This window comes from Maniola jurtina, chromosome 28 (assembly GCF_905333055.1).
Source record: "Maniola jurtina chromosome 28, ilManJurt1.1, whole genome shotgun sequence".
In the NCBI taxonomy this organism is placed as follows: Eukaryota; Metazoa; Arthropoda; class Insecta; order Lepidoptera; family Nymphalidae; genus Maniola; species Maniola jurtina.
The window spans coordinates 1,702,342-1,846,520 of NC_060056.1; the positions used below are offsets into that span (position 1 = coordinate 1,702,342).

The 144,179-nt window shown below is 37.6% G+C and overlaps 11 protein-coding genes across 16 annotated transcripts in view; 6 read left to right on the forward strand and 5 right to left on the reverse strand.

Annotated features, from left to right (window-relative positions):
• Positions 1-400: 400 nt before the first annotated feature.
• LOC123879674 (gelsolin-like) lies at positions 401-32,398 on the forward strand. 2 transcript variants are annotated; one of them, XM_045927539.1, is made up of 20 exons: positions 401-534; positions 1,485-1,559; positions 2,558-2,750; positions 4,218-4,333; positions 5,948-6,125; positions 6,885-6,976; positions 7,342-7,455; positions 8,072-8,203; positions 9,340-9,460; positions 10,903-11,026; positions 12,030-12,165; positions 13,702-13,840; positions 14,556-14,650; positions 14,784-14,909; positions 16,280-16,400; positions 16,998-17,146; positions 17,901-18,011; positions 19,261-19,386; positions 21,041-21,100; positions 32,389-32,398. In XM_045927539.1, the coding sequence occupies exons 1-19, from the start codon at positions 472-474 to the stop codon at positions 21,092-21,094; spliced, it is 2,265 nt and encodes a 754-aa protein (XP_045783495.1). In that variant the 5' UTR covers positions 401-471; the 3' UTR covers positions 21,095-21,100; positions 32,389-32,398. The 2 variants fall into 2 exon arrangements, with proteins under 2 accessions (XP_045783495.1, XP_045783494.1); XM_045927538.1 differs by lacking the exon at positions 32,389-32,398 and having other exon boundaries at positions 21,041-21,133.
• LOC123879723 (MIP18 family protein galla-2-like) lies at positions 22,360-26,316 on the reverse strand. Of its 4 annotated transcripts, none has more exons than XM_045927627.1 (4): positions 25,940-26,316; positions 24,444-24,505; positions 23,968-24,060; positions 22,360-22,925 (listed from the first exon to the last, which is right to left on the reverse strand). In XM_045927627.1, the coding sequence occupies exons 1-4, from the start codon at positions 26,214-26,216 to the stop codon at positions 22,890-22,892; spliced, it is 468 nt and encodes a 155-aa protein (XP_045783583.1). In that variant the 5' UTR covers positions 26,217-26,316; the 3' UTR covers positions 22,360-22,889. The 4 variants fall into 4 exon arrangements, with proteins under 4 accessions (XP_045783583.1, XP_045783582.1, XP_045783581.1 ...); XM_045927626.1 differs by having other exon boundaries at positions 22,363-23,044; positions 23,883-24,060; XM_045927625.1 differs by lacking the exon at positions 23,968-24,060 and adding an exon at positions 23,883-23,907 and having other exon boundaries at positions 22,364-23,044; positions 24,291-24,505.
• Positions 32,399-40,120: 7,722 nt separating the features above from the next.
• LOC123879690 (solute carrier family 2, facilitated glucose transporter member 1-like) lies at positions 40,121-61,711 on the forward strand. Its single transcript, XM_045927568.1, has 12 exons — positions 40,121-40,365; positions 51,150-51,248; positions 52,201-52,361; positions 52,905-53,015; positions 54,213-54,300; positions 55,686-55,899; positions 56,552-56,610; positions 57,155-57,356; positions 58,584-58,723; positions 59,798-59,900; positions 60,883-60,983; positions 61,481-61,711. The coding sequence occupies exons 1-12, from the start codon at positions 40,360-40,362 to the stop codon at positions 61,616-61,618; spliced, it is 1,422 nt and encodes a 473-aa protein (XP_045783524.1). The 5' UTR covers positions 40,121-40,359; the 3' UTR covers positions 61,619-61,711.
• Positions 61,712-65,538: 3,827 nt separating this feature from the next.
• Positions 65,539-72,050, reverse strand: LOC123879704 (exopolyphosphatase PRUNE1-like). Its single transcript, XM_045927596.1, has 8 exons — positions 71,871-72,050; positions 71,118-71,392; positions 69,962-70,117; positions 69,067-69,206; positions 68,262-68,382; positions 67,456-67,585; positions 66,530-66,685; positions 65,539-65,736 (listed from the first exon to the last, which is right to left on the reverse strand). The coding sequence occupies exons 1-8, from the start codon at positions 71,904-71,906 to the stop codon at positions 65,584-65,586; spliced, it is 1,167 nt and encodes a 388-aa protein (XP_045783552.1). The 5' UTR covers positions 71,907-72,050; the 3' UTR covers positions 65,539-65,583.
• LOC123879299 lies at positions 69,247-87,941 on the forward strand. The gene is made up of 2 exons (XM_045926943.1): positions 69,247-69,258; positions 85,289-87,941. Exon 2 carries the CDS (start codon positions 85,542-85,544, stop codon positions 87,939-87,941), a length of 2,400 nt encoding a protein of 799 aa, XP_045782899.1. The 5' UTR covers positions 69,247-69,258; positions 85,289-85,541.
• LOC123879670 (piggyBac transposable element-derived protein 4-like) lies at positions 73,069-79,205 on the reverse strand. Of its 2 annotated transcripts, XM_045927535.1 has the most exons (6): positions 79,054-79,205; positions 77,992-78,086; positions 76,949-77,101; positions 75,799-76,056; positions 74,833-75,567; positions 73,069-74,046 (listed from the first exon to the last, which is right to left on the reverse strand). In XM_045927535.1, the coding sequence occupies exons 1-6, from the start codon at positions 79,059-79,061 to the stop codon at positions 73,190-73,192; spliced, it is 2,106 nt and encodes a 701-aa protein (XP_045783491.1). In that variant the 5' UTR covers positions 79,062-79,205; the 3' UTR covers positions 73,069-73,189. The 2 variants fall into 2 exon arrangements, with proteins under 2 accessions (XP_045783491.1, XP_045783490.1); XM_045927534.1 differs by having other exon boundaries at positions 74,833-76,056.
• A 12,661-nt stretch (positions 87,942-100,602) lies between the features above and the next one.
• On the reverse strand, positions 100,603-105,654 carry LOC123879678 (zinc finger protein 2 homolog; the record flags this gene model as incomplete). Its single annotated transcript, XM_045927546.1, has 7 exons — positions 105,265-105,654; positions 104,816-104,990; positions 104,537-104,629; positions 104,273-104,407; positions 103,790-104,037; positions 102,588-102,637; positions 100,603-101,852 (listed from the first exon to the last, which is right to left on the reverse strand). Coding segments are annotated over exons 1-7 (2,025 nt in total), but the record flags the coding sequence as incomplete, so codon positions are not given.
• A 1,615-nt stretch (positions 105,655-107,269) lies between these two features.
• LOC123879686 (uncharacterized protein DDB_G0290685-like) lies at positions 107,270-111,501 on the forward strand. Its single transcript, XM_045927561.1, has 6 exons — positions 107,270-107,334; positions 107,600-108,753; positions 109,593-109,746; positions 110,530-110,676; positions 110,876-111,025; positions 111,389-111,501. The coding sequence occupies exons 1-6, from the start codon at positions 107,304-107,306 to the stop codon at positions 111,415-111,417; spliced, it is 1,665 nt and encodes a 554-aa protein (XP_045783517.1). The 5' UTR covers positions 107,270-107,303; the 3' UTR covers positions 111,418-111,501.
• A 5,397-nt stretch (positions 111,502-116,898) lies between these two features.
• LOC123879726 (gelsolin, cytoplasmic-like) lies at positions 116,899-128,397 on the forward strand (the record flags this gene model as incomplete). Its single annotated transcript, XM_045927630.1, has 7 exons — positions 116,899-116,994; positions 117,335-117,460; positions 124,094-124,214; positions 124,810-124,958; positions 126,236-126,346; positions 127,270-127,395; positions 128,295-128,397. Coding segments are annotated over 7 exons (783 nt in total), but the record flags the coding sequence as incomplete, so codon positions are not given.
• Positions 128,398-128,550: 153 nt separating this feature from the next.
• Positions 128,551-132,051, reverse strand: LOC123879722 (MIP18 family protein galla-2-like). Its single transcript, XM_045927622.1, has 2 exons — positions 131,647-132,051; positions 128,551-129,805 (listed from the first exon to the last, which is right to left on the reverse strand). Exons 1-2 carry the CDS (start codon positions 131,921-131,923, stop codon positions 129,615-129,617), a joined length of 468 nt encoding a protein of 155 aa, XP_045783578.1. The 5' UTR covers positions 131,924-132,051; the 3' UTR covers positions 128,551-129,614.
• Positions 132,052-137,005: 4,954 nt separating this feature from the next.
• The window catches only part of LOC123879691 (solute carrier family 2, facilitated glucose transporter member 1-like), a 21,916-nt gene continuing 14,742 nt past the window's right edge, over positions 137,006-144,179 (forward strand). Inside the window, exon 1 of the mRNA XM_045927570.1 lies at positions 137,006-137,252. Coding sequence (XP_045783526.1) covers positions 137,247-137,252 — 6 coding nt within the window. The 5' untranslated portion in view covers positions 137,006-137,246. The remainder of the gene's footprint in view (positions 137,253-144,179) is intronic.

Genomic DNA, 144,179 nt, shown 5'->3' on the forward strand with positions numbered 1-144,179 from the left:
CCACCCTACCGACAAAACCGCACCACCAAGCCTGCCATGCTGACCAAGGGCAGATTGGTAGAGTTGGAGAGAGATTTGGTTACCATAATATTTTTTGGGTTCCGTACCTCAAAAAGAGAAAAGGAACCCTTTGGATAATTTTTTGTCTGTTTGTCTGTCCGTCTGTCGTGTCTGTCAAGAAAACCTTTAGGGTTCTTCCCGTTGGCATGGTTGGTAATCATGAAATTTGGCAGGTAGTAGGTTTTCTTGACAGACACAACAGACGGACAGACAGACAGATGGATAACGAAGTGATCCGATAAGGGTGCCATGTTTCCTTTTGAGGTACGGACCCCTAAAAAAACACGGAATAATTTTAATAAGACCTGTATATAACTCAAACGTTTTACATCTATGAATCATAAGCCGGCAGAGCGCGGTCTGTGGTTCTGTGTGACGCACGTCCATTGTTTTGTTTGAGTTACATCAATTATGGAGCATCCAGCCTTCGAAGAGGCCGGGCAGAGCCCTGGCTTGGAAATATGGACTATTGACGTAAGTAAAGCCCGTTTTTAGGGTTCCGTAGGTACCTCAAAAGGAAAAACGAAACCTATAAGGGTTCCGTTTTTCCTTTTGAGGATCACTTTGTTTTCTGTCTGTCCGTTTGTCGTGTCCGTCAAGAAAACCTATAGGGTACTTTCCGTTGACCTAGAATCATGAAATTTGGTAGGTAGATAGGTCTTATAGCACAAGTAAAGGAATAAATCCCGAAAACAGTGAATTTGTGGTTTCATCACACAAAAAAAAAAAATTAAAATGTGTTCTATTGTCCAAGTAAGATAACCATACCAAGTGGGGTATCATATGAAAGTGTGACTCGCGTTTAACCGCTTTTTTTAATGATCTAGGTACCTTATCTGATAACTATCACCAAATTGATATCATTCTGTAGTGTTCTTCTATAAAAGTTGCAAAAAGGTAATTACCTATCATCACGATTATTGTTTTGATTCATAAAGTAGGTAAAAGCACAGAAATTATACCTAGATACATGTGTGCCTTGAATAGAATAGAATTAGAGTACGTGTGGGTATCTATGAATATATGTGGGGGTGTGTTATGATATGGGGTATGATATTGAGGTTTCTATTATCATTTTTTCTTAACCGAATAGCCCCCCCCCCCCCCCCTCCTCTGCTCTACTCTGTTCTACTTAGCTCTACTCTGTTCTACTTTACTCTAACACCCGTATTCACAAACGTTACTATGAGGTCTCATAGTGTGCTCGAACGCACAGTGTCCGTTCCACCAATCAGATGACTGTATCACGTCAATTTACAATGATCTGATTGGTGGAACCTACACTATGCGTTCGAGCGGTGGTAGTTTCGGAAAAGACGGACGGACGGACAGACAGACATGACGAATCCATAAGGGTTCCGTTTTTTGCCATTTGGCTAGGGAACCCTTGAAAGAATTCAAGTTTAATACGTATTTTATTACAGAAATTCGAGCCTGTAGCGATAGAACCCAAAGTGTACGGAAAGTTCTACAATGCCGACTCTTACATTGTACTAAAGGTAAGATATCTTCCTATCTTTATCTGATAGCACCCGTGCGAAACTGTTCGCACGGGTGCTTGTACAGACTCTATGTACCCCAAAGTCTAAATAAAAATAAACGGGTCTTTCAAATAAACTATTTACTAAACAAGAGGATGTCCGCGACTTCGTCCGCGTGGATTTGAGTTTTTAAAGATCCCGCGGGAACTGTTTGATTTTTCGGGATAAAAAGTTGCCTATGACAATTACAGGGGCGCAAACTACCTCGGTACCTTTCATACAAATTGGTTAAGCGGATGGGTCTTTAGGAATCCCGTGGGGACTGATTGATTTTCCGGGATAAAAAGTAGCCTATGTCCATCCCCGGGATATAAGCTAACCCTGTACCAAATTTCGTCAGAATCGGTTAAATTGTTGGGCCGTGAAAAGGTAGCAGACAGACAGACAGACAGACACGTTTTCGCATTTATAATACAAAATATATTAGTAGCCTCAATAGCTCAACGGTTGAGGAGCGGACTGAATTCCGAAAGGTAGGCGGTTCAACCTCACCCGTTGCACTATTGTCGTACCCACTCCTGGCACAAGCTTTACTCTTAATTGGAGGGGAAAGGGGAGTATTATTCATAATAAGCGTGGCTTTCTTTCTTTTTATTTAAAAAAAACTTAAACACTGATTACAACATGGGGTTATTCAAGGGGCGGAACAACAAATTCCGGAAAGGCCGGCTACGCATTAGCGGTTTCACTGGTGCTGCAAATGTGTAGGGCGGCGGTAATCACTTAACATCAGGTGACCCGCCTGTTCGTTTGCTCGCTATTTTTATTTAAAAAAAACAAATGCTTTCAAATCTTCAAATGAATCCACCACAGCACTGGTTCGTTAGCAAGAAATTCGGTCTCACTCTTTTCAAATTTCGCTTAGTGGCATATCTACGGGCAATAAATATTCTTACCCTAGGCCGAAGCCTCCTACCAAACGAAATTCAAGCAGTGAAACTTGTTCAATTTTTTAGACAACAGGTGATAACACCTCAACCCTGTCCTACGACGTCCACTTCTGGTTAGGAAGTAAGACAACGCAGGACAAGAAGGGTTCAGCAGCAATCCTGACAATAACCCTGGACGATCAGCTCGGTGGGAGAGCTGTCCACCATCGGGAGGTTCAGGGTCATGAGACAAGCCAGTTCCTGGGGTATTTCCAACCTGGTAATTGGATAATTTATTAATTACCATAATACCAATTATTAATCTAAATATTATATACACAAGATAAACTATAACAGCAATAAACCTTTACTACCCGCGAACTACCGATAGATAGCAATAGATATGTAGTATAGTAAAATTGTTTTTAACCCCCGACCCAAAAAGATCTGTGTATCTGTATATCTGTGTATATGTTTGTGGCATCGTAGCTCTTAAACTAATGAATCGATTTTAATTTAGTTTTTTTTGTTTGATTTTTTTTTTTTTTTTTTAATGTATGTTCCCCGATTACTCAAAGACCCCTGGACCGATTTGGAATTTTTTTTTTGTTTGAAAGGGTATACTGTGCAGGTGGTCCAATATAAATTTGGTGAAGATCTGATGAATATCTTCGGAGATGGAGAACAGAACTCCTCAATAGATAGGAGCAAATTGCTCGCGATCAGTGCAATAGCTTAGTAAACAGTAGGGTTTTAACTGGGCATAGCATATTATAGTACAGTGGGGCCACTAAAAATTGTGAAATAAAAAATTTTCAAAAGAAAAATAAAACCGACTTCAAAAACCACAAACACTAAAAAGTAAAAAATAACTTTTATTTAGCTACACATGTAATGTACCTAGGTATGAAGTCGGGCGAGCTTCATTCTTGGATTTCTAATTTTGTTTTAATATGCTCGCTCGACTTCATACCTAGGTACATTACATGTGTAGCTAAATAAAAGTTATTTTTTACTTTTTAGTGTTTGTGGTTTTTGAAGTCGGTTTTATTTTTCTTTTGAAAATTTTCTAGTTACTGTAACCTTCACTGTCGGGGGTGTTATAAATTTTTTATTTACACTTGTTCTGGATTTACACTTGTATTAAAATACACCAAGCAATACACATGTACACCTCTTTTCAATCAATATATCAATTTCACTCTAAACTATATCAGCGTTTATTAAGACGATCGCAGTCGGGTTTTAGTTTTCAACTTTTTCTATATTTTTAACCCCCGACCCAAAAAGAGGGGTTTTATAAGTTTGACGTGTGTATCTGTGTGTCTGTGTAGCTGTGTATCTGTGTGTCTGTGTATCTGTGTATCTGTGTATCTATCTGTGGCATCGTAGCGCCTAAACGAATGAACCGATTTTAATTTAGTTTTTTTTGTTTGAAAGGTGGCTTGATCGAGAGTGTTCTTAGCTATAATCCAAAAAAATTGGTTCAGCCGTTTAAAAGTTATCAGCTATTTTCTAGTTTTCTTGTAGAAAAGAAGGTTAGATAACCCTTAGGTTCATAATATTCAAGTGTCAATTGACAAATGTCAAGCTGTCAAGATGGACGTTGCCTAGACATACATAATTATTTATTTGAAAATGATTTGTCGGGGGTGTTGAAAATTTTTAATTTGCACTTGTAATTAAATGCGTAATGCATCTTCATATATAATCTTAATCAATTTTATATATTATTTGGCTATTTCAGCCATCAGATACCTGGAAGGAGGCAGCGAGTCAGGTTTCAACGAAGTAGAGACCAACGCGGGTGCTGAAAAACGACTTCTGCAGTTGTCTGGATGTGAGAACATGAGGATTGAAGAGGTACCCTTTATTCCTTCTGATTTGAAGCTCATTTTTAGGGTTCCGTACCTCAAAAGAAAACGGAACCCTTATACGATAACTTTGTTGTCTGTCTGTCTGTCACGAAACCTATAGGGTATACTTCCCCTTGTCCTAGAATCATGAAATTTGGCTGGTAGGTAGGTTTTTATAGCACATATTTAAATGACAGGAATTAAATCTGAAAACCGCGAATTTGGGGTTACATCATTAAAAAAAAATTTAAATGTGTTTCAATTTTCAAAATAAGATAACTATACCAAGTGGGGTATCATATGAAAGGGCTTTACCTGTACATTCTAAAACAGATTTATTTCTATGCATAAAACTTTTTGAATTATCATGCAAAATGTTAGAAAAAATACCCGAGTACGGAACCTTCAGTGCGCGAGCCTGACTCGGACTTGGCCAGTTTGTACTCAAAAATTTATTCTACTCTATTTTAGTTTTGAATCTATTCTATTTTAGTCGTCCTTTTTAGGGTTCCGTAGCCAAAGGGTAAAAACTAACTAAAAAATTAGGAAAAAGGGAGCTATCAAAGTTGTCAGTTTTAGACCATTTTTGTGACGGGTGCTATCTCATAAACTGAACTAGTTAGGAATATAAAATTTCGGTATATTATGTACTTTTTTTCTCTCTCGTCTGGCTTTACAAAGATTAGCCAATGTCAAGTTTGTAGTTATTTGTAACAAGTTGGTTAAACTATACAAATATGAACCCCGTCTGTGCCGGCGTTCGCCGACACACGCACGGCACCCCCTTAGAGCGCTTTCCAGCCAGTTTTAACAAAAAAAAACACTCCAAAAAGGCAGAGCACGCCCGCCAGCTAACACCAACACAGACGAAGTCCTGTACTTTATTTAAAAAACAAATACTGAAAACAATCACAAAATAGTTTTTAAGCTGTGAACATAACAAACAAATTTTTTTTCACGGTTTGTCGCGATATAGAGCTCGGAAAAGAAATATTTCATACACTCAAAATATGATATTCATAATAATTATATACGGAACCCTAAAAGAGCGAGGCCCGACTCCCACTTGACCGGTTTTTTATTGTTCGTGGAGCAATCGACCGGAGTAATTTGCTAATCAAGCTTAAGAGGGGTCTCTCCGTCACTCGCTTCATACAAACGTAGTTCCAATTTCATTTGAATATTAAGCAATCAAAGTCCATGAAATTTGCAGACATATTCTAGAAACTAATATCTATGACTGTGGTTTTCCCGATTTCTGTTAAAATATTCAGTTTCGAAGTTACGCGGTCTTAAAAATTCACATACAAATATTTAAGCCCCTGTAATTTTTAGAAAAATCTAAAACACCACAGGCACAGATATTAGTTTCTAGAATATATCTGCAAAATTTCATGGACTTTGCTTGCTTAATATTCAAATGAAATTGGAACTGCGATTGTATGGAGTAAGTGATGGAGAGAGCCCTGTTAAAAATTCGAATATCGACTAATATAAGAACTTAGAATGGTACCTTTATGCCGGACGACATATTATTATATTCACGCTCAGTTTCAATTAGTAGTTTTTTTTTTTTTAAATAGAATTAGAATAGTATTATTCGTTCATTTCCAATCATCAGGTACCAGCAGAAGCCTCATCACTGACCAAAGACCACTGCTTCATCCTAGAAGTAGATCATGACATCTTCGTGTTGATGCCGGACGGCGCGCGAGCAACCCAGAGGAGGAAAATCATCAGCATCGCCAACAGCTTGAGGGATGACTACCATAATGGCCGAGCTACTATTGAAATCATTGGTAAGAAGCAAGCTTAAGCAAGCGTAGCGTGGGACGCCCTCCAGCATGATGGACCGACGATATAAAGCGGCTGGCGGGAAGTGGCTGGATGAGGAAGGCTGAGGACCGGGTGTGGTGGCGCTCTATAGGGACGGCCTATGTCCAACAGTGGACGTCCACAGGCTGCTGATGATGATGATGAAGCTAGACGCCGTAGCCTAGTGGCGTCCTCCTGTCAAAGGTTCGATCCCGACCATGCACCTCTAACTTTTCGGAGTCAAGCAATTAAATACTGAGGAAACTGTACCCCAGAAAGATCTCCAGTTTTTAAAGGTGTGTAAAGTCTGCCAAACCGCACTTGGCCAGCGTGGCGGACTATGGTTTAAACCTTTTTCATTTCAAAAGGAGACTTGTACTCCGTAGTAGGCCGGTAATGGATCAATCATGATGAAGCTATACTGAAGTACAGCATATTCTACTCTGAGACGACATGGTAGCAGCATGGATTCCTGTTCGATACAGGCCTTTTTGATTGTTCTGTCAAAACTGTCTGCAAGCTCAAACCATCAAACTATGCACATTTTGATTGTGTTTGTATCCACTGCAAGCGCAACCATCATACTTTGTTACATGAAAAAAGGAATGGCAATAAAAAATTTGCTAGGTACCAGGTATCTAGGTTGTCTGTCCTATAGAATAAAGACTGGAATTCATTCATGTCGAAGATTAACTATGGAATAGAGTTATCGTTAAAGCTACATAAGATTTTTTTACTTTCAGATGATTTCTCATCAGATGAAGATGTTGGTCGGTTCTTCGAAGCACTAGGCTCTGGATCCAAGGAAGATCTCATCGACGATGACTCCACACAAGTGAGTGCACTTTGCAGGACTTTGCGAAATTCCGCAAAACATTTTGTTATGCATACTGTTAGGTAGTTAAAAAATTTATAACTGTTCTACATACTGTTAGTACTTTATCACTTAGCGAGAATATTTTAGATTATACGCTCAATATGTAATATTTGGAGAAGTTCATTACATTTTTTTTAATATTTTGACCAGTAATAATGTATCCTGCTTTAGGCACTTTTTGTTTAAAATAGCCCGAGATCCTATATACCTATTCGTATTATTTATGAACAACAATACATTATTATTAGATATTGTTTTATTTGCAAAATATGCAAAGCTTCGCAAAAAGTAATATAACAGGTACCTAATTTTCTGTTTTACAGATGTACACACGAGAAAACATGTCCGCAGTGTACTTCTACAAAGTGCTGGTGGGCGATGAAATTGAATTGGTTCAAATCAACAAGCCATTCAGACAAAGACAGCTTACTTCTGAGGTGAGTATTACTAAAAGTTATAACAGGAAAAGCTGACTGACTGACTGATCTCATGATCACATGATGATGACGCATAGCTCAAACTATTAGATGGATCTGGCTGAAAGGCATGCAGATATGCTATTACTAGCCGATGCCCGCGACTTCGCCCGCGTGGATTTAGGTTTCTCAAAATCCCGTAGGAACTCTTTGATTTTCCGGGATAAAAAGTAGCCTATGTGCTAATCCAGGATATTATCTATCTCCATTCCAAATTTCAGCCAAATCCGCCCAGTAGTTTTTGCGTGAAGGAGTAACAAACATACACACACACACACACACACACACATACAAACTTTCGCCTTTATAATATTAGTGTGATAGTGTGATGCCGGTGACATTCACTAAGAAACAATAATTGAAAATTTAATTATTTTTGTGTTTTATGGGTTGTCTAGTGACTTATTGCCTGAAATAAAAATTATTTACTTTATTTATTTATTTATTTTAAACCTTACGAGGGTAAAATAGGGGTTTGAAATATGTATGATCCATACGGACGAAGCTACGCTACGCTAGTCTTTTAATAATCAAGGCATCATAAGTATTTCAAAATTAAATTTCTTGTTAATTTCAGGATGTATTCATTTTGGATACACCATGCTCTGGAGTCTACGTATGGCTGGGTAAGGATGTTGATCCAGAGGTGAAGCAAAGCTATAATAATATAGCACAGCAGTATTTGGAGGTCAAGAACTATCCTGCTTGGGTGTGTATTCTTTTTTATTACTTTGAAATAAAGAAAGAGGGAAGGAAAAAGTTTATTTTTGAAAGCTGTGCCACATATTACCAGTTATATCTACGGGTTAGGATACTTATTACTTGTTCATATTACTATTTTTAACCTCGTTTCTGGGTCATGTGGTCTTATAATATAGGCGTGAGGTCTCGTTTCGGCAATTGGGAGCCCTTTTGTCCTCAATTCTTCTTTCCAACGCTAACCTTGGGAATGAGAGTTGGACTCCTTTCTGTAATTATCCAAAGAAAGCGAACTTCCTTCACATGATGATGGATATGAATTCTTTTATTGATGACTAGCGACCCGCCCCGGCTTCGCACGGGTGGACATTTATTTTTTCTATTTTCCGGGATATAATATAGCCTATACGGATTCGGAAGAATCCATCTAAGTAATGGTAAAAGAAATTTTGAAATCGGTCCAGTAGTTTTTGAGCCTATTCAATACAAACATACAAAAATACAAAGGTTTCCTCTTTATAATATTAGTATAGATTTATGACTCACAACATTATATTATTCTCTATCCGCGGAAAGAAGTTGGAATAGCGTTAACTCTCTGTTACGTAATCGCATACAAATGAGACAATAGAGACAAAAATCTCAATGGGTGCTTACTATTTTGAGTACCGACCAATCACAAACAAAACTATGTTTTTGACGTGACAACGTCTTATAATTCGATAGAGCCGGCTGCACGCACGAAAAAACATGACTCATGCGGCGTTACCTCGCTCTGAGGCGTTCCATGTAAGGCTTGAAGTGCAAGCGAGAGCGCAGAACGAGCGACAAAGAAGCACAATCGGCCTTTGTTGTCACGTTCAACTATCGTCAGTAAACCGACTTTACAGACAACCAATTTTTCAATTGAAATTCAAATTTTTGAACATTGTGAATTGGAATTCGAATGTTTTTTGAAAACATGTCTGTGATTGGTTAACGCCCACTGAGATTTTTGTCTCTATCATTTGTATGAGATTTCTAAACAGAGAAAGTGCTATAGGAACTTACTAACTTCTTTCCACGAATAGAGTATAGTTAAAATTATTTAGGCTCAGAAATGCGCCTCCACTGGGTCTTTATTTGAAAGTTAGACCTCATTTCCAGGTCCCAGTCACCCGCGTGTCAGAGGGCTCAGAAAGTTGCACCTTCAAGCAGTACTTCCACACTTGGGACTCTGTTAAACCTGTCACTGGTGGATCCGTCAAATCCATTGCAGCCCAAATCGGTATGCTTTTTTTCTAAGTACCCCCCAACATAATTCTGTACAGTTAAAATATACTAGGGGATGCCCGCGGCTTCGCCCGCGATTTCGATTTTTTATATCCCGTAGGAACTCTTTGAGTTTCCGGGATAAAAAGTAGCCTATGTCCTTCCCCGGGATGTATCCCAAGTCTGTACCACATTTCATTAAAATCGGTTCAGCGGTTGGGCCGTGAAAACGTAGCAGACAGACAGACAGACAGACACACTTTCGCATTTATAATATTAGTATGGATTAGTATGTACTAGATGATTAACTACTAAAGACCGCAACTTCGTCCGCGTGTATGTATTTAGATTTTTTAAATCCCGTAGGAACTCTTCGATTTTCCGGGTTAAAAGTTATCAATATCAGTTTCCGGGATGCAAGCTACCTCTATACCTTCCATATAAATCGGTTAACCGGATGGGCCTTTAAGAATCCCGTGGGAACTTTTTGTTTTTCCAAGATAAAAAGTAGCCTGGGTCCTTCCCCGGGATATAACCTAAATCCGTACCAAGTTTCATCAAAATCGGTTAAACTGTTGGGCCGTGAAAAGCTAGCAGACAGACAGACAGACTCACTTTCGCATGTCTAATATTAGTATGGATTGTACTAAGTATATAATATTAGTATTAAACATTTTATGCAGGCAAAATTTTTTGTTTCACTTCATAAAATCTAAGCTAAAACAAAATATGATAATATATTGTATCTCAACCAGCTCAGAAGTTTTTGTATGATACGGAAACAAGCAATAAATTATTTAACTTACTTCTCTATTTTTGATAAGTACCGGAGACTCGGAAAATCATTATTTTAGCATGTTTAAAAAACAATTAAACATATTATATTTAAGTTTACTTTGCATTATTCCGCAAGAACGACAAGATCATACAAATCCTGATCACCTTCAGATCATCCTCCATTTCTTTGCAACAGCACAAATAACTACTTTCATCATCATCATCATCATCATCAGCCTGTGGACGTCCACTGCTGGACATAGGCCTTCCCTAAAGAGCGCCACCACACCCGGCCCTCAGCCTTCCTCATCCAGCCACTTCCCGCCAGCCGCTTAATATCATCGGTCCATATCATAACTACTTTGCGATTTCGTATTTTTGCAAAGAGTTTTATTGCTAGGTATTTTAAATTCTTATACAATTATCGCAAAAGCGCCTTTGCTTTAAGGGATCAAAGACATTAAAATGTGTATCTGCACTTAAGGACCACATAATCATCGGCGGTGTTCCCACTAGTTACAACATGGGGTTGTTCAAGGGGCAGACCAACAAATTCCTAAAAGGCCGGCAACGCATCGGCGGCAGCTTTGGTGCTGCAAATTTTCATAGGCGGCGGTAATCACTTACCACCAGGTGACCCGCCTGCTCATTTGCTCGCTATAAAAAAGGATAAAATTACAGAGGCTGGTTTATTCTCGGGAGACTCGGATGACGACGGTGAAGCATTCGCCAAGTTCGTGGGGAAGAGCGCGTCTGCTAGGGGCTACATGCCTGACGAGGGTGCTGGAGAGCTCACCATCTTCAGGTAATTCTAACGGAATTGCTCACTTTAAAGCACCAGAGCGAACTACAGTCAGAAAACTCAAATATTCTGGTCTGGTTTGGTGGCAGACTACGGCCGTCCCATCAAGCTATTTGGCGTTCTGGTACAATGCCGTGCAGAAACCAAAGGGGTGTGGATTTAATAAAAACTGCCATAGGCCTTCCAAATTAGCCCGCATCACTTACCACCAGATGAGATTGCAGTCAATGGCTAACTTACGATGCCGTGCAGAAACCAAAGGGGTGTGGGTTTAATAAAAACTGTCATAGCCCTTCCAAGTTAGACCGCTTCTAACTGCATCATCTCTTACCACCAGGTGAGATTGCAGTCAAAGACTAACTTGTTCTGAACAAAAAAACTCTTGATTTCATCCTGAATCGACGATATGTCAATTACCATTAGGCTATAAACAGTCGTGAAATCAAAGAAAAATAGGCTATTCATAGGCTACCTATAGTTCGCGACAGGTAGAGTTGGCGTGGGGACGCCGCACACCCGCACAGCCACCGCGCTAACCCAGTGCGGATGATTTGCGGATCTGCAGGGCGTGCCCTCGCCTCATATCCCGATTGCCATCTTGACCTGTCATGAACTAAGCGTCAAATGTCTTTTTACTTTTTAACCGACTTCCAAAAAAGGAGGAGGTTCTCAATTCGTCGGAATCTTTTTTTTTAATGTATGTTCCCCGATTACTTAAAGACCCCTGAACCCATTTGGAATTATTTTTTTTTTGAAAGGGTATACTGTGCAGGTGGTCCCATATAAATTTGGTGAAGATCTGATGAATATCTTCGGAGATGGAGAACAGAACTCCTCAATGGATAAGAGCAAATTGCTCGCGATCAGTGTAATGGCTTAGTAAACAGTAGGGTTTTAACTGGTTATAGCATATTATAATACAGTGGGGCCACTAAAAATTGTGAAACAAAAAAATTTCAAAAGAAAAATAAAACCGACTTTAAAAAAAAATTATTTCAAATACCAGGGCTTCGGAAGAGCCGGAAGATATAACAGAGGGTCAAGCGGAGTCGCCCAAGCTGTACCAGAGTGAGGTTTACGTGGCCCGGTACCAGTACAAGGACGACAATGATGAAGACGCCACTGTGGTGTACTTGTGGATTGTAAGTAGGTGGAAATTCAAAAACCAGGGTGTAAAGGTGCCCACGCACTCGAACTGAACTGCAGCTGAACTGCGCGTCGCGTCAGCGCCCCGCACGATATTCCCTCCAGCCGTGACGCGCGTACATCACTGCCGCGCGGCAGTAAAGCTCAATAATCTCTTAAGAGGCCTCTCTCCGTCACTCATTTCATACAATCGTAGTTCCAATTTCATTTGAATATTAAGCAACCAAAGTCCATGAAATTTTGCAGACATATTCTAGAAACTAATATCTATGTCTGTGGTTTTCCAGATTACTGTTAAAATATTCGGTTTCAAAGTTACGCGGTCTTAAAAATTTTCATACAAATCTTTGAGTCCCTGTAATTTTAAAACTACATTTTTTTAGAAAAATCTAAAACACCACAGACACAGATATTAGTTTCTAGAATATGTCTGCAAAATTTCATGGACTTTGGTTGCTTAATATTCAAATGAAATTGCAACTACGATTGTATGAAACGAGTGACGGAGAGAGCCCTGTTAAAGCTCATTTTTATGTAAATCATGGGATATAAATTATAATTATAGTCCGGTCAAAAAAGACATTCAAGATTACAATAATTCGCATCCAGAGCTAATGTAGTACGAATGTTGGGAACACCAATTTAAATAAGTGAAAAGTCCTCATCGATCCCACAATAGCAAAAAAAAAAAAAATATTCAAGGTCGAAGTTCACAAAAATGGGATTTTTGCATTCTCTAGCTTACAGTAAGTTTTATCTATACTAATATTATAAAGAGGAAACCTTTGTATTTTTGTATTTTTGTATGTTTGTATTGAATAGGCTCAAAAACTACTGGACCGATTTCAAAATTTCTTTTACCATTACTTATAGGGATTCTTCCGAATCCGTATAGGCTATATTTTATCCCGGAAAATAGATAGGATTTTTCGTGGTAGTGTCCACCCGTGCGAAGCCGGGGCGGGTCGCTAGTCATAAAATAAAATTAAACAAAATTTGTAGATCACATAATTGTCTACAAAAATTGTTCGATTACACTTATTTCCCTCAGAATGATCATTCCTGAGATATCGCGATTCTACAAGTTTTCCTTCGAATTGCGATATCTCAGTCTGAATATCTTGGACTCAAAACGGTTGAAGCCCACTGAGATTTTTGTCTCTGTCGTTTGTATGAGATTAAAAGAGAGAACCCTATTCTAACTTTCTTTTCGTGGATAGAGCATAGGCTATCGCCGTTTTTTAACCCCCGACCCAAAAAGAGGGGTGTTACAAGTTTGACGTGTGTATCTGTGTATCTGTCTGTGGCATCGTAGCGCCTAAACGAATGAACCGATTTTAATTTAGTTTTTTTTGTTTGAAAGGTGGCTTGATCGAGAGTGTTCTTAGCTATAATCCAAAAAAATTGGTTCAGCCATTTAAAAGTTATCAGCTCTTTTCTAGGTTCTTGTAACCTTCACTTGTCGGGGTGTTATAAATTTTTAATTTACACTTGTTAACGAACAGCAGCTATACCTAAACCCTTATTTCCAGGGTAACACAGCTGATGATGAGAGCAAGGAAGCGGGATTCAAACTCGTGGGAGAGATCGAAGAAGAACTGGAAGGGAACGTCACAATCGTGAAGATACCACAGGGGAAGGAAACCAAGCACTTCTTGAGCATATTTAAAGGTATATCTTTTAAAAAGCTAGTCTATTGGCTTTAAATAGCTAGTCACTTGGCTGCAATCAGCCCCCCGATTATATAAGAAAAACGTATTCATGGTTATAGTTATCGTCCAGAAATTCTGCCCTTTGATTGGTTCATTCGTTGCTTACGTTTTTTCACAGCCAATCAAAGGGCACAATTTCTTGACAATAACGATAACCATGAATACGTTTTTCTTACACAATCGGGAGGCAGACCTGCTGACAAGTGATGATGCAGCCTAAGATGGAACGCGCTTGCCTAGAAGACACCTATCCACTCTTGACTTGAAGGTACCCATATTAAAATTGGAGGGGAAAACTGATGCTTGACTGGTTTTTGGGTTCTGTACCTCAAAAGGAAAAACGGAACCCTTATAGGATCACTTTGTCTGTGTCTTTTCATCTGTCGTGTCTGTCAAGAAAAGAAAACCGTGAATTTACGGTTACATCACAAAAAAAAATTAAAATGTGCAAGGTAAGATAACTATGCTAAGTGGGGTATCATATAAAAGGATTTCATCTGTACATTATAAAACAGATTTTTATTTATTTTTATGTAAGTATAATGAGTTATCGTGCAAAATGTTGGAAAAAATAACCGAGTACGGAACCCTCAGCGTGCGAGTCTGACTCGCACTTGGCCAGTTTTTTGGTGATGTTATGGGCACTGTCCAACTCCTTGTATTTTTTTTTTCAGGAATCCTCGTGATTCTGTGTGGAAGCAAAGATGAGGAGTACAAGGCTCAAAACTTCAAGAAATCTTATGATGACGATGGCGTTCGTTTGTTCAAGGTACCAACATATTGTGTTTACTAGATTATGCCCACGACTTTATCCGCGTGACCTGCTTAAATTTAAACCCCTATATAGGTACATTTAAACCACTTAGGGGTTAAATTTTCAAAAATCGTTTCTTTCTTTACAGGTAGAAGGTACCAAGCTGGGTGTGGACATGCGAGTCACCCAGATCGAGGAGTCGGCCAACTTACTGGAGGATGACGACATTTTTGTTCTAGAAACACCAAGTGCTGTTTACGTATGGAGTGGAAAGGTAATTTTTACTTCCAAACTCAGTCCAGTTAAAGTCAAGAGATAGTCTCAGGACTATCCGCGACAGATTGAGATGGCAATCGAGGTATGAGGGGTGGAACGCCCCGCATACCCGCGCTCGCACGCATCGGTTTAGTGCGGAGGCTGAGCGGGTGTGCGGGACGTTCCTTCCCGATTGCCATTTCAACCTATCGCATACTTATACCTCCAGTCCCAGTCCAGTCTAGTTACTTCCAATTTCAGTTCAGTCCAGTTACTTGCAGTTTCAGTCTAGTTAAGTTAGTTCCAATTTCAGTTCAGTCCAGTTACTTGCAGTTTCAGTCTAGTTAAGTTAGTTCCAATTTCAGTTCAGTCCAGTTACTTGCAGTTTCAGTCTAGTTAAGTTAGTTCCAGTTTCAGTTCAGTCGAGATATTTCCAATTAGTTCCAGTTTAAATCCAGTCCAGTTAGTTCCAGTTCAGTGCAGTTAGTTCCAGTCCTGTCCAGTTACCTACTGTTATTGGCGGCATGTGAACTATACAAAGTGTACGCTTGCAAAAACTTATGGTTAAGTTAAGGGTCATAAGACCGGCCTGCCCGCGAAATTCAAATTTAATTTGGTTTTTCGCAATTTGTAAACTAATACGACAACGTAGGCTAATGGTTATTTTATTTGCGACAGTGGCAGTATCACCCTCACAGGTTTATATAAAAATCTTTACTTGAAAAGGTCCAGTTTAAGAAATAAATTAAAGTATCGACTAATTTGTGAGAATAGTCGATACTTTAATTTATTATTTTTTTAGTATTTTTCAAACCCGCATTGTATAGCGTGCAAAACTCGTGCCAATGCCCCACCTACGACGCGGCATTGATTTTGAGTGGCCTATTTATGTAACGTTCGTCGACCTGTAGCGTCAGTCAGATGTTTTATTTGCAATATGTTGTGTTTGTTTAACTTTTTTTTTGTGGTACGTTATCAATAATCAGTACTATCACCTGTCTTCGTTTATTGCTAGCGTTCTGGTTACACGTTGTATTACTCTTTTTCTCAGTAGTGGACCGGCGATGGGTTGTGATGATGATGATGAATGAATGAATGAATGAATGAATATACTTTTATTGTACACCACAAAATTAGTACAGAAAAACACATACAAAGCTCAACAAAATATAGGTACAATTTGGCGGCCTTATCGCTACCTAGCGATCTCTTCCAGGCAACCAAAATGGTCCAAAGGATATAGCTATAGATATTAGAGGTAGGTGGTGCAAGTATACATTTATATATAATATTAGAAGAAATAAATACATAAATATATAAATAAATACATAAAAACATGTTAAAATTTAAATAATGTACTACTATAAATCATATGATGATCACTTTTAGGGATCAAGTGAGCAAGAGCAAGAAGCAGCCAAAGAATTCGTAGCATCACTAGTCGGTGATGACAGGGAGGTGATAGAGGTCAACCAGGGGGACGAACCTGAGGAGTTCTGGGAGGTGTTAGGTAAGAAGACCCATCTGGTTCTTTATAAGTCTACTAGATGATGCCAGCGCCTTCGTCCGTGTGGATATAGGTTTTTAGGGTTCTGTACTTCAAAAGGAGAAAAACCGGCCAAGTGCGAGTCGGACTCGCGCACTGAGGGTTCCATACTCGGATATTTTTTTTCGACATTTGGCTCGATAAATCAAAAACTATTATGCTTATAAATAAATAAATAAAAATCAGTTTTAGAATGTACAAGTAAAGCCCTTTCATATGATACCCCACTTGGTATAGTTATCTTACTTTGAAAATTGAAACACATTTTAATTTTTTTTTAATGATGTAACCACAAATTCGCAGTTTTCAGATTTATTCCTTAACTTGTGCTATAAGACCTACCTACCTGCCGAATTTCATGATTCTAGATCAACGGGAAGTACCCTGTAGGTTTTCTTGACAGACACGACGGACAGACAGACAGACAGCAAAATGATCCTATATAAGGGTTCAGTTTTTCCTTTTGAGGTACGGAACCCTAACAATTACGTACCGAGAGCTTTCTGATATTTTTTGTTTTAACCCTGTATAGAGTGTATAATTAGTATGGATGGATTGCAGGAGGGCCTCCAGAAGGAAAAGAATTACCATCCGGATGGAAAGTCAACGCCAACCGTCGAGTGACCACTCCCTTATCGCTGACCGCGGTGGCGGTGCGTCCGTCCGGGAAGATTAAATTCGAGGAGTTACCACCTGGATTCACTCAGAAGGTTTATATTTATTGGGTTTATTATTCTAAGATCCGGCTATAAAGGGTGTTTTTTCATGGATCTGGATGGCTATACAGACCGTAGTCCTGGCAGAAAGTGCTTTTGACGAATATGAAACTCTACAACTATTTATTTTCCACTAGAGGATGCCCGCGGCTTCGCCCGCGTGGATTTCGGTTTTTCGGTAGGAACTCTTCAATTTTCCGGGACAAAAAGTAGCCTATGCCTTCCCCGGGATGCATCCAAAGTCTGTATCAAATCTCATTAGAATCAGTTCAGCGGTTGGGCCGTGAAAACGTAGCAGACAGACAGACAGACATACTTTCGCATTTATTAAGAATATAACGAGTGAAAAATAAAATCTCAGGCGCCATTTTAACTTTATATGGCAAACATCATATCAAAAGTACGATTTTAGTCCTCATTTTAAAAGGTCCCATTTGACCCATAGAGTTAAAATGGCGCGTGAGAAGACATTTTGTACAGATTATACCTACCTACCTATCTTGGGTACCTTCAAGTCAAGAGTGAATAGGCAACTTCTAGGCAAGCGCGCTCCATCTTAGGCTGCATCATCACTTGCTAAGCAGGTCTGATTGCAGCCAGGCGCTAATCTGTAAATATAAAAAATGTACCTAATTTTCAAAATGGTTGTGAGTTGTGACGGGTGGATAGATGGACTGACTGGACGAAATTTTATGGGTGATTATTTTAGTACGAAAGTACGAAGCTCTAAAAAGTGTTTATCTTCCAGGATCTTTCTGACGACGGAGCGTACATCCTGGACGGTGGTGAAGAACTATATCTTTGGCTCGGAAAGAACATTTCGGATCGTCTCAAAGCTGCCAGACTCAGAATTATTGGGGTAGGTTAACTACGAGTATAACACATAATATCACTATATCGGAGCCTTGATAGCTCAACGGTTGAAGAGCGGACTGAATTCCTAAAGGTCGGCGGTTCAAAACCCACCCGTTGCATTATTCAATTAAATTCAAAATATTTTTATGCAATTCAACTTTTACAAGTGCTTTTGAATCGTCAAAATAATCTACCACTGGTTCGGAATGCCGTCCCTACCGAGAAGGACCAGCAAGAAACTCGGCGGTTGCTCTTTTCAATATATTATCAGTAAATTGTCGTACTTACTCCTAGCACAAGCTTTACTCTTAATTGGAGTGAAAAGGGAATATTAGTAAAAAAATAAAAAATCGCATACAAGCGGTGATGGACTGTGTCGGCAATGTTTCTAATATCATTCAGAAGAAAATATAAAAAATCAGACTTTATACCTACTTTGACGTAAGATTTTTACACCTTTATTACCTGTTATCTCCCAAAGACATTTCTGCTAACGCTGCGTTCTCCACATTTTTAGGGTTCCGTACCTCAAGAACAAAAACGGAACCCCCAAAGGATCACTTTGTTATCTGTCTGTCAGTCGTGTCTCTCAAGAAAACCTATAGGGTACTTCCCGTTGACCTAGAATCAAAAATCGTGATTTATCGTGCAAAAACTCAAGAGAGTTTCAGGATGTCAAGAAAAATAATGTACAACCATTATTTGGTTCATATAAAGAATTTAATAATCTATACTAATAAATAAAATTGGAGTGTCTGTCTGTAATTTCGAAATAACTACCACATATTAAGGTGATATGGTTATTTGAACGATACCATAACTGAATCACACGTTTTTAAAATTTTTGTCTGTCTGTCTGTCTGTCTGTCTGTGTGAAAAGGCTAATCTTCGGAACGGATTGACCAGGGTGTAACATAGGCTACTTTTTTAACCGACTTTCAAGAAGGGAGTTGTGTTTTTCTACCTATGTACACCGAAATCTCCGAGATTTCTGAACCGATTTGCGTCATTTCTTTTTTAATCGATAGAGGAACTTTGCGACATTGTTTCATAAAAAATTTGGATTTCAACTCCTCAATCCTGATGCTGCAGGGGATCTGAATCCACGCGGGTGAAGCTGCGGGCATCAGCTAGTAATTAATAAAATGTTGGAAAAAATACCCGAGTGCGGAACCCTCGGTGCGCGAATCTAACTCGCACTTGGCTGGTTTTTACAAGCACTATCTAAATTATGTTACACCTATCTTACTTAGGAGTATATTGAAGACGATGGCCTGGAGAGGACAGTCAACTCAGCAATCGTGGTCACCCTGAAGCAAGGGAAGGAACCAGCTATCTTCAAACAGCTGTTCCCTGGATGGGAAGATGATATGTGGGATGTGAGTGTTGAATCTATTATTTACTAGCTGACGCCCGCGACTTCGTCCGCGTGGATTTAGGTTTTTCGAAATCCTGTGGGAACTCTTTGGTTTTCCGGGATAAAAAGTAGCCTATGTGCTAATCCAGGATATTATCTATCTCTATTCTGAATTTCAGCCAAATCCGTCCAGTAGTTTTTGCGTGAAGGAGTAACAAACATACACACACACACACACACACACACACACACACACACACACATACAAACTTTCACCTTTATAATATTAGTGTGATTTACTAACCTCGACCCAAAAAGAGGGGTGTTATAAGTTTGACGTGTGTATCTGTCTGTGGCATCGTAGCTCCTAAACTAATCAACCGATTTTAATTTAGTTTTTTTTGTTTGAAAGGTCGCTTGATCGAAAGTGTTACCTATAATCCAACAAAATCAGTTCAGCCGTTTGAAAGTTATCAGCTCTTTTCTAGTTACTGTAACCTTCAGTTGTCGGGGGTGTTATTTAATTTACACTTGTAAGTTTACATAGTTAATTCAGATACAAGTTAACCCTTGACTGCAATGTCACCTGGTGGTAAGTGATGATGTAGACTGATGTAGACTCCTTCGGTTTCTGCGCGGCATCGTTCCGGAACGCAAAATTGCTTGGCGGTATCGTACTGAGCCGATTTTCAAATTCAAATTCAAATTCAAAATGTTTTTATTCAATTAGACTTTTACAAGTTCTTTCGAATCGTCAAAAGCATCTACCACTGGTTCGGAATGCCTTTCCTACCGAGAAGAACCAGCAAGAAACTCGGCGGTTGCTCTTTTCAAAGATTTGATATACAATATTATGCCATGTATAAAAGCAATTGAAGTCCTGCGCATTGCTGGAGCGAATCGAAGTTCAAATCCACGCTTTTTTATCATTTACATAATCTTCGATAGTATAATATGCTTTTCTCAAGAGCATATTTTTAATAGATTTTTTGAACCTGTGTAAAGGCAAGTCCAAAATTGACTGAGGAATTTTGTTATAGAAGATTATACCCATTCCCACAAATGACTTTTGGACCTTCCTGAGACGGAGCGTAGGAGTCGCAAGCCTGTTACGGTGTCTAGTCAGCCTGTTGTGTAGATCGCCAACCTTCTTTTGATGAATGAGGTGTCAATCGATTCGTTATTATAGTCCGGGTGGCATAGGTTACATTTTATACGAAAAAAATCCGAAATGTATCCAAAAAAGTGGGGGTATCTAAAATATATTTTTTGCTATTCTATCGAGTGGGATAACAAAATATGAAAGAGTCAAAAATTCTGACTTCATAAACACAAATATCGTACAATTTAAAATACAACGAGCGACAGAAAATCAATTTTATACTATACTAGAGGATGCCCGTGACTTCGTCCGCGTGGATTTAGGTTTATCGAAATCCCGTGGGAACTCTTTGATGCCTATGTGCTAATCCAGGATATTATCTATCTCCATTCCGAATTTCAGGCAAATCCGTCCAGTAGTTTTTGCGTGAAGGAGTAACAAACTTACACACACATACACACAAACTTTCGCCTTTATAATATTAGTGTGATAGTGTGATGATAGTTTGATAGTGTGATCTATCGGCAGTTCGCGGGTAGTAGTTGGGTTAACTTTATCTTATTAATTTTTCCAGAATCAAGCCTCATACGAAGATATCAAGAACGAGACAACAGCAGCCAACTCTTAATAAAGTGTAAAATCAAACGAAATTCAATAAAATATTAATTTATTGTACATACATACAAGTTTTATTTTATTTACATTACTTACAACATATCATAAAGTTGCCTTCAAACTACGGAAAGGAGAATGATCATACACGGGCCACGCTTGTGTCAGAAGATAATTATTTTCATAATTTATGTTTTATTTTATAATTCAGTTTGGCATAAAAAATAAAGTGCTGACTATCCCGAGATTTTTTCCTCATTTTAAAAGTACTACGTCGAGTTGAGAACTATATTTCCTTCGTATTAAGCTCCGTATATGCTATAACTTCATCATAAAAATATAGGTATAGGTAAATGCAATGGCACCTTGTACATCTTCAAATAGTGATTCATTGGGAATAACTATGTACTTGCACCATATAGGCAGCACTAAAATCGTCCTGGTGATATGTGGAAACTACTACCTACTTTACTTTACCTAATAAAACCTACTTACCAAACCTAACCTAACCTTTTACATAAAACTGTTTTTCTCAGAAACTGGGAGGAATAAATTAAAAATTCTTTTTTTATATGAAAGTAGGGATATCAAACTTTATTATATGTAAACTTTCATTGAGACACAAAAATATTTGTAAGTGGCCCAAACTCCATAGAGTGCTGGTCATTCTCTTTTAATATAATATATAAATATCGCTTACCCTACTTTTAAATGTCACTGTTCACACTTAGATGTAATATTATATTACATTTAAAAGTAGGGTGAGCTATATTCATATATTATATTATATTTCCTAGTTTGAAGGCAACTTAATGCTCGGGCCATTAAGGTTAACGTCAATGCCCGACAACGCCATAATTATCGTGATAATTTCGCCGATAGTCAACACGTTAAGGTGGACGCACACATATCCGAGCCGAACGCGTCGAATGAGTCGAGCGAAACGAATTTTAGAATTCTGCATAGGAAATCTAAGGAAACCTCTCACACCTCCCCACGTCGACTCGTTCGAATCTTCAACGCGCGGAAGTGTGCGACGCACAAGTTTTCTAGATGAAATACTTCACTAAAACCACGGAGAGAAGTTAATGTATGGCTGTCTCTGTTACGTAATCCCATACAAATGAAAAAGACAATCACAAATGAGCCTATGCTTACCGTACTTATCCATGGAAACAAGTTAGTGACATGATCAACCCATTTCCGGCCCACTACTGAGTACGGATCTCCTCTCAGAATGAGAAGGGTTTAGGCCATAGTCTGCCACGCTGGCCCAATGCGGATTGGCAGACTTCACACACCTTTGAGAACATGGAGAACTCTCAGGCATGCAGGTTTCCTCACGATGTTTTCCTTCACCGTTAAAGCAAACAAGTTAGTATGTCATTAAAATTGGTTAATGCATAGTGACTTTTTGTCTTTTACATGGGATTAAGTAACAGAGAGAGCCATATATTGCCTTCTCTCTTGGATAGAGCATAGTATGAAACTCTAATGCTGAAACCTATAGAGCGTCCTTTGACTTTGCTCAGACTTAAGTTTCAGTTAAAACGAGACAGATTTATGCCAGTGATATAACGCTGTCTCGTTTTAACAGTGTCTTAAGTCTAAGCTAAGTCAAAGTGCGCTCTATAAATCTGAGCCTAACTACGGAGAGAAGTTAATATAGGGTTCTCTCTGTTGTAAGTAATCCCACACAACTGACAAAGAGAACAGGTGAGTGGAGGTTAACCATTTTGAGTGACATATTAACTTCTTTCTGTGGATAAAGTATTCACTCACTGTACTAAAACTAGCACTACTCAGCAGCATTATGAGTTGACAACACACTGGTTGATGATTTGCACCAAGTTGTTGTTCTCTGTACTACTCTATCTACGGAAACAAGTTGGCATGTCTAGTATGTCACTAAAAATGGTTAACGCATACTGAATTTTTTGCCTTTGTCATTTATATGGGATTGAGTTAAGCTATGGTTTCCTCCAAAAGCGATGCCGTTTTTAAACGGACGCAATATGATGACCTCAAAAAGACGGCCGTAAACATGTGGAATGTTAGAAACTGCATTGACCGTTTTATTACGGTGAACAGACCACAAAGTACGTGTCAATGGTTGAAAATGGACGAACTTGATTTAGCGTTACTAGTATATTTGGAAGATGAACAATCATCAGAAGACGAAAATAATCGTACGGAGAAGAGTGATTTATACAAAGCTCGGACTACCGAAGGTGCTTTTGAAATTTCAATACTGTACTAGGTATTTTTGCAAACAAACAAACAAACATACTTTCACATTTATAATATTAAATAAGGACTAGGTACATATCTGTTTTATTTATTAAGTATATAATTTCTATTAAACATAGGTATTTGTTTTATTTAAAATTTCCCCGACTTCACACCATAATTTTTGCTTCATCTGCGACTGTCTGTAGTCTTTATGTTTTACATTAACTAGCACATCATGAACCCGCACAAAATCAATTAAAATTTCATCATCCTCGCTGGTCCAGTTGATGAAACTCATTTTGAACAATAAATATTTTAAAATGACACGAAAATTAATATTACGCTTGAAAATACCTTCACCGCTACATGAAAAAAACGTTGACAGACACTTCGACACCGACAAGACGGCCGTCATGCAAATGGCGGTACCGCTTTTTGACGTTACGGTATCAATTACCGTTATCTAGGAAACCGCGCCATATTGTTTACATAGACAACGCTCTAGTGACGTCATTCACCGCTGTATTAAGGCCGCTACATGATGGCACCGCTTTTGGAGGAAACCAGAGCTTAACAGAGAGAGCCCTATATTAACCTCTCTCTCATATAGAAGTTAAAATATTATGAGTTGACAACACACTGGTTGATGATTTGCACCAAGTTGTTGTTCTCCAAAGCGGCCGCTACTCGCTCCTTATCAGCCAGTTGCTTGTTGACCGCATGCTCCGACATGTGCGTACCCTCGGACACCTCTACCGTACATGAAATACTTAAATAAAACCACGGAGAGAAGTTAATATAGGGCTATCTCTGTTACGTAATCCCATACAAATGACAAAGACAATCACAAATGAGCCTATGCTTACCGTACCTATCCACGGAAACAAGTTAGTATGCCACTAAAATTGGTTAATGCATACTGACTTTTTTGTCTTTGTCATTTATATGGGATTGAGTAACAGAGAAAGCTCTATATTAACCTCTCTTGTATAGAAGTTAATATATTATGAGTTGACAACACACTGGTTGATGATTTGCACCAAGTTGTTGTTCTCCAAAGCGGCCGCGACTCGCTCCTTATCAGCCAGTTGCTTGTTGACCGCATGCTCCGACATGTGCGTACCCTCGGACACTTCTACGGTGACCTTGAAGCGGCTTGGTAGAGCTCTGAGCAGCTGGACTCTGATAGACAAACCTGAGGAAGAAAATCACACTAATATTATAAAGCCGAAAGTTTGTATGTGTGTGTGTGTGTGTATGTTTGTTACTCCTTCACGCAAAAACTACCAGACTGATTTGGCTGAAATTTGGAATGGAGATAGATAATATCCTGGATTAGCACATAGGCTACTTTTTATCCCGGAAAATCAAAGAGTTTCCACGGGATTTCGAAAAACCTAAATCCACGCGGGCAAAGCCACAGGCATCAGCTAGTATTCAATACATTTCACTCTGTACTAATCTATACCAATTTTATAAACTAGATGATACCCGCGACTGTCTGAGTGGATCTATATTTTTTTTTTAAATCCCATAGGAACTCTTTAATTTTCCGAGATAAAAAGTAGCCTATGTGCTAATCCTGGATATTATCTATCTCCATTTCAAATTTCACTCAAATCCGTCCAGTAGTTTTTGCGTGAAGGAGTAACAAACATACACACACACACACACATACAAACTTTCACCTTTATAATATTAGTGTGATATGAAAGAGTGTCTGTCTAGCCCTCGGTAACTTTGACGGTCTACTTGGCTTCTGGAGTGAGCTTGGATGGCTGGAGTGAAGATTTTGACGGAGAGGGGTAACACATGCACAACAGTGAAACATTTAAGTGTGGAAACCAACCCAGAGAGAAGAAAGAAAAGAAAGAAGAGTGTGTGTCTGTCCACTAGCTTTTTACAGGCCATCTGTTGTAACTGATTTTGACGAAATTTGGTAGAGATAGCTTACATTGCAGAGATAGAGAGGGGCTTTTTGTCCCCGAACACGTTTTTAAAAACCAGAAATCCACATAGACCAAGTTATGGGGATTACCTACTTGGTGCAGAGATAAACTGCATCCTTCAGGCTTAATAACATATTGGTAAGGACATCCACCCCCTATTAGGTAGTCAGGAGTTTGTAGGATGTGCATTTTAGGCAGTAATTGAAAATCACTTGTTTTAACAGTGAAGGAAAACATCGTGAGTATACCTGCAATATGCATACCTGAGAGTTCCACATAATGTTCTCAAAGGTGTGTGAAGTCTACTAATCCACACTAAGCCAGTGTGGTGTACTATGGCTTAATCCTTTTCATTCTAAGAGACCCGTGCTCAGTAGTGCCCCGGCGATGGGTTGATGTTGATGATGATAAGTGAAGAAAATGAAGTGAAGTGGGCCCGAACAGAATACCAGCGTTGTGGGTACATTGTGTATCCACAACATCAAGCTGAGTTCGGGCCCTTTCGTTGGCACGACACATAGTACATACATAATACACTGTTTAAGTTAACTTAGTTTTTAAGTTTTATATTTTTTTTTATGATTATTTTTTTAGTTTTGTATAAGCGTCATTATTTGTAATACTATGTTTATGTGTCGGTTTCAACGAATAAATTTTATTCTATTCTATAAAATTCCTACCTATTAAAGTGGCCATGCTGCAATGTGGTATAGTAGGCGTAAAATACACATTGACCACATTCTTCTTATTGTCCACGAATATATTGCCTTCCTCCACTACCCTTAACTCCTCTAGGGTTAGGGGATGCTCAGGGTCATTGATATTGCGTATCAAATCAAACACCTCTCTTCGATCTATCTCATCGACTACGTCTTCATCTAGTTCGTTCGAGGTTATTTCGCGCTCTGAATACGTATCGTACACGTTGGGGTTCACATTGTCGGCTGTTTTCGTCATTGTTTTAATTTATTTTAGTGGAAGAATAATAAAATACTTGATAAATTCGTTGAAAGCGCAAAATTACGCAAAATGCAGGGAAAATTCAGAAAATCCGTGTTTTTATTTATCTGTCAACTGTCAAAGTCAATGCTGTCAATGTCAGCTTTTGATCACAGATAAATAAACCTAGAAAATGTTTTTAATAATAAGACTCTGGATTCTAGGTGTTTCGTCGATACTCTGATTCCATATCATTTTGAAGGCATTTTGATTTTCGTGATCGTCACAGCCGGCTCCTTTTTCATGTATGGGATACCCTCCTGAAAAATAATTTAATTGAATTATTTATTCAATATTTGGGTTCGGGTCAACGTTTTACACCAAATACCAGATTTGTAACTCATTTCGTCTACGAGCTAGAGACCTGTGACCAGTGGCGTAGCTACCTAGGGGCTATGCGGGGCAGTGGGCCCTCGTATCTTTACCAGAAAATCTCAACCGAACTGAACTTTTGAAAATTTCTATTTTATTCCCATTTTCAAAATAAATACTACAGGTTGCATTCCGACTTTAATCATGGCAACTCAATTGAGAGATATCCGAAAGTTATACCTAGGGAATTGCCACACGAGAGAAAAAAACCTAGGGAATTCCCCTAAATTCTTTCTGTGGGTTGTTGATACTCGTAAAGTAGCTCAGCATTTTAAAAGTATTTGTATATTTAATGTCTGATAAAACCTAACCAGTTTAGATAGCAGTGGAGCCCCATTTTTGAACCAGGGCCCTTGGTTACGTAGCTACGCCACTGCCTGATATATGAGACAGACAGACAGCAAAGTTACATTAATAGGGCTCCGTTTTTACCCATTGGGTACGGAACCCTAAAAACAGTCACATTGCGCGTAATAATGCAAATATACCTACAGAGTACAGACTAATAAGTCTGTAGGTATATTTGCTTTATATAATTTATTTATTCCGCCATCTTTGCCTTATTTTCAAGATATTTACATAACATTTACATTCAATGTAAATGAAGTCCCCAGTCAGCTAATCTTCTCATTTATAAAATTTTATGTTTGTCTGTTCGTTACCTTTGCGTTCGCGCATCGTTCATCAGATTGTATTGAAACTTACAGCTGTTGTTGGCACTTGCGGCACGGTTTCTAACATAGTACCTACCATTAACGTTAATGGTGACGAGGGCATTAGTTAGCTAGTTATTTATCAAAAAAACCCCTGAAAAAATCTTGCATTTCCAAAGCATCAAATTTTGCTTAAGAGGAGTCTCTCCGTCACTCGCTCCATACAAACGTAGTTCCGATTTCATTTGAATACTAAGCAACCAAAGTTCGTGAAATTTTGCAGACATATTCTAGAAACTAATATCTATGCCTGTGGTTTTCCAGATTTCTGTTAAAATATTCGGTTTCAAAGTCACGCGGTCTTAAAAATTCACATACAAATCTTTGAGCCCCTGTAATTTTAAAACTACATATATTTAAATCTAAAACACCACAGGCACAGATATTAGTTTCTAGAATATGTCTGCAAAATTTCATGGACTTTGGTTGCTTCATATTCAAATGAAATTGGAACTACGATAATATCTATGGAGTGAGAGAGCTCTGTTAAAAGATAAAATTCGCGCAAACCGTTTCAAAGAAACACGTAAGCGACGCAATATGGTAGGTATTAATTGCTTATGTCAAAAATACGTATAGTGCGCCTCTTATACGCATTTCATCGAGAATCTACTTGCTTATCTTTTCTTCAAGATAAGGAAAAAATAGGCCAAGAGTGAGTCGGACTCGCACACGAAGAGTTCCGTAACATCGTATCACACTAATATTATAAAGGCGAAAGTTTGTATGTGTGTGTGTGTGTGTGTGTGTTTGTGTGTGTGTGTGTGTATGTTTGTTACTCCTTCACACAAAAACTACTGGACGGATTGGGCTGAAATTTAGAATGGAGATAGATTATACCCTGAATTAGCACATAGGCTACTTTTTATCCCGGAAAATCAAAGAGTTCCCACGGGATTTTTAAAAACCTACATCCACGCGAACGAAGTCGCGGGCATCAGCTAGTAAGAAATAACATTTTTTTATTCATGGCGGTCATTTTGAAATTCTTATTATTTGTTGTTATAGCAACACATGCCGTGAAAATTTCAACTCTCTGCACAATTTATTTATTTATTTTATTTTACATCTAATTGAACGGCAGAGCCACTTACACGAACTAGATGATTAATTATTATACAAATACAAAAAGAAAAATAAATAAAAATAAAAGGTAAAGATAGAACAAAATATGATACAATAAAAGATTTTAAATTTTGAATGTTTAATACGGTTCACGAGATACAGCCCGCTGACAGACATACAGCGGAGTCTTAGTAATAGGGTCCCGTTTTTTTTCTGTTGTTTGATAATGAAGATCACCACAGGATCGATCGATCGATAGGAACGATTTTTTTTGGAAACTTCAGGGTTAAAGTGATTCAACTTATTTTTTTTTTCTTTATTTATTTAAGGGCTTTGATACATTTAAAAGTAAGTACATGTCAGCCCTATTATAATCTAATTAAATACAATAATACAACAAAATTCTTAATCTAACAAAATAAGTCTTTCTCACTATCCATAATTTGATTTAGAAAGCAGCCAAGTGCAGATGTCATTATCCCCAAACCAAACCGAAATATACTTCATAATCTCCTCAATAATTAAACCAATCAATGCTTTAATCTTTTCTTCGAAAGTGCAGTCCGACAAATATATCTCTTTCAATTTTTGAATTAATTTCATATAATTTATGCTACCTTTTTTTTCTCTCGAATTTGTTCTTCTCATTGCCTTTGTTTTCATCATCACACTCATCCATGGACATACCTATATTACTTTCTTTCTTCTCTTCACCACTGCTTCCTGTTTTCGTATTATTCTTATTTCGTTTCCTAATCTTCTTATTTCGTTTTACACGCTGCTTCGTTTCCGTTCTATCTTTTTCTTGTTGACTCTCTTCATCTGTGGATTCTTGCTTTTCTGTGTCCACCAGACCAGGCTGTCTTATTAACTTATTATAAAACTAGAGGATGCCCGCGACTTCATCCGCGTGGATTTAGGTTTTTAGAAATCCCGTGGGAACTGTTTGATATTCCGGGATAAAAAGTTGCCTATGTCAATAACAGGGACGCAAACTACCTCGTGTAAGCTTGGCCCATCTTAATTATCTATAAACGTATAGAAGTTACTGATTAGATAGTTGGCGCCACTCAAATCATAACAAATCATAACATCATATTAGAAGGCGTCATTGATTGGCTGAAGTTGTTCAACATCTGATCGATAAACGTACTGTATATAAAATTCTTATAGTTTTTAGTTGATGAATTGTAGCATAATAAAGGATAATATTTGTAATCAATATATAAGATGAAAACATCTTTATTACTTAGATGATTTGTTAAACGAGCTTGATGATTTGTATATTAGTCACTAAGTTTATTCATTGTACAATTTGGATTGGCCGATAACGATAAGATAAAAAGGGGAGTGGCTAATAAACGTGGAGAGGTTACCTGTAAGAGTGGTTTTAAAACGACGACATTCGGAAATATACTAACGTAAGAGGAACAACATTTATTTGACACAAATGTAAAAGTTAATAAATTTAAATATGAAATAAAAGTATAATAATTTATCATAAAGATTGTGTTTGTGATTTCGTCAGACCTTACCCAAAAGGTCAGAAGAGGGACATCAAGAAAATATAATATTTTCTTGTCACGCTCACGACTCAGAGAAACAAGTGGAAATATACAGAGGAACGAGAAAGAAGTGGAGGTCTAGTAGACCACAGACATTTTGGAGCACAAGGCCAATATTTGGGCCTCAATATATCAAAGTACCTAGTCATGGCATCAAAGGATTTCTGGATAAACGGGTAGGATCTTTCCATGATTTTATTTTTATTGATAGCTATTAATGGTAATTTTTTTTTTATTTTTATTTGTGTGGGTTTTCGTTTTGTTTGTTCTACATTTAGTTATCATTTTGTTAAAAAGCTTTGCTCCGAGTTGGAATGGAAATTATATAACGTTATGATACCTAGAATTACCCACATGTTTATAATTCATCTTGTATATTGGTTATACAAATGCGATCGACCTTCAAATTGTGGTTTAAATAACATTGAGGTATTTAGAAGGCTTATTTTACAATGAAAAATGAAAAATGTTTATTTACAAAATACAGTCTTGTACAATTTTCCTGTTTCTGGTGGTACCCGCACTAGGTTATCCTGTATCGTGGGTACAATGGAATAGATAGTGAACATAGTGTTAAACAATATAAAAAGTGTGGTTTACTTAATGATGGGCGTTATTGTTACTTTTAAATAGTTTTCAGGATGTATCTACTATGTCCTGCCGGGGTTTTATTTCTCATTAAATGATTTCACAGGTGAATATCTCACGGAACGTGGTATTTCAATCTTCACACTTGTAATCGTGTGCCGAATTAGTTTGGTTAAGAGTTACGATAGGGATTTATTTTCACATACCTAGTGGTTTTGTTTTACGGAAGGTGAATTTCTGGATTTAGGTTCAATCGTTTGCTGCATTCATTGTATAGATAGATGTTTTCCTTTTTCTAGCACACAGTGACGCGATATTATCACACAGCACTCATTGGGCATCTTGAATGTTGTTTTGTGAAATTATTATTTTTTGTAAACCGCTTTGGGATAAGGTAGAAAAAGTTACATGAAATAGCTTTTCGTTTTACGCCTGCCAGTGAAATAATCCGCCTCTACTTGTAATGGTTACTGAGTGATTGGGGATATAAAATGTTAATTGATAAAAATGAAGGTGATCCGTTGTAATAAAGTAATAGTGACCAGGGTTAATAAATTGAGCATTTTGAGAAATATAAATCCTAAAATGGGTGTAAAAGTAGGTTTATCTTATCTGGTTATTCTTTAACTAAATTTAAAATTATGGTAGGTAGGTAGTCAGATAGTTTTAAATACGGGGTGCATAAATAAGTGTTTTTTTTTACAAAAGTGAGGAGAAATGTTTTCATTTATCTATTTTTACCACTTGAAACGCGTAATGTTTGAGTTTCAAACATAACTTTGCTGATAACAGCTCACCATGAACAACCCATGGCCGGCCCACTACTGAGCAACAAGTGCCTCCTCACAGAATGAGAAGGGTTTAGGCCGTAGTCTACCACGCTAGATAACAGCTAATTTACTTTTAATACTGGCACAATAATTTGAGTACTACGAGTAGTAGGTAGGTATAGTATATGGGCAGCGGGGTTTTTTTTTTACCTGTATTCACGCAATTAACTGTGTACTGCCGCATTTAAATGCAATATGATTTTGTTTTTATTGGAATAACATCGCTTGGCGGGTTAAATTCCTGGCAAATGTTCTATTAAAATTAGAGTAAGTTTTTTTTTAATGGTAATATACCTACAGTACTGCCCTTAGGGCAGGGCGCGATAATAAGTACCTACTACCAAAATACTATTTTCTTTGTTGTACGCAAGAAATTTTAGGCAAATATCTTTGCACTACGCTCGCGTTTGTGGCATGACATTATCCCAGAAATATATTTTAAAAAAAATTCACGCTCGCTTGACTCGCTTCGCGATAGTTCAGTTTCGATATGCATTTAGTTAACAAAACTCTCAGGAAACCACGTTTGTTGTGCTCTCGAAATTGATCAGTCTATTTGATAAAATCGAAATGCGGTGCCTTATAAATTTCGCTTAGGAGCGCCGGTAGTATCTCATGATAATAATATGAATATTGATCATAATTTTTTTTTTAGGATGATTAAGCATTGAAGGGTTTTCGGCTGGTCTGGCATTTCGCCTGATTTTATGTTTTTGCTTATTTAGCGCGTTCAGGAAAGCTTTGACAACGTTTTATAACATGAGTATATATTTTTTTTTGTTTTAGTTACCCAAACAGAAAAAAAAAAAAAGCATTAAAGATGTGGGACCGAGGGATAAATCTAGTTTGATTTTTGGTTGGATTATGAAGTTGTAGTTAGGGTATTTAAAATAGAAAGATTTCAATTGTAGGAAATGATGTAAAACATGTTGAGGATAAGTTGTGTAATAAAGTCGATAATTCACTTGTTGGATGTCACGCGATCTATTGCGAGGAGGAATCTTTTTCTTGTCTCTGTTTTTATAAATACGGTGTTCTGACGGGTTTTTATTTACGTCTCGGATTATTGAATACTTTCGGTGTTTGATTGGACGGTTAGAGGTTGCAAAAGCAATCGCCCTCTAATTAAATCATTTATTTAGGCATTAGTTCAATTTGGATTAAATCTCGCGAAAAGCCACGGTGGCTGTCTCTCGCGCGTCTTGGAAAGACATTCCTAATGCCTGTTTTTCTGAGGGAGGGATGCATTATCAAGTGAGATGAGCTGCAATGTTTGCGGCTGATTATTTTGGAAAATTTGCAATCGTGGCAAGTGGAGTAAAGTTTGACTAAACGATTTAATGAACTAAGTATATAATGGATTTGGTGAATGGTTATGTTATATAACATTTTGATAAATGGATGAATTTGAAGAGTGTATGTATGTGGTTGATGCACATTTGTTTCATATTTTTACTTAAGTTATAAAGTATTACATTTGGTGAGTAGTTATTTATATTTGGTAGGGTAGGTTTGATAAACAGGTAGTTATCTTGATTAATAAGTGAGTTATCATTTTATAAATGCGTACTTTAATGTTTGATGGACTGGTATACTTGATAAATGTGCATATTTTCATACTTCAAAGACAAGTTGTACCTATTAGTTTCTTCAAGCTTTTAGTTGCTGATAATTATATTAACATTCTTTAGAGCGCATGTCCTATGGACGAAATCGTTTATACATACTTTCACTGTTTGAAATGTTACAATCATAAAGATATAGTTATGACTAGAGGAGGTCATAGCTTGTTGCCGCTCTTGTACATCCATGTGTCGACTAGGTATTGTTATCTCAGTATATTTCAGGGAACCTCCGTTCGGGTGAAAGCGATAGCTGTTGGATAAATGCTTGTTGGGTTATCAGAAGACCGTGTAGTCTTCGATGAGGTTACTTGTAAATATTATAGCGAAATAGTAAGTTTAAAAATAGAATGAGGCTAAACTAAAAAAATGAGACAAAGATAAAAATAATAACTTAAAGCATTGAAACAGCATAAAGTGAAATAGTAACTTACAAACTATACATACATATTTACGAATTATGTAGATAGATATAGTATTACTGGATTACGTATATCAAATAAGAATACTGTCAGCTCATGTTTTGTTTTCGGCGTGGTAATTTTACGCTTAAAACTCATAAGAGATATCATGAGGTTCGCTTTCTGTAAAAGTTATTAGCTTTAACAGTTAATTGATTTATTACATTATTTATTTATTATACACTCAACAAGTAAAAGTATTTTGTTTTGACAAAATCCAAAGAAGTACCTATTGGATTAATAAGGCAAGGTACGAAGCATTGGCTGGATTTTACAACATTTAAAGTTTCCTGTTCATTTTTATCATTGAGTTAATTTGAGGCGGAAGGATCCTCTTGAAAATTTTTAAGATTAAGTTATTAGTAAGAAAGTATATTTTGCTTAGGTTAGCTTAAAATGTACAGCCGGTAATTTAAAAAAAAATATATATATTTAATTTTACATAATAGGTGAAGCTGGTTGATGCACCAAAAATCGAATTATCATAGGAATTTAATTAAGCTAACATTTTTATTTATTATCAACTTCAAATATACAGTAGCAAACTGATTAGTTGGAATACATGCAGTGATTGGAATATTTAAGTTCCGATAGAAGAATCTATATCGTGGCTTGTTCCTTTATGGACAAGAATATTTTTTTTGACTCGTGGGACCACTTACACAAAATATCAACGTTCGGTTTGGAGGTCTTCCATGGCTATTCCTACAGTTCCATGACGTATTGAAGAGGTTAACACTTTGTCGCTCATCACATCAACCAGCACGGCATTTGGGTATGATGGATGGATGTAGATAGGTACACGTTTGATGGGGGGGGGTTTAGTGGTTTGTATCAATAGGAACCAGGGGTTGAATGAGGAAGGCTGAGGACAGTACGTGTGGTGCTTACTAGGGAAGGTTTATGTTCAACAGTGACCTTATGATGATGACGATGTAGATGACGATGATGATGATGATGGACGTACGAGGATGAATCTTTTACGAAACGAATAAAGGGAAATCGAACAAATGCGGGTCATTACGGTTAACATATAAAATAATGTATAAGGTACCTACTTTCTTCTAATCTTTATGATCGATCAGCTTGTGATAGAGATTTTGATGTCGTAGAGAATAGAGATGTATCGAACGGAATATTTATTTCATTTTTTTCCTGCTATTATGTTGATATCGCTTTTCTCTATGAAAAGGAATTAATGATAAACTAATAGGTATCATTCGGCGGCGAGTCGCGACTGTGTCGTTCCCAGGGTCGAATTTGGTAGTTCTGCTTATGTTACTCGAAACGACAAAGTACGCCATATGGTGCATATTATGGCTAAAATAAAATATATAAGTATCATGTGAAATTATAAATCAAAGATTCTTTTTGCATGTAGATATTATATGGTTAAGAGGCACAAGTGACGCAACTACTGTACCCTGGCGTTTGTTTAACATTGTCCATTAGTACTTCAGAATGTGGATTTTGCTAGAAAAAAAAACAATAGGTAATTGTAAGAAATATGGGAAGCGTAATCTGCATTAAAAGAAAAAGTTTGAATTGGAAGCAACCAGGCATAGGATTTTCATACATCCGTAATCACGTTCCTTTCAACTCTCTATCTATCACGGTTCACGATACGCCGTTCGCGGTTCGGGCCGTGACGCACGTGCAGACGGACAGACGGACGGAGAGCAGAGGTTTAGAAAATAGGGTCTCGTAGGCACCCTTCGAGGGGTACGGAACTGGAGAAAACTAAATTATAATAATGATAATAGGTTTTCTAGGTTACCAAGTAAAATTACTTCTCTTAGGTCGGATTGTATTATGATGGATGCTTATGAAACAAAATTAAATGAACGGTCTACTCAAAGTGTTTTATGTTTGCAGGATCCAAGGATGTTGGAAATGAACAAATGAGGGAAAGGATGACCCAAAACTAGGTATGGGTCAGGGACACAAAGTCCCAAGGAAGGAAAGGATGGAAAAGCCCCGAGGTTACGGGCTATGGACAAAAAGTCCTATAGGAGGAAGGAGGTGGACCCTAGGATAAGGGTCATTAAAAATTTGGATCTGGAGGGAAAAGACCCTAGGATAAGGGTCATTAAAAATTTGGATCTGGAGGGAAATAAGGACAATCATATATGTATCCCGGTAGAAGAGAGACGCGCCAAGGCTCGGAATCCGCGATTTTCCAATAAGAAGGGAAGAAGAAAATATGTGCGTAAAACTATTGCGTTGAAAGTGTATGAAAATGTTTTGTGATTTAAATCGAGAACTGGCGGCGATTAACTTTAAGTTTAGAGAGTTTATTTTATCAAAAGGACAAGAAGTTCACTTACACATATTCATATTAAGAATCGCTCCCGATTCTAAATATAAATATAGAAGAAAACATAATCTTTAAAGGTATGGTGACTATACAATAATATAAAAAGTCAAAACACGTTATATTCGTTAACAAACTATACCTACATCTAGCTAAGATATCTATGGTGTTTGACACTGTTTGATTAAACTTTAAACTTTGTAAAAGATTTTTCCTCCAGTATGAGTTTCGGCAAGTACATTATGTAGTAGAGCTAGGTAGTTTACATACCATAATTAGTCCTAGCTTTATGTAATTGTAGCATAATAGGTATGTTCGTTTTGTGTACCATATTTATGAGATTTAGCTTTAAAGTGATGCGTGTATGTACGGACTTTAATAGTATTTTCCTAACAAATAGACATATTTTGAATTTGTATAATTGACTTATATAATATAGTTCATCAGTTTTCTTATATAATTCTTTAGTGGGAAGGAGAGTCTAGTTGGAACAGAACTTTTAACAATTTATTTTGAGATACTTGAAACCCTTTAAAGTAGTTTTTAGTAATTAGTTTTACATGCTCATCCCCAAATCTCTATTGAGTGTTCCTGTAAAATATTGGCTTGTGAGTTATAATTGATACTTCGGACTTTATGCATGTACCTACCTTCTTTGATTAAATGGAGGCCTCCTTTAGTTGCTACTGGTCTCGCAATTTTTGATATCTTTATGATTTTTGAAAAATTATTTATAAATTTAGAGTGTCTGCATCTTTTTATTTTAATATTAGCGGAAGAGAACAGAAAAATGAATTTTAGATTAAAGGCTAAATTTGAGTGCTACTGTAGACTGGCAGGTAAAGTTGCGAGGGTAAATAGTTTGGAATTGAATTGAGTTTATCTGCTATTTTCTAATTATATCGGATGGAAAGGGTTGCTGCGAGTGCTCTAAAATTAAGTTGCAATCATAATCAATACCAATGTATCAATAAAACTGTATATTCCTTCTAGTTAAGGTTAGCAAGAATATTAATTTAATTAATTACTATCTTAATTTTTTTTTGTTTTGTTGAACTAAGTCTTTGTCATTTTGGTTGTGAAGTTTACATGTTACTTAAGTTTTAATTTTTTTTTTAAAAGCGATGAGACTCGCTTAAAACAGGATGGCCGAGCTGTAAGCTTGGCCCATCTTAATTATCTATAAACGTATAGAAGTTACTGATTAGATAGTTGGCGCCACTCAAATCATAACAAATCATAACATCATATTAGAAGGCGTCATTGATTGGCTGAAGTTGTTCAACATCTGATCGATAAACGTACTGTATATAAAATTCTTATAGTTTTTAGTTGATGAATTGTAGCATAATAAAGGATAATATTTGTAATCAATATATAAGATGAAAACATCTTTATTACTTAGATGATTTGTTAAACGAGCTTGATGATTTGTATATTAGTCACTAAGTTTATTCATTGTACAATTTGGATTGGCCGATAACGATAAGATAAAAAGGGGAGTGGCTAATAAACGTGGAGAGGTTACCTGTAAGAGTGGTTTTAAAACGACGACATTCGGAAATATACTAACGTAAGAGGAACAACATTTATTTGACACAAATGTAAAAGTTAATAAATTTAAATATGAAATAAAAGTATAATAATTTATCATAAAGATTGTGTTTGTGATTTCGTCAGACCTTACCCAAAACTCGGTACCAAATTTCATACAAATCGATCAAGCGGATGAGTATTTAGGAATCCCGCGGGAACTGTTTGTTTTTTCGGGATAAAAAGTAGCCTATGTCCTTCCCCGGAATGTATCCTAAGTCTGTACAAAATTTCATTAAAATCGGTTCAGCGGTTGAGCCGTGAAAGCGTAGCAGACAGACACACTTTCGCATTTATAATATTAATATAGTATAATTAATAATTAATATTGCTAAATATTTTTTAATATTAATAAATATTAAAAAATAGGATAAAATGGGAAAAATAAATAAATGAGAGGAAATAGTATAATTATATAATTATAATATAATTTTTAGCTACCCAAACGACGGTATATGTAATTCAAAATATGCTGCCCGAAAAGTCACTATTCCACGCGAACGAAGTCGCGGGCACAACTAGTAAATAAATAAAATAGTTTCATAATATTAAATCATGGGCGCATGACGTCACGGCCAGGCCTCTCACCTTTTGTTCTGTTGGAGGCACGTTGGAAGTCCTACGTGCTGGTTCAACACACCTCCACACAAATGAATACTTAAGCGCTGCAGCGCTTTAGCCTTTCTATACAACTAGCGACCCGCCCCGGCTTCGCACGGGTGGACACTACCACGAAAAATCCTATCTATTTTCCGGGATAAAATATAGCCTATACGGATTCGGAAGAATCCCTCTAAGTAATGGTAAAAGAAATTTTGAAATCGGTCCAGTCCAGTTTTTGAGCCTATTCAATACAAACATACAAAAATACAAAGGTTTCCTCTTTATAATATTAGTATAGATTAAAAGCTGAAATACACCGGCTGCGTAAGCGTAGACGTAGCAATGTATCGAACTGTATGAGACATGGCACACCGCTTGCGTGGCGTAAATGATCTACATACGCAATTGGTATGAATCAGCTGTTTTCAATTAGGTATTTGTCCACGTCCGTGACTTCGAGTTATCCAAACTAAGGCCTTTTTTTAACCCCCGAACCATAAACAGGCGTTTTATAAGTTTGACGTGTGTATCTGTGTATCTGTTTGTGGCATCGTAGCTCCTAAACTAATGAACCGATTTTAATTTGGTTTTTTTTTTTGTTTGTTTGAAAGGCTTGATTGACAGTGTTCTTAGCTATAATTCAAGAAAATCGGTTCAGCCGTTTGAAAGTTATCAGCTCTTTTCTAGTTACTGTTACCTTCACTTGTCGGAGGTGTTATAAATTTTTAATTTACACTTGTTCAATAGGGTAAGCAGGCGTGTCACCTGATGTTTAGTGATTACCGCTGCCCATGAACATTTGCAGCACCAGTGGTACAGCCGATGGGTTGCCGGCCTTTCAGGAATTTGTTGGTCCGACCATTGAATAACTCCATGTTGTAATCAAGTGGGAACACCGCCGATGGGAGTTAATTCCACAGTTTGCATGTGCGTGGAAAAATGGATCTGGCACAGCGGGCGGTCGAAGTGCACCAGGCATCTAGGCCTTGCCGTACAGCGATTTTCATTCGCGCGATTTATTACGTGTACGGAATTACTCCATACTGTACAAAATATTCGCGCGAATAATAATACCGCACGTTTGTATTAAATTCAAATCACAGAGCTTTTAAATCACAGTGCCGGCATCTCTACATGAAATAGAATAGAATAGATTTTTATTGAAATAAACTTTTACTAGTGCTTTTGAATCGTCAGAATAATTTATAAGCCCTAAGGGCTAATGAATAAAAATCACGTGATTTTTTTCGCAATTCTGTAACACTTGAAATCATAATAGAGATGGCTGGACTGTGATCTAAAATTCGCGCGGAAAAAACTGTGATTTTTTGATACAAACGGTATTAAATTCGGGCGAATATTTTGTGCAGTAGGTACTCGTATCAATTACCGGCGCATGTAATTAATTCAACCTTACACAAAGAATGAAGGTGACTTGACATCAAAATAATAATACCTTGTTAGAGCAAGCTAAGTGTATGGAAAGCTATATCCATACTTATTATTATAAATGCGAAAGTGTGTATGTGTGTGTGTGTGTGTGTGTGTATGTTTGTTACTCCTTCACGCAAAAACTACTGGACGGATTGGGCTAAAATTTAGAATGGAGATAGATTATACCCTGGATTAGCACATAGGCTACTTTTTATCCCGGAAAGTCAAAGAGTTCCCACGGGATTCCCAAAAACCTAAATACACGCGGACGAAGTCGCGGACATCCTCTAGTAGAGTCAAAAAAAACACATTTTTTTTGTCTCTTTCATAGTTTAGCTTTTTGTTAGTGGGCATAATAATTATGTTCTTAAGCGCTTCAGCGCTTTTACGGTCGAATTTCCAGGAAACGAAAGAAAATACACCAAAAATTTATTACTAGCAAAAATAAGTCTTATTTCAATGCAATAGAGTTTGAAATTGAATGGATTTGTTTGGAATGCTGTCCGTCTACAAAAAACTTCCTCGACCAGTTTACTGTGACGTCACTGGTAACTTGCGGCCAAGCATGGCCGAATAAAATGTACAACACAACCGGTTTGTCTTGTCCAAGAATATAAGACAGAGACACACATTCACTTCCATAGAATATTTGTATCGCTAACTCTTTCTTTCATAATATTTTAGCGGTAAAACGACCGCGTGGTACGATCTGTGTGTCTGTGCGTCCGAGTCGCGCCTCGCGTCATTTGAAATTCGAATTTCAAATCGTTTTGAGCGCGCTGCATTACGTTGCGTTTTAAAAAAAAAGATGACATAAAGTTTAATTTTTTTTTTATTTTTTTTTTTAATAGTGCAGTGCTGCGTTCTAAAATACAACAGTTACGGGAAGTTAAGTTTATTCTGTGTTCTTTTGTTTGGATTGCAAACATCGAGCGGAGATTATGGCGGTAATTTTTTGTTGTTTTAGCTTAATTAATACTAGAAGCCGGCTGTAATTATTATGAGTTTGAACAGCTGGGAAACCTCTTGGGAATCTTATTAATATCGTACTAATATTATAAAGGCGAAAGTTTGTGTGTATGTGTTTATGCGTGTGTGTATGTTTGTTACTCCTTCACGCAATAACTACTTGACGGATTTGGCTCGGAATAGATAATATCCTGGATTAGCACATAGGCTACTTTTTATCAGTGTTTCCACGGGATTTCGAAAAACCTAAATCCACGCGGGCGAAGTCGCGAGCATCAGCTAGTAGGTACTTATTTTAATAAGAATTTAACATAATCCATACTTAATATTATAAATGCGAAAGTGTGTCTGTCTGTCTGTCTGCTACCTTTTCACGGCCCAACAGTTTAACCGATTCTGACGAAATTTGGTACAGGACAATGGACATAGGCTAATTTTTATCCCGGAAAATAAAAGAGTTCCCACGTGGTTCCTGAAAACCCATCCGCTTAACCGATTTGTATGGGTAGGTACCACGCACGGTATCCATACAAATCGGTTAAGCGGATGGGTTTTTAGGAATCCCATGAGAACTCTTTGAATTTCCGCATAAAAAGTAGCCTATGTCCGTCCCCGGGATATAAGCTAACCCTGTACACGTCAGAATCGGTTAAACTCATGGGCCGTGAAAAGGTAACAGACGGACAGACACACAGACAGACACACTTTTGCATTTATAATATTATAGTATGGATGTACTGGCACCATTGATGTAACTGGCACTCTGATCTATAAATTCGAATACCCACATACTTACCCGCCTACGCAAGGCATGTAACAAAATCCAAAAATGTTTAAGAGGGCTCTCTCCGTCACTCGTTTCATACAATCGTAGTTCCAATTTCATTTGAATACTAAGCAACCAAAGTCCATGTTTGCAGACATATTCTAGAAACTAATATCTGTGTCTGTGGTGTTTTAGATTTTTCTAAAAATATGTAGTTTTAAACAGTACAGGTACTCAAAGATTTGTATGAAAATTTTTAAGACCGCGTAACTTTGAAACCGAATATTTTAACAGAAATCTGGAAAACCACAGACATAGATATTAGTTTCTAGAGAATATGTCTGAGAAATTTCATGGACTTTGGTTGCTTAATATTCAAATGAAATTGGAACTACGATTGTATGAAACGAGTGACGGAGAGAGCTCTGTTAAGTAGGTGTTATACCCACCTATAGTCCACCTACCCATACCAGTCAGATTACCTACTTTCTTTTTATGACACCCAAAGTAGGCAGGATTTCTTATTTTAGCCAAATCTATAGCTAACTAATAAGGTAAAGTCTGTTCGCTTACATACGGTCGCCTTCGTGCTGTAAAATCAAAGGCGCGCGCCGCCGCGGCTTGAAAGATAATCGCGTGGGATGCACACCCGCAGGGGAATTTGGCATCTATCTACTCATACTTTTCATAAAAATTATCTTTGCTACCTCACTTGTGTTTATTAATTACTAGAGGATGCCCGCGACTTCGTCCGCGTGGAATTAGGTTTTCAAAGATCCCGTGGTAACTCCTCGATTTTCCGGGATAAAAAGTAGCCTATGTCCTTCCCCGGAATGTATCCTAAGTCTGTACTAAACATTAAAATCGGTTCAGCGGTGGGGCCGTAAAAACCTAGCAGACAGACAGACACACTTTCGCATTTATAATATTAGTATGGATCTATCGCTATCATCGGCAGTTCGCGGGTAGTAGTCGGGTTTAGTGCTGTTTAACTTTTTTCGAAATCGGACACGGATTGAAAGACAAACGAGTAACTTAGTGCTTGATTACTAACTGGTTCTTGAAACACAGTTAATATACGGTACCTAGGTACGATACATTCTTAGGCTGAAGACACATGACGCCACTGACATTCGACACATAAGTATGTCGACATTACTCATAGAAGGATGTAATATTATGTGTCGTAGCGAAATGGCATAAGCCGGGAGTTAGCCAACTCCCTTAGGGATATGGCTAACCCCCGGGAGATGTTAAAACGACAACTCGATTAGACTATTCCAATAAACAAATCTACTGATATCACACTATAATATTATAAAGGAGAAAGTTTGTATGTGTGTGTGTGTGTGTGTGTGTGTGTATGTTTGTTACTCCTTCACGCAAAAACTAATGGACGGATTGGGCTGAAATTTAGAATGGGCATAGATTATACCCTGGATTAGCAGATAGGCTACTTTTTATCCCGGAAAATCAAAGAATTTCCACGGGAATTTAAAAAAACCTACATCCACGCGAACGAAGTTGCGGGTATCAGCTAGTATAGAAACTAAGTTTAGTATTTATGTTCACTTCTAACCAAAACAAACTTTAGATTTTGGCGCCCTTCTTCTTCCTCTAGGACTTTTACGATTACATCGAATGTGGTTCAGAACGAAATCTGAGAAGTGAAATGCCATTTCGCTGCGATATATATGTCGCAGGTATATTGTCTAAGCCGTGATATTACAATCTCACTAGTGATATTATAATTAAGCAGTATATTGACAATTAATTTAATTTCTTACAATTTATCGGCCTGGTTTTAGTGACATTGTAAACTATAATGTCATGGGGTCATTCTGTGGGGTCATTACAGTGCCATTATAAAAATCTAGATACCTATATTATGAGTGGAGTTGGCAATGGGAGACGTCAAGTGATCTGATTGGTCAATTCTTTTTCAACCATCGTTTTCAACATCGGGAACGGACCAATAAGAGGCGGCCTCATAATTTAACGACCAGTGAAATTGCCAAAATATCGTTGCCTTACAATATCACTGTAGTGTCCCCGTGACATTATAACGGCACTAAAACCAGACCGTTAAATTGTAAGATATGAAGTCGATTGACAATCTACCGTTTAATTATAATATCACTAGTGAGATTGTAATATCACGGCTTTGACAATATACCTGCGACATATACATCGAGTGTCTACACTCGTCTGGACCCGGTTTAACTCTAACTAGCTGATGCCCGCGACTTCGTTCGCGTGGATGTAGGTTTTTAAAAATCCCGTGGGAACTTTGATTTTCCGGGATAAAAAGTAGCCTATGTGCTAATCCAGGGTATAATCTATCTCCATTCTAAACAGCCCAATCCATCCAGTAGTTTTGCGTGAAGGAGTAACAAACATACACACACACACACATACAAACTTTCGCCTTTATAATATTACTAGCTGATACCCGCGACTTCGTTCGCGTGGATGTAGGTTTTTTAAAATTCCCGTGGGAACTCTTTGATTTTCCGGGATAAAAAGTAGCCTATGTGCTAATCCAGGGTATAATCTATCTCCATTCTAAATTTTAGCCCAATCCGTCCAGTAGTTTTAGCGTGAAAGAGTAACAAACATACACACACACACACACACACACACACATACAAACTTTCTCCTTTATAATATTAGTGTGATAGTGTAATGTATAGTTTCGTGGTGTGTCTTTAGCTTTAGAAAGATCGCGTGATACCTAACCTTACTTGCATTACATTAGGTAGGCCTGCACTGTCTACGTGCATTGTTTACGATCTGTATGCACGATTCCGATTGTTTATGTCATTAATTGTTTAAACAATTTATCGTGCTATAATAATCTATATACTTACATATAATAAAATTGTAGAAAAGTGGTGTCTGTACAATGGAAATATATAAAAAAAAGTAGCAGGGGTTGTTATTATATCGATGCCGAACCCGAAATTGTAATTAATTTTTTTTTGTCTGTTTGTCTGTGTGTTTGTGCACGTTAATATCAGAAACGGCTTATTCGATTTAGATACGGTTTTCACTAATATATTGTAGTAAGCTTCACTTAACATTTAGTGTTTATTTCATGTCAATCGGTTCATAAATAAAAAAGTAATGTCAATTTAAAGAATCACGGCGAACATTTTTAACGTACGGAGTACGTACTACACGCCTCGCGCTTGAGCGTCCGTGGCTATATAAAGCGCGCTGAGAGCCATTCTACGCGAACGAAGTCGCGGGCACAGCTAGTTATTGGAATAATTTTGTTTTTCTTGGTTTAAATTTCTGGTCTGGTCTGGTGGAGTGGAGGCTTCGGCCGTGGCTAGTTACCGCCCAACTGGCAAAGCCGTGCCGCCAAGTGATTTAGCGTTCCGGTATGTCGGTAGAAAACAAAGGAGTAAAGGTTTAGTAGGACTTCGTCTGTGGTGGCGTTTGCTGGCGCGCGTGTTGTGACTTTTTGGAGTGTTTTTTTTTTGTTAAAACTGACTGGAAAGCACTCTAAGGGGGTGCCGTGCGTGTGTCGGCGAGCGCCGGCACAGACGGAGTCCATACTTGTATAGTTTAGCTAACTTGTTACAAATAACTACAAACTTGACATTGGCTAATCATTGTAAAAGCCAGACGAGAGAGGAAAAAAAAAAGGTTTAGTAAAAACTGCCATACCCCTCCCAGGTTAGCCCGCTTCCATCTTAAACTGCGTCACCACTTACCACCATGATATTGCAGTCAAGGGCTCAACTTATAGAATCTGAATAAAATTTAAAAAAAAAACCGGCCAAGTCCGAGTCGGACTCGCGCACCGAGGGTTCCGTACTCGGGTATTTTTTTTTCAACATTTTGCACGATAAATCAAAAACTATTGTGCATAAAAATAAATAAAAATCTGTTTCAGAATGTACAGGCAAAGCCCTTTCATAGGATACCCCACTTGGTATAATAGTTATCTCACTTTGAAAATCGAAACACATTTTAATTTTTTTTAAATGATGTAACCACAAATTCGCGGTTTTCAGATTTATTCCTGTACTTGTGCTATAAGACCTACCTACCTACCAAATTTCATGATTCTATGTCAACGGGAAGTACCCTATAGGTTTCTTGACAGACGCGACGGACAGACAGACAACAAAGTGATCCTATAAGGGTTCCGTTTTTCCTTTTGAGGTACGGAACCCAAAAAATTAGAGATGCGTGCTTAGGATCAAACCTCTTGAATAGAATGCTGGAAACTGAATGATGCAATAGAATATCAATTTATCTTTTAGATACGCAATTTAAAATGACTCAGTTAGTTCTAGTAAAGTAATAAGTATAATTAAAAATACTTAATGAAGTGGCTATTAATAGTACTGCCAAGGTTGTAAGATTTTGCAATTGTAATCGACGGCACAAAAGATCAGTCAAGTGCGAGTGGGACTCGAATACGAAGGGTTCCGTATCATCGTACCTACAAGAAATACTTCCGTGCCTCGAGCACGTCAAGCCGTCTGTCCTATGCCTGATGTCTCTCCGGTCGTGTCGGATTTCCGTCCCATCGGGCTATGAGAGTGAGGGAATAGAGAGTAGACCGAAGCCGAAATTCGGTCTGGAGGACATTATACTTAGATCCATGCTCAGTAGTGTGCCGACGATGGATTGAGATGATAACGATGATAATCACACTTCACACTAATATTATAAAGGCGAAAGTTTGTGTGTACGCGTGTGTGTGTATGTTTGTTACTCCTTCACGCAAAAACTACTGGACGGATTTGGCTGTTTGGAATGGAGATAGATAATATCCTGGATTAGCATATAAGCTACTTCTTATCCCGGAAAATCAAAGAGTTCCCACGGGATTTTGAAAAACTTAAATCCACGCGGGTGAAGTCGCAGCTGGCATCGGCTAGTAATTGTATATATCTAATATCCAGTGGTGAGCACAGGGTTAAGGCCAGGGTAAGCAATCATTAAGGTATGAACTTATTTTCTGGCAGGACATAATGGAAAATAAGTGTTGATTAAGAGGGCTCTCTCCGTCACTCGTTTCATACAATCGTAGTTCCAATTTCATTTGAATATTAAGCAACCAAAGTCCATGAAATTTTGCACACATATTCTAGAAACTAATATCTGTGTCTGTGGTTTTCCAGATTTCTGTTAATACGAGTATATTCGGTTTCAAAGTTACGCGGTCTTAAAAATTCACATACAAATCTTTGAGCCCCTGTAATTTTAAAACTACATATTTTTAGAAAAATCTAAAATACCACAGGCAAAGATATTAGTTTCTAGAATATGTCTGCAAAATTTCATGGACTTTGGTTGCTTAATATTCAAATGAAATTGGAACTACGATTGTATGAAACGAGTGGAAACGAGTGACGGAGAGAGCCCTGTTAATGATAACTAGGGTAGGCAATACTTTTATACCTCTATGAGCTGCACGCCACTGTAATACCTACTTAGCATACCTACACGCAATGCGTTGTTCACCTATACTTACTTAGGTATACATAAGATCTTATGACCTCTTCATTTTAACTAAAACTATCAGTCATAAATCTTTCGTTATCTTTTGGTTGTTTTGTTGATAAGATAAATTTTTGCTTCTGTTTTAAAAGACTACTGGTTAGCAATTAAAAAGGGCCTCGATAGCTCAACGGTTGAGGAGCGGACCGAATTCCGAAAGGTCGGCGGTTCAAACCCCACCGTTGCACTATAATATTGTCGTACCCACTCCTGGCACAAGCTTTACGTTTAACTGGAGGGGAAAGGGGAGTGTTAGTCATGATTAGCATGGCTACTATTCTTTAAAAAAAAAAAAGGCTTACAAAAACCGGCTAAGTGTGAGTCGGACTCGCTCACGAACGTTTCCGTATCATCACACTAATATTATAAAGGAGAAAGTTTGTTTGTATGTGTGTGTGTGTGTGTATGTTTGTTACTCCTTCACGCAAAAACTACTCGGATTGGGCTGAAATTTAGAATGGAGATAGATTATACCCTGGATTAGCACATAGGCTACATTTTATCCCGGAAAATCAAAGAGTTCCATCGGGAATTTTAAAAAAACCTACATCCACGCGAACGAAATCGCAGGTATCAGCTATTTGTACGATATTATGTAACTACTTTTAATTTTTTTGTATTTATTTACATGGCAGCCATTTTGAAATTATTGTTATTTGTTGATATAGCGGTAATAGAATAGGCACTCTGTGAAAATTTTAACTCTACCTGGGATAATGACATCTGCACATGGATGGCTACTTTGTCAATCAAATTATGGGTAGTGAGAAAGACTGAATTTATTGCACTGTATTAAATGTAAATAGTTCTTGTTTATTTTGTTAGATTAAGAATTTTGTTATATTTAATTACATTTCATTACCAATTTGTCATTATGCTGGTTTCTATAATTTTATTGTATAGCTATAATTAATAAACTCAGTGCCCGGTAAAACCAACGGTGGTTTTTGTGGCGCTGAATGTAACAAAAACTCTCTGTATATTTTTTAATGTCAATAATAATAAATAAATAAATAGATTATAATAGGGCTGACATGTACATATAAAATGTATAAAAGCCCTTAAATAAATAAAGAAAAAAAAAAACTCTACCTATCACGGGTCATGAAATACAGCCCTTTGACAGACAGACAGACGGACAGTGGAGGCTTTAGTAATAGGGTCCCATTGCAAACTTTCGGGTACGGAACCCTAAAAACGGTCTTACAAAACAGCTCGGCTCAAATTAATTTTCGTTAATTATTCGATTGTTTTCCGACTGTCGATTTTTCTTGTGAAGACGAATGAATATGTCGACAATCGATTATTCATTGTTGATCGATTGTTAATATTAGAACAAGATAAAGTTGAAAACTAAAACTGCGATCGTCTTAATAAACGCTAAATATTATAGTAAAATTGTTTTTCTGTCCCTTGGTATATTTAAATGTTGTAACTAGTACATTTATATTTATGAACTCAATCATTTGACACCCCACTCGTTACAATAGCAAAAAAAAAAAATATTTTGGAGACCCCTACTTTTTTTGATGTAACATCCGTTAGGTCAATTTTTTTTGGTATAAAATGTTGCCTATGTCATCCGGACCTTTACGACGAATCGATTGACAACTCATTCATCGAATTCATCCCAGTAGTTTAGGCGCTACGGTGGAACACACAGAATCTGGATACAAACATACACACATACATACATAGACTGCTAAAATCATAACCCTTCCTTTTGGTTTTGCCGCAGTCGGGTAAAAAAATCTGACCTTGTGATTTTATAAGCTGGGTGATGCCAAATCTGCCAAATATGGTATTTTAAGAACTTTTCCGATAAACAACTATAGTCGTCTGTGACTAATTTTAGTAACATCCTCCATACTTTAATATTATAAATACGAAAGTGTGTCTGTCTGTCTGCTACCTTTTCACGGTCCAACAGTTTAACCGATTTTTGATGTTTAGTACAGAGTTAGCTTACATCCCAGAGAAAGACATAAGCTACTTTTTATCCCGGAAAATCAAAGAGTTCCCACGTGATTCTTAATGGTTCATCCGCTTAACCGATTTATATGAAAGGTAGCTCAGGTAGCTTGCATCCCGGAAAACGACATAGACAACTTTTTATCCCGGAAAACCAAAGAGTTCCTACGGGATTTTTGGGGGAATCATCTAGTTGTACATAGTATAATAAAGGGTGTGTCAAACTTTTTAGGGTTTCGTACCGGGAGAGTGCCAACAAGATCCTATTACTAAGCCACCGCTGTCCGACATTCCGTCAGTCCGTCTGTCTGTCAGCGGGCTGTATCTCCTGAACCTATCTATGTAAGGAGTTGAAACTTTCACCGAATTTGTTATTATTGCCGCTAACAGCCAATCATAAAAATTTCAAAACCGCCGCCATGAAAATAAAAAGTACCTGTTAATTTTCTTGTACGTGTCCACCTAATATCAAACTACTTTTGTTCCCAGAAAGTATTTTTTTTATTCAGATACAAGTTAGCTCTTGACAGCAATCTCACCTGATGGTAAGTGATGATGCAGTTTAAGAAGCGGGTTAACCTGGAAGGGGTATGCCAGTTTTCATTAAACCCACACCTACTCCTTTGGTTTTGACACGGCATCGTACCGGAACGCTAAATCGCTTGGCGGCACGGCTTTGCCGGTAGGGTGGTAACTAGCCACGGCCGAAGCCTCCCACCAGACAATTCCCACAAGTCATTTCACACAGGCTCTTTAAAAACCTAAAGCTATACTTACTTATGTTTTACTATAATTTATTAGAAGAGGAGAGGGCTTTATTTTGGAAATCCAATAACAATTTTACTTTGTGCACCATCCCGCGCTCTAGTCCCTATATCCGTACACCAAAGATTGCCTCAATAAGCGATTGCCATGGCAATAAGGCCGCCTTTGTACCATCTAGTACCTAAGTATAGTTTTTGACGTGACAACGTCTTATAATTCGATAGAGCCGGCTGCACGCACGAAAAAACATGACTCATGCGGCGTTACCTCGCTCTGAGGCGTTCCATGTAAGGCTTGAAGTGCAAGCGAGAGCGCGGAACGAGCGACAAAGAAGCACAATCGGCCTTTGTTGTCACGTTCAACTATCGTCAGTAAACCGACTTTACAGACAACCAATTTTTTTGTAATGTTTTCTGTACACACACATAATATGTTTGTGTATGCAGTAAAGTTTTCTAAATAAATAATTATAAACAAGTGCACCTAAATTAAAAATTTATAACAACCCCGACAAGTGAAGGTTACAGTAACTAGAAAAGAGCTGATAACTTTCAAACGGCTGAACCGATTTTCTTTCTTGGATTATAAAGATAAAGAACACTCTCGATCAAGCCACCTTTCAAACAAAACAAACTAAATTAAAATCGGTTCATTGGTTTAGGAGCTACAATGCCACAGACAAATACACAGATACACACGTCAAACTTATATAACACCCTGTCTTTTTGGGTGGGGGGTTAACAATGCCAATAATAGGTACCTATTATGTTTTCAAAAGCATTAAATAGCTTCCTAGCTATACAACTTTCTAAGACCTTACAACTATACAGTAAGGTCAAAGTCTGCATTTTTGTGGTTGACCTTATTCTGTTAGCATGCAAAATTATTATTCCTCGCTATTCCAGTTTAAGTCGAATCAATTGAGATAATCACACTTATATTATAAAGGCGAAAGTTTAGTAACTTGTGTGTATGTATGTGTGTGTGTGTATGTTTGTTACTCCTTCACGCAAAAACTACTGGACGGATTTGGCTGAAATTTGGAATGAAGATAGATAACATCCTGGATTAGCACATAGACTACTTTTTATCCCGGAAAATCAAAGAGTTCCCACGGGATTTCGAAAAACCTAAATCCACGCGGGCGAAGTCGCGGGCATCAGCTATTAGTTACTTTATTTTAAAGCTAGTTTATTTTAAAGAGGTAAGAGGAGAGGAAGTTTGTAAGTTTGTTTATAGGGGTAATTTCTGGAACTACTGAACCAATTTTGAAAAATCTTAATTTCCTAAGTAACATAGCTGGCTATATTTTATTAACTCCCGACCCAACGAATGAACCGATTTTAATTTAGTTTTTTTTTTCGAGAGTGTTCTTAGCTATAATCGAAGAAAATTGGTTCAGTCGTTTGATAGTTATCAACTCTTTTCTTTTATGGAGGTTTTTGAGTCGGGGGTTTTAAAATTTATTAATTAGGTACTAGCTGATACCCGCGACTACGTCCGCGTGGATTTAGGTTTTTGAAATCCCGTGGGAACTCTTTGATTTTCCGGGATTAAAAGTAGCCTATGTGCTAATCCAGGATATTATCTATCTTCATTCCAAATTTCAGCCAAATCCGTCCTGTAGTTTTTGCATGAAGGAGTAACAAACATACACACGCACATACACACATACATATACACAAACTTTCATTTTTATAATATTAGTGAGATTATTTGTGTGTATTTTGTTGGCAGGGCATGAACCTACGGCTGGCCTTCGCCATCATATCCGGCGGCTGCTGGTCCGCTTTCCAGCACGGTTACAACACCGGGGTCATCAACGCGCCTCAGGCTGTAAGTGACCTTTGTTTTCAGTTTTAGGGTTCCGTATCCGAGGAAACCCGCGCTGAGGTGTATAAGTGATTTTGTAAAGTGGTGATAAAAAAACCGGCCAAGTGCGAGTCAGACTCGCGCACTGAGGGTTCCGTACTCGGGTATTTTTTCCAACATTTTGCACGATAAATCAAAAACTATTATACATTAAAATAAATAAAAATCTGTTTTAGAATGTACAGGTAAAGCCCTTTTATATGATACTCCACTTGGTATAGTTATCTAATTTTGAAAATTGAAACACATTTTAATATTTTTTTAAATGATGTAACCACAAAGTCTCAGTTTTCAGATTTATTCCTGTACTTGTGCTATAAGATCTACCTATCTGCCAAATTTCATGATTCTAGGGTCAACGGGAAGTATTCTATACGTTTCTTGACAGACAGACAGACAGACAGACAACAAAGAGATCCTATAAGGGTTCCGTTTTTCCTTTAGAGGTACGGAACCTTAAAAAAGATTACCCGGCTGAGTTTGTTGTGTGCTCTTCTGAGACTTGGGCGCGTTTGGAACCCTTGTAGCTTTAGTTATAAGTTTACGTACTTAATTATCACCACTATATTATCATTATATCATCTTTCAAATCTAACAAATCGGACACCATAAGGTGTACAATAGTTATACCTATTTTGAATAAATGATTTTGACTTTGACTTTGACTGCTGAGTAGTGGGCCGGGCGGCGATGGTTTGAGATCTAATAAATGAGTAATCATGATTACAATCCGGGTATCTTTAAACAAAAGTGAATAAGCATATTCTAGGTAAACGCATCCCATCTTAGGCTACATCATCACTTTACATCAGGTGTGACTGTGGTCACTTCACACACCTTTGCGAACTATCAGGCAAGCAGGTTCAGTATGTTTTCCTTAAAACAAGTGGTATTTAATTGACTAACTTTTTTTCAGGTAATGTCAGAATGGCTTCACAAAGAAGCTCTGACCGGGACGAACATAACTATAGCAGCAAAAGATGACCCCAAAGTGACCACAGTATGGTCCATAGCCGTCGCTATATACTGTGTGGGGGGCATGATAGGTGGCGTTATCACAGGCGTAATAGCTGACAGGTAACGTGATACGATGTGATAGGTAAATGATAATATCCCAGAGTGTCAGCGCCAAACTCCCGACACAAAACCTCTAAAAAGTAAAAATTAATAAGTAAATAGGTATGTATTGGCCATTTAAGTTTAATATAATTAGTAGAATTTTTATCCAAGCGCTCGTCGCCGCCAAAGGTAACAGAAATAGCTATGAAAGTCATCTGTTTTAGAAAGACTAGTTTCTTTCTTTCAAACCTACATCACAAAAAATGCCTAGATGTCAATTTGCGGGACGCAAGCTACCTTTGTACCAATATCAATGCCCATGGGAACTCTTCGATTATCCGGGATAAAAAGTAACGTATGTCCGTCCCTGGGATATAAGCTAACTACCAAACATCAAAATCGGTTAAACTGTTGGGCCCTGAAAAGCTAGCAAACAGACAGATAGACAGACAGACACACTTTCGCATTTATAATATTAGTGTGGGTTATTATTTCTTGGACGATGGTACGGGACCCTTCGTGTGCGAGTCCTTCTCGCACTTGACCGATTTTTTTTTTTAGATTCGGCAGAAAAGGCGGTCTTCTCCTCAACAACGTGCTAGTTTTCGTGGCGGTCGCTCTAGAAGGATGCTCCAAGCTGGTTAACTCGGCAGAAATGCTAATTGTTGGAAGGTAATATATATTTTTTATTCGATGACTGCGATGTTGTTGGCTCTTCTCAGACTTGGGCGCGTTTGGAACCCTCGTAGCTTAAGTTTTAAGTTACGTAATTAATTAACACTACTATATCATCTTTCAAATCTAACAAATCGGACAAACAAAAAGTGTATAATACCTATTTTGAATAAATGATTTTGATTTGATTTGATTTCGCCTGGTTTTTCCCCAATCTGATATTTTGCTACTACAAAACCAAACTAATGTCTAATAAAGAACATGTTAGAAGAATAAAAGAATCTATTATTATTAATTATTATGGTAAGAGATTAACTGCCGACTCACACCAAATACGTACATTGACACGTGCGTAGTGACGCGCGTAAACCCCTAACACCGGGTTACGCATACGTCCACGCTTTACGCAAGCGGTGTGCCATGTCTCATACAGTTCCATACATTACAACGCAATGGTACGCGCTACGTCTACGCTTACGCAGCCTGTGTGAACGAGCTATAAGTAGATACTTAGTACCTAAGATATTCAATAGTGTATGGAGAATTGCGTAAGAAGGACCACACCCGCGACGGGTCTGCCCGCGATATTCACATTTTATTTGGTTTTTCGCAATTTGTTAGCTAATACGACAAAGTAGGCTTATGGCATTCTATTTGCGACAATAACAGTATCATTCTCACAGGTTTATATAAAAATCTTTACTTGAAAGGGTCCAGTTTAAGGAATTAGCTCTAGTATCGACTGTAACTCACAAATTAGTCGATACTAGAGCTAATTCCTTAAATTGGACCCACCTTAATTGACATGACCAAAAAAAAAACAATTTTAAGGGCACAGACAGTATTTTTCCGCCTTTCGCGGCGAGCTATACATTCAGAGACATCACACTAATATTATAAAGGAGAAAGTTTGTATGCGTGTGTGTGTGTGTGTGTGTGTGTGTGTGTGTGTGTATATGTTTGTTACTCCTTCACGCAAAAACTACTGGACGGATTGGGCTGAAATTTAGAATGGACATAGATTATACCCTGGATTAGCACATAGGCTACTTTTTATCCCGGAAAATCAAAGAGTTTCCACGGGAATTTTAAAAAACCTACATCCACGCGAACGAAGTCGCGGGCATCAGCTAGTCTATGGTAATTTTATGGAACGTTCGCTGGATAGTTCCTCATTGAAGTGTTACGTTTCAGATTGGTGATAGGCATTAACAATGGCCTGAACGCGGGGTTGGCGCCTCTGTATTTGTCCGAGATATCTCCTGTTTCTATACGAGGATCGGTGAGTATAAATAACTCAAAATCAAAAAAAAAACCCCGAAACTAAAAAACCTCTAAAAGAAAACTAGAAAAGAGCTGGTAACTTTCAAACGGCTGAATCGATTTTCTTTCTTGGATTATAGCTAAGAACACTCTCGATCAAGCCACCTTTCAAACAAAAAAGACTAAATTAAAATCGGTTCTTTCGTTTAGGAGCTACGATGCCACAGACAGATACACAGATACACACGTCAAACTTATAACACCCCTCTTATTGGGTCGGGGGTTAAAAATAAAATATCAGTGAAGTTCTAACAGTGCGCAAGTCATTTTTGGCGGGTCAACATTTGACCATTCTATGAAAATAGTTCAGCCGCTTTCATTCGACCACTCAATCTTGTATTTTATGTCCTTTTCTAAATATTATTTATTGCGTACAAAATAAGAACTCCAAACACCTTAAAGCGCAGGCCACACCGCCAGCTAGCGGGCGGGCGGGCTAGGCAAGTGGGCGAAGCGAACGAAGGAAACTATACAAATTACGCGAAATATTGGCGAGCTAAACTATAGGGTTCACACCGAAAACTACGGACAGACGAGCGACGGGCGGAGCGGGCTAAGCGGGCGAAGCGGGGGGCGCTATATGACGTATGATATAGCATATATGACATATTCATCGTTCACAAACGTAAACACTACACTGCTATTCGAAAGACGAGCGTGGACTAGTCTACTCAAAACGGGGAGGACGGGCGAACGAACCGGGCGAGCGGGCTGGCGGGCGAGCTAAGCTAGCGAAGCGCGGGTGCGCCAACGAGGTGAACGAGTAGCTTCGCTGGAATCGTCGGATATTTCGTTAGCTTAGCTCGTTAGGTTAGTCGGTAGCTCGCGGTGTGAACCGAAGTATGTAACAAGTGTAAATTAAAAATTTATAACACCCCCGACGATCCAAAGTATTTGAGTTTTCCAAAACATCATTTTCAAATAAATAATTGTGTATTTAGGCAACGTCCATCTTGACAGCTTGACATTTGTCTATTGACATAATATTATGAACCTAACGGTTATCTAACCTTCTTTTCTACAAGAAAACTAGAAAAGAGCTGATAACTCTTAAACGGCTGAACCAATTTTTTTAGATTATAACTAAGAACACTCTCGATCAAGCCACCTTTCAAACAAAAAAAACTAAATTAAAATCGGTTCATTCGTTTAGGCGCTACGATGCCACAGACAGATACACAGATACACAGATACACACGTCAAACTTATAACACCCCTCTTTTTGGGTCGGGGGTTAAAGAGGTGAAACGATGTTCGCCCGCCTAGCCCGCCCGCCCGCTAGCTGGCGGTGTGGCCTGCGCTTTATAATATTAGTGTGGTGTGATTTTGAATTTTGAATTTCAGATCGGCACAGTGTACCAGCTAGTGATAACTATAACCATCCTGCTCTCTCAAGTTTTGGGCTTGGAGTCAATCCTTGGCACCGGCGTTGGTTGGCCGTGGCTGTTGTGCGTCACAGCGATCCCTGCTGTGCTGCAGTGCTGCACACTGCCGCTCTGCCCCGAGTCGCCCAAGTACCTCTTGCTAAATAAGGGCGCGGAGTTGCACGCCCAAAGGGGTAAGAAAATGTCCCATCATTCTTTCTGTGGCAGCGTGGTGAGGACTCCAATGAAACGCCGCACACATTTAGAAAGAAAAAAACTGGCAAATGCGAGTCAGCCTCGCGCACTGAGGGTTCCGTACTCGGGTATTTTTTCCAACATTTTGCACGATACACGTACGAAGCGATTTGCTTCCTCGTTTCTAATCCGAACTGCTAGGATATGGAACGCCCTTCGGGCATCAGTTTTCCCTCCCACTTTTAATATGGGTACCTTCAAGTCAAGAGTGAATAGGCAACTTCTAGGCAAGCGCGCTCCATCTTAGGCTGCATCATCACTTGCTAGCAAGTCTGATTGCAGCCAAGCGGTAGTCTATATAATTAAAAACAAATACATAGACTGCTGAAATCATAACCCTTTTGGTTTTGCCGTAGTCGGGTAAAAAGTTAGAGGTGAGTGCCCGAAATCGAACCTTCTACCCTTTGATCAGGAAGCCAACTTAACCAATAATAGTTTTAGTATTCTCTAGTTTTAAGTTTAATTAATATTTAAGTTTAAATGTATCTTAATTGTTATTCTTGTTTTTTTTGTGATTGAGCTAAATAAACTTTTATTTATTTATTTATTTAATTTTAAAAAAAGCTAAGTTTTTAATCATTTATGTTTCAGCCCTGAACTGGTTGAGAGGAGACGTAGCAGTTCATGGTGAAATGGAAGAAATGCATCAGGTAGGTACCTTTTTTAGGGATCCGTACCTCAAAAGGAAAAAAGGAACCCTTATTCTATAAGGCTTATAGGATCACTTTGTTGCCTGTCTATCCGTCTGTCTGTCTATTTATCTGTCCGTCTGTCGTGTCTATCGAGAAAACCTAAAGGGTACTTCCCGTTGACCTAGAATCATGAAATTTGGCAAGTAGGTAGTTCTTATAGCACAAGCAAATGAAAAAATCCGAAAACCGTGCATTTACGGTTACATCACAAAAAAATTAAAATGTGTTCATGAATTACTATTTTCAATTTTCAAAGTAAGATAACTATATCAAGTGGGGTGTCTATCATATGAAAGAACTTTGCCTGTACATTCTAAAAAAGATTTTTATTTATTTTTATGCATTATTAGTTTTTTAAAGACAAAATACCCGAGTACGGAACCCTGGGTGCGCGAGTCTGACTCGCAATTGGCCGTTTTTTATTATTATTAGTATCTAAGATAAAGATATTCTCAGTCTAAATAAATCTTTAACAGTTCTTCATCAATTTCTTCTCCACCAGGAAGCAGAGAAGAATAAAGTGAGCAAGAAAGTGACCCTAAGGGAGCTGTTCAGCAACCGTTCCCTCAGACAGCCACTACTGATCGCCATGATGGTGATGATAGCCCAGCAGCTCTCCGGCATCAATGCCGTCATATTCTTCTCCACGGACATCTTCAAGTCTGCCAACCTGAGCGAGAGCCAAAGCCAGTACGCCACTTTAGGTATGAAAGACAAACAATCTAGCCACACATCAATAAATCACCCACAAAAATACCCAAGTACGGAACCCTTGGTGCGCGAGTCTGACACGCGCTTGGCCAGTTTTTTTTTTTAAATTACTGATCGCCATGGTTGTGATGTTAGCCCAGCAGCTCTCCGGCATCAATGCCGTCATATTCTTCTCCACGGACATTTTCAAGTCTGCCAACCTAAGCGAGAGCCAAAGCCAGTACGCCACTTTAGGTATGAAAGACAAACAATCTAGCCACACATCAATAAATCACCCACAAAAATACCCAAGTACGGAACCCTTGGTGCGCGAGTCTGACACGCGCTTGGCCAGTTTTTTTTTTAAATTACTGATCGCCATGGTTGTGATGTTAGCCCAGCAGCTCTCCGGCATCAATGCCGTCATATTCTTCTCCACGGACATCTTCAAGTCTGCCAACCTAAGCGAGAGCCAAAGCCAGTACGCCACTTTAGGTATGAAAGACAACCAATCTAGCCACACATCAATAAATCACCCACAAAAATACCCAAGTACGGAACCCTCGGTCACTCGAGTCTCACACACGCTTAGCCAATTTTTTATCCGACTGCGGCAGAGCCAAAAGGAAGGGTTATGATTTTAGCAGTCTATGTATGTATGTATGTGTGTATGTTTGTATCCAGATTCTGTGTGTTCCACCGTAGCGCCTAAACTACTGGGCCGATTTTGATGTGACGTGTCAATCGATTCGTCTTAAAGGTCCCGGAAGGCTATATTTTATACGAAAAAAATTGACCTAACGGATGTTACATGAAAAAAGTGGGGGGTTCCAAATTTTTTTTTGCTGTTGTATCGAGTGGGATGTCAAATGAAAGAGGAGAAAATTCTGAGTTTTATTCTGAATTTTATTCATAAATATAAATGTATTACAACATAAAAATATACCAAGAGAGAGAAAAACAATTTTACTATAATATTTCAGCGTTTATAAAGACGATCGCAGTCGGGTTTTAGTTTCAACTTTATCTCTAAAATCGGTTCAGCCGTTTGAAAGTTATCAGCTCTTTTCTAGTTACTGTAACCTTCACTTGTCGAGGGTGTTGCAAATTTTAAAGAAAAAGTCAGAATCGATGCCATTGTTTCCACTTTTGGGCAATTTCGCCCTATTTTAGGGCAAATCTCCCTACAATAGACCTACAGGCCGTAAGTTTCGGTTGATAATAATTCTTCTTGTTCCCAGGCATGGGCGCAATGAATGTCGTAATGACAGTCGTCTCGCTACTGCTGGTGGAGGTCGCGGGTCGGAAGACGCTACTGCTGGCCGGCTTCAGCGGCATGACTCTGTGCTCTATCGGACTGTGTGTAGCCAACTTATACGTGGTAAATACTTGTTCCCAGGCATGGGCGCAATGAATGTCGTAATGACAGTCGTCTCGCTACTGCTGGTGGAAGTCGCGGGTCGGAAGACGCTACTGCTGGCCGGCTTCAGCGGCATGACTCTGTGCTCTATCGGACTGTGTGTAGCCAACTTATACGTGGTAAGTACTTGTTCCCAGGCATGGGCGCAATTACATAAATAATAATTGGGTATTTTCCTACTTTTGAATTTGATGTATATTATTACTTTATTATAAACTAGGATAAAAATAATGACGTACGCTGGAAAAAATATTAAAATCCAACAAAGATTTACAAAGTTACAGGCATTTTAATTTTGGAGTGGGACGGTCTTCGGGATCGCTATCTCTGTCTAATCTGAAATATTTAAATGCTTATAACTCTTTGTTATTTGATCGATTTAGTTAGTTTTTCCAGTTTACGTCATTATTTTTATCCTAGTTTATAATAAAGTAATAAAAAAATTATAGTAATATAATTGCGGCGTGGGTAAATGTTAGCCCGCTAATATATAGCCCGCAGATTTGCACGCTGTACTGGGCAGGTAGAGCTGACCTTATTCAGGGCTTACTGCCAGTCATTCTACACGTGCAGTCTGTGGACGGACTACAGGCAGCGGACCTACAGTGCCTTGCGTGTTCAATATAACAATGTGCTGAGAGCGGTGTTGAGGAAGCCTCGACACTGCAGTGCGTCGGCAATGTTTGCGGATGCTCGCGTGGATGATTTCTACGCGATCACGCGCAAGCGTGCCGCGTCCATGATGCGCAGGCTAATGAGTAGTACCAACACTCTTCTCAGCGCATTGGCCAGAAAACTAGATAGTCCTCTCTGGAGGTGCTGGGGGGCTGCGCACATAGGCGCCAAGAGGCTCCCTCGGGCTTTTTAGGTATAGTTTTAGTTATAGATAGTTGTTAGGCTAGTAATAAGTACCTACTAACATAGTTTAAGTGAATTGTCATACTAACAAAATTATGGGTCTAATGGCCTGAAATAAAAATTTATTTATTTATTTATTTAAAACCTTTTTCTTATCCGATGTATTTACCTTTTCAGACAAAATACGTATGGGTATCGTATGTTTGCATTGCGCTGGTGATTCTCTTCGTGGTGATGTTTGCGGTGGGCCCGGGGTCCATCCCGTGGTTCCTGGTCACTGGTGAGTTGATAATATACCTGATTTTTTTTAACCAACTTCAAAAAAATGTAGTATAGAAGCAGGCGTTATTTTGTGGAAGTCCATGATATACAAGGAACCAAAAGCTTAATTTGCTAAAATACGCCAAACCAAAGAAATCTGTATGGTGCAACATGCAGCATGCGACATGCACCGCCCGCCCTCCCACTGATAAACATGCAGGAAAAGCCAGCCACCAAGCAAGCCACACGGACCACCACCACGCAGCACCACTCAAATCCCAACACCACTCCATGATTTATTTCCATGATACTTGATGAACAATGCTGGCTTTTCCTGCATGTTTATCAGTGGGAGGGCGGGCGGTGCATGTCGCATGCTGCATGTTGCACCATACAGATTTCTTTGGTTTAGCTGATTATAGCAAAATAAGCTTTTGGTTCCCTGAACTTCAAAAAAGTAAAGTAAAGTAAAATATTTTTATTGAAGTTATATCATTTACTCCCAAGTGTTTACTCAATAAATCTGAAACGGAGTACCTAGGTAGGTATTATGTTTAATTTCATTTGAGAAAAATAAAAATAAAGTGTTCCAACAGGTCACTTAGTACTTATAATAGTAACGTTTCTGAACGTTTGACTATGTGGTATTTTTAATAGAAAGAAAAAAATAGGTAAGCTAACCATAGACCACAGTTCGTCACGTTCGAATTTCAACTTATTAGAGCCTCAATAGCTCAACCGGTAAAGGAGTGGTCTGAAAACCGAAAGGTCAACGGTTCAAACCCCGCCCGTTGCACTATTGTCGTACCTACTCCTAGCACAAGCCTGACGCTTAGTTGGAGAGAAAAGGGGAATATTAGTCATTTAACATGGCTAATATTCTTTAAAAAAAAAAAACTCTACTTTGCACGCTAGCGAGCAAAATTACCACTTCCCACTCAGATTACAAAGGGCAAACGAATCTTTTCCGAGCGAGTGAGATGAAAAATCTTTTTTTTCAGAGCTTTTCAACCAGGCGGCGCGGCCGGCGGCGTCGTCTGTGGCGGTCACTGTGAACTGGACGGCGAACTTCATTGTTGGACTCAGCTTTCTACCACTGACTGTAATTTTTTTGTTTATTCATTTAAAAAAAATCAAAAGAAAAACAGAACTGACTTCAATAACTACAAACACTAACAAGTGTAAATTAAAATATGACACCCCCGACAAGTGAACGTTATAGTAACTGGAAAAGAGCTGATAACTTTCAAACGGCTGAACCGATTTTCTTGGATTATAGCTAAGAACACTCTTGATCAAGCCACCTTTCAAACAAACAAAAAAAACTAAATTAAAATCGGTTCATTAGTTTAGGAGCTACGATGTCACAGACAGATACACAGATGCACACGTCAAACTTATAACACCCCTCTTTTTGGGTCGGGGGTTAAAAAATAGGTTCTGCATTTATGATTGGTTGGCGACTCAAAACAGTTAACTCGCACTGAACTTTTTGTCTTTATCATTTGTATGAGGTAACAGAGAGAGCCCGATACTAACTTCTCTCCGTGGATAGAGTATAATATGGAGAAGGTGCTTATAAAATTGTTCTTCTTTCAGCTCGTTCTTGGGGCGAACACGTTCATAATATTCGCCATACTGGAGTTCCTCTTCATCCTGTTCATCGCACTCAAGGTCCCCGAGACAAAGAACAAGAGCATCGAAGAGATAACCGCCATGTTCAGGCAACAGATGTAATAAAAACCGTCAAGTGCGAGTCCACGCGAATAGGGATGATGACAACTAGTCAAATCAGCGACTTTTTATCAAACGTCAAAACACTCAGTAAGGGAGCTTGTATGAAATACACAGATGTGACGTCATAACATTTGACGTAAGACGTACTTTTTTTGTTTAAATCGATAATTTAAAATGGTTAGCAAACTTATAACTAGCATCGAATGTGGATTTCACGAATTTTGGAAGGCACTCTATTTAATAATTACTAAGAAATAATTTATTTTTGACATACTTACTCATCATCCTCATTGGGGACCACCTCCTTTTTGGAAGTCGGTTAAAAAACCCGCCAAGTGCGAGTCAGACTCGCGCACCGAGGGTTCCATACTCGGGTATTTTTTCCGACATTTTGCACAAAAATAAATAAAAATCTGTTTTAGAATGTACAGGTTAAGCTCTTTCATATGATACCCCACTCGGTATAGTTATCTAAATCTTACTTTAAAAATTGAAACACATTTTTTTGGTATGACGCAACCGCGAATTCACGGTTTTCGGATTTTTTCCTTTACTTGTGTTATAAGACCTAGCTACCTGTCAAATTTCATGATTCTAGGTCAACGGGAAGTACCCTATAGGTTTTCTTGACAGACACTCCGGACGGACAGACAGATAGACAGAGAATAAAGTGATCCTATAAGGGTTCCGTTTTTATTTTGAGGTACGTAACCCTAAAAACTACCTTTCGTATCATTAATTCCTGAACCAAAGGTTTGATATTTCATCACAATTTTTCATTGCAATATTTTATATAGGAACCTACCTAATTTAATTGAAAATCAGTCAACTATTACCAACTGTGAAGTAATAAATAAGGGAAGGTTTTTGCGCATCGCTCTTTAGGGAAGGCATATGTCCAGCAGTGGACGTCCACACGCTGATGATGATGATGATGATGATGACGTAATATACACGGTGAAAATTTAGTGGTTTTAGAGCCAGGGCTATATGAACTACCCTTAAGCAATACTATCAACTAAAATTGTTTGTTTTGGAAAACTAAGCACTTTAATTATTTGATAAAAAAAATATTTCGACACAAACTCGAATCTGTGAGAAACATTAGTAGTAGGCGGCGAATGCGCATGCGCTCTAAATGCAGGTGCCCGCGCCGCTCTGAGTGCCGGGGCCCGCGCCACTCCGAGACAAAGCGACCTACTACTACTGGTTCGCGAATTTTCCCAAACAATAATTTCTCGATTCAATTTTTTTTATTTTAATACTAGGGTTAATATGAATGGTCGAAATGGATAGTAGGTACTGCTTCAGGCAATTCACTTCGCCACGGCTCCAAAACCACTAAATTTTCACCGTGTATACCTAAGGCAATATTTACTTTTAATAATATTTTTAAATACTAGAAAGCTCTTGAAATCTCAAAGAAGGCTGCAAGTAAGCAGTAGGAAGAATACTCTAAAAGTTTAATTTATTGATGTAATTAAGTCTAATACTTCAGGTATTTAATTTCTAGAATTAGCGTAGTTTTTAATTTCGTAGAATATATCATACGATCGCGTCGCTCGTACGATATTCCGTAGTTTTCTAAAACGAATTTTCAATGCCACCAACTTATCTGAAGAGGGGTCTCTCCGTCACTCGCTTCATACAAACGTAGTTCCAATTTCATTTGAATATTAAGCAACCAAAGTCCATGAAGTTTTGCAGACATATTCTAGAAACTAATATCTATGTCTGTGGTTTTCCAGATTTCTGTTAAAATATTCGGTTTCAAAGTTACGCGGTCTTAAAAATTTACATACAAATCTTTGAACCCCTGTAATTTTAAAACTACATATTTTTAGAAAAATCTAAAACACCACAGATACAGATATTAGTTTCTAGAATATGTCTGCAAAATGTCATGGACTTTGGCTGCTTAATATTCAAATGAAATTGGAACTACGATTGTATGAAGCGAGTGACGGAGAGAGCCCTGTTAACCAATCAAACTTGATGAAGACCTTTTCATTAAGTTTGATTGGTTGATATTGAAATAAGAGCCTAACTACGTTTGCTTGGAATAAACCTTGCATGGTTTAATCCTAGTGCACTCCAAATACATTTACATCCTGTAATCTATACATATAATAAAATTGTAGAAAAGTGGTGTCTGTACAATGGAAATATAAAAAAAAGTAGCAGGTGTTGTTATTATATCGATGCCGAACCCGAAATTGTAATTAATTTTTTTTTGTCTGTTTGTCTGTGTGTTTGTGTACGCTAATATCAGAAACGGCTTATTCGATTTAGATACGGTTTTCACTAATATATTGTAGTAAGCTTCACTTAGCATTTAGTGTTTATTTCATGTCAATCGGTTCATAAATAAAAAAGTTATGTCAATTTAAAGAATCGCGGCGAACATACGCCTCGCGCCTGAGCGTCCGTGGCTATATAAAGCGCGCTGAGAGCTATTCCACGCGAACGAAGTCGCGGGCACAGCTAGTTAATAACTATTATTAAAACCGGAACAATTACAATATTCTAATTACATTCTCAGTGAAAATACAATTAGGGTAGATAATTATTAACTAAGCATTTATAATATTAGGTAAGAATATTTTGTTGAGAAATATTTTTTTTAATAAAATTTCTACGTAACTGAGTTTCGTTTGATTTATTTAACCTACCAAATATTAATTAGATGAAACTAGACATAATATTTTTTTTTTATTCACTATAGGTAAGCGCTTGACCACAGTCACACCTGATGGAAAGTGATGATGTGGTCTAAGATGGGACGCGTTTACCTAGTAGAAGGTGCCTATTCACTCTTGTTTTAAAGATACCCGGATTGTAATTGGTAGGAAACACAGATCGCGGGAGAGTATTCCAAACCTTAGCCATGCGTATGAGGAATGAAGACGCAAAACGTTTCGTGCGTGTAGATGGAATGTCGACGACATAAGGATGGAAACTCGCCCGACGTCTTGCGGTTCGGTGGTAAAATGGTGATGGGGGGACAATATATAGGAATAAATAAAATTGAAGTGTATGTCTGTTTGAACGGGCTAATCTTCGGAATGGCTGAACCTATTTTGACGGGACTTTCACAGATAAGTAGAGGATTAACCAAGGAGTAACATAGGCTACTTTTTTAACCGACTTTAAAAATGGAGGAGTTGTGTTTTTCTACCTATGTACAATGATATCTCCGAGATTTCTCGTAATTTTTTTTAATCGATAGAGGTACTTCGCGACATTGTTCCATAAAAAAGTTGGATTCCAACTCCTCAATCCTGATGCTGCAGGGGATCTGACCAATCCACGCGGGCGAAGCTGCGGGCATCATCTAGTATGTACTGTGACTAGACTTTATAGGCTTCATTGAGCTGAGATGGCATTTGCTGGTACGCGTGCGGTGCCTTTTTGGAGTGTTTTTTTTTTTGTTAAAAGTGGCCGGTTTTTGTGTTTCACTGGTGTTTTAGGTGGTAGAAATGACTGGGAAGCGCTCTAAAGGGGTGCCGCGCGTGTGTCGGCGAGCGCCGGCACTGACGAGGTCCATACTTATAGTTTCCCTAACTTGTAAACACCTACAAACTTGACAAATCTAAGTAAAGCCAGAAGAGAGAAAAAAAAGGCTTCATAAATGACCTCCCTGGTACAGTGGTGGGCACGAGACATGAAATTGGCTTTTAATTTAATTTTGGCTGACTAATTTGTGAGAATTAGTCGATACTAGAGCTAATCTCTTAAACTGGACCCTTTCAAGTAAACATTTTTATATAAACCTGTGAGGATGATACTGCCATTGGCGCAATTAAAATGCCATAAGCCTACGTATTAGTTTACAAATTGCGAAAAACCAAATTAAAGAATTTCGCGGGCAGACCCATCGCATCCACGTTAAGAGGGGAAACAAAATAATGGACGAAAATAAAATAAAATAAATATTTATTGCTATTAAATAAATTAATTAATTATTATTTACATATGTTCAAAAACTCATTTAACGTGGGTACGTATTGTTTCCTGGAAGCCGATAGATTCATTTGCTTGAAGTAGAAACAGTGGACCTCGGGAACTGATATTAACTGCAGCGAAGGACTGGACCATTTTTGAAGAAACTTTGCCAGCTGCAACAAATAAGAAAGCTATTTTAGCGTTTAAAGTTAAAAAAAAATTGGTTGTCTGTAAAGTCGGTTTACTGACGATAGTTGAACGTGACAACAAAGGCCGATTGTGCTTCTTTGTCGCTCGTTCCGCGCTCTCGCTTGCACTTCAAGCCTTACATGGAACGCCTCAGAGCGAGGTAACGCCGCATGAGTCATGTTTTTTCGTGCGTGCAGCCGGCTCTATCGAATTATAAGACGTGGTCACGTCAAAAAATTCTTTAGATAAGTCTATCCCGCACCCGGATGCCGCTGTACGATAGACAGTTAATTTTTTCGTGAACACATTTTAATTTTTTTTTAAATGATTTGACCACGAGTTCGCGGTTTTCAGATTTATTCCTGTACTTGTGCTATAAGACCTACCTACATACCAAATTTCATGATTCTAGGTCAACGGGAAGTACCCTATAGGTTTCTTGACAGACACGACGGACAGACAGACAGACAGACAGACAGACAACAAAGTGATCCTATAAGAGTTCCGTTTTTCCTTTTACGGAAGGAAAAGGAAAAACGGAAGGTACAGAACCCTAAAAATTTTAATCTTTCTGCTTTCTTCCTTCTGTGTTGTGTTCCTTTACACGTGCTTATTGCACTAGCTTGACTTCTGCCTATCTATCTATACATATATCTATCTATCTTTTTGTGTAACAAACGTCAATACTATGATAATATAGGAATGTAACCATATCTTACACCTCTGATCTCAACTAGCTACTGATACTTGTGTACAGTTGTTGTTGGGACTACTTACATCTTCAGCTAGCTCGTGCTCCACGGAGCTGATAACAGTGGCGTCTCTTTGCAGCGTCACCTTCAGTTCCATGCCGAGCAGGAGCGCCAGGGCACACCCACGGGACGACAGGGCTTCGCTCACGGCCTCTAGAGCGTTGGGTTTTTGGAGAAAATCCTGATAAAAACCAAAAATAGAACTTCGAACTGAGAAGAAAAAAATAGAATTGCTCTGTGACAGAAATATCTAACACTAGCGACCCGCCCCGGCTTCACACGGGTGGACACTACCACGAAAAATCCCATCTATTTTCCGGGATAAAATATAGCCTATTCGGATTCGGAAGAATCCCTCTACGTAATGGTAAAAGAAATTTTGAAATCGGTCCAGTAGTTTTTGAGCCTATTCAATACAAACATACAAAAATACAAAGGTTTCCTCTTTATAATATTTTATCTAACATTTTTTAGACTCGGTAGGCGGTATAGTGCGTTTCATCGAATAGTACCTATGGCGTTATGTTGGCTCCCTTGTCTGTCCAAGTCATTGGCACCATATTTGCATAAGGAGGCGCAGATTTCGTTTATTTTCATTTGATTTTCCTGAATGAATGAAATGAAAATCAAATGGAAATAAACAAAATCTGCGTCTTCTCATGCCAATATGGTGCCCATGACTTGGACAGACAGTGGAGCCAATATAACGCCATAGGTACTATTCGTTCGCGTGGATGTAGGTTTTTTAAAATTCCCGTGGGAACTCTTTGATTTTCCGGGATGAAAAGTAGCCTATGTGCTAATCCAGGGTATAATCTATCTCCATTCTAAATTTCAGCCCAATTCGTCCAGTAGATTTTGCGTGAAGGAGTAACAAACATACACACACACACACATACAAACTTTCTCCTTTATAATATTATAGTGTAATTTATTCATAGAACCAGTTACCTTAACTAGTATAGGGAAGCTGGGTACGAGAATATGGCCGAATATCTTTAAGTCCTTCCTTAACAGTTGAGCGGCACTCAGAGAAGATACATCGCTTCGAGCCGCTAATAGACGATCTACCCTCAATTTCCTGAAATATTTTAGAAAAAAACCGGTCAAGTACGACCCAGACTCGCGCACCGAGGGTTCCGTACTCGGATATGTTTCCGACATTTTGCACGATAAATAAAAATCTGTTTCAGAATGTACAGGTTAAGCCCTTTCATATGATACCCCACTTGGTATAGTTATCGTACTTTGAAAATTGAAACACATTTTAATTTTTTTAGAATAGAATAGAATAGAATAGAATAAAATTTATTCGTTGAAACCGACACATAAACATAGTATTACAAATAAAGACGCTTATACAAAACTAAAAATAAAAAAATAAAAATAAAAAATATAACCCCTAAAATATAAAATTTAAAATATAAAACTTAAAAACTAACTTAACTTAAACAGTATATTATGTATGTATTATGTGTCGTGCCAACGAAAGGATGTAACTACAAAATTAAAGTTTTCGAATTTTTTCATTTACATGTGCTATGAGATCTACCTACCTGCCAAATTACATGATTCTAGGTCAACGGGAAATACCCTATAGGTTTTCTTGTCAGACAAGACAGACAGACAGACAACAAAGTGATCCTATAAGGGTTCCGTTTTTCCTTTTGAGGTTTATTTTTAATAACTATATAAAAGAAATATATTTCAGAATTGCTTCATCAAATCAGTAGAGACGCCAAACAGAACAGCCTTACCTTTCCGTTTCACACTGATCAACCTTGAGCAGATGTTCAAGGAATGCCACAATTTCTTCATCGTGTTTCGTCGCCTTGTTGACGTCTTTAGAAAAGTTGACAGTATCCAGAAGTATTACGCCTGGAAAATCATCTAAATATGACAGTATCCAGAAGTATTACGCCTGGAAAATCATCTAAATATGACAGTATCCAGAAGTATTATGCCTGGAAAATCATCTAAATATGACAGTATCCAGAAGTATTACGCCTGGAAAATCATCTAAATATGACAGTATCCAGAAGTATTACGCCTGGAAAATCATCTAAATATGACTGTATCCAGAAGTATTACGCCTGGAAAATCATCTAAATATACAAAAGGAAACGCTGACTGACTGACTGACTTATCTATCAACGCACAGCTCAAATAGCTATTATGATGAAGACATTCTCTAAAAAAGAATTTTATAGAAAACTAGAGGATGCCCGCGACTTCGTCCGCGTGGATTTAGATTTTTATAGATCCCGTGGGAACTGTTTAATTTTCCGGGATAAAAAGTTTCCTGTGTCAATTACAGGGACGCAAGCTACCTCGGTACCAAATTTCATACAAATCAGTTAAGCGGACGGGTCTAGGGTCAGTTTAACCGATTCTGACGAAATTTGGTACAGGGTTAGCTGATATCCCGGAGACGGACATAGGCTACTTTTTATCCCTGAAAATCAAAGAGTTCCCACGGGATTTCAAAAAACCTAAATCCACGCAAGCGAAGTCGCGGGCATCGGCTAGTAATGAATAAAACTAGTAAAAAAAAAAACCTACTGTACAAAAGCTGTGTGCAGGCTGGGTGGTCAGAAAAGAAGTCTACCTCCTTGGCTATGAGGGCACTCAAATCTCTGATTCTCTGAGCAATCAGAGTGCAACAAGATCCAACCACCTCTATTGTATTCCGAGTGTCCTCACTGAAATATATGTTTTTCATCTATACATATAATAAAATTGTAGAAAAGTGGTGTCTGTACAATGGAAATATATAAAAAAAAAGTAGCAGGGGTTGTTATTATATCGATGCCGAACCCGAAATTGTAATTAATTTTTTTTTTGTCTGTTTGTCTGTTTGTCTGTGTGTTTTTGCACGCTAATATCAGAAACGGCTTATTCGATTTAGATACGGTTTTCACTAATATATTGTAGTAAGCTTCACTTAACATTTAGTGTTTATTTCTTGTCAACCGGTTCATAAATAAAAAAGTTATGTCAATTTAAAGAATCACGGCGAACATGTTTAACGTACAGAGTACGTACTACACGCCTCGCGCCTGAGCGTCCGTGGCTATATAAAGCGCGCTGAGAGCTATTCCACGCGAACGAAGTCGCGGGCACAGCTAGTATAGTAATAACTTGTGATATAGTCTGAAATTTCAGCCAGATCCATCCAGTTTGAACTGTGCGTTGATATATCAGTCAGTCAGTCAGCTTTTTTATATATGTATATAGATACTAGCTGATGCCCGCGACTTCGTCCGCGTGGAGGAAAATCCCGCTGGCACTCGTTTGATATTTCGGGATAAAAAGTAGCCTATGTGTTTAATCCAGGGTATAATCTATCTCCATTCCAAACAGCCAAATCCGTCCCGTAGTTTTTGCGTGATTGAGTAACAAACATCCACACTTTCACATTTATAATGTTAGTAGGATTAGGTTAGGTAAACAATACCTGTATGTCCATTGGCTTCTGTCCAGCGGCCGATGGTCAATTATCTCAGTGACATAAGGTGCTAAGTAGTCATATTTCTTAGCTAGAACATGGTGGTCTACTAACACTATTTTAGTTTTCCCTTCTGCTACCAATTTTTCCATATTTATGTCATCACTGAAAAGTAATTTAATCCATCATCATCATGATCAACCCATTGTCGGCCCACTACGGAGCACAGTACTCCTCAGAATAAAGAAGGGCTTAGGCCAAAGTCTGCCACGCTGGCCGTATGCGGATCGGCAGCTACCAATTTTTCCACATGACGTCATCACTGAAAAGCAGGTAATTTCATTCCTAATTATCATTATGATCAACCTATTGCCGGCCCACTACAGAGCACAATACTCCTCTCAGAATAAGACAGGCTTAGGCCATAGTCTGCCACTCTGACCCAATGCGGATTGGCAGGCTTCACACACCTTTCAGAACATGGAGAACTCTCAGGCATGCAGTGTTACATGTAAGTTTTCATATATGTTACTTTGTCATATTTTGACATTGACATAACATTGACAGTTTTCGAATTATTTTTATTTGCAATCTGTCACTGTGTACAGTCCTAGTACAGTCTAATGCCAATTTCCGATTCAGAGATATATTTTTCCCCTTTCTTAAGAGGGCTCTCTCCGTCACTCGTTTCATATAATCGTAGTTCCAATTTCATTTGAATATTAAGCAACCAAAGTCCATGAAATTTTGCAGACATATTCTAGAAACTAATATCTATGTCTGTGGTTTTCCAGATTTCTGTTAAAATATTCGGTTACAAAGTTACACGGTCTTAAAAAATTTCATACAAATCTTTGAGTCCCTGTAATTTTAAAACTACATATTTTTAGAAAAATCTAAAATACCACAGACACAGATATTAGTTTCTAGAATATGTCTGCAAAATTTCTTGGACTTTGGTTGCTTAATATTCAAATGAAATTGGAACTACAATTGTATGAAACGAGTGACGGAGAGAGCCCTGTTAATAATGCAGGTGAAGACAGCACAGGCTTGTGTCACCTTGAAGGCCTAAAATTGTACTTTTGATATGACAGTTGACACCTCGAGCAAATATAATGAGACCTTTCTCAAAATGTATGCACTATAACTACATGCAACTTACCTAAACACTAGGTCCTTATCAGTTATACCATGCTCTTCCAAACAGAAAACAACTTCAGTCTTCAAACCAAAGTCCTCTCTATTGACGTCCAGGACAGAGATAAATATATCATCACTGCACTCTTCACTCCTTTTGGAGGCTGTGCACACTTTACATTTGATCCTATTGTGCTGCCAGTGCAGAAAAATGGCATAGACTATAGAGGTGACGGCTGAGTCTAAGTCACAACTCTCATTGCCTAAGACTATGGTTAAGTTTGAATAGTTGTTAGACTTCTGAAAGAAGAGATGGTGGATGAGACGGGTCAGCCCGCGAAATTCAAATTTAATTTGGTTTTTCGCAATTTGTAAACTAATCCGACAAAGTAGGCTTATGGCACTTAAATTGCGCCAATGGCAGTATCATCCTCACAGATTTATATAAAAATCTTTACTTGAAAGGGTCCAGTTTAAGAAATAAACTCTAGTATCGACTACAACCCACAAATTATTCGATACTAGAGCTAATTTCTTAAACTAGAGGAGGAGCCCCAGCGATAAAAATGTAAATCCATGTCTTTGGACAGCCCAATTGATCAGTAAAAATTATAACCTAAAACTTACCTTTTTTATTAATTTTACTAACCTGGGATCAATTAAACACAACAATATTTCGTATAAACTATAATTTACGCAGTTTAACATTAAAATAACTAAATTTATTGACAAAAATAGTGTATTTGAAAAGCATACTTAGAAGTTTTCGTACACTAACCAGTTTGTTTAAAGTAGTTGAGAAGTATTCCTCCATGATAAAGTTGAATTAAAGGTTAATTTAGATATTTCATTTGGTAATTTTACACATTGTTTTCAAATTATTCATCCTGGAAAATCGGTTGGAAAATCACGACACGGAAAATAAGCGGTGCTTTGACATATGACACTGACGTCTGACAGTCGACACAGACATAGATGACATAGAGTAAATATGGCGTTCGCGTTCTTAATATACTAGGTCTGTGGTTGGACTTTGTCTGTGGTGGCGTTTGTTGGCGCGCGTGCGGTACTTTTTTGGAGTGTTTTTTTGTCAAAAGTGGCTGGTTTTTGTTTCTGCTGGTGTTTATTGGTGAAGGAACTGACTGGGAAGCACTTTAGAGGGGCCCCGTGTGTATGTCGGCGGGCGCCGGCACAGACGGAGTCCATACTTATACATATAGTTTCCCTAACTTGTAAATAACTACAAACTTGACATTGGCTAATCAGTGTAAAGCCAGACGAGAGAGAGAAAAAAAAAAAAAAAAGGTCTGTGGTTCTAACTTCTATGCATTATTATGACAATTTGGTCTGTGATGACTGATGACGATGATTGCAACGCATTGATCACAGGTTTAGTGATGATCAAGTGCAATAATCACTTAATAATAAGGCCAATAATCACAGGTATAATGATGATCAACGAATGCGTTTAAGCAAACGTAGTGTGGGACGCCCTCCAGCACGATGGACCGACGATATAAAGCGGCTGGCGGGAAGTGGCTGGATGAGGAAGGCTGAGGACTGGGTGTGGTGGCGCTCTATAGGGAAGGCCTATGTCCAACAGTAGACGTCCACAGGCTGATGATGATGATGATGATGATAATGATGATCATAATGCAATTTAATTATTCGACACAAATGTTACAAGTATTTCAGAGCAGCCTGCACTGTGCATATACTTTTTCCTTAGAAGTCATGATGATCACTATCATCACTATAGGAACTATCAGGGACTCTCGCAGAGAGAGTCTGCACAGACAATACGTGATGATCACAATGATAATTATAGTCGTGCGCGCAAACCGCAAAATTACTCACAGGTATGATGATTGCAATGCAGTGATCAAAAGTTTAATGATGATCGAAGTGTAATAATCACTTAATGATGATTTATAATCACAATGATAAGGCAATGTAATAATCACAGGCATAATAATTAATCACAGATATAATTAATCACAGGTACAATGATGAGCACAATGCAATGATTTATTCGACAAAACTACAATTATCACAATTATTTTGGAGCAGCTTTCAAAGTGGTTCATACATTCTTCCTTAGAAGTCATCACTATCATCTTCATCACTATCATCTTTATCACTATCATCTTCATCACTATCATGGAACTTGCTAGAGCACGGACTCCCGCAGAGAGGGCACAAATGACAATCTGTAATGTTTTTACACGAAACGCTTCTTTTTTCATTCATTTTTTGTTTTTTCATTAATATGTATGATACAGGTACATGAAATCCTGTGGGAGGGTCCGCCGCAGACGGTGATTTATACCTGTGACGGCACAGAATTTGCTTGCATAGTTTCTTGCGGAAATCGTAATGTTTCATATCCCTTTTATTGTACAAAATGTGTGCATTCAAAACGCTTACGTTCAAAAGTTTTCGGAAAAACATTTTGTACCAAACTTTCGCATTTTTTCGATTTATTAGGAATTTAAACAGCAAATTTTTCCTCTCCATCTGGAATTTAAACAGCAAATTGTCTTTCCTGTGAACGCCTTGGGTGTGCAGGTTGTAATCTAACATTATTTTAGGTGTCTTCAGATTGTTAGTTACCACTGTTTCAGTTCCATGATAAGTGGTAATAAAATTCACACATCTATTTTTAGTAATCCACGCAAATATATCAACATCCCCAGATGTGCTGCCGTGTATTTCGGACATATTTCTGTTCTTTTCTGTCTCATCATCAATTATATTTCTGACTCTTTCCGACACTTCGGTGGGTAAGTAGGATTTTTGAACTAAGCCAGCGCAGTCGAAACCGCGCTGTTTCAATTGTCTAGCTAAAATGGGTGAGCTGTAAAACTTATCCATCCAAATGGTATGCCCTTTACCTTCCAAGCCCTTTAGGAGTTCAGTGAGTAGGCCTGGTATCATTCCAGTAGTTATATCACCTGGAAAAGTAAAAAAAATATTTTTAGGCTTATTTCATTTATTTATTTATTTATTTATTTATTTATTTATGTACCGCCCACAGAGTTACACATTTAGATTAAATACATGTTGTTCCTTAAATTCTAGGGCTCTTATGCAACTCCACTTACGGGCAGTCACAGCATACATTAACATAAACATGTTTATGTTTCATGGTTTAAAAAGTAGTATTTCTTGTACGGAACTCTTCAGAAATCGGTCAAATGCGTGTCTGACTCGCAGTTGACTGATTTTTTAGGGTTCTGTACCTCAAAAGGAAAAACGGAACCCTTATAGTATCACTTTGTTATCTGTCTGTCTGTCCGTCCGTCGTGTCTGTTAAGAAAACCTATAGGGTACTTCCCGTTGACCTAGAATCATGAAATTTGGCAGGTAGGTAGGTCTTATAGCACAAGTAAGGGAATAAATCCAAAACCGTGAATTTGTGGTTACAGAAAAAAAAAGTGTTTTAATTTTCAAAGTAAGAAGACTGTGCCAAGTTGGGTATCATATGAAAGGACTTTACCTGTACATTCTAAAACAGATTTTTATTTATTTTTATGCATAATATTTTTTGATTTATCGTGCAAAATGACGAAAAAATACCCGAGTACGGAACCCTCAGTGCGCGAGTCTGATTCGCATTTGACCGATTCCTATTGTTAGCTGTTTTAGTATTGTAGATTAAAAGTTAGTATTAGTATAACAAACAAACCAACTATAATAAAATTAGTAGTAGTCATAAAAAATTATTTAAAAAAAAACACCTGGAACTAACTGCATACGCCACAAGTACCCTGTATTTGGTTCACAAATCTCAACACTTTTGACCTCAACGGGGTCCGGTTCTATACAAATTCTTCGGGTATTAGCAATCCAACCTTTCCACTGAGTCAAGCCTTCATCCAAAATAACATTTTGTCCTACATTGTATAAGGTAGAAAATTTCTCATTCAGATGATCTAATAAAGGCTGTAGCTTGCATAATTTGGCCTGAGAATTATCGATTTCATTGATTGTTTCATTGAGTTTGTCGTTATCAGTGAAATGTATACAATTAGTCAGTTCTTTGAAACGTCGATAAGGCATTAAGTAAAGATACCCTGTGGTTGCAAGACTTTCAACCCAATAATGTTTAATAACGTCCTTAACAATTGTTGTAGTACTAAGAATTAACCCGAAATACAGATACATTTCGTCTATTGTTGTGTCTTGCCATTGTTGGATTTTCGACTGACGGGCATAGCGATTGGTCTCAGTAACTGTATGTTCCATAATTTTTTGATCCCATAAAGCTGTGAAAGCTTCATATGGATTTGCATATGCTTTTGTAGGTCCAACATTATTATTATCAAACTTTTCTCTTCTGTTTTGAAAATTCTCAGAGGACACTTCTAAATCACTTTCATTTTCAGGACTTTTAGAAGCTTTACTACTGGCATCAGGTATGTGTTTTTTATTTCGATCTCTTCCACCGGATTTTTCATTAAAATTTTGAGAACTTCCTTCTTTGTAACCAGGTTTGATATCGTAGTTCTCTGAATTTTCGGGACCAGATTTGTCTTTTACATTTTGAACTACTCCACTGAATGTATCATTAAAATTTTGAGAATCTCCTTTGGTATCAGGTTTTCCACCATGGTTTTCAGAATTTTTGGGACCACATGACGTGTTAACTATGTCTTTATCATTTTTATCTTTTCCACTGGGTTCACTATTACAATTTTGAGAATTTTCTTCTTCAGGTTTGCCATCGTAGTCTTCAGAATTTTTGGGACGAGATGTGTTAACATTTTGAGAAATTTTGAGTGGTTTCCAATCAAACTGATCCTTTTGTGTTGTATTTGAACCTGAAAGTGTTTCAGTGTGGGATGAGTTTTCATCATTTTCATCCAAGCTCTCATCACTATCGCTGTATGGTTCTCGGTAAATATATTTGGAGAGTCGATCTTCATCTACCTCGGATCCACTGCTTGTATCCTCTTCGCTGCCTGTAAAAACGCTATTTTTAGGATTACAGATCCTAACAAGTAGACTTGTTTTACTACAAATGATAATATGAATATACAGATGACACAGATGATAATATATGTTTAGGGTATGTAGGAAAACAAGTAGACGTGATACATGGCTCATCATCATCATCATCAGCCTGTGGACGTCCACTGTTGGACATAGGCCTTCTTTATAGAGCGCCACCACACCCGGTGCTCAGCCTTCCTCATCCAGCCACTTCCCGCCAGCCGCTTTATATCGTCGGTCCATCGTGCTGGAGGGCATCCCACACTATGCTTGCTTAAACGCGGTCTCCACTCAAGGACTTTCCGGCTCCAACTACATGGCTACATAATTACTATATGACTACATAATTATACAAGACTTTTCTTGTCTTGTCTCAAATCTATATGTCATCACTGACAAAACGCAATGTTCGAAGACTTTGATCTTCAAGCCAATTTGGAATTTTGGATGAGAAGATACCGAATTTGGAAGTCAACTTTATTATTATTCACTAGCTGATGCCCGCGATTTCGTCCGCGTGGATTTACGTTTCTCAAAATCCCGCGGGATCCCTTTGGAACTGTTTGATTTTCCAGGATAAAAAGCTGCCTATCTCAATCAAAGGGATGCAAGCTACCTCGGTACCCAAATTTCATACAAATCGGTTTAGCGGATGGGTTTTTACGGATCCCGTGGGAACGCTTTGATTTTCTGGGATAAAAAGTAGCCTATATCCGTCCCCGGGATATAAGCTAACTCTGTACCAAATTTCGTCAGAATCGATTAAACTGTTGGGCTGTGAAAAGGTAGCAGACAGACAGACACACTTTCGCATTTATAATATTAAGTATGGATTAGGATTAGGATTTTTTTAGTATATACCTGTATCCTCAAACATTTGCTCCATCTGTTCCTCATAGTCCTCTTCGTCGTCGCTGCATGTGTAAACTGGTCTGACTAATCTCGGCCAATGAGTGTGATCGTTCTCATCATCTGCATCACTGTTTTCTACATCCGTACCTTCCACTTCACTGCCTGAAAAGCAAAAAAAAATTGCTGTATAATGTATACATTTTATACCCATACTATAAGCCCTAATTCACACAAGCATTATATATTTTTAACCCTAATTCTTCAAATCTTCAAATTTCACATCTGTGATCCCCCAGTTAAAGGCTGTCCCTTGTCTGTTAGTCAGTCACTGTAGCTTTTTTTAACCCCCGACCCAAAAAGAGGGGTGTTATAAGTTTGACGTGTGTATCTGTGTGTCTGTGTATCTGTGTATCTGTCTGTGGCATCGTAGCGCCTAAACGAATGAACCGATTTTAATTTAGTTTTTTTTTGTTTGAAAGGTGGCTTGATCGAGAGTGTTCTTAGCTATAATCCAAAAAAATTGGTTCAGCCGTTTAAGAGTTATCAGCTCTTTTCTAGTTTTCTTGTAGAAAAGAAGGTTAGATAACCGTTAGGTTCATAATATTATGTCAATTGACAAATGTCAAGCTGTCAAGATGGACGTTGCCTAAATACATAATTATTTATTTGAAAATGATGTTTTGGAAAATTCAGATACTTTAGATCGTAGGTGCGGAATAGTGCAAGAAAATCAGTTCAGCCGTTTGAAAGTTATCAGGTCTTTTCGGTCTTTTCTAGTTACTGTAACCTTCACTTGTCGGGGGTGTTATAAATTTTTAATTTACACTTGTTCTGATGATCCCATGACTGCGATTTCACCTGTGCTAAGTGATGGTGCATTCTAAGATGGAAGCGGGCCAATTTAGAAGGGATATGGTAGTTTAATTAAACCCATACCTTTGATCGGTTTCTATCATCATACTGGAATGCTGAATCGCTTGGCAGCATGGTTTTGACGGTAGGGTGGTTACTAGCCACGCCTCAAGCCTCCCAAACTAACAAACACTACTTACCATAATTAACCAAGTTAAATGGATCAAAATGGATATTATTTGTACTTTGATCTTGGATGTTAGGTGGTTGTATTGCCGCCATATTTTGGTCATTGCTGAAAAATTATATTGAATATTTTAATTAGATTACAAAATATGTAGATCAATTCTGTTTGCTATACACAAACTCTAAACTAAAATGACAGGTCTAAATATATTGCTATTACTTAAGGCTATTTCATTCTTAAAGTATGCTTACACCGGCAATTGAAATTCTGCAATTTCAGGCATTTCAGTCATTAGGTATGTCACGACCAAAGGAGTCAAATGTAATGCAATACCCAATAATATTTGAAAATTTCAGCAATGTTATGCAAAATAATTGCTCCAGTTTGCTCAACTTATGGCTCCAGATCGAACGATATGTTGCTGAGCTACAATTGCTTAAAAAATTTCCCATGTAAGCACACCATAGATATGCTTTAGATTTACATTAGATTTACATTAGATAGAACTGTCAGTTTAGTTAGGAGTTTGTGTAAAACAGACAATCACTAAACTTAGCTCAAACCTCTAACTTTTCAGAGTATGTGTATTTTATATTATCATTCTCAAAGGTGTATAAAGTCTAATCATCTGCACTTGGCCAGCATGGTATGCCCTATGGTGAAGCAATTAACAAGTAATATTCAATTAGAACACACATAACTACGAAAATTTAAAAGTGTGTAGATATACCTAGGTACATGGTACTGAACCCTGGAGTCCACAAATAAAAGGCAATCTTGACCACTATACTATCAACGCTTTGCTATAGAGATCTCGCGGTCTTGGATGAATTTAACACATTCATCAAGGGCTAAGTCCATGGACTTGGTGCATTTAACTTGTTTAGCGTAATAGGTACCTACCCACATAATTGCGATTAGTTTTGATGGTACATTAGAGAGGTCATGAAAATATTGCTAAAAATCAAATTCTCTGATGTAAGATTGTAAGCTTCTACCATAATCTAGATTGAAAAGTTTTAACACCTTATGGCTTGTTTAAAATTCAAATAAAATAAAACAGAAGTTAACTTACGATTCCATGGCATCTGTTGTGTATTTAAATATAGTTTCAAATCTTGAATATGTTTAAAGTAAAAATAATATCAAGAATAATAACAATCAGCATTCTACGTAGATAATTACTACTAAAAAATTATTAATTAAAGTTTCACAAAATCAAGAAATGGTGCACCGGTAAACCCATAAAAACTATGAGCCATACCCCTATATTCAATGTACTCTGTGCCACAGACCACGAATCCGGAGATAGACGACGAAGTTCCATAGATCTGTTTATGATTAGTAGCGAGTACTATACATACCGATAATATCGGATTATATATATAGAAATAATCAATATCTATCTATAATAAACTTTCTTTGTATCATGGTCTTTCTATTTCACCCTCTTATGGCAATTTAACACTATACATTACACGTCTCTTTCCCACAATATAGTATAGATGTAAACGGTTGCGGCAAAACGTCACGATGACGTCATGACAGCCTAGTAATTTTAGGGATGAGCCTCGAAAATCGTAATGAATCGTAAATTAAATATAGTGTCGCACTTTATCGTAAAAATATCGGTTTTTCGGTTTTCATTTACCGATTTTCGGCAAATAACCGATTTATTCAACTTTTTTTGGTCAACAAAAATAAAACAAAATAATTTAAATAATTTATTAACGATTTCAAAATCTTATTAACTATTTTTGGTTCAATGACGTGATGGTGATAAATATTAGCACGCTTAAAAATTAAGGTGGATGCGACGGGTCTGCCCGCGAAATTCAAATTTAATTTGGTTTTTCGCAATTTGTAAACTAATACGACAACGTAGGCTTATGGCATTCTATTTGCGACAATAACAGTATCATCCCCACCTATTTATTTAAAAATCTTCACTTGAAAGGGTCCAGTTTAAGAAATTAGCTCTAGTATCCACTATAACTCACAAATTAGTCGACGATACTAGAGCTAATTTCTTAAACTGAACCCTTTCAAGTAAAGGTTTTTATGTAAACCTGTGAGGATGCTACTGCCATTGGAGCAATTAAAATGCCATAAGCCTAGGTTGTTGTATTAGTTTACAAATTGCGAAAAATCAAATTAAATTTGAATTTCGCGGGCAGACCCGTCTCATGCCCTTAAGGGGTGCACACATGGCGGAGTGCGGCGGAGTTCAGCGCAGAGCATGCCCGCGAAGTTTTCTATTCGCGTGACACATTACGCGAATTTCTACCATAGAATGCGCGAGCACGCGCGGGACTGCGCAAGTATCCGCACGGATGCACAATTAAATTTAGATATTATTTCAATGAGGACAAAGTCGATAATACTTTGACTGTGAAAAATGCTCTGCGCTGCGCTCCGCCATATGTGCGCCGGCCCTTAAAGTACCTAAACTAAACCTTCGTAGGGTTCCAATGCACCACAACAAACTCAGCTGGGTATTTTTTGTTATTACCATCTCACAATCACACTTAAAACTAGTCAGAGCAATTTATTCATACTATTTTTTTATCATTATCTTTTAGAAAATAAAAACTTTAGATTTCAAGATACATCTCCAAAACGTTGTTTTGAGAGATTATTATAAACTGTATAACAATTAAATATCATAAAATGAATTGCTATAAGTGTAATAATTGTAGTTTTCTGACCAGCGTTTTATGTTTAACACAATCGAACGTCTTGGACGAATTATACAAGACGCAAATGCCAAATTATCGTAGTCTTTATAAAGATATTATTCATTTAAAGTTACTGAGGTCAAGTATCAACCGATTTAAGTAATAAAATTTACATTGTCAGGAAATACAATACAAAACCATATAATGCAACAAGAATTTTGCATAACAACATGACTTATCTCATACTTATGACATACTTTTGTGTCTTATGACATACTTTTGTGTCTTATGACACAAAAGTATGTCATTATTATTCAGTTACTAGCTGATGCCCGCAGCTTCGCCCGCGTGGATTGGTCAGATCCCTTGCAGCATCAGGATTGGAGTTGGAATCCAAATTTTTTATGAAATAATGTTGCAAAGTTCCTCTATCGATTAAAAAAGAAATGACGCAAATCGGTTCAGAAATCTCGGAGATTTTGGTGTACATAGGTAAAAAACACAACTCTCTTCTTGAAAGTCGGTTAAAAAAGTAGCCTATGTTACACCCTGGTCAATTCTCTACTTGTATGTGAAAATCCCGTTAAAATCGGTTCAGCCGTTCCGAAGATTAGCCTTTTCAAACAGACAGACAGACAGACAGAAAAAATTTTAAAAACGTGTGATTCAGTTATGGTATCGTTCAAATAACCATATGACCTTAATATGTGGTAGTTATTTCGAAATTACAGACAGACACTCCAATTTTATTTATTAGTATAGATAGTATAGATGTAGTCATGTTTTCAACAATAATAATTGTACTTGATTCTAAAAATACCATTCAAGTGAGAGTCGGATTCGCACAGAAGGGTTCCGCACGATCGTACAAGAAATCTCAAACCAGTGTAATAAAAATGTGCAAATTAATGACGAATGTGATTTAGTTAAACTAATTATTTGATTGGGAACACAAATCTTTAATTTTTTTGTGATGTAACCATAAGTTCACGGTTTTTAAATTTTTTCGTTCAATTGTGCTATAAGACATTGCCACCAGCCAAATGTCATGATTCCTATTTTGATTCCCCCAAAATGGCAGACACGGGGGGCAGACAGACAGACAGCGAAGTGATCCTTTATAGGTTCCTGTTTTCCTTTTGAGGTATGAAACCCTCGACAAATGTAAATCTTTTCCATTAAACTACATTAACCAAAATATATTCTAGTAAAATGTATGAAACAAAAATTTTCAAAATCTATTTATGTGGATTTAGAAAATCATGATCAGTTTACAAATTCACAAAAAAATTAAGTTTACTAAATCAGATATAGATGGCGCTGTTGCCATTAACTTGCATTGTGGCAACTGTGCCACAATGCACACTGGTTAAAATATCTTGTATAATGATATGGAAACCTTCGTGGGTGAGTCCGACTCGCACTTGACCGGATTTTTTATACTTAAAGCCTGACTAACTAAATTCGTCATCATTCCAAAACGCTAAATGGTTGCAATTTTCCGGACAATGCGTTCTTAAAACCACTTTTAGAATGACCACAACCGTTTAAGTTATCGAATAAATTATTTATAAATAAAATTATCTCTGTAATGAAAATGCCATCATCGATGTTTACAGGTATCGTACAATAATCGTCAATTGTTAAAATGTCCATGTATGTCTTCATCCGCATTGACACAGTGAGGGCCACCTCTCTGCTAAAGACTCTTACAGCAAGCTTGACCTGAAAGGTAAAATGAATTATCAATGAATTACACAAATTCGAGCAAATTGTTAGTTATAAAATTATGAGACATAAATCACAACATTTCATGATAATCTTTGACTTTGATTAGATATGTGATGTAACCACAAATTCATGATTTCGGATTTTTCCCTTTATTAATTATTGTGCTATTAGGACATTGCTAGCTACCAAATGTCATGGATTATATACGGGAAGTATCTCAAGAGCTTTGATTCCCTTGTCTTGATAGAGACACAGATAGACAGACAGAAAACGAAGTATAAGGATTCCTTTTTTCTTTGAAGATATGGAACCCTAAAAATAGAGGACCTAAATGAATTAAAATAAATGCATCCTTTACTTTATTCTTATATCAAGGACATAATTCAAGAAATTTTTGGGCTGGGTCTTAAAAATAGTGCCACTGGTGCCGCTATTTTATGCACCAATTGGTCAAACCAATAATTAGTGGGACAAATTGAACTTTAAAATGTTATACAATCTACTTTGTCCTACTTGGAGGGGCAATGTGTAATAAGCCAAAATAAAAATCGGTCAAGTGTGAGTTGGACTCGCACACAAAAGGTTCCATACCATCGCACAAGATATAACACTATTTAGCACGCTGAAAAACAGACATACAGACAAACGGACGGACAGGTGGACGGACAGCGGAGGCTTAGTAATAGAGTCTCATTGGCACCCTTCACGTACGGAACCCTAAAAATTGATACGAGTCGTTGCAATGCTAAATACTTTTGGGTGCTCCACCTGTTTCTTCATAAAATGTTTGTAAAACTTCAGTTTGGTATGGTAAGATGTCTTTACTTGCCTTCATATTATCGACAGAATTTGGTTTCAAATGTATATCTGTTAGTCGAGTATTCCTTACAGTGCCACCAATCCCACCTACCGCATATATTTTTTCAATGATCTGACACGCAAATAGCACGGCGATTAGCGATGATTAGGTCCTTTTTCTGAAATTGTTTAAATGACATTTTAGTAGATGTGGAACATCACACATATTATGATATACTTTTTTGCCATTCATAATATAATAATAAACATTCAACCCATCATTGTCACTGCGAAGGAGACTGGTAAACTTTTTTTTAGAAAAAGTGCTATTACGAGGGCGGCACTGAAAATTTCGGGAATCAAGGAAGTGACACAACATTACTATTTAAAACATGTATTTATTGCTTTTCGAAGTATTCTCCGCGAAATTTGACACATTTTTCCATATCATGGAACCAATCATTGAAGCAACCATTCCATTCGGAAGTTGGGGTCTCCAAAATGGCCGTTTTGTAGGCGTCCACAGCTTCTTCAGGTGATGAAAATCTCTGACCACGCAATGTATTCTTTATTTTAGGGAAAGTACAGAAATCATTAGGGCTTAGGTCGGATTAGAACTGTATGGCGGATGGTCTAATAATTCTATGTTTTCTTGCTCTAAAAACTCTTTTGTTCTGTGCGCGGTGTGAGAACTCGCATTGTCGTGATGGAGGATGATGCGGCGGTTGCAGTTCTCTTTACGGAGTTCAGAAACGACCTGTGGCAAACAAATGCTAGCATACCATTCTGCATTAACCGTTCTTTGTCCCTCAAGAGGAATAGTCGCAACATGGCCGGTTTTGGAGACAAACGTGGCCACCATTTTTTTTGCAACACTTCGTGAACGAACGATTTTTGTTGGCTTTAACTCATTTTCGAACACCCAAACTCGTGACTGGTTTTTTGTTTCGGGTTGGTACGCGTATATCCAGGATTCGTCACCTAATACGATGTTGTACACAGCATCCTGCGTGGAATCTTTCGAGAGTTCTGACGCACCAAGTAACGCGAGCCGCTTTTTGCTCTTCACAGAGCAAATGCGGTATCCATCGGGAAAACAACTTTTTTACACCTAACTGTTCATGCAAGATTATTTGTATTTGACTCATGCCAATGTCTAAAGTTGCCTGAATCTCGCGGTATGTCACATGTCGATCTTCCTCAATCAGCTTACGCACAGCATCAACGTTTTCTTGGGTGACTGCAGATTTTTGGACGACCTTAACGGGGATCATCACTGAGCTTGACACGTCCACGTTGACATTCAGCAAACCAGCGATAAATTGTGGTTTTAGATGGGGCTTCATCACCAAATGCAGAAATCATCCGATCAACACACTGTTTTTGTGTTAAACCACTTCGAAAGTCGTAATAAATCATCGCTCTAGAATTTTCTCGAGTCAATTCCATTTTCTCAACGACTAAACAAGTTTGAAAAGACCTTGTGACAAGACCGAGAATCTTTTTTTAAATAAATAAATGGTATTCGATTTTTAAAACCAAGGAGTTTTCAATTAAAAAGATTTTAATATGACAGGGACGGTGGAAATATTCCATTCCCGATACTTTTAGTGCAGCCTATGTATGCCATAAATGATCTTCTTAACGACTTAAATATAATATAAATAAAAATATGGGTCTCCCTGCTAGGGCCCGCTGCATAGACCAAATTGCAACACCCAAAACTGGGTATCTATAATACTACCATGTACAATCATAGTATTTTGTTCCAAACTAGAGGATGCCCGCGACTTCGTCCGCGTGGATTTAGGTTTTTAAAGATCCCGTGGGAACTGGTTGATTTTCCGGGATAAAAAGTTGCCTATGTCAATTACAGGGACGCAAGCTACCTTAGTACCAAATTTCATACAAATCGTACAGCGGATAGGTTTTTAAGAATCCCGTGGGAACTCTTTGATTTTCCGGGATAAAAAGTAGCCTGTGTCCGTCCCCGGGATATAAGCTAACCCTATACCAAATTTCGTCAGAATCGGTTAAACTGTTGGGCCGTGAAAAAGTAGCAGACAGACAGACAGACAGACAGACAGACAGACAGACAGATAGACTGCCGTGTAAACCCAATACACTGTAACTTGAGTTACAGTGTATTGGGTTTATAGCGCCCATTCAATTTGTCTTGCTGAGATACATACCCCAGAAAATAAATTTAAAATTTTACATCATTTGTTATGGAAATATGACTATTCCAAAAACACTGTATTTCAAGTAGATTTATAGTTTATAATGGCATGACACCGTAATTAGAATTACAGTGTCTTGGTTATACTGATCCTGCGAAACAAAAAGTTACAGTGTTATGGCTAGATGGATCGATCGGATCCATCGAGCAGCGGCATGTGCCTTGCGGGAGACCTGCGCGGGGCGAGCGGGGGAGCTCCCAAGTCAGTGGTCGCGTTGCAATGCGTATGAGTGGACGCAACCGCGAGTAGTAAAAATGAGTGCTTCTCGAAATTTACTTTTGGTAAAATTATCACAAAATAATGAACAGCATTATAACCACTCCAGCACTGCTACGATGGCGTCAACATTAAACAATGTTTTGATTGAGAAGGAGAAGAACATCGGAAACAAGGAATGTCCTGGACCTAACAGTCCATATGATCAATACGACCAGACCATCGAGCTTGACAAAATTTATATGTGTAATTCCGAGTTTTCTTACAATGAATTTGGAAATACAATCAGTCCCTTAATATCATTAAGCGAATCTCAAGTAAATGAATGTCTATCTGATCATCTCGGAGAGGACATTAACTACACCGAATTATTACCGGCCGCAGCTGCTGTATGTTGTAGTACTGTTGAACATCGATCTCGTACAAATGCATCTCAGATTGCGCGGGATGAAATATCTGATGATTGCCCCAGTACATCGCGTGATACTTCCCAGGATGCTCCCGAAGAAAATATACATGAGTGTCCCAGTACATCACGTGATGAACTCCAGATGGTTTCGGAAGCTTATCATTCGCCAAAGAAGAAGTTAAAAAGAAGTCGAGATCCTAGCATCATGTTGGCCAATCAACGGAACAAGCATCCTATTAAACCACCGTGCCAAAATTGTAAAAAAAACTGTAAAGATAAGATACCTGAAATTGAAAGACTGTCAATTTATAATCAGTTTTGGAGTGTGGACAGACAACGACGACGCGATTTTTTGTCAAGGCAGGTACATAAAACACCCACGTCTCATAAAACTGCTGGTCCGAATTCACGGAGACGCAACACTTTAACATGGACACTAAATGACATAAGAGTGTGCAAAACATTTTTTTTACATACCTTAGGGTTTTCGAATGATGAAGTGGTCGTAGCAGTTCTAAGACAAAATCTTTTGACTGGAAACAAGAATCCCAAAATAAGTGCTGCACCGGATCCTAGAGGGCGTTTTACACCACATAATGCTTTTACCGAAGAGTATCAGGATGACATGAAAAACTTTATACTAAAATTTAACCCTGTTCCATCTCATTATAATATTAAACATGCTCCAAACAGAAGGTATTTGCCGATAGGTATAACTTTCACTGCTATTTACAACGAATTTAAGTTACATTGTCTAGAGAAAAATCAGAAAGTTTGTAGTTGGCCACATTTTTACAGCATGATTAAGCAGCTTAACCTTTCAACAGCAGAGATAGCTCAAGATATTTGCACAAAATGTAAAAACCACGAGATAAAGCATAAAACATTACCCTTGCCCTGTAATTGCAATGACTGTTTAGATTTGGAACAACACTTAGAAAACAAAAGAGCTTCCAGAAGAGATTATAAAATATTAGAAGAAAAATGTAATAGCTCTGAAGGACAAGATGTACTTTTTACAGTGGATATGCAAAAAGCAATTTGTATGCCACTATTAACTACTAAAGAATACTATTTTTCGAGAAAACTTGTGCTGTTTAATGAATCCTTTGTACCACCAGGAAAAAACAAACAAGCTGCCTGCGTAGTTTGGCACGAAGGTGAAAGTGGTAGGAAAGCTCACAATGTGGCTACCACATATGTCTATTTCCTTAGAAAATATTGTAGAGATGTAAAGTCTGTAACATTCTTCCTGGACAACTGTAATTCACAAAATAAGAATAAACTACTCTTTTCAGCCCTAGTAAGAATCATAAATGATAACATGACAACCATCGAAAGAATTACTCTTGAATATTTTGAGTCTGGCCATACTTTTATGGCAGCAGATGCTGTACATGCAGCAATCGCAAAAAAATTGAAGTCCAAGGGCGAAGTATACGATCTTAATGATTTTATTACGACCATAAAGACATCACGAAAAAATATGGCAGTGGATTTGATAGATCACAAAGATATGATAATTTTTAGTAACGATTCCAAACTGACATACCCCAAAGGTTTCAACATACAAAATCTCAAAGTCATAGAGTTTCGACGAAATAACCTGAACTTATTTGCAAAAAATAACTACAATGCGGATTTTACAGAAATATCCTTCTTGAAAAAAAAAATAGTGAATGATTTAAAAAAAAAATTGGACAGTGGCAAAACTGATCTGATTGCCGAGATACCCAGAGAAGTTGAACCTCGAGGTATCAGTGACATAAAGAAAAAAGAGCTATTATCGCTTTGCAAATCTATGCCGCAATCAAGAAGATCGTTTTATGAAAATCTTATTGTGTCAGATTCGCCCGATCTTGATGGGATTGTAGATGACCACAATCACTAAAACTTTCGATTGTATTTAATTGTGCCTTATTATGTGCTATATTATAGTCTGTTCAATAAGTCAGCTTACAAAGATTTACATGGCTATTTTGCGCAGAAATTAAAAATCGTTATTTGGCGACACGTCACTTGCCGTTTAAAAACCACATCCTAGTAAATAAAATAACTTTTAATATTAGAAATTTTAATAACTTAATATTTTATTATCTGTACCATTTATCAATAATATTATAATTTATCCATGTAAACTGAGTTGTTGACCAGACTATTTACAGACAGGATTATTTTTGTTTATATAAAATATTTATCTTCCGACCCGTCCTACAAACCATCTTTAACGGTTTTGTAGTTCATTAGTTATAGGTCAGTTTTTAGTGTTAAAATTTTAATCTAGCTAGTTGATTTGAAGTCGAATTTTTTCGTTTATTGGTAACTGTACCAAATATATTTTATTTTGATTTTTAGAAACTAAAAAAGCGTTCAATTAATCTTTTGATCTCATAATCGTACCAAATATTTTAATTTTTAAAAACTAAAAAGGCGTTTAATTATTCTTCTGATCTCAAGTCTAAGTTTTTTTTCATTAATAATAATTTAATTTTAATTCAATTCGGGTTTTATTTGAACTGAAACAGTTACCTATACATCAGTCAAACCATTTATATTATGTATGTAATACTATAATGGCATAATATTATCATGACAAAAGACGCTATCTCGAAATACCGTGTTTCAGTTTAATGTATTGGAGACCTTCTTAAAACGCCAAAAAACTGTAACTAGAAACACAGTGTTTTGGTTGAACAAGTAAGCTAAGTTTCTTACGGCTTTGCTTTGACAATACACGTTTATAAAGATTATTGCAAATACATTAACAGTATTATCCTAAAACTTACATGGCTTTATCAATCATAAAAATATCTTTCGATTGATACCTAATGACACATATTTTATTTGAAAAATGTAGCTTAAATCAACCCAAATTAAAAAAAAACTTAAAACACAGTTTTATCAAAAACGGTTTTTCTAAGATACAGTGTTTTGGATTTACACGACAGTAGACAGACAGACAGACACACTTTCGCAATTATAATATTAGTATGGATGTTAGATTTAAGGAAAGTATTTATGGAATTGCTATAAAAAACAAATAAACAAGTGTAAATTAAAAATTTATAACACCCCCGACGATCCAAAGTATCAGAGTTTTCCAAAACATCATTTTCAAATAAATAATTATGTATCAAGGCAACGTCCATCTTGACAGCTTGACATTTGTCAATTGACATAATATTATGAACCTAACGGTTATGTAACCTTCTTTTCTACAAGAAAACTAGAAAAGAGCTGATAACTCTTAAACGGCTGAACCAATTTTTTTAGATTATAGCTAAGAACACTCTCGATCAAGCCACCTTTCAAACAAAAAAAACTAAATTAAAATCGGTTCATTCGTTTAGGCGCTACGATGCCACAGACAGATACACAGATACACAGATACACACGTCCAACTTATAACACCCCTCTTTTTGGGTCGGGGGTTAATAAAAAAGATCTTCATGTGCATCTGACATCTGAAACTGCTGAACCGATTTTTTAAATTCTTAGACCAGTAGAAAGCTGAGCAATTCATGAGTGACATAGGCTATATTTTATTTTCAAAAAGTTAGAGATCTTTACTAAAATTGTAATTAGCTACCTGTGCATGTCACTTTTTCATAGCTTAACAATAAAACCAATTTAGATGTTTACCAGAAAGATAGCTTGCATCCTGAAGATGGATACCATACTATATACATATACTGGAAAATTAAATAAAGTCTAAATAAAGCCATTATTGTTTTTCTACAGACAAAATGACGGGTGTAAGCTTGTATAGTGAATGTAAAATAAGTAGTACAGATTCTTAATATGAGGTGTATGAATATAGTCTGCACATTGTATAAAAACAGAAATCAGCCAAGTTTGTGTATTTAATCCTTAGTCTATGACATTCAATTCCATCAGCCTGTATGCGTTCACTGCTGGGCATAGGCCTTTCCAAGAGTGGGCCACCAAACACGGTTCTCCACCTTCCGTGTGGACTATACAAATTTCAAACCCCTTATGGGTTGAATTTTCAAAAATCCCTTCTTAGCTACGTCTACCGTAATGCCTATTTGCATACCAAAATTCAGCCCCATCCGTCAAGTAGTTTGAGCTGTGCATTGGTAAGTCAGTCAGTCAGTGATTTTTATATGTATAGATATATGGTATGATATTTAATAAACCACTGTTTTACTTGCCTCAATTTGTTTAGGAATGCCTGGTATAGTTCCAACATGTTTCTTTTTCAGTTTTGTAGCTTCTCACACAGCACCTCAGGTGCAGGATTTCACTGTGTTCCCAGTGTAAACACCAATTCAGATGACCAACTCCTTATTCTGGAAAGTTAAGGCAGAAACATAAAGTAAATGGTAAATTATATTATCATTAATAAATAGAGTAAATTTTCTTTTTTAGCTCAACAAAAGAACCAGATTTGGAGAAATCCCACAGGGAAACAGCTTGCATCTGGAGACACAGATAGGCATTTTAAGAGCCATGCTTTTTATCCTAGAAAATTAAAGAGTATCCATCTCATAGATAGGAATTTTGAAAAACCGAAACAAAGTCATGAGTATCAAAGTGTTTATTTTATAGGAAGCTTTGAAGTGTATTAAAGAGTTCACACTTTACAATGAACAACATAATGAACATTTTTAGCCACTCATAAGTGAGAATATCCCTGTTTATTTGGTATAATGGATATATTTGGATTTGGCATGTTTAATGAAGAAATTCATCTGAAATTAATCCATACCAATATTATGAACGTGAAAGTGTAACTGTAACTTTTCACAGCCTATCCATTTAACCAATTTTGACGAAATTTTGTGGTGATAGCTTGCATCTCGGAGATGGATGCAGGCTATTTCTTGTTCCATGAAATGAAAGAGTTCTTAAAAATCTAATTCCACATGGATGAAGTCACAGGCATCATCTATTTGGCACTGAAATAGCTTGCATCCTGGAGGAGACATAGGATACTAATTTTCATCCCAGAAAATGAAAGAGTTCCCATGGGATTTAAAAAATCTAAGTCACGCGAACAAAGTCGCGGGCATCATCTAGTAATACTTACTCTGTGATGACAAAACTATGCTTTCCACCTCCGTAATTGCAGTCTTATATAGTTATCATACTGCATGCATGTATGAGAGTCCCTTTAGCCTTTTCCATCCAGTCGTTCTCGTCCAGCCACTCTCCTGAGGTAGTTTTTCCAGCAGCTTGCACTTGGAGGTTGTTTTACATGAACTTATCGCCTTCACAGTAAGAACACCCCCAGAAGTCCCCAGAACCCCCAGAAGATGTTTGGTGCATCTTCGGCATTCGCTAGATGTGGGCCACCTTTCCTTTGATCTTCGTGAAAACGCAAAATGCAAGTCCAAACCAAGGAATACATTTCTCAATCTTCTCACTGATTCTTTATACGAGTGTATACAAAACAAGTATACTCAATTTAAGAAAAAAAGACGATGAATTTCTAAGAAAAACATATGAAACAGTGATTTAAATTGGCTAAAAAGTTTTCGTATTTTATTGATTTCTACGTTACGCCATTTTTATTGATTTTTGTTTTATCAACAGTGTTGTCGACATTTGATTTTATTTCCCCCAAATTCAGATTTTTAATCGTACCTATTGAAATGAGAAATCCAATGAACGACATTGAACATTTTTATATTTTGTATGTTACTGCTACTCTGTTTTATATTACTTTATTCAAAAAATGGTTATCATGTTATATCACTGTAATTTCAAACCTAAATATATTATTTTACTTAAATTTGCTCTATGATTCTTAAAAACCTTTAATTTTGGCAACATGAAATTTAAAGTTAAATCCAATAAAATATTATACTTTTTTCTATAAAAAGCTAAGCTCGTTTTTCTTCCACCTTTAGGGTAAAACTCTTAGCTGGTCACACTCCTCATGCGACCATTCCATATAACTATAATACATATAGTAATAAAAAATTTCAAACGTGTGCGTAAAATATAGCTGTGGTAGTGAAGCGAGAAGCTTAATGTCTACCCATACTAATTATGTGAGATAGAAGACATGTACTTGCAATGTACCTAAGCATATTTGAAATACCGTAGGATAGCCGGCCCTGCTCTGTGCTATGAGCCACAGGCAGTGTTGCCAACCCGAATTTTAGAAAATTGGTAGATTATGTGCCAAATGTTGGTAGAAGTTGGTAGAATGTAAAATGCAAAATTGGTAGATCTACCACCTCAATTTAGAAGATTTTTTAAGATTAAAAATAATTCAAATATATATAAAGTGGTGATATTATGTCAAACTAATTAAAAAAAAACCGCACGATTTGCACGATAAATCAAAAACTATTATGCATAAAAATAAATAAAAATCTATTTTAGAATGTACAGATAAAGCCCTTTCATAATATGATACCCCACTTGGTATAGTTATTTTACTTACTAGATCTCGTTCAAACCAATTTTCGGTGGAAGTTTGCATGGTAATGTACCTACGTCATATTTTTTTTTAGATCTCTTTTCTTTTTATCATTCTCTTATTTTAGAAGTTACAGGGGACACACACACACACATTTTACCACTTTGGAAGTGTGTCTCGTGCAAACTATTCAGTTTAGAAAAAAAATGATATTAGAAACCTCAATATCATTTTTGAAGACCTATGCATAGATACCCATACCACAGGGTTTGATGAAAAAAAAAATTTGGAGTTTCAGTTCTAAGTATGGGGAACCCCCAAAATTTATTGTATTTTTTCTATATTTAGTTATGTAAAAATCTTAATGCGGTTCACAGTATATATCTACTTACCAAGATTCAACAGTATAGTTCTTATAGTTTCGGAAAAAAGTGGCTGTGACATATGGACGGACAGACAGACATGACGAATCCATAAGGGTTCCGTTTTTTGCCATTTGGCTACGGAACCCTAAAAATAGGTAGTTTTTAGGTCTAAGTTGGTAGATAGGTAGATTGAAGTGAAAATTGGTAGATCTACCAAAAAGTTGGTAGATATGACATCGCTGGATCAGCGACTATATGAAGTTTGGATCATGGTGGCTTTGGGAGATGACAGGTAATAAAGGTGTAAAAGTTCTTTTGTCAAACTATATTTATTATTATATGTACGCAATAATACATATTAGAAATCAATGCATTGCCAGACAGAACCGTTGCAAACCCGCATCCAGTAACCCTTAAACTTTTAAACTCAGCTTTTAGAAAATAACGAAGGTCAAGCACGCGCTAGCTCTCCGTCTATTTACTCATAAGTAGATAATATTGTAACGTGTACCTTAGCGGTCCCGTTACATCCTTTATTTAGATCGCATATTTTTATTAACATAACCTGAAATCTGTTAGTAGACCTTTTATACGTCATATGTCAGTGTCCCAAACTTCACCATGACGTTTCTAAGGCGTGACGTTTGGGAATGTAATTCAACGATCTGTCAAACCTTCTTTCATATTGGAAAAAAAAAACTAGTAACATTTTTGACAGCTGGTTTACCGAATGAAGTTGGCATCTTTCGGTGGCCATTTTGAAGGTTCACTTTTTCTTCCTACATAGACACGCAAACATTTGCTCGTCAATTATTAATTTTTAAAAATGTGAAAGTTAAACTAAATAAGTATAATACATATTTATGGGCCAGAGGGCTATAGAGTGGTAGGACACGGCGCTTTTAGCGGTAAGTGTTCATTTTTCTACCCAATTTCGCCATTAGAACATTGAATTTTCCAACAAGAAAATGAATGAAAATTTTAACCTAACATTTCCTTGTTACAGCCGTCGATCCTAGATTTTCGTCTCTAGATCGTTGATCCTAGATCGTTGATCCTAGATTGTTATCATTTAACGCCTCATTTGAGCATTTATCATGAGGATTTTCCCGTAAATTTCATTTTGGATCGTACATGTTACGTTTTATATCGGATTCCATCCCGGAATTGGTGTGATGGAATGCAGTTTTCGGCCTGTGGAATTAGTTAGATATTCGACATGTGCCTAGCTTATTCTCTATTTTAACAAATTTTGTGATAATTTGGACTTTATTTTTTTTATAACCTAGTGTGTGGCCATGTGGCCCAGGTACTATAAGTTTGTTTATTTTTGGATAATTGTATAAAATATATAAAAAATTAAGACAAGTGACAATTGGCTCATTGTATCTATATATAAGACATATAAAATTAAGACAAGAACAAAGGGGCGATACCTATTATAAATTGTCATATTTTTTTTTCCTCTTTAATAAATAAAATTTGTATAAACTTTAGAAATTTGATAAATTAATTTTTAATAATAAATTTTAAATTCTTTGATTTTTATTCACCAATATTTATTTCTTGAGGACATTTGGCGTCCCGGAATAGAGAGCACGGCTAGGTGGACCGAATCTCTGACTTGCGATTAAAAGTCCAGGCCTCGGCAAGTCTATCTGTGGAGATTTCTATCCAGCTGGCTGGCGCCCGAAGGTTTTCCCTATATCCATTTTATATATATATATTTTGTCAGCTGGAAGTAAAAGTAAGGAATTAATTCTATTGTTTTGTTTTTTTTAAATAAATTTTATTTTAAATTTTTCACCTATTGGGTGGTGAAAAATTTTCTTTGTTACAATTGGCGCCCGAACAGGGACCGATTTTTATTTGGGAACCTAGTTGTGTTGATTCTCATAGTATTGGTGAATAAATATTTTAATTGTTCTCGTTCTTGTCTTAATTTGTATTTTTTGTAATATTTTAAGGTGTATTGTATTCTTGTAACTTATTTTTTTTTTGAATATTGTATGCCTAGATACTAAGATGTTTGTCTTAGCATAGCAATTTAAGTGTGCTCGCCTAGTTAATAAGCGTAGTTTATTTTGAGGTTTTTTATACTACTATTATTTATGTGTTACTAGTGAAAATGCTACATACCTAAAAAGGCCATTTCTTTGTAAGAAACGGAGCCAAAAAACTTGATAGGTGTCGCTGTGACCAGTTTTCTCTTGAAAATGATAGGTGCACGATGATGGAAAATCTATTTTATTTAATTTTATCTATTTTTTTTAGGCTTTTTCCAAATTTTGTTAGAAGAATCTTCTAGAGAATAGACAGCGTTTGTAGTCCCAGGTCGTGGTCTATTTGTATTCGTTAGGATGTTATTTGGTATGACAAATGCACCGTCGAATTACACAGACTTTCTGATCGTTTGTTTGGACCAGATTTTGATAACGAAGTCCTGTTACCTAGATGATATTATTATTTTACTTTCAAAAGATTTTAAATTCATTCAGCATTTTAGATAAATAAATATCAAAGATTAAAAGATTCTAGACTTGCAAATAACTTAAATAAATTTGAATTTTGCTAAAGAATATAATATTCCAAAAATATTTCCTATTATACTCCTCAGAATAACCCAGTTGAACGTTTTAATAAGACTATTGAGACTTGTCTAGCATGCTATGTTGAGAACGATCATAGAACGTGGTCTAAATATTTACCCCATGTTCAGGCAGCTATTAATGGCACTATTAATTTAGTTACAGGATACCCACCTAATTTTCTTATGTTTGGTAGGGAAGTTTTCCTTGATGGATCCTTACATAAATTTTATTCTATCTCTGACCCTTCAGAGTTAACTATTGGTAGTCGTTCAGATTATTCGGACGCACTTCTTACTTTGAGTAATATTTTTGATAAAACTGTTAGTAATCTGGCCAAGTCATATAGACGAAATGCCAAATACTACAATGAAGGAAGAAAAAGCATTTCTTATTGTGTTGGAGACACAGTTTGGAGGCGCAACTTTGTGCAATCCAATGCTGCTTCTTTCTTTTCCGCAAAATTAGCCCCTAAATTTGTTAAATGTAAAATAATAAAGAAAATTTCAGATAATGTATATTTATTAAAAGATTTGGAAAAAAATAGTACAGGTAGATACCATATAAAAGATATTCTTAAAATTTGACAAAATTAAAACTTAAAATTAATTTTAACAGGAAAAGAATCTAGCAGAAGCTAACACAATAAGGACTCATTATTATTTTGTGTAGGATTTTTGGCTCCTTTGTCAGTCCTACCGATTTGTAGGTTGCGGCTATGCAGTTGCTCCGCATCACCTCCTTTTTTTTTGTATATATTGTATATTTTTGATTTTATAGTTCTGTTTATAAGAGATCTTTTGGTAGCGGTTATGCAGTTGCTTCGTTTTACCAGGCTCTTGAAGAACTCATTTTTGGTTGCGGTTTTGCCTTTGTTTGCACCGTATTACCTAATTTTGTTGTAAATATGTATAGTTTTCTTTTAAGGGATTACGGTTTAGCACATGCCCCGTATTATCCTCCTGCTTGTTCTGCTATAGTCAGTCAGGTAGTTTTGTAAATATGTACAGATCTTTTGTGGGATCATGGTTGGCACATGCTCCATGTTATCCTCCTGCTTGTGTCTGTTTTATCGGCAAGTAGATGTATATATTTTTTTCTATGTGGGTCTTTAGTACTCATCCTTGGCCTTGTCTCACACATGTGGACATGTTCGCTAGGTCCTTGCTTTAGGCAGGACGATGTTTTAGGTGTTGCTCTTTTGTAGCGCATCTTTATTTTGGATGGTTCGACAATGCGCGGCGAGGGTGCCTGAGTGCTTTGTTCGGTTGCATACCATTCCGAAAACCCCTTAGCTAGGTTAGTTCGTCAATACGCGGCGAGGGTGCCTCAGTGGATTGATCAGTTGCATACTAACTCTAGACTCTTTTTATTTTGGCTTATGTTGTGTTAGGTTGGTTTGCCATTTCACGGCGTTGATGCTTAGTGTCTTGGTCAGTAGTATACCAATCCTAATCACACACTCTTTAGAAAGTTTTCTTCCCTTCTTCGCTAGTTTGGTTTGCCATTTCACAGCGTTGATGCTAGTGTCTTGGACAGTAGTATACCAATACTATGCAAATCTAGTTTAGGAATTTTGTTTTAATGGATTGCTTCTCAATCTGTATTTATTAATGATTATTTGGTTGTTTTGGCTTACATAAATTTAGATATTTAACTTTCCTTTTGTTTGGTAGTTCCCTTTGTTTTGTCTTATAGAATTGTTTAGGGTAAAGAAAAAAAAAAGTTTTTTTTTCTTTTCTCTAGAAAGGGGAAATTGTAACGTGTACCTTAGCGGTCCCGTTACATCCTTTATTTAGATCGCATATTTTTATTAACATAACCTGAAATCTGTTAGTAGACCTTTTATACGTCATATGTCAGTGTCCCAAACTTCACCATGACGTTTCTAAGGCGTGACGTTTGGGAATGTAATTCAACGATCTGTCAAACCTTCTTTCATATTGGAAAAAAAAAACTAGTAACATTTTTGACAGCTCGTTTACCGAATGAAGTTGGCATCTTTCGGTGGCCATTTTGAAGGTTCACTTTTTCTTCCTACATAGACACGCAAACATTTGCTCGTCAATTATTAATTTTTAAAAATGTGAAAGTTAAACTAAATAAGTATAATACATATTTATGGGCCAGAGGGCTATAGAGTGGTAGGACACGGCGCTTTTAGCGGTAAGTGTTCATTTTTCTACCCAATTTCGCCATTAGAACATTGAATTTTCCAACAAGAAAATGAATGAAAATTTTAACCTAACATTTCCTTGTTACAGCCGTCGATCCTAGATTTTCGTCTCTAGATCGTTGATCCTAGATCGTTGATCCTAGATTGTTATCATTTAACGCCTCATTTGAGCATTTATCATGAGGATTTTCCCGTAAATTTCATTTTGGATCGTACATGTTACGTTTTATATCGGATTCCATCCCGGAATTGGTGTGATGGAATGCAGTTTTCGGCCTGTGGAATTAGTTAGATATTCGACATGTGCCTAGCTTATTCTCTATTTTAACAAATTTTGTGATAATTTGGACTTTATTTTTTTTATAACCTAGTGTGTGGCCATGTGGCCCAGGTACTATAAGTTTGTTTATTTTTGGATAATTGTATAAAATATATAAAAAATTAAGACAAGTGACAATTGGCTCATTGTATCTATATATAAGACATATAAAATTAAGACAAGAACAAAGGGGCGATACCTATTATAAATTGTCATATTTTTTTTTCCTCTTTAATAAATAAAATTTGTATAAACTTTAGAAATTTGATAAATTAATTTTTAATAATAAATTTTAAATTCTTTGATTTTTATTCACCAATATTTATTTCTTGAGGACATTTGGCGTCCCGGAATAGAGAGCACGGCTAGGTGGACCGAATCTCTGACTTGCGATTAAAAGTCCAGGCCTCGGCAAGTCTATCTGTGGAGATTTCTATCCAGCTGGCTGGCGCCCGAAGGTTTTCCCTATATCCATTTTATATATATATATTTTGTCAGCTGGAAGTAAAAGTAAGGAATTAATTCTATTGTTTTGTTTTTTTTAAATAAATTTTATTTTAAATTTTTCACCTATTGGGTGGTGAAAAATTTTCTTTGTTACAATATATACTCCAGAAAAATCGGCCAAGTGCGAGTCAGACTTGCGCACCGAGTGTTCCATATGCGAGTACTTTTTCCTACATTTTGCACAATAAATCAAAAACTATTATGCATAAAAATAAATAAAAATCTGTTTCAGAAAAGCCTATTCATATAATACCCCACATGGGGTTTCATATGAAAAGACTTATATGAATTATCTCAATGTGAAAATTGAAACACAAATTCACGTTTTTTCGGATTTTTTCCGTTACTATTGTGCTGTAAGACTATACCTACTAGCCTTTCATGATTCTAGGTCAACGGACAGGACCCTACAGGTTTTCTTAATAGACACGACAGACGGGCAGACAGACAGACACAATAAAGTGATCCTATAAAGGTTCCGTTTTTTCGTTTGAGGTAGATACGGAATCCTAAGAAGTAAAGTATCAAATACCTTCTATATTTATTTGCAAGGGGACACACGAATGATATATTTTTTTTGCCCCGATTATATTGAATAATTATTGTAATCCTTATACTATTTGTAGTTTAGTTTCTATTATATAACAGCCGAATCATCCTGCTAGTCAGTATGTACCTTTAGAATACATCTTTAGCAAATAAAAGGCGTGTTTTATCAATAAAAGGCGGAATAAAGTAAAAGCTTATCATAATTTATTGGTCAAGTAGGTACATCATATAACAATTCATACAGTTTCTAAAATAAAACTTTATAAATTAGCTTAAAATCTAAATACAATAATTTCAAGTACAGACAGGTCGGGCTTGCGTGACCCGAGAAATATACCTACAGCGGCGCGCCCCTTGGACGGCACTAGCGTAACATGCGCTGCACATAGCTCACTATGACAACTATCACTATACACTAGCTGTTGCATCCGACTGAACTTAAAATCCCTGTTTTGCCATCACGGTATTTTAAACAAACAATCATATTACATAAAAAAAGGATAACAATAAAAACTAATCATAGTTTATTAGTTATTACATAATATGGGTAACAATTCATCCATCAATAGTACTTTATACGTAATAATTTCGTAGGTAAACGATTTCTTCTTTTAAATTCTCAATGCGATATGAAACCAGTTACGTATATCTACTACGTGGGGAAATTCGCCGACGCAGCACGACCTTGTAACACCAGCGCATAGCATCACCATCAATTCCGCTCGCGTCTGCACGTGATCCCAATGTAACCAACATCTCAGTATAGTGGAAAGGAAGTACATATGAAAACTAAAGATTTAGTTAATAAGGTACTCATTAATTTAGTAGGTGAACAATATTGTCACCTTAAGTACAAGCTAGGTTAAGAATAAAATGAGAAAGTAAATTGCCTTCGTTTCCCTCAGTCCACCCTGCAAGCTGCCGCTTACGTAGCTCGCTACGACTCATGTGCGATTCTTATTTGTTTACTAGCTGATACCCGCGACTTCGTTCGCGTGGATGTAGGTTTTTTAAAATTCCCGTGGGAACTCTTTGATTTTCCGGGGTAAAAAGTAGCCTATGTGCTAATCCAGGGTATAATCTATCTCCATTCTAAATTCCAGCCCAATCCGTCTAGTAGTTTTTGCGTGAAGGAGTAACAAACATACACACACACACACACACACATACAAACTTTCTCCTTTATAAAATTAGTGTGACACTAACTCACGGTGCGGCTCCGGCTTCATGTACAGGAAGCCTCAGAGCGAACTAGCAGTTCCGCGACAGCTGTCCTTGCTTAGCTTACAAGCAAGAGCCGAGGTGCTTACCCAGTGTGAGTCCTCATGTGTTTCACTAAACTACTGTTAACTGTACATTTATAATCGCACAACTTACAAACAAAAGGCTTTTCGCCAGTGTGAGTTCTCATGTGACTCACTAAACTACTGTTAACTGTACATTTATAATCGCACAACTTACAAACAAAAGGCTTTTCGCCAGTGTGAGTCCTCATGTGTTTCACTAAAGTACCACTTTCTGTGCATTTATATTTACAAAACTTACAAGCGAAAGGCTTTTCGCCAGTGTGAGTTCTCATGTGACTCACTAAACTACTGTTAACTGTACATTTATAATCGCACAACTTACAAACAAAAGGCTTTTCGCCAGTGTGAGTCCTCATGTGTTTCACTAAAGTACCACTTTCTGTGCATTTATATTTACAAAACTTACAAGCGAAAGGCTTTTCGCCAGTGTGAGTCCTCATGTGACTCACTAAACTACTGTTAACTGTACATTTATAATCGCACAACTTACAAACAAAAGGCTTTTCGCCAGTGTGAGTCCTCATGTGACTCACTAAATGACTCTTAATTGTAAATTTATAATCACATAGTATACAAACAAAAGGCTTTTCGCTAGTGTGTCTCCTCATGTGACTTACTAAATTACTGTTAACTGTACATTTATAATCGCACAACTTACAAACAAAAGGTTTTTCGCCGGTGTGAGTCCTCATGTGACTCACTAAACTACTGTTAACTGTACATTTATAATCGCACAACTTACAAACAAAAGGTTTTTCGCCGGTGTGAGTCCTCATGTGACTCACTAAACTACTGTTAATTGTACATTTATAATCGCACAACTTACAAACAAAAGGTTTTTCGCCATTGTGGGTCCTCATGTGAATCACTAAACTACTGTTAACTGTACATTTATAATCGCACAACTTACAGACAAAAGGCTTTTCGCCAGTGTGAGTTCTCATGTGTTTCACTAAACTACCACTTTCTGTGCATTTATATTTACAGAACTTACAAGCGAAAGGCTTTTCGCCAGTGTGAGTTCTCATGTGTTTCACTAAACTGCTGTTAATTGTACATTTATAATCGCACAGTTTACAAACAAAAGGCTTTTCGCCAGTGTGAGTTCTCATGTGACTCACTAAACTACTGTTAACTGAACATTTATAATCGCACAACTTACAAACAAAAGGCTTCTCGCCAGTGTGAGTCCTCCTGGGGCTCGATGAAGTACTGTTCTGACTGAATTTGCGCTTTCTTAACTTACATGAGAAAGTGTTTGCGTAAGTGTGCGCCCTAATGTGGGTAACTAAGGAACTTTTCCGTTGAAATATCTTTTGGCAAACGTCACAGATATACTGTATCTGGTCACTATAGTTTCCTAACTGTGTACCGGATATATCCTGAGAATTGTGTTCGTTTCGCCTCGTCGTTCGAATATTGATATTATCACTTATTTTTGTAAAGGTTTCCTTTGGTTTTAGTTCGGAGTCCTGAGGTTTCGTTGAATATTCAAAAGTATTTGTATTATTTTCGAAAGACAATATACCCAACTCGTCGTCTGTATCAGTTGGATGTTCTTCGTTTCCGTGATTGGTCGCGAGAACCGAAGAAGCGACTGAAACAGAACAGCATCGGATATTCGTTTCATCTCAAATCAAACCTAAAAGTACTGTACAGAGAGGGTCTAGAGGAGGGAGTCTCTGGTACTGTGCAGAGAGGGTGTAGCACGTGTCACAAGGGTGACAGAAGGGCAACCTCACTTCATCATCATCATCATCATCAACCGATACACGTCCACGGCTGGACATAGGTCTCTCGTAGGGACTCCCACACGCCACGGTCTTGCGCCGCCTGAATCCAGCGGCTCCCTGCGACTCGTCAGATGTCGTCCGCCCACCAGTGGGGGGTCTTCCAACGCTGCGTCTTCTGGTGCGAGGTCACCATTCCAGCACCTTGGGTCCCCAATATCTATCGAGTTATCAAACTATGTGCCCTGCCTATTGCCACTTCAGCTTTGCAACTCGTTGAACTATGTCGGCTACTCTTGTTCCCCTACGGATCTACTCATTTCTGATTTGATCACGCAGAGAAACTCCAAGCATAGCTCTCTCCATCGCGTCGCGTGCGACTAACTAAAGTACGCGCGACAAAACGAAACAAAAAGTTTTTTGGCGTTTTTGCATGGAATGACAGTTTCTGGTTTTTAGGTGATTGTGGATCCACACCGCTAGATCCAACGCCAAAAGATGGGTTTACTTTGATCCAGCATAAATCCAGCTGGATTGAAAATGCCGCTGAATGCCTAGTCTCAACTTAAGAGTTAAAACGCGTGTAAAGTTAGTTGTCTTACCCAAAGCTTGATCGCAGTCTCCCGACGAATCTCGCTTTTGAATAATGTGCCTGAAAGGATATAATGTCATAATTATAGAAAAGTAGCAAATTAAACAGCCGATTGTTATTAGAGAGCAAATTAATATTGTAATTGTACATAATAATTGTAAATATTCATATTTTTATAATAATAATAATTGTAAATTTGTAATAACGATAACAATTAATTAAATATTTAAAAAATACACAATTTACAATCCAGATAGTTTTGACTAAAACGAATAATAAATAATATTATATTAGTCGCCCTTTACGTCGAAGCTTTTGTATAACACTTCTACCAAAGGAAATATCTTGTTCACATCTGAATCGACGGGGAAACACTGTACAAAGTTAATAATTTTTGGTTTTTATCTACACTCCAAGGACATTTCTACATAATGTTTTATTTCGTAAAGAGTACCATCCAAAGTGTCTTGCAAATGGGACTAGTAGCAGTAGTAAAGTAAGTTAATTACAATTAATACACTTTGCATTACTCATCACATATGGTACGTACGCGGTGGGAGCGTATTTGTCACATATGGTACGTACGCGGTGGGAGCGTGTGTTTGTCACATATGGTACGTACGCGGTGGGAGCGTGTGTTTGTCACATATGGTACGTACGCGGTGGGAGCCTGTGTTTGTCACATATGGTACGTACGCGGTGGGAGCCTGTGTTTGTCACATATGGTACGTACGCGGTGGGAGCGTGTGTTTGTCACATATGGTACGTACGCGGTGGGAGCCTGTGTTTGTCACATATGGTACGTACGCGGTGGGAGCCTGTGTTTGTCACATATGGTACGTACGCGGTGGGAGCCTGTGTTTGTCACATATGGTACGTACGCGGTGGGAGCCTGTGTTTGTCACATATGGTACGTACGCGGTGGGAGCCTGTGTTTGTCACATATGGTACGTACGCGGTGGGAGCGTGTTTGTCACATATGGTACGTACGCGGTGGGAGCCTGTGTTTGTCACATATGGTACGTACGCGGTGGGAGCCTGTATTTGTCACATATGGTACGTACGCGGTGGGAGCCTGTGTTTGTCACATATGGTACGTACGCGGTGGGAGCCTGTGTTTGTCACATATGGTACGTACGCGGTGGGAGCCTGTGTTTGTCACATATGGTACGTACGCGGTGGGAGCCTGTGTTTGTCACATATGGTACGTACGCGGTGGGAGCCTGTGTTTCGGCCGCGGCTAGCTCGTCTTCATCATCTTCACGGTCTTCAAGTTCCCGTTTCACTGCAACTGCTTCATCAGTTGCGGCAGTCGCAGTCGCGTCTAGTTCTGTCCGTCCGTCCGCGTCGGAGTGTGCTATGTACACATCGCAGTAGTCAGGCTCTGACACTGCCGAGACAATGTCAGACTGTAGTTGGTACTTTACACGGCTTATCAATTTGACGTGTCGTATTGTTATCTGAAACAAGTTCATGCCTTTAGGCAAATTTGAGCACCTAAAGGTGTTCGCAGATCTGAAATATCATCGTAGCGTAACATTTGTAACGAGTGTGTCCATCCCATCAGCTAAACATATCACGCGAACTGACTTGATGAATGCTCACAATGTAACATGTTACACTTCGCTTAAACAACACAGTTGACACCTAACATTCTGTTACATATAACAATAAAGTGCATCAAACATTCCTCACCACTTCATGTCTGTCAAGTAGCTCCATCATCAGGGAGCGCGCTCTCAAGCTCTTGTCTCTGAATGTGCTAAAGTTCACCAGTCTCTGGGCACATTGCACACAAAGCGTTGGTTGGAGCTTTCCTTGACCACACAACTGCAACAAACACAACTAATTTATATACAGCTCAATCTTGGAGCGGCCGTGCACTGGTCTACTGCTCGAGCAGTTGACACTGCTCTTAGACTGCACACTGACTTATGAATGATATGAAATACAACTTACAGGATGTCCCACTAAATGTTCATATGCTTCTTCCAGCTTGTATTTACTCATCAGAAACAGCTTGCTGCGAGTGTCCAGGCATATCATGCAGACCTGTGCAAAATGTTGTCAGTAATAAGTATGATCATTTCCACCTTCCAACTTCCATAATGAACCTAAAGCTTGAAATGTGAACTGTATGTACAAAAATTAGCCTTTGAAAGGAACTATTAGGTATATACTGATGTGTGTATGTATCATAGCTTAAAATGAAAGCTAGGAGCATTATAAAGGAGTTACCAGCACTGGTGAGGGGACAGCACCAGTACGAATCCGCCTTGAGCCACTTTCTGTTTCATAAATGTCATCGTTTAGAAAATGCTGCGAGCAGACCACAGCACGCTCTGGCAGGAGAGTGTCTTGTTTGCCGAGGGCTCTGAGCCAAGCAGCTCGGAGATGCACTTCGCTGGGGAACCTGGAAATTACACTCTGGACTATAGCTCGGAGCTTCCGTAACGTGTGACTCATAATTAAACAAAATGCAAATAGCTCTGCCTGGAGGGGAGCTCTACAGTTGGATACAGACTCGCTCGGTTTGTGAACGCGCACTTGTGAGCCGTGCTCCGATCAGCCTGGGTTGGCGGGAAGCAGGGCAATAAGGTGGCTCAGGTCAGTTACCTCCCTGCAGACAAAGTAGGGCTGCAAGCGTCTAGGTTATAGTACATACAAAGTTTAAATGAAACACTCACTCGTGAAATGTAATCTCCTCGGATTCGGAGACGACCTCCGCAGTGGTTTTGCAGAAGGGCACACAGCAACGCATTTCTAAGATTTTGAAAATTTTAATTTTCCTTACTTAGCTTTTATTACAATTTTTAGCTAACAACTCAAGGCATGGTCACCACCACAGATCAATAGCAAAGAGCTGTGCTAAAAAATCACAAAACAGCTGCTGTCAAACGTAAAATGACAACGGGTAACACTAGAAATGTGTTGAACATTGTGATCTTTGAATCCACGAAAAATCTTTGATTAGGTATCCTAACCTAATCTAAGTAATTAATACACAAAGGCAACCGGTTTTATACTAAGAACCAGCGCGTGCCAGAACTTCGTTATTGTATAAAAGCTGAAAGTTTCTCTGCGTATAGTCCCCAACTGAGCGAAGCGAAAATTGTATGTCTATTGTCTATGTCCCCAACACAGGGAGGAACGATCAGCGCAGTGTTGCCAACCCGAATTTTAGAAAATTGGTAGATTATGTGCCAAATGTTGGTAGAAGTTGGTAGAATGTAAAATTCAAAATTGGTAGATCTACCACCTCAATTTAGAAGATTTTTTAAGATTAAAAATAATTCAAATATATATAAAGTGGTGATATTATGTCAAACTAATTAAAAAAACCGCACGATTTGCACGATAAATCAAAAACTATTATGCATAAAAATAAATAAAAATCTATTTTAGAATGTACAGATAAAGCCCTTTCATAATATGATACCCCACTTGGTATAGTTATTTTACTTACTAGATCTCGTTCAAACCAATTTTCGGTGGAAGTTTGCATGGTAATGTACCTACGTTATATTTTTTTTTAGTTTTATCATTCTCTTATTTTAGAAGTTACAGGGGACACACACACACACACATTTTACCACTTTGGAAGTGTGTCTCGTGCAAACTATTCAGTTTAGAAAAAAAATGATATTAGAAACCTCAATATCATTTTTGAAGACCTATGCATAGATACCCACACCACAGGGTTTGATGAAAAAAAAATTTTGGAGTTTCAGTTCTAAGTATGGGGAACCCCCAAAATTTATTGTATTTTTTCTATATTTAGTTATGTAAAAATCTTAATGCGGTTCACAGTATATATCTACTTACCAAGATTCAACAGTATAGTTCTTATAGTTTCGGAAAAAAGTTGCTGTGACATATGGACGGACAGACAGACATGACGAATCCATAAGGGTTCCGTTTTTTGCCATTTGGCTACGGAATCCTAAAAATAGGTAGTTTTTAGGTCTAAGTTGGTAGATAGGTAGATTGAAGTGAAAATTGGTAGATCTACCAAAAAGTTGGTAGATATGACATCGCTGGCCACAGGTATGAGCGTAGCGAAAAAATCGTAAGTCTATGGGTAAACCCGCCGGCGCCGACGGAAATCGGAAACCACCATAGAGTAAAGCAGTAACCGTTTGTTATTGGTCTGTGGCAGTAACATAGAGTTTGTAGTTTACAGTAAACACACGGGTAACTTTAGAAACTTGCCGTGAGTGCACGGTTCAATGGGAATATGCACGCAAACAATACAAACATTAGCCACCATAAAAACTAACTTTAAAATAAGACAAAAGCGTTATTAATTTATACATTTCACAAAATAAATAAAAACATTAGATATCGATGTATAACAACAATAAAAATCATTTGGTGGATTTACGACCAATGATTGTATGTTTTAGTTTTTCATATTAGTAAAATGGTACCTATTTGTTAAAAAAATATATATGTTTCAGGTTAGGTCGTTGGAGTAAATGAAAAATCATTCTAAGAGAGACCAGTATAATAGCATGATGATAAAGGGCCTAAAATTTAAAAAGGTACTTAGCTTAATTTTAATTAACACATTTTCACTCAGTCAGTAATTAATTAACACAGAAATTGATTAAAAAACTATAAAATTCATCATGAAATTTCACTGATGCGTGTTATGTATTTTAATTTGCGCTTTCACGAATCATTCAAAAAAAACCTGATTTCTGTGTTGACTCTCTTAGTAAAAATGCGAAATCTTTGTCTGGTATTATTATTTGGTAGGTTTTTTTTGTATTCATTAAAGGCAAGCGCTTGACCACAATCACACATGATGGAAAGTGATGATGTCTAAGATGGGACGCGTTTAAATATAAGGTACGTTAAAAATTCAAATATATAATAATAAGATTAATAAAAATTGAACTATTCGCAACAGTAAGAAAGGCGTTTATTAAATTTTACGTTTGTCATCACTATGGTCTATCAAAATCTTATTTCTTATTTTATAATCCCGAAGTTTCAAAAATAACTATTTGTTCCCAGAGCGTATTTTAAGATCATCATCGCACAGCAAGTATGGCTATACAGTAGATGGCAATTCTTTGCGGAATCACGATGACACAGCTATTTCTCCGGGCTATATCCAGAGAGATAACCATCCTGACCTTGCATTAGGATCTGTTAGTGATGATTTTGATATCCCCACAAAATCTGATGGTGAAGACTTTCCTAAACTAACACCTCATGGCAAGCAGAGTCTTAAACGTAGTCATTACATTAGTAAACTCATACCCCAAAATTATGATGATGTTGATAAACAAAAGCATGAAAAAGAAAATGATGGTAGTGATAATAAAAAACTTACTCGAAGGTTGAATGACGCTAAAGATGATGATAAACAGAAACGTGCTGAAGAAAGTAATGATTATGATGATAATGAAGAACAAGGTGAAGGACTGAATGAAGGTGATAAACAAGAATTTGATGATGAAGAAGATGGTGGAAGACTGAATGACGCTAATGATGAGCAAGCACTTGATGATGAAGAAAATGATGATGATAATCAAAAACGTTCTGAAGAAAATAATGATTATGGTGATATTGAAGAACAAGGTGAAGGACTGGATGAGGGTGATAAGCAAGAATTTGTCAATGGAGCTAATAAAGGTTATGGTGGTATTGAAGAACATGATGGAAGATTGAATGAGGCTAATGATGAGCAAGCACTTGATGATGAAGAAAATGATGATGATAATCAGAAACGTTCTGAAGAAAATAATGATTATGGTGATATTGAAGAACAAGGTGAAGGACTGGATGAGGGTGATAAGCAAGAATTTGTCAATGGAGCTAATAAAGGTTATGGTGGTATTGAAGAACATGATGGAAGATTGAATGAAGCTAATGATGAGCAAGCACTTGATGATGAAGGAAATGATAATGATAATCAGATACGTTCTGAAGAAAATAATGATTATGATCATATTGAAGAACAAGGTGAAGAACTGAATGAGGATGATAAGCAACAACTTGATGATGAAGAAAATGATGATGTTAATCAGCAACGTGCTGAAGAGAATCATGGTAGTAATGAAAAACCTGATGAAGGACTGGATAGTGGTGATACCGAAGAACTTGAAGAAAATTATGATGAAGATATTGAAAAAAATAATCATGGTGAAGCTAAAAATCGAGAGGTATGAAAATTGTAATGATATTATGATATGATATCAAATAGTCAAAAAATTAATAGGTATGTTAGGATTATTTATCATAGAAATCATATGATAGTGATATAACGGTAATAACCTATAAAGCGTCAACTTCTTACTCAGGAGGGCCGAAGTTCGATCAAATTTTTAGTTTATTTGTTCTAATCCTAGTAGTTTAGGCTATGCGTTGATAGGTAAGTCAGTCAGGACAAATCTTTTTACCCGACCACGGCAAAGCCAAAGGTTAAAGGTTCGGTTTTCTTGACAGACACGATGGACGGACTGATGGACGGACGGACGGATCGAAGAACGGATGGATGGACGGACGGACGGACGGGCGGACGAACAGACAACAAAGTGATCCTATAAGGGTTCCGTTTTCCTTTTGAGGTACGGAACCCTAAAAAGTAGGGGTCTCCAAAAATATTTTTTTTTGCTAAATTGTATCGAGTGGGATAGAAAGAGAAAAAAATTCTGAGCTCATAAATATAAATATCGTACAATGTTAAAATACACCGAGAGACAGAAAATCAATTTTTTTATTATATCTATCGCGATCTATCGGCAGTTCGAAGGTAGTAGTCGGGTTTTAGTGTTGTTTAACTTTATCTTGTTTTGTAGAATACTAGCTGTACCCGGCATGCGTTGCAATGCCGTAAACAAACATTTTTTTTTATTCATAGATATATAGTTTTTTTGATGCAGGAACCATCTCGGGCGCCCTCAGAACACCCTACCAAAGTTTCATAACAATCTGATCAGCGGTTTAGCCGCCTATAGAACACAAACATTGATTTTTATATATAAGAATAGATGATTTCTAGATGATGGAATTGGGTGACATAAATGACGGTAGCGAAGAAAACTTTGATAATATTGTTAGTGACACAAAGATGGATAAGACGCACCAAAAAACAGAAGAATTAAAAGATTCGATGATATTAGACGTGGAGTATGACGAAACCGAGGAAAATGAAGGTTTTTTTAATATTATTAATCTTTATCATCTAATCACACTAATATTATAAAGGCGAAAGTTTGTTAGTTGTTTAGATAGTTAATATCCTGGATTAGCACATAGGCTACTTTTTATCCCGGAAAATTAAAGAATTCCCATGGGATTTCGAAAAGCCTAAATCCACGCGGGCGAAGTCGCGGGTATCGGCTAGTAATATTATAATCTACATCAATGCATCAATAGCATCATCTTTAGGCATAGAGCATAACCGAGTAGGTTCCTGCGGTAGTGGAGATGCGTGGAAGGGTGACAGTTGTTACAAGTATTACAACTATATATAATTACTAGCTGATGCCCGCAGCTTCGCCCGCGTGGATTGGTCAGATCCCCTGCAGTATCAGGATTGAAGAGTTGGACTCCAAATTTTTAATGAAACAATGTCGCAAAGTTCCTCTATCGATTAAAAAAGAAATGACGCAAATCGGTTCAGAAATCTCGGAGATTTCGGTGTACATAGGTAGAAAAACACAACTCCCTTTTTGAAAGTCGGTTAAAAAAGTAGCCTATGTTACACCCTGGTCAATCCTCTACTTGTCTGTGAAAATCCCGTCAAAATCGGTTCAGCCGTTCCAAAGATTAGCCTTTTCAAACAGACAGACAGACAGACAAAAATTTTAAATACGTGTGATTCAGTGTTGGTATCGTTCAAATAACCATATGAGATTAATATGAGGTAGTTATTTCGAAATTACAGACAGACACTCCAATTTTATTTATTATTAGTATAGATGAGTATGTTTCAGTAAACTTCGTAGAATACAAGGATAACTGCCCGAAGGAGTGTCCAGCCCGTCAGGTCATGGTATGCGCGCGCTGCCAGCACAATATTCACCGTACCTTCCTCAGTATTTGCCACCTCAGGATGTTTAACTGCCAGCATCCTAATGAGAGTGAGTAAATCAAATCGTATAAATTCCTGCAGCTCAATGCAATAGATGATTAGAGCCTCGATAGCTCAACGGTTGAAGAGCGGACTGAATTCTGAAAGGTAGGCGGTTCAAACCCCACCCGTTTGATGTTTATTATTATGTACAGAACCCTAAAAGAGTGAGGCCCGACTCTCACTTGATCAATTTTTACTTTTTATAGAGCTGGAACTAGTCAGTCGACAGCCCTGTGTGCAATCAGCGCCATTTTTGACTGGCTTTCCTACTGCCAAGGCCAAGATATCAGCTCCTGGAGACCAGGACACAGTTTTGAAGTTCATCCGTTGTAGAGAAAAGGAGAGGTTGGAACGAGGTAATAGTGTGCACAAAACAGGTACAAGTATGCAGTTCAATCTGAACACGATATTACTGTGCATTGTATTGTTCAAAAACCTGTTGGGTTCTGGTTCTAGTCTATGACCTTGGATGAAGGATTAACTATCTCTATGTCTATGACAATTGTTATCTCTTCCACAATTCTTGCTACGGAAAAGGATAGCGCGAGAAAGATAGGACTCGATTTTGAACTGTCAAATTAGTTTATGGTACTTACACTACTTTTTGGCGTTGAACTGGGAGCCTAGATCCGCTGCTGAAAAAGTACTAGGCACACTTGCCCCTTGTATCTTAACTAAGCAAGATATCATAGTAATGGTCTTATTTCTGTTCTTTTCAGATCCGAGGTGCGCGTTTCGACAAAAATAAAATATGAATACTTAAATAATAATAGATAATATTATCTTATCTATTTATTTTTTCGTACTACCCCTACCGGTTATGTTTTTGCCACGAAAATCGTACATGTTACCTAGTAGTCTGTGGTAAATGAGCAGATTTCCGGGGCGCTGCTCACTGCTGGTCGATTGCGGAAAAACTACATATATACTGTCTCTATGACTACATCAATCATTATTACAATCTGAATTGTTATGATTGGCTGAATTGATGGTTGTCTTGTTACAAGAATGCATTGTAGCCAATAGTGAGTTATCTGTGGCATTAACCCATAGAGAAATAGTTATAATAGGTCCATGCATTAACCACTGAGCGGCACACTACGTTGACAGAACTTCGTCGGTATTGGTGTTAGCTGGCGGGCGTGTCTTGGGAGGTCACAAGGATCGAGCAGTGGTTACAACGGCCAGAAATAATATCACAATCACATTATGAGTTTGTTTATTGCACATAATAAACCACACATAATTATCGTCAGTAATATCTTTACACAAACTTGAATACAATTAATATTACAAATAAAAGCCTCACACACAGTGCGCGTCATTGGGAGGTTGAGCAGAGAGAGAAAGAGATACGAGGACAAGCCACAGAGTAAGTACATATGTGTGTTACGTTGTATGCATACCACATAAATATTATATTTCTAACACTTCCCCTTATGCATATAACGTAAACAGCAAAAAATAAAAAAATTATAAATTACTCTATGACTACAAAAGTATACATTACATTTCTCATCCTGATATATGTCGAACACAAAGCTCATAAATAAACATGTTATGCTTTTTCTTGTCTAGAGGTTTGGTCAACACATCAGCAATCATTTTCTCTGTACACAAATATTTTACAGTCACAAAGTTGCTATTTACAAGGTCCTTTACATAGTGATAACGAATATCAATGTGTTTAGTGCGCTTGTAACAATATTCTTTACACTCTAATAATCTGTGCGCACTTTGATTGTCGTTATACACAGTTATACAGTTCAATTTTAAATTTGTAAAGAGCTCTACCAAGAAATTTCTTACAAAACTTAAGTCTTTACAAACGTCGCTTATCGCTAAATATTCTGCCTCTGTACTAGAGAGTGCTACACACTTTTGTTTACGAGACTCCCAATTTACTACATTTTTACCAAGCTTTATTGCAAACCCTGTATATGACCTACGATCAGTACAATCATTGGCCCAATCTGCATCGGTATAGGCACTCAATACCAATCGATTACTTTTTACATAGAGTAAACCATAGTCAATTGTACCTGCTAAATACCGTAAAACTCTTTTGGCAGCTGACCAATGGCATTTACCAAAACAGTTATTATACTGACTTAATTGACTACAGGTGTAAGCAATATCAGGACGCGTACATACTGACAGGTACATCAAACAACCTAAAAGTTGCCTATAGTTATATACATCATCATTTAATATATCATTTGATTTACATAACTTAAATCCTGATTGCATAGGAGTCGAAACTGGTTTACAGTCTGACATACCAAACCGGGTCAGTACTCTCTTTATATAAACTGACTGGTCTAACTTAAGTACACCTTTTTCTCTATCTCTTCTGACTCTAATTCCAAGATAGCTCTGAAGAGGACCTAGGTTTTTAATACTAAATTCATGCTCTAATAAACTCAACAAAACCTTAATATGAGAGCTATCCTTATTATATATCAGGTAAAAGTCATCGACATACAATGCTATAATAATAATTTCCTTTTCTCTCTGGAAATAATACACACATGGTTCACATTTACTTTGTATGAAGTTATTTTTAGTCAACAAGTCATTAACCTTACAATACCACATTCTACTTGCTTGTTTTAACCCGTAAATACTCCTTTTCAAGAGACAAACTTTATTTTTATTTTTGCTATCAGTAAATCCCTCAGGCTGCTCCATAAAAATAGTTTCATTTAGGTTGCCATTCAGAAAAGCCGTATTTACGTCAATATGATCAATATTCAAGTCATATTCATTCGCCAAACTAAACAATAACCTCATAGTGGAGTGGCGTACAACTGGGGAAAAGGTATCAGTATAATCTATCCCTTCTTTTTGTGTGAAGCCCCTTGCTACTAACCTAGCCTTAAATTGCTGAAAATTACCTGAAGCATCACACTTCGCCTTAAACACCCACTTACATTTTACGACATTGCAGTCACTAGGGCGCTCCACAAGCGTCCATACTTCATTTTCCATCATAGAGTTGTACTCACGCTTCATGGCCTGCACCCACTCGTCGCGGTAAGGACTATCAATCGCCTCTCGATACGACTGTGGCTCGTCAACCAAAACATCCCTTGCAAACATAGACAGATCATAGTCATCATACCTTTTAGGTAGAACCGATCGAGTACTACGTATAGGGCGCGAACCTGCAGACACATCTTCCCCTCCAGTCAACGTCGCGCGTGGTGACGTCACAGTATCTTCTACGTCATCATCCGCCGAGCACTCAACAGAGGAGTTGTGTTCGCTACCAGTGTCCCATGTATCTGTGGAAACACAAGAATTATCATTAAAACTTCCATTAGATAATATTTTGTCATCTGAATTAAAATTACTATTTTCCATTAATTTATTATTATCGTTGACATTAGACAATTCATTATTAACATTATTATCACTTGATAAATTATGTAATAAACTAGAATTCATAAATATTATTTCATTATTATCACAAGAATTGTCATGTCCAAAATTAAAAAATCTCTCTTCCATAAACGTGACATCACGAGACAAAAGCACTTTTCTAGGGTCACAGGGATCTGCCAGTCTATACCCCTTAGTAGTTTCAGAATAACCCACAAAAATGTAAGGTTTACATTTAGGGTCTAACTTCTTCCGCTTAACGCCAGGTACCAGCGCATAAGCAAGGCAACCGAACACCCTGAGGTGACCAAGGTCCAATTTAGAACCAGTCCAAACCTCTTCTGGAATCTGTCCGTCCAATGCAGCTGTGGGAGACCTATTTTTAAGATAAACAGCCGTCATTACTGCTTCTCCCCAGAACCGCTGGTCGAGACCAGAATGTTGCAACATGCAACGTACTTTATCCATAAGGGTACGGTTCAACCGTTCTGAAACAGCATTCTGTTGAGGACAATAAGGCACGGTAAGCTGATGCACTATCCCCTGTTCACGTAAAAACCCAGACAAAGTTGAATTTACATACTCAGTCCCATTGTCACTACGAAGACATTTGATTGATAAACCAGTCTGCTTTTCAACCATATTTTTAAATTCTATGAAGCGGCTACATACCTCAGATTTGTTCTTCATCAAGTACACGTAGCTCTTCCTTGAATAATCATCAGTCAGTGTCAGAATATAATTTGCACCACCCCAGCTGCTCACCGGCATGGGCCCACAGACGTCAGAGTGTACAAGCTCCAGAGCCCTGGTTGCACGACTGGCACCACTCTTTGGAAATGGTTTTGCGACCAACTTGCCCTTAAGACAAGCAGCACAATCTGAAAGTGATTCCTCAGCCTGAAACATACAACCATGTTTTAACCTATCTCTAAGAGCAAACATACCTCTAGAGCTGAGATGCCCTAACCGTTGATGCCATAACTGCATTGGCTGCTGATGAGCTGCAACTGCGGCACTCGGTGATTCCTGCTCATTATGAAGGAACAAAGAGTGCTCCTCTTTGTGCAAATACCTATTCCTAACACACCCATTTAATTTAAAAATCCCATTTAAATTACTAGCAGTACTGATAAGTTTATCATCTATGTCAAATATAAAACAACCTCCCGAATTGAACACCACTCTTAGATCTAATTCTATTAACTTACTAACGGATATCAAATTAGTAGTTAACTGAGGAACATACAAAACATTATTAAGAATAAGTACATTGTCATTTGATTGAATATTCACAGTCCCAACACCTTCACATAACATAGTCTCATTGTTAGCAACAGATACTGACGATGAAGTCCACTTGAGTGACACAAAGAATTCTTTCTTATTACACATGTGTGCAGTGCACCCAGAGTCCACGAACCAATCTTCCTGTCTGTGTTTAGAGAGATATGCGGCTGCCATACATTTATTATCACTGCTACTTTCTGTCACACTGTTTTTCTTTTTATCGCGCTTCAGTTTAAAACAGTTAGATTTTATGTGATTTTCCTTGTGACAGTAGTGACACTTTACTTTTCGTTTTGAAATATAAGCAGCTTCAGATATATTATGTGAATTTGAGCCGTTTTTCCGCAATTCCTCTTGTAGTAGACGAGTTCTCACGACTTCACTCGAGATCTTTGATGTTAGTGAGAACGTAGACAGATTAGACACAAGCGAGTCAAATTCCTGTGGTAGACCGCTCAGTAACAGTTCCGCTACTTCTTCGTCATCTATTTTTCGCCCAATATCGGCCAACTGTTGTACAATGTCAGAAGTGTTGTTTATGTACTTACTCATGTCGTTGAAGTCTGTGTAGCGTGTACGATGCAGTTCACGCAACAACAAGACACGACGCAAAAGTCCCTTGTCTTCAAAAATGTCCGAAAGGTTGTCCCACGCCTCTTTGGCACTAGATGCGTTTCTGATATGCTGGTACAGGCTAGGTTTAACACTCAAGGAAATGCGCGCCAGCGCACGTTGATCGCGCGCAGCGTCAGTGACCGCGTTTGCAGTAACACAATCCCACAAACCTTCTAGTATTAAAACCATACGAATCGCAAACTTCCAGGCTAAATAGTTCTGGCTGCCTTCCAGCTTCTCAATCGCAGGAAACAAAGACGTCGTCGGCGTGACACGTGAGCCGCCATCTTCGTTTGTAGTGGGAACTTCACCACGGAATGCCATTTTTGTTTCTTCACAATAGATCAGAGTATTTGTTCATTCGTACACGCACGTGCAATCTTCTTAAGCGATCGATCGATATATTTCTCAAACACGTTGTAGTAAATCTCGTAGATTTAGATCTTGGCCCATGACCTCTTGGGAGGTCACAAGGATCGAGCAGTGGTTACAACGGCCAGAAATAATATCACAATCACATTATGAGTTTGTTTATTGCACATAATAAACCACACATAATTATCGTCAGTAATATCTTTACACAAACTTGAATACAATTAATATTACAAATAAAAGCCTCACACACAGTGCATGTCGTTGGAAGGTTGAGCAGAGAGAGAAAGAGACGAGGACAAGCCACAGAGTAAGTACATATGTGTGTTACGTTGTATGCATACCACATAAATATTATATTTCTAACAGTATCATATAAAAGGACTTCATCTGTACATTCTAAAACAGATTTTTATTTATTTTTATGTATAATAGTTTCTGAGTTATCGAGCAAAATGTTGGAAAAAATAACCGAGTACGGAACCTTCAGCGTGCGAGTCTGACTCGCACTTGGCCAGTTTTTTGGTGATGTTATGGGCACTGTCCAACTCCTTGTATTTTTTTTTCAGGAATCCTCGTGATTCTGTGTGGAAGCAAAGATGAGAAGTACAAGGCTCAAAACTTCAAGAAATCCTATGATGACGATGGCGTTCGTCTGTTCAAGGTACCAACATATGTGTTTACTAGATTAATATATACATAGATATAAGCCTCAATAGCTCAACGGTTATAGAAGCGGACTGAAATCCGAAAGGTCGCCGTTTCAAACCCCATCCGTTGCACTATTGTCGTACCTACTCCTAGCACAAGCTTAACGCTTAGGTGGAGGGGAAAGGGGAACGTTAGTCATGATTAAAAATGGCTAATATTCTTTTTTTTTTTTAAAAAAGAAAAGAAAAAAAAAGATTATGCCCACGACTTTATCCGCGTGATCTACTTAAATTTAAACCCCTATATTACGCAATTAGGGGTTGAATTTTCAAAAATCGTTTCTTTCTTTACAGGTAGAAGGTACCAAGCTGGGTGTGGACATGCGAGTCACCCAGATCGAGGAGTCGGCCAACTTACTGGAGGATGACGACATTTTTGTACTAGAAACACCAAGTGCTGTTTACGTATGGAGTGGAAAGGTAATTTTTACTTCTAAACTCAGTCCAGTTAAAGTATAGAGATAGTCTCAGGAGTATCCGCGACAGATTGAGATGGCAATCGAGGTATGAGGGGTGGAACGCCCCGCATACCCGCACGTCAATTTTGATTTTAATTTTGTGTACAAATTAAAAAAGTTTATATTATTCAAGCAAATTGAGTTCGAAAATATTGCGGCTGAAATATCCATTATCTATATTATTATTATAGATAATGGATATTTCATTATTAATAATAATGGATTATTATTATTATTATCTAGAATCTAGATTACTATTTTCTGCATACTTATTTATTCATATATATTACATATATTATATTTCTATTATATAATATATGCATACTACACATATTGTGGTTAAAATTATTTTAAATTATTTTTTAATTTACTGTTGTGATTAGATAATATATATCTAATCACAGCTGAAAATCAGCGTCCTGCATATGATGCAGGACATAATGCTGAGCTGTACACCCATTTGGGGTGGTGTCACAGATGAAAATGTACCTATATTTGTATACTTTGTTTTTATCTGTGACACCAACAACAAATAAATACATTTTCTTTCTTTGTTTCTTTCTTTCACCCGCGCTCGCACGGATCGGTTTAGCTCGGAGGCTGAGCGGGTGTGCGGGACGTTCCATCCCTGATTTCCATTTCAACCTATCGCATACTTATACTTCCAGTCCCAGTCCAGTCTAGTTACTTCCAATTTCAGTTCAGTCCAGTTACTTGCAGTTTCAGTCTAGTTAACGCGGCGGTCTCCGTTTTCGTCGATACTAAAGTTTACTAAAATGGAAATAAGTTAGGAACGCATGGATCGAAAAATTTGAAATTAATATATAATATTTTTCATTATATCCCCTTGGATTTGGTCCGATAAAAACATGATTGGACAAACTTTCCTCGATAGAAAAAAAATCAGAAGTTTGGTCTAAAACCTTAGACTTTTGGGTTTTTCTCTTTAATGACAAAGCTCTTAAAGACGTAACTTTCACCATAGGTGTAAAACAATCAAAGAAAAAATTCGGTCCGATCATTTCACAGTAAGTGCTATATTTCAAATTATATTCTAAATTATTTGATTTCACGCTTCCTCGCTTATTCTGTTCAAATCGCGTACAGAGCGAGTACAAAGAATTTTCGACCCTATTGTTGAGTGTTATGGGCCGTAATTACGTTATCTTGTCAGTCATACCCGTCGCCTCAGCGCGGTAAGACCTGTATCGGGTTTCATAAGCATTTTTTCAGGTGGAATGTCGTAAGAATGCCATAGAGTAGTAAATTAAGTTCTATGTTATAAAGTATTTTTATTTAGGATTTTTCTAGATTTTAAGATAAGTTGATATTGTGCATTTATTATATTAAAAAATAATTTAAGTTTTAAAAGATTTCAGTAAATAGTAGATTGCAGTGTAGTGAAACTAATATTTGGTCGTTATGGACCAGGACTTATAATTTGAAATTAAAAATAAATAGACCAGGTGTGGTGGCGCTCTTTAGGGAAGGCCTATGTCTAACAGTGCGCATCCACAAGCTGATAATGATGATGATGATGATGATGATGATGATCATGATAATTATGAAAATGACATCCGCTTTCAAGTCCGAGATGTTTCCAAGGTTATCTAAGATGTTATAATTATTACTTTCTTCACTTCCTATGCAATGATTCATTTGATAGGGTTCCGTACCTCAAAAGGAAAAAGGAACCCTTATAGGATCACTTTGTGGTCTGTCTATCAGTCTATCTCTCTGTATATCTGTCTATCTGTGGAGACCGCGTATAAGCAAGCGTAGTGTGGGACGCCCTCCAGCACGTTAGACTGATGATATAAAGCGGCTGGCTGGAAGTGACTGGATGAGGAAGGCTTAGGACCAGGTGTAGTGGCGCTCTTTAGGGAAGGCCTATGTCCAATAGTGGACATCCACAGGCTGATAATGATGATGATGATGATGATCTTGATGATTATGAAAATGACATAAAATTTCAAGTCCGACATGTTTCCAAGGTTATCCAAGGTGTTATAATTATTATTTTCTTCACTTGCTATGCAATGATATCTTTCATTAGGGTTCCGTAGGAAAAAAGAGAACCCTTATAGGATCACTTTGTTGTCTATCTGTCTATATATCTGTCTGTATGTCCGAATGTCAAGAAAACCTATAGGGTACTTCCTGTTGACCTAAAATCATGAAATTTGGCAAAAGCCATAAAATGGTTACATCACAAAAAAAAATGTGTTTCAGTTTTCAAAGTAATATAACTATACCAAGTGGGGAATTATATAAAAGGGCTTTACCTGTACATTCTAAAACAGATTTTTTTATTTATTTTGAAGCCTAATAGTTTTTGATTTATGGTGCAAAATGTCGGAAAAAATACCCTAGTACGGAACCCTTGGTGCGTGAATCTGACTCGCACTTGGCCGGTTTGATATGTATATACGTCACTAAGTATTATAAGTCAATAATAAGTTTGACCAAAAATTGTGGTGTCGTAAATGTTTTATAGATACAAAAATAAGTATGTATCTTATTCAATATCCTTCAACTTAGACCTTATTATCTCAGCCAAAAGTTGAACATGTGCAAAGCAAAATTTTATACCTACTTTTTGTCATAAAGCTAGTCCAATTTACAAGAAATAAAAGATCCTATTGTGTTTGCCTTTGTCAGTACAAAGGATCATAATGGCTTTTGTGTTCTCACTCACTTAGACTAACACTGAAATATCGGTGTTAAAATATTTGTTGTAAAACTTACCTTATGCAGTTACTTTTAAAGTATACATCAAATTGTTATTAAGATGAGAGTTACTTCGTTTTGGAATGTCATATATCTATTTATCCGACTGATTTTATTGTTTTGAATCGAAATGTAAGAAAATTAATAAAATCTTACTACTGAAATCGTTTGTTCATATCTTTCATTAGTCCGTGAGAAGTTTTGTTGTACGATAATTTGGTCAATTCCAGATCCAATTTCTCAAAATCCTGTCTTAGTACGGGAATCTATTGCACCTTTTCAAACTTCAAAATCACCACCAGGCTCAGACTCTGCATTGTATTAGTAAGTCGCAGTACTATTTTTGACCGAGCGAAGTAAGGTCTTCAAGCCTACCTACGGGGTAGGCTTGAAGACTTGAAGGGTAGCTCAAAGCTTCTGAATTAGAGAACATAATTACTACAAATTTAAAATTTGTAAATGTAAATCAATGGCCCGAATCTAAAAATAACTAAAAAAAGCTATAAAATATTATAATCTCTTTGTTGACTTCTCGAGCGCACTTGCTTTGTAAGGTAACCATATTGAATAAACGAAAACGAGGATTATAAACAAAACAGCTTTTTATACAAAACGAAATATTTTATAATGTTATTCTGTTATGGCTGCAGGTGCATATAATACCTTTCAGGTGTTTTTGCACCCCTAACGCTTGTAAAATATTTTTTTTACTGTGAATGTTTTGATAATATAGAACAATAGGATTTTACGACCCCGGTCATTAGCGAAATGTAATAAACAGTAACTTGTATGATAGTAACTTCTAGGACTTCATTTGTACATGATGATTGTGGAAAGTGTTGTTGAGATATAAAAATAAGATATAGAATTAAATTTACCTATAAGATGTAAGTAAATATGAATGATTATTATTATTATCAACTAGTAACAAACTTGGACTTGTCCCTACTGTATATAATCTTTCATTCTTATGAAGTATCTTTTTCAAGGCCAAGTTTAATGGTCACCACATTAATGGTCAAAACTGGCAGATAGGTTTATATTGAAAACGTTAACGTGAAATAGACCTTAGCAGCCTTGTTTCATAGCTCAAGTTAATCCATTCATGTATAGCCATCCAGACAGAACCAAAAATTAAAATTGGTGTTATTGAATTTGGGACCTTAAATTAAGGTCATTTAAGTTCATTTTAATCTGATGTTACTGTGTTTTGACGGTCTAATTCTACGAAATTTGATAAAATGTTTCACTGCGGGTTTCAGCAGGTAGGTAATTATGCTCTGAGTCTCGTTATGTATTGTACGAGTTTTTACAACGTTGATAGAATGGTATTGGACCTTAACAGCCTTGTTTTAAAGCTCAATTTCGTCCATACATCTACAGCCAGTGGGGTGAACGGAAACATTGAAACCGGTTGAACGGCAAAATTGAAATCAGTGATTGATAGATACTGAATATTTGACCTTAAATCAAGGGCCTTTAGGTCCATTTTAATCTTGACGTTATTATGTTTTGAAGGTCGAATTTTGTTAGACTTAAAATCTCATACTACGCGCATAAGTTGTAAAAGGATACTTGATAGCCTATTATAAATACATAGATATAAGCCATGTTATGGCTGCAGGTGTATTGAAATAAATATAATCCTTATCAGCTGTTTTTGCAACACCTAACAATAGCATTTTACAACCCCGATAAATATCGAAATGAAATAAAAAGAAACTTTGATAGATAACTAGAGGATGCCCGCGACTTCATCCGCGTGTATTTAGGTTTTTAAAGATCCCGTGGGAACTGTTTGATTTTCTGAGATAAAAAGTTGCCTATGTCAATTGCAGGGATGCAAGCTACCTCAGAACCAAATTTCACACAAATCGATTTAGCGCATGGGTTTTTAGGAATCCCGTGGGAACTCTTTGATTTTCCGGGATAAAAAGTAGCCTATGTCCGTCCACGGGATATAAGCTAATCCTGTACCAAATTTCATCAGAATCGGTTTGTTCGGCCGTGAAAAGGTAGCAGACAGACAGACAGACACACGTTCGCATTTATAATATTAGTATGGATTAGTATGGAAGTATGGATTTCGGTGCTAAGTAATTTAGGCATAACCGAACCAGAAAGTAAAATCGGTGATATTGAATTTGTGACCTTAAATCAAGGACATTTAAGTCCATTTTAATCTGAAGTAAACCCCTATACACACACATACGTAAAACACGCAGGTTGTAAAAGATACCTGATATCATGATTGTAAAGAGATGAATCTAAACTAAAAACAATAGGCATTAGCTATTTCTTGTTAGGTAAGTGTACAAAGCAATAAAAGTATTTAAACTATTGATTGTAAATAATATTCAAATCATTTTAATCAGTAACTAGGGAACACTTTTCACTGTTTACTATTTAATGCCAAGTGGCATCAGTGTGGATTAAAAAAGTAAATAAAACAACATTTTACTTGTAAAAATAATTTTACGTACATGCAATCTTAACACATGTGAACATGAACTTAGCGAAGTCGAATGCAGTCGATTCTGATGTTATATGTAAATACTGCAGTAAAGTACGTAGATTAAAATGCAGAAGTGATGCGATACTGATTAATCTGCACTGTGGCGATTCGCAACCGGTTCAGGGGCGTCTAAGAGAGATGCCGATACAATGTGTATCGCCATCTCTAGATTTGAAATTATGGCTGGTATACCTAGAGGCCTTAAGTTAGTTCCAATATCAGTTCAGTCCAGTTACTTGCAGTTTCAGTCTAGTTAAGTTAGTTCCAATATCAGTTCAGTCCAGTTACTTGCAGTTTCAGTCTAGTTAAGTTAGTTCCAATTTCAATCCAGTCCAGTTACTTGCAGTTTCAGTCTAGTTAAGTTAGTTCCAATTTCAATCCAGTCCAGTTACTTGCAGTTTCAGTCTAGTTAAGTTAGTTCCAATTTCAGTTCAGTCCAGTTACTTGCAGTTTCAGTCTAGTTAAGTTAGTTCCAATTTCAGTTCAGTCCAGTTACTTGCAGTTTCAGTCTAGTTAAGTTAGTTCCAGTTTCAGTTCAGTCGAGATATTTCCAATTAGTTCCAGTTTAAGTCCAGTCCAGTTAGTTCCAGTTCTGTCCAGTTACCTACTGTTATTGCCGGCATGTGAACTATACAAAGTGTAACCAGAACGCTAGCAACAACTTATGGTTAATATTATATTATACTATCTAAACACAGTCCAATGCCAATAATCATTTGCCTTATCATGCAGCTTTAGTGATTTAGTATTTTTCAAACCCGCATTGTATAGCGTGCAAAACTCGTGTCAATGCCCCACCTACGACGCGGCATTGATTTTGAGTGGCCTATTTATGTAACGTTCGTCGACCTGTAGCGTTAGTCAGATGTTTTATTTGCAATATGTTGTGTTTGTTCAACTTTTTTTTGTGGTACGTTATCAATAATCAGTACTATCACCTGTCTTCGTTTATTGCTAGCTAGCGTTCTGGTTACACGTTGTATTACTCCTTTTTTCAGTAGTGGACCGGCGATGGGTTGTGATGATGATGATAATGATGAATGAATGAATGAATGAATATACTTTTATTGTACACCACAAAATTAGTACAGAAAAAAACATACAAAGCTCAACAAAATATAGGTACAATTTGGGGGCCTTATCGCTACCTAGCGATCTCTTCCAGGCAACCAAAATGGTCCAAAGGATATAGCTATAGATATTAGAGGTAGGTGGTGCAAGTATACATTTATATATAGGTAATATTAGAATAAATAAATACATAAATATATAAATAAATAAATAAATACATAAAAACATGTTAAAATTTAAATAATGTACTACTATAAATCATATGATGATCACTTTTAGGGATCAAGTGAGCAAGAGCAAGAAGCGGCCAAAGAATTCGTAGCATCACTGGTCGGTGATGACAGGGAGGTGATAGAGGTCAACCAGGGGGACGAAGCTGAGGAGTTCTGGGAGGTGTTAGGTAAGAAGACCCATCTGGTTCTTTATAAGTCTACTAGATGATGCCAGCGCCTTCGTCCGCGTGGATATAGGTTTTTAGGGTTCTCTATTTCAAAAGGAAAAAACCGGCCAAGTGCGAGTCGGACTCGCGCACTGAGGGTTCCATACTCGGATACTTTTTTTCGACATTTGGCTCGATAAAACAAAAACTATTATGCTTATAAATAAATAAATGAAAATCAGTTTTAGAATGCACAAGTAAAGCCCTTTCATATGATACCCCACTTGGTGTAGTTATCTTACTTTGAAAATTGAAACACATTTTAGTTTTTTTACTGTGATGTTGTTACCACAAATTCACGATTTTCAGATTTATTCCTTTACTTGTGCTATAAGACCAACCTACCTACCAAATTTCATGATTCTAGGTCAACGGGAAGTACCCTGTAGGTTTTCTTGACAGACACGACGGACAGACAGACAGACAACAAAGAGATCCTATAAGGGTTCCGTTTTTCCTTTTGAGGTACGGAACCCTAACAATTACGTACCGAGAGCTTTCTGATATTTTTCGTTTTAACCCTGTATAGAGTATGATTAGTATGGATGGATTGCAGGAGGGCCTCCAGAAGGAAAAGAATTACCATCCGGATGGAAAGTCAACGCAAACCGTCGAGTGACCACTCCCTTATCGCTGACCGCGGTGGCGGTGCGTCCGTCCGGGAAGATTAAATTCGAGGAGTTACCACCTGGATTCACTCAGAAGGTTTATATTTATTGGGTTTATTATTCTAAGGGTGAGATCTATAGAGCGCGCTCTGCCTTTGCTTAGACTTAAGACAGAGTTAAAACGAGACAGAGCTATATCTCTCACATAAATCTGTCTCGTTTTAACTCAATCTTAAGTCAGAGCAAAGTCAAAGTGCGCTTTATAGATTTCAGCCTAAGATCCGGCTATAAAGGATGTTTTTTCATGGAAGATGTACGGTATTAAGTATCTGGCAGAAAGTGCTTTTGACGAATATGAAACTTTACAACTACTTATTTTCTACTAGAGGATGCCCGCGGCTTCGCCCGCGTGGATTTCGGTTTTTCGGTTTTCGGTAGGAACTCTTCAATTTTCCGGGATAAAAAGTAGCCTAAGCCTTCCCCGGGATGTATCCAAAGTTTGTATCAAATTTCATTAGAATCGGTTCAGCGGTTGGGCCGTGAAAACGTAGCAGACAGACAGACAGACATACTTTCGCATTTATAATACTATTAACAAGGATATAACGAGTGAAAAATAAAATCTCAGGCGCCATTTTAACTTTATATGGCAAATATCATATCAAAAGTACGATTTTAGTCCTTATTTTAAAAGGTCCCATTTGACCCATAGAGTTAAAATGGCGCGTGAGAAGACATTTTGTACAGATTATACCTACCTATCTTGGGTACCTTCAAGTCAAGAGTGAATAGGCAACTTCTAGGCAAGCGCATTCCATCTTAGGCTGCATCATCACTTGCTAAGCAGGTCTGATTGCAGCCAGGCGCTAATCTGTAAATATAAAAAACTAGAGGATGTCCGCGACTTCGTCCGCGTGGATTTAGGTTTTTAAAGATCCCGTGGCAACTATTTAATTTTCCGGGAGTAAAAGTTGCCTATGCCAATTACAGGGACGCAAGCTACCTCGGTACCAATTAATTTCATACGAATCGATCAAGTGGATGAGTATTTAGGAATCCCGCGGGAACTGTTTGTTTTTCCGGCATAAAAAGAAGCCTATGTCCTTCCCCGGAAAATAAACCTAAGTCGGTACCAAATTTCATTCAAATCGGTTCAGCGGTTGAGCCGTGAAAGCGTAGCAGACAGACAGACAGACAGACAGACAGACAGACAGACAGACACACTTTCGCATTTATAATATTAGTATGGATGTACCTAATTTTCAAAATGGTTGTGAGTTGTGACGGGTGGATAGATGGACTGCCTGGACGAAATTTTATGGGTGATTATTTTAGTACGAAAGTACGAAGCTCTAAAAAGTGTTTATCTTCCAGGATCTTTCTGACGACGGAGCGTACATCCTGGACGGTGGTGAAGAGCTATATCTTTGGCTCGGAAAGAACATTTCAGAACGTCTCAAAGCTGCCAGACTCAGAATTATTGGGGTAGGTTAACTACGAGTATAACACATAATATCGCTATATCGGAGCCTCGATAGCTCAACGGTTGAAGAGCTGACTGAATTCCGGAAGGTCGGCGGTTCAAAGTTTCAAACCCCACCCGTTGCACTATTGTCGTACCCACTCCTGGCACAAGCTTTACGCTTACCTAATTGGAGTGAAAGGGGAATATTGGTTAAAAAAATATATCGCATACAAGCGGGGATTGACTAAGTTATTTTATAAAAGCTGAAAGTTTCTCTGCGTATTGTCTTCAGCACAGGGAGGAACGATCAGCGACTATGAAGTTTGGATCATGGTGACTTTGGAACATAACAGGTAATAAAGGTGTTAAAAATCTTACGTTGCCGTGCCAACGCTGCGTTTTCCACATTCTTAGGGGTCCGTATATCAAAAGGAAATACGGAACCCTTATAGGATCACTTTGTTGTCTGTCTGTCTGTCCGTCTGTCGTACCTGAACAAATAATTAGTGTTTTCAAATTACAAAGTAAGATAACTATACCACGTGGGGTATCTATGAAAAGGCTTTACCTGTACATTCTAAAACAGATTTTTATTTATTTTAATGCATATAATTTTTGATTTACTGTGCAAAATTTCAGAAAAAATACCGAAGTACGGAACCCTCGGTGCGCGAGTCTGATCACTTTGTTGTCTGTCTGTCTGTCCGTCTGTCGTGTATTATTAGTATTTTCAAGGTAAGATAGCTAGGTATACCAAGTGGAGTATCATATGAAAAGGCTTTACCTGTACATTCTAAAACAGATTCAATGCATATAGTTTTTGATTTACTTTGCAAAGTATCAGAAAAAATACCGAAGTACGGAACCCTCGGTGCGCGATTCTCTCGCACTTGGCCGGTTTTTACAAGATCTATCTAAATAATGTTATACCTATCTTATGCAGGAGTATATTGAAGACGATGGCCTGGAGAGGACTGTCGACTCAGCAATCGTGGTGACCCTGAAGCAAGGGAAGGAACCAGCTATCTTCAAACAGCTGTTCCCTGGATGGGAAGATGATATGTGGGATGTGAGTGTTGAATCTACTATATATTTACTAACCCCCGACCCAAAAAGAGGGGTGCTATTAGTTTGACGTGTGTATCTGTCTGTGGCATCGTAGCTCCTAAACTAATCAACCGATTTTAATTTAGTTTTTTTTTTTGTTTGAAAGGTGGCTTGATCGAGAGTTCCTAGTGATCAAAGAAAATCAGTTCAGCCGTTTGAAAGTTATCAGCTCTTTTCTAGTTACTGTAACCTTCACTTGTCGGGGGTGTTATTTAATTTACACTTGTAAGTTTACATAGTTAATTCAGATACAAGTTAACCCTTTACTGCAATCTCACTTAGTGGTAAGTGATGATGCAGACTAAGCTGGAAGCGGGCTAACCTGGAAGGGGTATGGCAGTTTTCATTAACCCCATACTCCTTTGGTTTCTGCACGGCATCAAATCCGTCCAGTAGTTTTTGCGTGAAGGATTAAAAAACATACACACACACACACACACACACACACACATACTTTCTCCTTTATAATATTAGTGTGAAGTGTAATGATAGCGTGATCTATCGGCAGTTCGCGGGTAGTAGTCGGGTTTTAGTGCTGGTTAACTTTATCTTGTTACTAGCTGATGCCCGCGACTTCGTTCCCGTGGATATAGGTTTCTAAAATTCCGCGTAAAATCATTGCTTTTCCGGGATAAAAACTAGCCGATGTGCTAATCCAGGATATTATCTATCTCCATTCCGAATTTCAGCCAAATCCGTCCAATAGTTTTTGCGTGAAGGAGTAACAAACTTACACACACATACACACAAACTTTCGCCTTTATAATATTAGTGTGATAGTGTGATGATAGTTTGATAGTGTGATCTATCGGCAGTTCGCGGGTAGTAGTTGGGTTAACTTTATCTTGTTAATTTTTCCAGAATCAAGCCTCATACGAAGATATCAAGAACGAGACAACAGCAGCCAACTCTTAGTAAAGTGTAAAATCAAACAAAATTCAATAAAATATTAATTTATTGTACATAAATACAAGTTTTATTTTATTTACATTACTTACAAGATATCATAAAGTTGCCTTCAAAGTACGGAAATATAATATAATATATAAATATCACTTACCCTACTTTTAAATGTCACTGTTCACACTTAGATGTAATATTATATTACATTTAAAAGTAGGGTGAGCTATATTTATATATTATATTATATTTCCTAGTTTGAAGGCAACTTAATGCTCGGGCCACATTAAGGTTAACGTCAATGCCCGACAACGCCATAATTATCGTGATAATTTCGCCGATAGTCAACGTGTTATGGTGAACGCACACTTATCCAAGCTGAACGCGTCGAACGAGTCGAGCGAAACAAAGGAGTTTGGCGAATTCAATAGAGTTCCAGGCCCAAACTAACGGAACCGTGAGCCTTAAGCCCACGTTCACGAATCAAACTTCTCATGCTTGTTCTAGTAAACCAGTCTAACAAAAAACTTCATCAAAGTCTATCAAATAAAGTTGGGAGAAAAAAGATATTCACTTGTGTAACGGTTATTAATAATGTGTGCTTGTGAATAATTACATTTTTGATCCCCATCTTCTAAAAGTATCAGGCTTACACAGAAAAATACTCTGAAAAATATTATTAAAATTAAATGATTTCTGAATCTGACCGGTTTTTAAAAATGCTGGGTCCGAATTCGCCAACCTCCGTTTAGAATTCTATGAAATCTCAGGAAACCTCGCACACTTCCCCGAAGTCGAATCGTCCGAATCTTCAACGCGCGGAAGTATGCGACGCACAAGTTTTCTAGGTGAAATACTTAACTAAAACCACGGAGAGAAGTTAATATATGACTGTCTCTGTAATACAAATGACAAAGACAATCACAAATGAGTCTATGCTTACCGTACCTATCCACGGAAACAAGTTAGTGACATGATCAACCCATTACCGGCCCACTACTGAGCACGGGTCTCTTCTCAGAGTGAGAAGGGTTTAGGCCATAGTCTGCCACACTGGCCCAATGCGGATTGGCAGACTTCACACACCTTTGAGAACATGGAGAACTCTCAGGCATGCAGGTTTCCTCACGATGTTTTCCTTCACCGTTTAAGCAAACAACAAGTTAGTATGCCACTAAAATTGGTTAATGCATACTGAATTTTTTGTCTTTGTCATTTATATGGGATTGAGTAACAGAGAAAGCTCTATATTAACCTCTCTCTCATATAGAAGTTAAAATATTATGAGTTGACAACACACTGGTTGATGATTTGCACCAAGTTGTTGTTCTCCAAAGCGGCCGCTACTCGCTCCTTATCAGCGAGTTGCTTGTTGACGGCATGCTCCGACATGTGCGTACCCTCGGAGACCTCTACGGTGACCTTGAAGCGGCTTGGTAGAGCTCTTAGAAGCTGGACTCTGATAGACAAACCTGAGGAAGAAAATCACACTAATATTGTAAAGCCGAAAGTTTGTATGTGTGTGTGTGTGTGTATGTTTGTTACTCCTTCACGCAAAAACTACCAGACGGATTTGGCTGAAATTTGGAATAGAGATAGATAATATCCTGGATTAGCACATAGGCTACTTTTTATCCCGGAAAATCAAAGATTTTCCGCGGGATTTCGAAAAACCTATATCCACGCGGGCGAAGCCGCAGGCATCGGCTAGTATTCAATACATTTCTCTCTGTACTAATCTATACCAATTTTATAAACTAGATGATACCCACGACTGTCTAAGTGTATCTATTTTTTTTTAAAATCCCATAGGAACTCTTTAATTTTCCGGGATAAAAAGTTGTCTATGTCAATTTCCGGGATGCAAGCTGCCTCTTGAACAAATTTCATATCAAATCAAATCAAATCAAATCAAATCATTTTATTTGCTTAAATGCGGGTTAAATAGGTCTTACAAATTCATATTGGTATCACCACATTTGCCATGGAATGGCGTGCAAATTTCGTGCATGAAACATCAATGGTTAAAATCACTCAAAGTCCATATCTATCTATTTTATGTCAAAAAATTCTTTAAGTTCATAAAAATTGTGCATGTTAAGCCATTTAAATAGCTCAGTCTTAAATCTATTCAAAGGCAACAATTTGATGCTATTAGGGATCTTGTTGAATATTTCAATACTCAACATGACACAATTTTTTACAAAATACTTAGTCCTAGGTATATAGTTCAAAACTAAACGATCAAGATTCCTACTACTACGGACATGATCATAATATGTATTGCTTGCAATTGTAAATAATGACTTGTTTTTTAACAAAGCAACAGATTTCAATATATAAATCATATAAATCAGTTAAACGGATGGACCTTTAAGAATCTCGTGGGAACTCAATAAAAAGTAAATTATGACCGTTGTCAGGATGTAAGCTAACTCTGTACCAAACATTAAAATCAGTCAAACTGTTGGGTTGTGAAAATCTAGCAGACAGACACACTTTCACATTTATAATATTGATATGGATGTGAAAGAGTGTCTGTTCACTAGCTTTTTATAGGCCATCTATTTAAACGATTTTGATGAAAGGTAGAGATAGCTTACATTGCAGAGATAGAGATGGGCTTTTTGTCCCCAAACACATTTTTAAAAACCAGAAATCCACATAGACCAAGTTATGGGGATTACCTACTTGGTGCAGAGATAAACTGCATCCTTCAGGCTTAATAACATATTGGTAAGGACGTCCACCCCCTATTTAGGTAGTCAGGGGTTTGTAGGATGTGCATTATAGGCAATAATTGAAAATGACTTGTTTTAACAGTGAAAGAAACCCCCATCCCCAGTGAAGAAAGTTCCCCATAATGATCTCAAAGGTGTGTGCAGCCTGCCAATCCACACTTAGCTAGCGGGATATACTATGGTCACCTGTCTGTACTATGGACTGTCGGAAACACCTTTTCGTTATAGGTGTTACCGACAGTTCTCTGTGCAGGGCCATAGAGAGCACGGGCGTGGCAGAACAACGAGAACGCCATTTGGGAACCTCAACCTCACTTCATGAAGCCCTCGTCAACCTGGGCGGTCTACTCGGCTTCTGGAGCGAGCTTGGATGGCTGGAGTGAAAACTTCGGCGGGGAGGGGCAACGCATGCACAACAGACGGAAACGTTTAAGTGCGGAAACCAGCCCAGAGAAGAAAGAAAAGAAAAGTACTATGGTCAAACTATCTCATTCTAAAGGGAGACGCGTGCTCAGTAGTGAACCGGCGATGGGTTAGTTTGATGGTGATAAGAAAGTGAAGAAAATTCCTACCTATTAAAGTGGCCATGCTGCAGTGTGGTATAGTAGGCGTAAAATACACATTGACCACATTCTTCTCATTGTCCACGAATATATTGCCTTCCTCCACGACCCTTAACTCCTCTAGGGTTAGGGGATGCTCAGGGTCATTGATATTGCGTATCAAATCAAACACCTCTCTTCGATCTATCTCATCGACTACGTCTTCATCGAGTTCGTTCGAGGTTATTTCGCGCTCTGAATACGTATCGTACACGTTGGGGTTCACATTGTCGGCCGTTTTCGTCATTGTTTTAATTTATTTAAGTGGAAAAATATTAAAATACTCGCCAAATTCGCAGAAAGCGCAAAATTACGCAAAATGCAGGGAAAATTCAGAAAATCCGTGTTTTTGTTTATCTGTCAACTGTCAAAGTCAATGCTGTCAATGTCAGCTTTTGATCACAGATAAATAAACCTAGAAAATGTTTTTAATAATTAAACTCTGGATTCTAGGTGTTTCGTCGATACGCTGATTCCATAGCATTTTGATTTTCGTGATCGTCACAGCCGGCTCCTTTTTCATGTATGGGATACCCTCCTGAAAAATAATTTAATTGAATTATTTATTCAATATTTGGGTTCGGGTCAACGTTTTACACCAAATACCAGATTTGTAACTCATTTCGTCTACGAGCTAGAGACCTGTGACCAGTGGCGTAGCTACCTAGGGGCTAGGCGGGGCAGTGTCTCAATCGAACTGAACTTTTGAAAATTTTTATTTTATTCCCATTTTCAAAATAAATACTAGGTTGCATTCCGACTTTAATCATGGCAACTCAATTGAGAGCTATATCCGAAAGTTATACCTAGGGAATTGCCACACGAGAGAAAAAAAAAACCCAGGGAATTCCCCTAAATTCTTTCTGTGGGTTGTTGATACTCGTAAAGTAGCTCAGCATTTTTAAAGTATTTGTATGTTTAATGTCTGATAAAACCTAACCAGTTTAGATAGCAGTGGGGCCCCATTTTTTGAACCAAGCCCTTGGTTACGTAGCTACGCCACTGCCTGATATATGATCCGGACAGACAGACAGACAGCAAAGTTACATTAATAGGGCTCCGTTTTTACTCATTGGGTACGGAACCCTAAAAACAAAGTCACATTGCGCGTTATAACGCAAATATACCTACAGAGTACAGACTAATAAGTCTGTAGATATATTTATTTTAGCCTCAATAACTCTACGGTTATACGAGCAGACTGAAATCAGGAAGGTCGGCGATTCAAATCCCACCCGTTGCACTATTGTCGTACCCACTTCTAGTACAAGCTTTACGCTTAGTTGGAGGGGAAATGGGAATGTTAGTCATGATTAAAAAATGACTAATATTCTTTAAAAAAAAAATTGCTTTATATAATTTATTTATTCCACCATCTTCGCCTTATTTTCAAGATATTTACATAACGTTTACATTCAATGTAAATGAAGTCCCCAAGTCAGTTAATCTTCTCATTTATAAAATTTTATGTTTGTCTGTTCGCTACCTTTGTGTTCGGGCATCGTTCATCAGATTGTATTGAAACTTACAGCTGTTGTTGGCACTTGCGGCAAGGTTTCTAACATAGTACCTACCATTAACGTATAAATGGTGTCGAGGGCATTAGTTAGCTAGTTATTTATCAAAAAACCCCTGAAAAATCTTGCATTTCCAAAGCATCAAATTTTGCTTAAGAGGGGTCTCTCCGTCACTCGCTCCATACAAACGTAGTTCTAATTTCATTTGAATACTAAGCAACCAAAGTCCATGAAATTTTGCAGACATATTCTAGAAATTAATATCGAACTACGATAATATGGAGTAAGTGATGGAGAGAGCCCTCGCAATACGGTATTAATTGCTTATGTCAAAAATACGTATAGTGCGCCTCTTATTCCCATTTCAGCGAGAATTTACTTGCTTATCTTTTCTTCAAGATAAGGAAAAAAATTGGTCAAGTGTGAGTCGGACTCGCACACGAAGGGTCCCGTACAAAAAATAACAATTTTTAGGGTTCCGTACCTCAAAAGGAAAAACGGAATCCTTATAGGATCACTTTGTTGTCTGTCTGTCCGTTGTGTCTGTCAAGAAACCTATAGGGTAGGTACTTCCCGTTGACCTAGAATCATGAAATTTGGCAGATAGGTAGGCCCTATAGTACAAATACAGGAATAAATCTGAAAAGCGCAAATTTGTGATTACATATATCATGTAAAAAAATATTAAAATGAGTTTCAATTTTCAAAGTAAGATAACTATACCAAGTGGGGTATCATATGAAAGGGTTTTACCTGTACATTCTAAAACAGATTTTTATTTATTTTTATGCATAATAGTTTTTAATTTATCGTGCAAAATGTTGGAAAAAATACGAGTACGGAACCCTCAGTGCGCGAGTCTGACTCGCACTTGGCCGGGTTTTTTGTGATGTAATGTACGGTTTTCAAATACCCTTCACTTGCCCAATTTCATGATTATAGGTCAACAGGAAATACTCAACCTATAGGTTTCTTGACAGACGAACAGACAGACTGTCTGTCTGTACGCTCATCACGCGAAAACTACTGAACGGATTTAAATGAAATTTGGTGCAGTGGTAGCTAATACTCCGGGTTAATAAAAGGTAGTTTCAATCCCGGAAAAAAATAGGTATTCTTCGTGATACGGGATCAAACTTTTTATCGATTTTCCTCCATAACTCCTTCGAACCGATTTTCACATTTTATTTTACAAAGGTTGTACTGTCAGGTTAGTACCATGTAGGTTTGGTTAATATTTGATGAACAGTTTCGGAAATAAAGGAGGGAACTCCTCAACGGGTAACAGCAAAATAATCGCGATCAGTAGGTATAATAGCTTATTAGAAAGTAGATTCTTAGTTATAATTAATACAAAACATTTAGTATACCACAATCATACCCATACTTTGTCTATGGAATAAGTAAGCTCCTCGTGCGAAGCCGGGGCGGGTCAACTAGTAAATAGTTTCACACTAATAAAGGCGAAAGTTTGTGTGTATGTGTGTGTGTATGTAAGAGTTCCCACGGGATTTTTTAGAAACCATCCACGCGAACGAAGTCGCGGGCATCAGCTAATAGTTACTTAAATAAAATATGTAGTTTCATAATATTAAATCATGGGCGAATGACGTCACGGCCAGGCCTCTCACCTTTTGTTCTGTTGGAGGCACGTTGTAGGTCTCTACGTGCTGGTTCAACACACCTCCACACAAATGAATACTTAAGCGCTGCAGCGCTTTAGCCTTTCTATACCATTAAGAGCTGAAACACACTGGCTGCGTAAGCGTAGACGTAGCGGGTACCATTGCGTTGTAATGTATGGAACTGTATGAGACATGGGAAACCGTTTGCGTGGCGTAAACGAGCTGCATACGCAATTGGTATGAATCAGCTGTTAATATTCCGTGACTTCGAGTTATCCATACTAAGGCCTTTGTTTCAAGAGGGTGAGCAGGCGGGTCACCTGATGTTAAGTGATTACCACCGCCCATGAACATTTGCAGCACCAGTGGTATCGCCGATGCGTTGCCGGCCTTTCATGAATTTGTTGGTCCGACCCTTGAATAACTCCATGTTGTAATCAAGTGGGAACACCGCCGATGGGAGTTAATTCCACAGTTTGCATGTGCGTGGAAAAATGGATCTGGCACAACGGGCGGTCGAAGTGCACCAGGCATCTAGGCCTTGCCCGTACAGCGATTTTCATTCGCGCGATTTATTACGTGTACGGAATTACTCCATACTGCACAAAATATTCGCGCGAATAATAATACCGCACGAAAGTTAAATCACAGTTCCGGCATCTCTACATAGAATAGAATAGACTTCTTTAATAGACCTTTTTGCAGTGTTTTTTTGTTAAAACTGACCGTAAAGCGCTCTAAGGGGGTGTCATGCGTATGTCGGCGATCGCCGGCACAGACGGGGTCCATACTTGTATAGTTTAACTAACTTGTTACAAATAACTACAAACTTGACATTGGCTAATCTTTGTGAAGCCAGACGAGAGAGAGAGAGAATAGAATAGAATAGATTTTGATTAAAACAAACTTTTACAAGTGCTTTTGAATCGTCAAATTAATTTATAAGCCCTATAAGGGCTAATGAATAAAAATCGCGTGATTTTTTTCGCAATTCTGTAACACTTGTAATAGACATGGCTGCACTGCGTTTTAAAATTCGCGTGGAAAAAAACTGTGATTTTTTGATACAAACGGTATTAAATTCGGGCGAATATTTTGTGCAGTAGGTACTCGTATCATCGTTGCCGGTGCATGTAATTAATTCAACCTTACACAAAGAAACAAGGTGACTTGACATCAAAATAATAATACCTTGTTAACAGGGCTCTCTCCGTCACTCGCTTCATACAATCGTAGTTCCAATTTCATTTGAATAGTAAGCAACCAAAGTCCATGAAATTTTGCAGACATATTCTAGAAACTAATATCTGTGTCTGTGATGTTTTAGATTTTTCTTAAAATATGTAGTTTTAAAATGACAGGGGCTTAAAGATTTATAAGTAAATTTTTAAGACCACGTAACTTTGAAACCGAATATTTTAACAGAAATCTGAAAAACCACAGACATAGATATTAGTTTCTAGAATATGTCTGCCATGGACTTTGGTTGCTTAATATTCAAATGAAATTGGAACTACGTTTGTATGAAACGAGTGACGGAGAGAGCCCTCTTAAAGCAAGCTAAGTGTATGGAAAGCTATATCCATACTAATATTAGAAATGCGAAAGTTTGTCTGTCAGTCTGTCTGCTACCTTTTCACGGTCCAACAGTTTAACCGATTCTGACATGGTACAGAGTTAGCTTATATCCCGGGAACGGACATAGGCTACTTTTTATCCCGGAAAATCAAAGAGTTCCCACGGGATTTCCAAAAAAATCCACGCGGACGAAGTCGCGGGCATCCTCTAGTAGAGTCATAAAAAACACATTTTTTTTTGTCTTTTTCATTTAGCTTTTTGTTAGTGGGCATATGTTATTAAGCGCTTCAGCGCTTTTGCGGTCGATTCTCCAGGAAACGAAAGAAAATACACCAAAATTTTATTACTAGCAAAAATAAATCTTATTTGAATGTAATAGAGTTTGAAACTGAATGGATTTGTTTGGAATGCTGTCCGTCTACAAAAAACTTCCTCAACTGGTTTACTGTGACGTCACTGGCAACTTGCGGCCAAGCATGGCCGAATAAAATGTACAACAGAACCAGTTTGTCTTGTCCAAGAAAATAAGACAGAGACAAACATTCATTTCTATAGAAAATTTGTATCGCTAACTCTTTCTTCCATAATATTTTAGCGGTAAAACGACCGCGTGGTACGATCTGTGTGTCTGTGCGTCCGAGTCGCGCCTCGCGTCATTTGAAATTCGAATTTCAAATCGTTTTGAGCGCGCTGCATTACGTTGCGTTTTAAAAAAAAGATGACATAAAGTTTTATTTTTTTTTTATTTTTTTTTTAATAGTGCAGTGCTGCGTTCTAAAATACAACAGTTACGGGAAGTTAATTTTATTCTGTGTTCTTTTGTTTGGATTGCAAACATCGAGCGGAGATTATGGCGGTAATTTTTTGTTGTTTTAGCTTAATTACCTACTACTAGAAGCCGGTTGTTTTTAACCCCCGACCCAAAAAGAGGGGTGTTATAAGTTTGACGTGTGTATCTGTGTATCTGTGTGTCTGTGTATCTGTGTATCTGTGTATCTGTGTATCTGTGTATCTGTCTGTGGCATCGTAGCGCCTAAACGAATGAACCGATTTTAATTTAGTTTTTTTTGTTGGAAAGGTGGCTTGATCGAGAGTGTTCTTAGCTATAATCTAAAAAAATTGGTTCAGCCGTTTAAGAGTTATCAGCTCTTTTCTAGTTTTCTTGTATAAAACAAGGTTAGATAACCGTTAGTTTCATAATATTATGTCAATAGACAAATGTCAAGCTGTCAAGATGGACGTTGCCTAAATACATAATTATTTATTTTGAAAATGATGTTTTGGAAAACTCAAATACTTTGGATCGTCGGGGGTGTTATAAATTTTTAATTTACACTTGTAGCTTAATTAATACTAGAAGCCGGCTCTAATTATTATGAGTTTGAACAGCTGGGAAACCTCTTGGGAATCTTATTAATATATCGTACTAATATTATAAAGGCGAAAGTTTGTGTGTATGTGTTTATGTGTGTGTGTATGTTTGTTACTCCTTCACGCAATAACTACTTGGCGGATTTGGCTCGGAATAGATAATATCCTGGATGAGCACATAGGCTACTTTTTATCAGTGTTTCCACTTCATTTCGAAAAACCTAAATCCACGCGGGCGAAGTTGCGGGCATCAGCTATTAGTTACTTATTTTAATAAGAATTTAACATAATCCATACTTAATATTATAAATGCGAAAGTGTGTCTGTCTGTCTGTCTGCTACCTTTTCACGGCCCAACAGTTTAACCGATTCTGACGAAATTTAGTACAGGACAATGGATATAGGCTAATTTTTATCCCGGAAAATAAAAGAGTTCCCACGGGGTTCCCATGAGAACTCTTTGATTTTCCGCATAAAAAGTAGCCTATGTCCGTCCCCGGGATATAAGCTAAACCTGTACAAAACGTCAGAATTGGTTAAACTGATGGGCCGTGAAAAGGTAGCAGACGGACAGACACACAGACATACAGACAGACAGACATACAAATACACTTTCGCATTTATAATATTAGTATGGATGTACTGGCACCATTGATGTACCTAACTGGCACTGATCTATAAATTCGACCCCCACATACTTACCCGCCTACGCAAGGCATGTAACAAAATCCAAAAATGTTTAAGAGGGCTCTTTCCGTCACTTGTTTCATACAATCGTAGTTCCAATTTCATTTGAATACTAAGCAACCAAAGTCCATGTTTTGCAGACATATTCTAGAAACTAATATCTGTGTCTGTGGTGTTTTAGATTTTTCTAAATATATGTAGTTTCAAAATTACAGGAGCTCAAAGATTTGTATGTAAATTTTTAAGACCGCGTAACTTTGAAACCGAATATTTTAACAGAAATCTGGAAAACCACAGGCATAGATATTAGTTTTTTCTAGTATATGTCTGCAAAATTTCATGGACTTTGGTTGCTTAATCTATACTATCTATACTAATAAATAAAATTGGAGTGTCTGTCTGTAATTTCGAAATAACTACCTCATATTAAGCTCATATGGTTATTTGAACGATACCATAACTGAATCACACGTTTTTAAAATTTTTGTCTGTCTGTCTGTCTGTCTGTCTGTCTGTCTGTCTGTTTGAAAAGGCTAATCTTTGGAACGGCTGAACCGATTTTGACGGGACTTTCACAGGCAAGTAGAGGATTGACCAGGGCGTAAAATAGGCTACTTTTTTAACCGACTTTTAAAAAGGGAGTTGTGTTTTTCTACCTATGTACACCGAAATCTCCCAGATTTCTGAACCGATTTGCGTCATTTCTTTTTTAATCGATAGAGGAACTTTGCGACATTGTTTCATAAAAAATTAGGAGTCCAACTCCTCAATCCTGATGCTGCAGGGGATCTGACCAATCCACGCGGGCGAAGCTGCGGGCATCAGCTAGTATTCAAATGAAATTGGAACTACGATTGTATGAAACGAGTGACGGAGAGAGCCCTCTTTGTTATACCCATCTTGTCCACCTACCTATACCAGTCAGATTACCTACTTTCTTTTTATGACACCCAAAGTAGGCAGGATTTCTTTTTTTAGAAAAATCTATAGCTAACTAATAAAGCAAGGTAGGTAAAGTCTGTTCGCTTACATACGGTCGCCTTCGTGCCGTAAAATCAAAGGCGCCGCCGCGGCTGGAAAGATGCTATTGGGATGCACAATGACTTTCTAAAAGTCATTGGGGATGCACACCCGCAGGGGAATTTGGCATCTATTTACTCATACTTTTCATAAAAATTATCTTTGCTACCTCACTTGTGTTTATTAACTATTAGAGGATGCCCGCGACTTCGTCCGCGTGGAATTAGGTTTTCAAAGATCCCGTGGGAACTGTTTGATTTTCCGGGATAAAAAGTTGCCTATGTCAATTATATGGACGCAAGCTACCTTGGTACCAAATTCCATGGAAATCGGTTAAACGGATGGGTCTTTAGGAATCCCGTGGGAACTCCTCGATTTTCCGGGATAAAAAGTAGCCTATGTCCGTCCCCGGGATATAAGCTAACTCTATACCCGTCAGAATCGGTTAACGTTGGGCTATGGAAAGGTAGCAGACAGACAGACAGACACACTTTCGCATTTATAATATTAGTATGGAGGAATACTAGATAATACCCGTGTCTTAGTCCGCGTGGATATAGGTTTTTAATCCCGCGGGAACTCTTTGATTTTCCGGGATAACAGTTATAGTCTATGTTAAATCAAGCCTACGAGTATCTCCATTCCACAGCCAAATCCGTCAAATGGTTTTGTATTTATGTGTGTTCCAACGTAGCACCTAAACTACTGAGCCGGTTTTGATGAATGAGGTGTCAATCGATTTTTTGTAACATAGGCTATACTTTATACGAAAAAAATTGGCCTGACGGATGTTACATCTAAAAAAGTGGGGGTCTTCAAAATTTTTTTTGCTATTGTATCGAGTGGGATACCAAATGAAAGAGGAATAAATTCTGCGTTCATAAATATAAATATAGTAAGTACAATGTTTAAATACACCAAGCGACAGAAAAACAATTTTATACTATTACTCTGCCCGCGGCTTCGCCCGCGTGGATTTCGGATTTTTTAAATCCCTCGGAACTCTTTGATTTCAAGGATAAAAAGTAGCCTATGTCCTTCCCCGGGATGTATCCCAAATCTGTACCAAATTTCATTAAAATCGGTTCAGCGATGGGGCCGTAAAAACCTACAGACAGACACACAGACAGACAGACACACTTTCGCATTTATAATATTAGTATGGATCTATCGCTATCATCGGCAGTTCGCGGGTAGTAGTCGGGTTTAGTGTTGTTTAACTTTTTCGAAATCGGACACGGATTGAAAGACAAACGAGTAACTTAGTGCTTGATTACTAACTGGTTCTTGAAACACAGTTAATATACGGTACCTAGGTACGATACATTCTTAAGCTGAAGACACATGACGCCACTGACATTCGACACATAAGTATGTCGACATTACTCAGAGAAGAATGTATGTGTCGCAGCGAAATGGCATAAGCCGGGAGTTAGCCAACTTCCTTAAGTAGGGATATGGCTAACCTCCGGGAGATGTTAAAACGATAATTCAATTAGACTATTCCAATAAACAAATCTACTGATATCATAGAATACAGAGCATCTGATAATAATATTAAGATAAAAGTACCCAATAGAACTTAAGTTTAATATTTATGTTCACTTCTAACCAATTAACTAACTTTAGATTTTGGCGCCCTTCTTCTTCCTCTAGGACTTTACGATTACATCGAATGTGGTTCAGAACGAAATCACATCACACTAATATTATAAAGGAGAAAGTTTGTATGTGTGTGTGTGTGTGTGTTGTGTATGTTTGTTACTCCTTCACGCAAAACTACTGGACGGATTGGGCTGAAATTTAGAATGGAGATAGATTATAGCCTGGATTAGCATTCCGGGATAAAAAGTAGCCTATGTCTGTCCCCGGGATGTAAGCTAACTCTGTACCAAATTTCATTAAAATCGGTTCAGCGGTTGAGCCGTGAAAACGTAGCAGACAGACAGACAGACAGACACACTTTCGCATTTATAATATTAGTATGGATATCATTAGTGAGATTGTAATATCACGGCTTTGACAATATACCTGCGACATATACATCGAGTGTCTACACTCGTCTGGACCCGGTTTAACTCTAACTAGCTGATGCCCGCGACTTCGTTCGCGTGGATGTAGGTTTTTAAAAATCCCGTGGGAACTTTGATTTTCCGGGATAAAAAGTAGCCTATGTGCTAATCCAGGGTATAATCTATCTCCATTCTAAATTTCAGCCCAATCCATCCAGTAGTTTTTGCGTAACAAACATACACACACACACACACACACACACACACACACACACACACATACAAACTTTCGCCTTTATAATATTAGTGTGATAGTGTGATGTGATGTATAGTTTCGTGGTGTGTCTTTAGCTTTAGAAAGATCGCGTGATACCTAACCTCACCTACTTGCATTACATTAGGTAGGCACCGTCTACTTGCATTGTTTACGATCTGTATGCACGATTCCGATTGTTTATGTCATTAATTTTTTAAACAATTTATCGTGCTATAATAATCTATACATATAATAAAATTGTAGAAAAGTGGTGTCTGTACAATGGAAATATATTAAAAAAAAGTAGCAGGGGTTGTTATTATATCGATGCCGAACCCGAAATTGTAATTAATTTTTTTTTTGTCTGTTTGTCTGTGTGTTTTTGCACGCTAATATCAGAAACGGCTTATTCGATTTAGATACGGTTTTCACTAATATATTGTAGTAAGCTTCACTTAACATTTAGTGTTTATTTCATGTCAATCGGTTCATAAATAAAAAAGTTATGTCAATTTAAAGAATCACGGCGAACATTTTTAACGTACAGAGTACGTACTACACGCCTCGCGCCTGAGCGTCCGTGGCTATATGAAGCGCGCTGAGAGCCATTCCACGCGAACGAAGTCGCGGGCACAGCTAGTTATTGGAATAATTTTGTTTTTCTTGCTTTAAATTTCTGGTCTGGTCTGGTGGAGTGGAGGCTTCGGCCGTGGCTAGTTACCGCCCAACTGGCAAAGCCGTGCCGCCAAGTGATTTAGCGTTCCGGTATGTCGGTAGAAACCAAAGGAGTATGTGTTTAATGAAAACTGCCATACCCCTTCCAGGTTAGCCCGCTTCCATCTTAGACTGCATCATCACTTACCACCATGATATTGCAGTCAAGGGCTCAACTTATAGAATCTGAATAAAAATTAAAAAAAAAAACCGGCCAAGTCCGAGTCGGACTCGCGCACCGAGGGTTCCGTACTCGGGTATTTTTTTTTTTCAACATTTTGCACGATAAATCAAAAACTATTGTGCATAAAAATAAATAAAAATCTGTTTCACAATGTACAGGTTAAAGCCCTTTCATATTATGATACCCCACTTGGTATAGTTATCTTACTTTGAAAATCGAAACACATTTTAATTTTTTTTAAATGATGTAACCACAAATTCGCGGTTTTCAGATTTATTCCTGTACTTGTGCTATAAGACCTACCTACCTACCTACTACCTACGGGAAGTACCCTATAGGTTTCTTGACAGTCACGACGGACAGACAGACAGACAGACAACAAAGTGATCCTATAAGGGTTCCGTTTTATCCTTTTGAGGTACGGAACCCTAAAAATTAGAGGTGAGTGCCTAGGATCAAACCTCTTGAATAGAATGCTGGAAACTGAATGATGCAATTAGAATATCAATTAATCTTTTAGATACGCAATTTAAAATGACTCAGTTAGTTCTAGTAAAGTAATAAGTATAATTAAAAATACGTAATGAAGTGGCTATTAATAGTACTGCCAAGGTTGTAAGATTTTGCATTTGTTATCGACGACACAAAAGATCGGTCAAGTGCGAGTGGGACTCGAATACGAAGGGTTCCGTATCATCGTACCTACAACAACTACTTCCGTGCCTCGAGTATGTCAAGCCGTCTGTCTGTCCTTTGCCTGATGTCTCTCCAGTCGTGTCGGATTTCCGGGCTATGAGAGTGAGGGAATAGAGAGTAGGTAGAAGCGCATAAGTGTACCAATTGGCCACCGAGGCCGAAATTCGGTCTGGAGGACATTTTACTTAGATCCATGCTCAGTAGTGTGCCGACGATGGATTGAGATGATAACGATGATAATCACACTTCACACTAATATTATAAAGGCGAAAGTTTGTGTGTACGCGTGTGTGTGTGTGTGTTTTTTACTCCTTCACGCAAAAACTACTGGACGGATTTGGCTGAAATTTGGAATGGAGATAGATAATATCCTGGATTAGCATATGAGCTACTTTTTATCTCGGAAGATAAAAGAGTTCCCACGGGATTTTGAAAAACCTAAATCCACGCGGGTGAAGTCGCGGGCATCGGCTAGTAATTGTATATACCTAATACCCAGTGGCGAGCACAGGGTTAAGGCCAGGATAAGCATTAAGGTATGAACTTATTTTCTGGCAGGTCATAATGGAAAATAAGTGTTGATTAATGATAACTAGGGTAGGCAATACTTTTATACCTCTATGAGCTGCACGCCACTGTAATACCTACTTAGCATACACGCAATGCGTTGTTTACCTATACTTACTTAGGTATCTATATACATATAATAAAATTGTAGAAAAGTGGTGTCTGTACAATGGAAATATATAAAAAAAAAGTAGCAGGGGTTGTTATTATATCGATGCCGAACCCGAAATTGTAATTAATTTTTTTTTGTCTGTTTGTCCGTTTGTCTGTTTGTCT

Bases quoted from the DNA above. Each gene is read 5' to 3' on its own strand.
- LOC123879674 (XM_045927539.1), top strand. From the start codon at position 472: ATGGAGCATCCAGCCTTCGAAGAGGCCGGGCAGAGCCCTGGCTTGGAA. The intron at 7,456-8,071 runs GTGAGTATTACT...TGTTAATTTCAG, and splicing joins AAAGACAGCTTACTTCTGAG to GATGTATTCATTTTGGATAC. The intron at 13,841-14,555 runs GTATATCTTTTA...TTTTTTTTTCAG, and splicing joins CTTCTTGAGCATATTTAAAG to GAATCCTCGTGATTCTGTGT.
- LOC123879723 (XM_045927627.1), bottom strand. From the start codon at position 26,216: ATGACGAAAACAGCCGACAATGTGAACCCCAACGTGTACGATACGTAT. The intron at 24,061-24,443 runs GTGTCCGAGGGT...TGTACGGTAGAG, and splicing joins GCTTCAAGGTCACCGTAGAA to GTGTCCGAGGGTACGCACAT. The intron at 22,926-23,967 runs GTGCAAATCATC...AACAACAACTTG, and splicing joins CTTTGGAGAACAACAACTTG to GTGCAAATCATCAACCAGTG.
- LOC123879690 (XM_045927568.1), top strand. The intron at 51,249-52,200 runs GTAAGTGACCTT...ACTTTTTTTCAG, and splicing joins TCATCAACGCGCCTCAGGCT to GTAATGTCAGAATGGCTTCA. The intron at 59,901-60,882 runs GTGAGTTGATAA...CTTTTTTTTCAG, and splicing joins CCCGTGGTTCCTGGTCACTG to AGCTTTTCAACCAGGCGGCG.
- LOC123879704 (XM_045927596.1), bottom strand. From the start codon at position 71,906: ATGGAGGAATACTTCTCAACTACTTTAAACAAACTG. The intron at 68,383-69,066 runs GTAGGTTTTTTT...ATGATTTTCCAG, and splicing joins CTGCACACAGCTTTTGTACA to GCGTAATACTTCTGGATACT. The intron at 67,586-68,261 runs GTAAGGCTGTTC...AAAATATTTCAG, and splicing joins GATCAGTGTGAAACGGAAAG to GAAATTGAGGGTAGATCGTC.
- LOC123879670 (XM_045927534.1), bottom strand. The intron at 77,102-77,991 runs GTAAGTAGTGTT...TTTGCTTTTCAG, and splicing joins ATTTAACTTGGTTAATTATG to GCAGTGAAGTGGAAGGTACG. The intron at 76,057-76,948 runs GTATATACTAAA...GCGTTTTTACAG, and splicing joins GCAAATGTTTGAGGATACAG to GCAGCGAAGAGGATACAAGC.
- LOC123879299 (XM_045926943.1), top strand. From the start codon at position 85,542: ATGGCTAGATGGATCGATCGGATCCATCGAGCAGCGGCATGTGCCTTG.
- LOC123879686 (XM_045927561.1), top strand. From the start codon at position 107,304: ATGCGAAATCTTTGTCTGGTATTATTATTTG. The intron at 108,754-109,592 runs GTATGAAAATTG...GATGATTTCTAG, and splicing joins GTGAAGCTAAAAATCGAGAG to ATGATGGAATTGGGTGACAT. The intron at 110,677-110,875 runs GTGAGTAAATCA...TACTTTTTATAG, and splicing joins CTGCCAGCATCCTAATGAGA to AGCTGGAACTAGTCAGTCGA.
- LOC123879722 (XM_045927622.1), bottom strand. From the start codon at position 131,923: ATGACGAAAACGGCCGACAATGTGAACCCCAACGTGTACGATACGTAT. The intron at 129,806-131,646 runs GTAGGAATTTTC...TTTCTTCCTCAG, and splicing joins CAGCATGGCCACTTTAATAG to GTTTGTCTATCAGAGTCCAG.